Here is a 143,386-nt window from a genome sequence, read left to right as displayed (position 1 = left end):
CCAGGGGCTCCCAGCAGAACTCAGGGTTAAAGCCAAGGAACGGCATGATGGTCAATGAGGCCCCACCTGGCGAGTCACCCCTCCATTCCCTCTGCAATCGCATCTCCTACTCCACTCCCTGCACCCCGCGCTCTCCCACCCGCCACCCTGGCGTCCCTGAACCCACCAGGCCTGGCCGTTCCCTCTGCCCCCTCTGTCTCTCTGGCCGGGCTGGCCTCATTGTGAGTCCTCCTGCGTGCCTTGCGATTCCTCATTACCCATCGGCCTCCCCCTCCTCTTTCACTCACTGTTTTATCACGGAGACCTGGACGAGTGCCGGTGCACAGCCAGTCCTCAGTACGGATCTGCTGCTTGGGCAAGCAGATGTACCCCAAACTAAACTCGGGGCCTCGCCCCTGTTCATCTCCAGAACTTCCCGCTGTCACCACCATCCGTCTCCTCTGAGATCCAGGTGGGGGGAGACATAGTGACCCTTCCTGGGATACTTCACAGGCGCCCACCGGACAGGCGGGGCCGCTGGGAGGCCCCTTCAGAGGCAGCGCCCCCATCCCGGGGGCCCTCGCACCTGCTACCGAGTTGGGTCCCAGCACAGCTCTGGCCTGCCCGCCCAGCCTGGGAGGACTGTATCCAGAACAGCTGCGAGCAGCTTCCTTCCAAACGGGCCCCCCCGTGTAGCCTGACGCACTCAGCAGCCGAGATGCGTTTAAAGCGGCAACACAGAAACCACTGTTTGGGGCTGTCTGTTCTGTCTTCTCCAGGCCACTTTCTTTCTCTCTTTTCTTATTTTTTTAAAAATATGTTTTTATTGATTTCTCACAGAGAGAAAGGGAGAGGGATAGAGAGTCAGAAACATAGATGGGTGAGAAACATTGATCAGCTGCCTCTTGCACCCCTACTACCGGGGATGTGCCCGCAACCAAGGTACATGCCCTTGACCAGAATCGAACTTGGGTCCGCAGGCCGACGCTCCAGACCACTTTCTCAATTCTCAACATGGGGACTCCCTGAGAGGGTGGGTGCACCTTGGGAAAGAGGGATGACGAGCCACCACCCCCGTTTACCAAGCCTGCCAGGGGGGCCTCTCCCAGCCCCGCTCTAACTTGGTGGCTGTGAAGTGATGAGGGCTCAGGGCTCCACACCTCAGGCTTCAGAGTCCCTGGCAGCCTGTCCCCGCACTCACTCGGCTTCCCTCCTCTTAGAAAAAGTGGCCCTGCCAACTGCAACAAGCGGCGTTTAAACACATCCCGCCGGGCTCCCCGGCCCTGCCTTCCACGAGCCTCACAATGCCTGTCTCTGTCCCACACGGCATACAGAAGGGTGTAGCATGTTTAATTTTTTTTTTTTTTTTTTTTTTTGAGCTGTTCCCCTGCTATAAATACCCGAGTCTGGGTAGGCGGGTTTCAAACACCGGCGGGATGAAGTCACCTCGGAGCCAATCTCACCGCAGCGCAGGCCTGCAGGGCCTGGGCGCAGCTGTCAGCCAAAAGTAGACAGAACTCATCCTTCTGACCAGGGGCGGGGAGAGGGGCACTCTGAGCACAATAATCACAGTTAATCCCGATAGAAAGAGGATGGCGTTTGGTCCTGCGACCCAGCCAGGTCTTCGGAGAACACAGCCAGCTCCATCTGGGGTGTTTCTTTCCCAAGGATGCTAATTACAGGGCTCGGCTTCAGGGAAATGATTTCACAGTGTCCATGTGGGGTCTCGGAACATTATCAGAGACAGAAGGGCCCTTGGAGAATCTGGTCCAGCCTCTTCACACCCCGGAGAGAGGAGCAGAGAGCCAAGGAGATGCTGTTATTCACTCCGGGTCGTGGAGGGGCCAAGCTCCGTCCAACCCAGAACTTTGGGATCCAAATTCTTCGCTCTCTGAACCGGCTGTCCCGGACGCTTGGGCACACCCACTTGGGGTGTGTGTGTGTGCGGGGTGGGGTGGGGGGGGGAGGCGGTGAGCCTGGGCTCGTGTTTATGAACAACTCTCCTAACAGCAAATACTGATTTTCATATTTTAAAAGATAGAGGGTTACGTTATTATTATTATTATTATTATTATTATTATTATTATTATTATTTTAAGTTTTCCACAAAAGGTTGGCCTCAGTTTTAGGGATTATTTTCATGCACTGAAAGGCCCATTTAGACTCTTCGTGGTCCAATTTAAATTCCCCTACCGCTAACCTTGTATCTGTGGTATTTCCAAGTTCAGCTTTCTTGGTTAATTTTTCCATCGCGGGCCTGACCCCGCCCCTCAAGCTCGGCTCACTTTGAGAAATTATGAACCACAAACGACTACAGATGTATTTTTTTGCAACATGTTCAAGATGTCCCTTTCTCAAGGGACAAGAAGGTGCCTTTGTAACAGCGGGGTCAGGAAAAGGACTCACACCCAGGTTATGAGCTAAGCCAGTGACGACCTCTCACTTTTTATTCCCGTCGGTGGGATTCTGCTGGACTCTAAGAAGTCCAACCCGGGTGGCATGTGCTACAAGGTGGGCCCGCAATCGGGAACAGTCAGCATGACGGAGGTCCTTATTGTCAGTCCTCTGGGAACACCTTCGCCGAGAATTAGAAAGTGACTCATCCTCTCTGAGAACTGAGCTGCTCTTTTCCAAAACTCAAAAGCCGGAGCCTGAATGTATCAAGTGGGGCTTAAACACAGAGAAGGTCCCGAGGCCCTCGTACTGCATCCTGCTTTCTGTCCCTTCCCACCTCCACGTTCCAGACTCCCGGCTTTGGCAAAAGTCCATCCAGTGGCCTCACTTAATGAGTTTGTCAGCCCCGAGCTCCGTCCCGTGTGGGGGCTGCCCTGGCCTGAATTGCCGAGTCAGAAGCCAAAGTGGGCAGACGCAGCATCGCTGATCGAAGCCACCCTCGCTCTCCGTGCCCTCCCCACCCCAGTCTGCTCGGGGAGAGCCTTCTGTCATTGACTGGCGTTGCCAGGACAGCGGGCTGGGGCATTTTTGAGGTCAAGCTTTCAATCAACAGGAGGGGGTGATGGGAGGCCTGGGACTGCGGTTAAGATGAGCTGGGGAGCAGACGCACTAAATTTCTGAATTATAAAAATAAGTTTTGGAAAACTCTCTTCCTGCACTCTGGCAGGCCTCGCAACATCTGGATGGAAGATGTGGGAAAGTTTTCCTTTCGGACGGTCTTATCTGCCCTGCTCCTCTGCCTCGTGAGGCCTGGACCTTCCAGCCCAACGGGATAACTTGCTGGTTTCCAAAACACACACGCAGGCTCCAGGTCTTTGCTCACACGGCGTCCCTCTTTCTGGAAGCCTCCCTGCCCTCTGCACCACCTCCCTTCCCTGTCACAGCTCCGCCGGCCCCAATCCCACCGCTCACGTGCCACCTCTTCCCAGAAGCAGCCCTGACTCGCCTACCCACCCACTTGGGGTTCCTGCCTCCCCTCCCAGCTCTCCAGGCTCCGAAAGCTTCAAGGTCCCCATGGGCGGGACGGACATTCTATCTACCACACAGAGGGGCCTGGGAAGAGGAAACGAAATAGCCTGTGAAAAGCAGCCGAGATGGGCAGGGGCACATCGGCATGCAGGTTGTGGGCACTGCCCCGGGCACCTGAATGCAGGAACCACCCACTTCCTCATGAAGGACCCATGCATGCGCTTTGCTCCTGGACGGGCAGGATCCGAGCGGGTCCTCCTCCCAATGGTCTCCTCGGCCCCGCAGGCCGCCGGTGCTCGGTCAGCGGTTGATGAATGTGGCCAGCGTGGCTCACGTGGGCCGTATTTCTTAAGCTTCTCCTCCCAGTTCAGCTCGCCACTCCAAATATACCGCCAGAGTTGCAAAACCACGCAGGCCCTTTTTTTAAAAACAAGCAAGGCGACCACAGAGCGTGTTTACATGACAGGCCGGCAAAACACAAGACACCTGCCGTCCTGGGGCTCCGGCCTCCGGCCTCGGCAGCTGCCACACGCAGGGTCCGATATCCACCCCTGTTCCCTGGGGCCTGGGGCCTGGGGCTTCGGGTTCGCACTGCCACTATCATCCTGGCGGGGAGGGCACGGGCTGGGGGAGGCGGGGAGGCGCCTGATCTCAGGGCCCACTGCAAGCTGCTGCTTCCTTGTGGGGGCAACCGAGCCATAAAGGAGCAGGGTGCTTTTTTCCAGAGTCCGTAACTTCCTCCTATTCGTCACCAGGGGAAGCTTTGTGACGAGTCCTCGTCACCCTGGGATCGGGGTCACGATCCTTCCCTGCACCGGAGACTCCCTCTTTGACAAAAGCAAACAGGACCAGTGCATCCAACACAAGCTTGCAAAAATAAAGCAATTATCCCAATTCGTATTTTGTGCACCAGGCACGGTGCAAGGCCCCTTATGGAGACTCGTTACATCCATCCTATGAGTTGGGTATTCTTTCTAGTCCTACTCTAGGGCAGTGCTTTTCAACCAGGGGTGATGTCGCCCCCCCATGACACGTGTGACGTGTTTGATGGTCAAGACAGGCAGAAGTGGGGGACCCTACAAGGCCCATGGCAGAAAGGATCCAGTCCCACATGTCTGCAGTGACCAGGCTGAGAAATCCCGTTACAGAGGGAGCAACTCGCGCACAGACATTAGACCACCTGCCAGGGTCACACGGCTCAGGAATGAGGGAGCCAGAATGACACTCTTACTGTGAGCTCTGAGCTCTCAACCAGCAGCGGTGCTAACCTCCCTGGAGCACTAAGTATGCACCAAGCACAGCCGTCCTGACCACTCATTTCTGGTGGAAAAATGGAGCGACGTGCACTTTGGGAGCTAACACAGACTTCAACGCCTAAGCATTTCAGCGGGCCCTTCTCTCCCCGTACTGTTAGTACCGAGGTCTCATCAGTGGCCTGAACCTGGGGCAGACTCTAGTCCCCTTCATAAAGACTTTTTGGCCAACTCCAGAGCCAGGGGAGTGTCCCCCTTCCCGGAGCTGACTGGCCCCTTGGGGAGATGACCACAGTGGAGTCTGCCGCCTCTCCATTCACTGAGCTTACTGACCACCAAGTGGCTGACACTCGCAAGGCCCTCCCTGGGCAGCAGAGCTCCCTGCCCCGTCCAGAGCCACCATAATGGCTCCTCAGAATCAGTGTCACCTCCAGGGCACACTCTGGGCTGGCTGGCAAGCAGCACTGAGACAGCAGCACAGCATCCTTCGGAGGAAGGCCCGTGTCTGGTCTTCACTGTGGTTGTGAAGATTCACTGGGCTACTGGACTTAAAGGGCCCGGACACAGCCAGCCATGGACAAGATCTATAATAAATCCTGCTGTTGCTATGAGTTTGACCTTCAGCACCACTGGAAGAGGGTCAAATGCTGTCCTGCTCTTCACCACCTTTGTTTTCATGATTCTTCACACACACACACACACACACCAACACAGGCCTGGGGCTTGAGCAATGTGGGGCTTGGTTCTGGCCCGGCCATGACCGAGCTGTGAAGTCGGGGCTCCCAGAGACCCTTCTGGGAGAGGGCATTCCATTCACTGGATTTTTGTGGGGACCCGGCGGGAGCAGAGATGACAAACAGGCCGAGGTGTTGCACAAAGACCTGTTATTATGGCTGTAGACGTGTGGCAACAGAAGCCAAGGCATCCACTCACTGTCCAAATAATGAGGCAGATGCTGATGGGGAGGTGGGATAAGCACCAACCCGGGGATTAGCAGCAAAGTGCCTCTGGCTTGCTTCAGACCCGGGGGTGCTGTGGCTGTACCCCGGCATGTCTCAGCGGCGGAGTGCCTCGGTTCTATTCTCGGACTGGAGGCAGGTGGGGAGGAACACAGACACGCCTCCGATGAGCAATAGTCAGCAGCAGAATTGCCCTCTGGGGCAGCTCTGCAGGAAGGAGGGATTGGGATTGCTATTCTTAGGGGAACTGACTGCTTCTGATTTTCAACTCAACCCTCCTGTGGATCTGCCATTGGCCTATTCGACTTCTATGAAACCCCCACTTTAGGCCTCTCACACCGAAGGCACACCCCTCACCATTTACACGTGCTCATCACAGCTGGCCGGGGGTGCCCTGCTAGAAACTAGAATATCAAACGGCTGAATGATGTCTCTGTGGTTTGGGTACCCGCCCACCCCCCAACTCTCTCTCTATTTATTAAGAATGTGACATTCCCTGCCAAGGTGGAAAGCAGGGAAGGTTCTTCCAAGGGGTAGAGGGCTTTCAAATTCAATTTCTGGAATTAAACGTTCTGTATGGGATGCGCCATCGACTGCCTAACATTTATGGAGGACCCACTCTGCCCAACAGTGTGAGGCACAGGGAGGCACCATGCTCGTGAGCTCCAGACTGAGAGAGACAGACAGGCACAGCAGGAAGTGGTTCCAGAACGCGCTCTGGGCGCCGTGGAGATGCCAGGAGGGGTGGCTCTTCCAGGCAGGGGTGGAGTCAGGGAACGCTCCCTGGAGGAAGCAGAACTCCACCTGTTCCTCTAACTGCGTAAGGCTGAGTTGCATTTCTCAGACATTCAAGGAACGGGGGGAGGGGAGATAAGTTTTCATTTCCTAAGCTCTCACTTTTACCTTCCTTCCCCCCATCCTAGGCTTCAATAAAATATCCGAGATGGGAAGCCGCCCTCCTCCCTCAGACTACCCAGGTGTGGAAACGGATTCAATAGCAACTAGCAGCTCCCTTCACCTCCTGTGCATGATCTCAGTGGCGATCCATCTCCTAATCTCCTCGCTAGCTGGGTCCTACAAGGAGGGAGAGTTTTCATCCCTGCTAGGGATGCAGCCTTTTAGGTCCCGGCTGCAGCCATTTGTAGGATTTGCCTCAGCTGATAACTGAATAGTTGAGGAACGTTCTCGGTCACGATCTTTTGCCTGGAGGGACTGAGCCAGCAGTAGTTTTGATAGATCGCCTATTGCTAATAAAGCTGCAGAGAGGCCTTCCCTGGCTGGCATTAAATTAGCCCCAGTCACATCCTGTTTCCTTGGCCTTTTCTCTCTCTTTTTTTTAAAGTAACACTTACTGATAAAAGAGCGAATCCCTATTTGTTTATTTTTTTTGTCTCCTCCACTAGTTTGTAAATCTCACAAGAGGAGGACCCTTTCTCTCTCTTCACCAACTTAATGCACAGCACTTTTCACAGTGGAGGGCACAGGGCCAGGGCTTGGTACATGTTTGTTGAGTGAACTGTTGTTATTCATCCAGCATTTACGACGTGCTATGATCTTTAAATCTCTGATCTCACCTAATCCTCATGATCTCACCTAATCCTCATGCAAACCTCCAGTTAGGGGCTGTCATTATCTCCCATTTTACAGGCAACAAAATTGAGGCTTAGAATGGTTAAGACATTTGCCCCAGGCCACTCATCTACATGGAGATGAGCTTGGAACCCTCACTGTGATTCTAAGTTCTGCACTCTTTGTCACAATGACAGAGCACATCCTGGTTACTGTGTTGGAATAAGATTGTTCTCAGCAAAATCCAATCATTGAACCTGGAGCCTCACGATTGAAGAGAACTTTCTCAAGTGCCCCGCAAACTCATAAAAGCTTAGTTAAAAAAAAAAAAAAAAAAAAAATGTCCAAGAAGGAACCCAGAAGTGAGGCCCAGTCGAAACCGGTTTGGCTCAGTGGTAGAGCGTCGGTCTGCGGACTGAAGGGTCCCAGGTTCGATTCCAGTCAGAGGCATGTACATTGGTTGCGGGCACATCCCCGGTAGGGGGTGTGCAGGAGGCGGCTGGTCAATGTTTCTCTCTCATTGATGTTTCTAGCTCTCTATCCCTCTCTCCTCCTCTCTGTAAAAAAAAATCAATAAAATATATTTAAAAAAAAAAAAAAAAAGAGGCCCAGCATCCAACTCGCACAGAGGGATGAGAGAGTGAGAGGGAATGAGAGGGGTTTCCATATCTGGCCTACACCGCCTTTAGAAACACAACTCTATTCAAGTGGAGGCTCCACCTCCCGGAGGGAAGCCGTTAAGATATCATCACTTAATGACACCGTCCTGGGAACACGGACATCGATACCAAGCGAGCAGGTGACATATAATTCCCTGCTGCGCCGTGAGATCATGTTTTATAAACACCACAGAACTTTTACGGCCCATCTCGGGCTGAGCAAAACCCTATTTGCCCGGCGCTCTGAGTAATGGACAGGCATGGATGGACCAGGGCCCTTAAAGTCCCGGTTGGAACACAATAAAAGTTTAAGAGCCCCGTGGAGCTGAGCCAAAGGCATGTGCCCGTGCCATAGAATTAGCAGGCACAGCGGCAATAAAGACATTATAATTTCAAGGGAAGACCAGTAGGACTAGAAAAGGAACCAGCCCTCTCCCTCCTGTGTGCAGCCATTTCCCACTTAGTCTTCAGCTGTGGCGAAGGGAAGCTTGCCGGCCTTGGGCTTATGTTTGCATAAAAAACAAACAAACAAACAAACAAAAAAAACAAGGTCTGGATCTCTCCGTGTCTTTCCTCGGCAGTTTATGCTTCCCCTCTGAAGTCAGCTTTCGGGCCCGCGTAATTCATTGCTCCGCTACCAAACGTTCATTTCACTTGGTCTGCGGAGACTCAATAAATCAGCCTAGTTATCGTGGACGGCGGCCACCTCCAGGTTTTCATGTATAAAGAATGAGCATCCATGTTCCTAAGTGGAAGCGAATGGTCACCCGCCTGCAAGGGAGCTCCCTGGGGACCAGGGAGGGCACAGAGGGACATGCTTGCTGGGGCCGTCCAGGGAGCTGTGCTGTCCGGACCAGCATCACTTAAGAAGGATTGCTTGGGGTGTGGGGAGAGGGGTAGGGAGGAGGACAAATCGAGAAAATCCCAAGGAGTGGTGAGGTGACACTAGGTAAGAAACGGCCCTTTCGTGGAAGACACCGGTGTTTCAGCCGTTTCCGGTCACTCTGCATTTTCAGGGGACCCTAGCGAGGCAACTGCCCTTACGAGCCTCGATTTGTCATTTGTCGTTAGAAACGCTGAGAAGTTCCTGAGGCTGCAGGGCGCCGGCTGGCTGGTGAAGGGCATGTGTATGTTTTTTTTTGTTTGTTTGTTGGGCACCGATCAGTCCACCTTCCTTCTAGTTTGGTTTATGGGGTTAGGGCCTCAGTCTTCTCCCGAGGAGTCTTTACCTCCTTTGACTTTAAGCCCTGGCCTCCCCTCAGCCAGAATTCCAGAACTCTTCCCCTGGGCTATGACAACCGATGGAAATCCCCCTGCCCGCCACACTTCCTCCCCGGAGGTGTTCCCTGTGTCGATGCCACAAACCTGGAGGGCAAAGCCCAATTATCCGCTGTGATATCATCAACTGAGATTCCGGACTGACCTCAACTCTGACCTCAGAGGAGGAAAATGAAAAGGCGAGCGCTCTCCCACTGCAGGCATCTCTGGCCGTGCCGGAATTAAAAGCCAAACCAGCGAAAGTCAAAGTCAAAGTCAGCCACGCTAACACCTACAGACGGGCCTACAAGGAGGCCTAAGAAGCCGACGGCTCCTCTTGGAATTGGGGCTAATAAAAACAAAACGGTTTCCTTTTTTTCCACTGGCTGAAAGCTTCATCTCTGGACCCTGCCTGGGTTCACGTTCTAGCTCTGTCACTTAACATCTGTGTAATCTTGGGCAAATGACGTCACTGCAGGGTACCTTAGTTTCCCCATCTGTAGAATGGGGATACTACTACACCTAATAGGGTTGCTAGGATGACTCGAGGTAACATATAAAGTGCTAAGAATAGAGACGGAACGATAAGTGCTAATTTTAAATTTTAGCTAGTATGCTCAGGTTAAACCAGGTTTAAAGGTAACCTCCCTGTATGCCTTTCCCAGTACCCACCGGGCCTCTTCCACCGAATGCTCATTTGCCACCGAAAGCTGCCCCCACAAATGGCCTTCCAATCAGGTTGCTAGGATGACGAGCCATAGTACCATTCTAAATAATTTATGGTTTGCTGACTCCTGAAATAGGAGTCTGGTAGGCAGTTTGCTGTGGAGCGTGTCACACCCTAACCTTGCTAGGGAGAAGGTCAAGTGCTTCCCTTCCATCCTTTGCAGGAAGCCATGTCATCATCCTTCAGAGACATTCAACTACCCAACGGTTTCTTTCCCCATCTTGACACCAAGCAGTGGCCCATCCCCCATCGCGTGGTGTACCGGGTCATCCGGGTTAATGTTTTCTTCAGAAAAACCCTTACGAGGGTGCGTTTAGTACAGCACAGGGCTCCCATCCATTGCGCACGTGGGTGGTGACAGCTTGGAAAGTCAGGCCCTGCGAGCCAGTGGATGGCTCCCTTCCCGGGAAGAGAAGCCGGGAATCCCCGGATTCTATCACCCTGGGCGCACACAGGGTTAAGAACCCAGCGCTGTGCCGGGCATCCTTCAACCCAGCAAAGCCCAGGAAGGCAGCACCGGTCCGGGACTTTCTGCTCCCTTCCTCCCACCCCACTTATCCAAGACTCAGGCCTTAGAAGAGTTGGGACCCTCTGGCTGCTACGGAATAGGCTGGAGAGACCCAGCGGGCAGAACCAGCTGTCGGGAAAGACTCCGCCTATAGGTCCCCTCCAGCGAGGCCAAGAGCGCAGGGCAGTAAGCGTCCCCTCCAGAGGGGGGTTCAGAAATGGCTTGGTCCGGACGCTCAACTCGCGCACGGCTCCCAGAAAGTGACAGGGACACGCGCAGCACCGGGTGGCGATCAACCCTCCCAAAGTCTATCGCCAGAAGCACCACCTCTCGGACAAGAGCCCTTGAATGAACTCGTCCATCCCCAGATCAAAAAACGCTTCCTCTGGGGGGAAGGGGGCTCGGCACGCCCCCCAGCTTCCTCCTAAAACATTCCCCCCCCCCCCCCCCCGGGTCTCTCCCACACCCCCTGCCCCCGGCGGCCGGCGGGGGGCCCGGCGCACTCACCGTTGGCATTCTTGCCGCAGATGAGGTGCTCGTAGGGCTGCAGGACGCCCCAGAGCTCCGCGTCGTTGTTGATGACCATCTCCAGGGCCTCGGCGGACACCTCCCCGCCGCCGCCGCCGCCGGCCCCTCCCCCGTCGGGGCTCTGGCTGGCCTGCACGCGGGCCCGGATCTCCTCCACCAGGTTCTCCATGCACGCCGTCAGCGAGATGGCCGCGTACTCGTGGATGCGCACGGAGATGCGCGTGTCCACCATCCAGCGGAAGAAGCGGCCCACGGAGAAGGTGAGGCCGCAGCGCGCCGACTTGCCGCGGCGCAGCCCGTCGCCCGCGCTCATGCTGTACAGGGACAGCGCCTGCACGGCGGCCAGCGCGCAGCTCTCCGCCAGCGCCCAGCTGTGCACCAGGCGCACGGCGCTCTGCACCTCGAAGCGGGTGCACTTGGCGTGCAGCACGCTCAGCCGCTGCGCCTCGCGGGCCACGCGGATGAGCGCCCGGCGCAGGAGCAACGCCAGGCGCCGCACCGCCTCGGCCGACAAGAGGGCCGGCCGCCGGCCTTTGCGCAGCACCCGGGCCACGTCCGCCTCGGTCCAGGGGAACTCCTCCAGCTCGGGGAGGCGCGGGCAGCGCGAGAAGAGGTCGGCCACCTCGGGGTCCTCGGGCAGCACCGTGTTCACCGTGTCCCAGCTGTTGTGGCGGCTGTTCATGGAGCCCGAGTAGCACCACCAGGCCGCCGCCCCGCGGGGCTGCGGCGGCGCCGAGGAAGAGTTGAGCGCCTGCGAGTTGGACTTGGAGGACGAGAGGCTGAGGGAGCGGCACGAGTCCCCGGCCCCATAGCCGGAGTCCAAGGTCAAGTCCTCCAGCGTCTTCAGAGTGGAGCTGTACGTCCCGGCCATGGGGAGCTTGCCCGGGGGGCGGCGGCGGCGGCCTCGCCGGCCGGGGGAGCGAAGTGCGGGGGAAGGGGAGCGCTCACAACTCCATGCTCCCGTCTCCAAGTGGCAGAAACAAGCTTTCTTCTAGACGCTCCGGGGCGCCCTCCTGGTCGACGCCGCCGCGGGACTCGGCGGCCGCATCGCCCGCCCGCCGCCCGCCCGGCGGCCGCGGGGAGGTGGGCGAGGTTCGCCCGGGCCGAGGCCGGGGCCCCGCGCGCGCGCCCGGCGTCGGGACTCAACGCTGTCACAGGAACGGCGCCCTCCGCGGCTCCTCAGCACTCGCCCTCGTTCGCCTCAACTTCCCGCAAGCGGAGCGTCTGTCCCCTCAGACAACGACCCCGGAGAGAACAGGGCGGCGGCGGCGGCGGCGGCAGAAGCAGGAGGCGGCGGCTCTCCGCGCGGCGCGAGCCCGGGACCGGGCAGCGAGGAAGCGCCGGGCAAACTTCTGCGGGGCGAGCGCCGCCTCACAGCTGGGTACCTCGCAGCCGCCGGGCCGGCATGCAAATGACTCGGGGCGGCCCGCCAATCACCGGCCGCTACGGGCAGGGGCTGAGCCAATGATCTCTGAGAGGGGCGGTCGCTATGTAGATTTCACTCCGGGGCGAGAGAAAACCCTTGGAGGCGGAGGCGGAGCGCGAGGCCGGGAGGCGGGTGCAGCGGCCGGGATGGAGGTGGAGGAGGGGGGGTGGGGGGGAGTGGAGAGAGAGAAAGAGCGAGAGGGCGTGCGGGAGGTGGGGTGAGGGAAGGAGACCCCGCGTCAGTCTCGGGCGCTGACGATCTAAGGAAACATTGAAAAGAAAAGCCACTGTGCGCTGTCCGCCTGCCTGCCGCTCAGGCGTTCGCAGCTCTACCTCCCTCCCCCCCGCCTGCCCAAGTTCTCTGCAGCCGAACCCCGGCGCCAGCATTTGGAGTGTGGGTCTGGGGTGGGGTTGGGAGACCGGGGGAATGGGGGAGGAGGCCCAACCCAGACGCTCCAGACTTCTCGTCCAGACTTTCTTCCAAGCCCCGCCCGTTTTCTGAGACGGAGCCCCAGTGGCGTCTGGAAGGAGGTGGGGCGCCCCTGCTGGCTCCGCCTCCCCAGCCCGTCAGGTTCTTTGTATTGCTAACCTAGGCTCCATCCAGAACAGAATTTCTCCTAAACTCGGAACCCGATGCATGGACGGGCTGCAGGAGGTCTGTGGTCCACACCCATCATCCCTCACTACTTGAAATTACACACGCAGTTTCCCGGGTATTGCTCCGGGGAGAGGTTCCCAGGAGCCCGCGCCTTCCCTGCTACATCCATCTGTGCCATAGTGCTTGCTGTCCGGTGCGAATGTTGAGTGAGTGAGTGTCTGTGTGTGTGTGTGTGTGTGTGTGTGTGTGTGTGTGTGTGCAGGGTTATTACAGGAGGAATGAGAAGGCGAGACATGTCCCTAGCACCGACCTGAGTTCGGACCCCTGGCTGAATGCACCACCTCTAAATGGTGCGCCCATGGGCGAACCTTATGTCCCCTCCGGAATTGGTTTTCCTGGGATGGGGGGGAAGGGGAGGGTGGAGGGGGGCAGGGTGAGTGCTGACTTCCCAGCAGCGCTGTTGTAAACCTGTCTGGGGGCGTGTGCAGAGGCGGTCAGCCAGCGCGCCATTGGATCTATATAGCAGATTCCCGCCCAGTCCACTCCGTCCTGCTGCTGCCCAGTATCTATCCACACACACGTGCACGGACGTGCCTGTGCCCCATCCAGGGGAACCGCAAAAGGAGATGGTGCACGCGTTCTCCCCCAAGCCAGCCTCCCTGCTCCTGAATGGCTCCTTTGTGCTGTGTCTCGCACAGTTCTGACCTTGGGCCGTGAGTTGGATACGAACTAGAGAAGTCTGGTTTGTCTCCTTCCTAAATTAATGGCCCTTTCCCTCTGAAACTACCCGCCCCATTCTCCCCCCCACCCCCTTTTTTTGTGGCAGTTTTGGCTTAATTTTTCTCCTGCGAGTCTTTATTTGTGCAATATTGCCCCCTAGTGGTTGGAACTGGGAACGGAGTCAAGGATGGAAGTACTGTCATAGGAAAGGCAAGTTCGCAGGGGCCAAAATGAACAGAGGACACAAGATGTGACGATATCTTGTAGAATTAAGATAAGAAGTCAAAGGAGGTACTTGGGTTCAAAGTGTGAAAACAAATTTGATGCAACTTAAACTTAGGGAAAATATAATATTAAGGTAAATGTTGACCTCTAGTGGATACTTAGAGGAAATTCCCTCATGTTTGGTCCTGCCCACCCCTCCACTCCTCCCCCCACCTCTCACAACCTCACACAATCCCCACACACCCCAGCTGTTTTTTTCTTTTTCTTTTTAATATATTTTATTGATTTTTTTTTTTTACAGAGAGGAAGGGAGAAGGAGAGAAAGCTAGAAACATCGATGAGAGAGAAACATCAATCAGCTGCCTCCTGCACACCCCCTACTGGGGATGTGCCCGAAACTAAGGTACATGCCTTTGACTGGAACCTAGGACCTTTGAGTCCCCAGGCCGATGCTCTATCCATTGAGCCAAACTGGTTAGGACTATTTTTTTTTTCTTTTTGTTGTGCTGCCCCTTGAAAATAGGGCAGTTATTAAATGAGAAGGTTATCTGGGAAACACAGCCACATTTCAGAATCCTGTGAATATTAAATTGCACCCCAAGGATTTGTTCAGAAAATTTTAGCTGTGGGAAATGCTACTGGACAAACAACTGAGTTTCATTAATAAATTATACGAAAAAAAAAAAAAGAGATGATAGTAAAAGACATATCAACCAATCACAACATGGGGGATTTAATTGGAATTTGATTTTTGTTTTAAAAAAAACACACCATGGTAAACATTTGACCTCATGAAACAATTGGAAATAGAGGTACACTGCCTAATTTTTTACTATTACAAAATCATTGTTCCTTTTTGATGTGGTAATGGTAGGGAGGTTATATTTATTAAGTGTGCTTATCTCTGAGAGGCACATCCTGAAATGTGTTTTGTAATTTCCTCCATTAAAAAAGGAGGAAAAAAATCTTTATGAAAAGGTCTGGTAAAGGGGCTGGAAAGTTGTGGAAGTTGAGTAAGACGGTAATCTCTTGTCTTTCACATGTTTCCCAAAGTGGTCTCTAGTCTACTCGAGAACTGGAGGTACAAAGTAAACCCAGAGTGTGTCTGTGATTGTGTGTTGTGTAATGGAAGAGAATGAAAAGGAAGAGAGAGAGAGAGACAGTATTAGTGGACAAGATACACTGAGTCATCTCAGAAATGAACCAACAGATTGATTTCACTTAATCTTTTGGGAAGTTGGCAAGTACCGTGTTTCTCCAAAAATAAGGCATCCCCCGAAAATAAGACCCCCCTTGGCTAAACATGAGAGATTTGGTCCACTGATTCTGAAAGAAATGGAGTCACAAGAAATTCACCAGGAAATTCAGGAATTGGATTGTTATGATGATGTTTCAGAAGATAATGACATGATTCTCATTGAATAAATAAGTAAATGCTTCATACTGTAGCATTCACAGTTTGTCTGGTTTGTGTTGACAACTACCGTACTACCGTTCCGTATACAGGTAATAAATTTCCTTTATTTTCATTTAACAATAAATGTGTACCATATTCTTCTTCATGGAAAAATAAGACATCCCCTGAAAATAAGACCTAGTGCATCTTTGGGAGCAAAAATTAATATGAGACACTGTCTTATCTTTGGGGAAACAGGGTAGGTAAAGTAATAAAACTTTGGATCAAGAAAAAAAAGAACATGGCTTCTTATATGTGCGTGCGTGTGTGTGTGTGTGTGTGTGTGTGTGTGTGTGATTAAGGCAATCTTTTAGTAATGTGTTTCATCTTAAGAAGGCAAATGATATTCAAAGAAAAGGAAGTGGCGCCCTCATTCAGGCCTGGCCCAAACATAACCTTCAGAGCAAAACAAGTGTCACGTAGCAGAAAAAGTTAGAAGGGACGTGATGAAACCATAGCAAATATTGGGAGAATTCCCAGAGGAGTGAGCAATGAGAAAACAGGTCTGAGATTGTCCATGGAAAAGTTATATAAAGGAACATGCTTGGAATACAATTTAGAAATGTTAGCTTGTATAAGGCCGAATTTCTGTTTCTGGAGATTAGGGGGCAACATACCCGAGAATTTATCTTCAAAGTGAAGGGGTTATAATTATAATCCCATTTATTTAAGTACAGACAGAACGCTGTTATGAGCAAGGTAGATCATGGCCTTGGCTTTGGAGAGGAGAACATGGCCTTGGCTTTTAGTGAGTGGATCATGTGGGGCACATTCTCTCAACAACATTTACCGAACACCGCCTGGGTCTGGAACTGTGCTAGTTTCCAGGGAGGTGCATTGGGCAAGCTCCCTGCCATAAAAATAAAAATAAATAAATAAATAAAAACTGACCAGCGTGTAGAGACAGGCACATGAGATTAACTATTCTGCAAAACACACTCTGTAGAGCTGCCCAAAACCCACAGATTGAGGGCCAGTGCCAGTTCTTTGACTCACCACACAGGTTGACGAATCTAGAGAAGGATGGTACAAACACAACAAATGCACAAATAAGTGGAACAACAAATTGATGTTTCTCTCTCCCTTCCTCTCTCTCTCTTTCTCTAAAACAAATGAGCGAACAGATAAACAAACAAACAAACAAACAAAAAGTGGTTTAAAAAAACAAAAAAGAATGGTACAAACCCCCAGAGGGGACTGTTCTGTACAATGCAGAGGTGCTAATAGGTAAACAAATATGCCATGGTTAGGAGACCACTCAGTTGCTGAAAAAGGAACTGAGGGTGTGGAAACCGTGATGTCATCTTTTCGTTCCATGCAGCCCAGGTTAGCCCTGCTGACACGGGTACTGTTTCCTGGGCCCTCCTACATAGGCACACAGATCATTTGAGATGACTAAGGGGGGGAAATTACACTTCCTCAGAGCATGCTCTGCAGAACACTTAGCCTCACGAGATGGTCCGTAAAGAAAAGATTTGGTGGTTAAGTTGGGTAAATTTTGTGTTCTGTTTCTCCCTGTGGCATCTTCATGATGCACAATCTTTTATTTAATGCTATATCCCAGGTTTAACTGGGCAGAGAACTCTCCCCACCCCCAACTGCTATAAAGTTATTGGGACTTTTTTATTTATTTATTGAACTTGAAGTAGAAAACACAACCGCCATCTTTAATGTGTCTGCTCAGTCAGTGGCGGTAGGGCAGGACCCTTGGAAAAAATCCAGATAAATCCCAGAACAGGGCAAAGATCACCATCTGACCCCTTCGCAAAGGGAGAAGTGAGGGTGGGTGGTGGGGAGATGGTCAGGTCTCTCTAAGGGAGGTGGGGGGAGGGGGGTTGACATAATTGATTTATTAGTTGGTATTATAGACAAAGCCATTGGGAGCCTGGGGTTTTAGGGCAAGAATGTTAAGGGATGGGCTGGAACTTCAAACTCCAGAGCTGAATTAAAAACGACAGGACAGGAAGCCCAGGGACTACTGCCAAATCCCCACATCTGGATGGTCTATAGCCCCGTTGTCAATGAACTGCACTTGGTATAGAGAATTTCTAGAGTCAAGCATGGCGCTCAACTCTGCAATATTTACCAAACGTCCATCTTTTAAAACTCACCTAGCATTCTTTTCTTTTTTCTTTTTCTTTTTTTTTTTTTTTTGCCTTTTCAAATAAATCTTTATTGTTCGGATTATTACAGGTGTTCCCCCCCACCCCCCACATAGCTCCCCTCCACCTGATTCCCCACCCCATGCCGTTACCCCTCCCCCCCACTGTCTTTATACATGGGTATAAGATTTTTGTCCAATCTTTTTCTGCACCCCTCAGACCCCCTTCCCCTGAGAATTGTCAGTCACTCCCTTTCTATGTCCCTGATTCTATTATATTCATCAATCAATTCTGTTCATCAGATTTTTTATTCACTTGATTTTTATTAATTTTATTTATTTAGACGTATTTTTAAATATATATATATTTTATTGATTTTTTACAGAGAGGAAGGGAGAGAGATAGAGAGATAGAAACGTCGATGAGAGAGAAACATCGATCAGCTGCCTCTTGTACACTCCATACAAGGGCTGTGCCCGCAACCAAGGTACATGCCCTAGACCAGAATCGAACCCGGGACCTTTCAGTCCGCAGGCCGACGCTCTATCCACTGAGCCAAACCGGTTTCAGCTGTTGTTCATAATTTTTATCTTTACCTTTTTTTTCTTCTCCTGCTTCTTAAAGAATACCCTTCAGCATTTCGTGTAATCCTGGTTTTCACCTAGCATTCTTGTTACACCTCTTTCCTTGGAGGTCCTGATTCAGTAGCTGGAAGAGTGATGGGGTGAAAGTTTGGTAAACAAGCATTCTCCTGTTTCTTATCAGGCGAGCTTGGGAACTAAGGCATTTGCCTCTTAAACCTGAAAGTGCCAGAAGACTGTTTTTTTGTTTTGTTTGTTTGTTTGTTTGTTTTTAAAAAATACTGATTCTCGACCCCACCCGCAGAGAGCCTAATCCAATGGGACTAGAGACCAGGAGTCTTCATTTCTAACCGGCGGCGGGTGTCAGGCTATTCAAATGCAGGGAGTCCAGGAAGCTTGCTCTACAATTTGCCAGTCCAGGAAGTTCCGGTATTTCCAGCAGGTGGCGCTCTCGTTCATTGTGCTAAAATTTGCACGCACAAAAAAGTCTAATTTCTTTACTCATGAGCTGGATTTTTAGAAAAGCTCTAAATCTCCCAAGTGGATATTCTAGGACCAAATAGCTATGACTATTGATGAATTCCTTTCAAAAATCTAAAGATGTCCCTAAAGCAGGGATGTGCAGTAAGTATTAGGAATGAGTCTAAACAGCCCTGCCCAGGGGACAGCTGGGTTGCAGTTGAGACCAGAGAAAGAAAAGGACCCTCAGAGTTCAGCAGTGGTCTCTTTAAACCTTCTAAACGCTGGATTCATTTGAAGACAACTAAGGCTACACATATGGTGGGAATATGTCTTAATTTAGCACCAAAGGGTTAAAAATGGAACCCTACTTTAATCCTTTTCAACAACACTCCAATTCAAAGCAAGGAATCCGCTTGGACTTGAAGAGGTTAGTGGGCATTAGAGGTGACCCCTATATTACAGACAAACACCAGAGCACAGAAAGCTTTCTTGGCTTCATTTGGTCAGCAAACCTGTAAAAAAAAAAAAAAAAAAATCAATATTTGTTGACCTTGAGTTGAAGGATCTTAGTTATACACTTTAAACAAACTTTTTATTACTGAACATTCCAAACATGCACAAAAAAGAATTTTTATAATGAACCCCTTGTACCTTTCACTCAGCTTTAATAATTAGCCATGTATAGCCAACCTTGTTTACCCTGTCTCCTACTTCCCCGCCTGTCTCTAGGACTTTAAAAAAGCAAAACTCAGACATCAAACATCAAGTGATGTTCATCTCAGGCTGACTCAATCTTTAACTTTAATTCTGCTGGTTTCACATTAAGAAAATATGCCCCAGGGTAAAAAAAAAAAATAGTCCCTGATACCAAGATAACACTTGCAAATATAACCTCTGCTCAGATTATGGGTTTCAGGGCACATTTGACTAGATGTTAGTTTCCCTTCCTATGTGAAAATCACCATATTATCAGTATGAACATTTGCTGTTAACTTGTTTTCTCATTTTCTGAATGGATGCTAATACATTCCAAACTTATATTTTGGGGTAGTCCAAAGGTCATTGTAGGGTGCAGCTCTCTAATAATTACCTTTCCTGTGTATGGTTTGTGGTGTTTAAATCGTCACTGTTCCCAGTGTTAGAAAGGGGATGCTTTTAAAGTTTACATTAGGAATCTAGGACAGCAACTTTATTTTTAGTATTTACATGTTTTTATTTGTTAACAATGTGTATTTGGAAAAATAAGATGACAACAAGTAACAACTGTCGGGGCTGACCAGCAGACCCTGAGCGAGGGATGAATGATTACTCTGACACACGTTTCTGTGAAAGAGAGGGCTAAGGGGCTGCCTGGCTAGAAAAAACAAACAGTCCAGTTTGCCTGCTTCCTCAGGTTTTTATTGCAACAACAGCTTGAACTAAAGTTAACTATTAGATACTATCAGAGTAAACATCCTTGAGAAGCCAATGCATCTGTAGTGTCCTTTAAGCCAGGACGTCTAAAGACTAAACATAAAGATTCCAGTAAATACCTGGGGGCTCAGACTTGTTTAGAAAAGTCAAGGCAGGGTCTGCTACCTTTGGCAAGGTCCCCCTAGAGTAAGGTGACCAGACATCCCGCTTTTGGTGGGACAGTCCGATTTTTAACAATTTGTCCCGTGTCCCGGGGTTTTTTTAAAAAGTCCCGAGTTTGGAAAGAATTTTTTAAATCTTTTGGACTTTTTAAAAATGCTGTGGGATGCGGGACAAATTGTTAAAAATGCCAAGAGCAGGACGTCTGGTCACCTTACCCCAGAGGCCCCTGATCTTTCAGAGATTGCTCCTTACAGACTTTCTGACCAAGACCCATACTTCCCCACAAACAACCATAAACCCACCACTTAAAATATACAAAGCAGGGAGTGAAAATTTTTTGTTTATTCCTTAATAGTTGGGCCTTCCAGGATTTTTTCTTGAGCTTGACACCTCTCTCTCTCTCTCTCTCTCTCTCTCTCTCTCTCTCTCTCTCTTTCTCTCTCTCTCTTTTTTACACATTTTGTCTTTCTACACAAACTGAGACACACACACACATTACACTCCCCCTCCCCCAAATATGGATTTATGAATACATATGTTCTGCAAGATATGTGAAAATATGTAGTGGACATCTTTCCAAGTTAGTAATATATTTTGTGGTATGTGCAGTATATCTTGTTAAGGACTGAATAGTATTCCATTATATGGTGTACCATGATTTCTTTGGTTAGCCTTTTATCAAAGAGCTTGTCTTTCTCCCTTTCTCCTAACTCAGTGGTCGGCAAACTGCCACATGCAGCTCTTGAGCCACGGTTTGCCAATCACTGACCTAGACTCTCAATTCCAATAATTACAGGCTGTTGTTGTTCCTTGTGATTAACTCCCTATCCCAGTGGTCGGCAAACCCATTAGTCAAATTAGAGCAGCAAACTACAGCTGGAGTTTGCTGACCACTGGTCTAACCCATTGTAATGTGTAATCCCCTTACCATTTAGTGCTTTTGTCTGTTTCATACCTGCTTCTTGTTAAAACAATGTACTTTGTTAGACATATCTGTGCTGTGCTCAGCACGGCCAGGAGTGAACCTGAGGGGGTGGCACTGAAGGATTAAAGGAGACGGACAATAGAGAATAAAGCTGGGGCTAGGTGGGACACTGCTCTCAGATGGAGAGACAGTGCCCCAGCCTGCAAGCCGAGTCTTTATTTTATAGCTAGATTCCATGAGGCAAAGTAAGGGCCATGGCCAAGATGTTTACAATGTTCTAGCAGGTTTTGAATCTACTCAATTACATGCGCCTGAACTCTATCAAGCTTTGTTTTGGCAGCACTTGCTGCACCTCCTGCAGACTACCTCACTTAGCCAATTGGGACCACAGGTTCGGACCATAAGGTTAAGCTACAACTATAGCCCTTGGCTATAATTGTGCTGGGAGGGCTTTGCCTTCCAAGCTGGGACTTGCACGTGGCTTTGGACTGTGCCCTCTCCTTAGTCCGAGGCTTGAACCTGTGCAAACGCTGTATCTGCTTTCCACACATATCTAATGAACAAACTTTATATCCTCACCCCAAGGCTTACCTTCTGCTTTCTCTGCCAAAGAACTGGATTGGCCATCCACAGTCCCACCTCTGCAGTAACCATCCCTTGTTATTGTGCAGTATAACTGTTGTTCATCTGTCTGATTCTCCTCCCCCCCCACCCCCCATTTCACTGAAGGCACTTGAAGGCAGAGATTTCATTTCATTTAACTGCCAGACCCCATTTCCTATTAGAGAAGGCCCATGGGAAGCATTTAAGATTTTGTTGAGTGGATGCCTGAATGGCATTGATCATGTATGCCCAACAACGTGAATGAATTATTTCATGAGTGTATGGCTGTCTTCCTTTCAACCACATAGCCTGTTTTCTTTTAAAGACAGGACTCCTGTTTTATTTATTTATTTATTTTAATATATTTTATTGAGTTTTTACAGAGAGGAAGGGAGAGGGATAGAGAGTTAGAAACATCGATGAGAGAGAAACCGATCAGCTGCCTCTTGCAACCCCCTCCCCGCCACTGGGGATGCGCCCACAACCAAGGCACATGCCCTTGACCAGAATCGAACTTGGGACCCTTCAGTCCGCAGACCGACGCTCTATCCACTGAGCCAAGCTGGTTCTGGCAGGACTCCTGTTTTATAGCTCTTCCTCACCTTCTCCCTCTAATCTAGAGCCTGGCCTGGTGTAAATGCAGAAAGGTACTCAATTAATGTTTGTTTCCTGAAATGCAGCTGCGTTACACTGACGTAGGCAGTATTCATGCCTCAGAGCCAGAAGTCTCTCTTGCCTTGTAGGGCTACCCACAGTTTTTCTGGTTCAGATTGGATGGCAAAGGGTTTGTATTATAAATTCACAAAACACTACAATTTGGAATGTCTTCAAAATGAATGATTGAAGATCAAGCAGATGAGCTAGAAAGAAACCAGATTGCAACCAAACGCATCATTTAGGCCAGCCCCGGGGAAGAGTCAACCCAAACACTTAGTCCCCAGTTGAAAAAGAACAAATGAAATAGCCCTTCCCATCACCCTACAACCCCACGCCCCAAATTCTTTTCAGGGAGCAGGAGAAACACAATCCCTACTCTTTATTCTTGCTTATTGTTACTATGACATTACATAAAGTGATGATTCAGATTGTGGCGTCCTAAAGACAAGAGTAAATGCCCATTGTATGGCATAAATGGGTTGATGTTACAACCTGCTTTCTGAAATTTTCCAGGAGCAATTAATATAATAATACTGATTAGGCAACTCTGTCTTTGCTGTCATTTTTTCTTTTAAAGACTATTTTTTTTAGGGCAGTTGTAGGTTCACAGCAAAATTGAGAAAAAGGTACAGGGATTTCCCTTATACGTCCTGTCCCCACCCGAAAAAGCCTCCCACATTCTCGACACTCCCTCCAGAGTGAAACATGTGTTAAAGAGATGAACCTGCAATGACACATCCTTATTATCCAGCGTCCATAATTTGTTAGAGTTTACTCTTGGTGTTGTACATTGTATGGGTTTGGACAAATGTATAAATGTCACGTATCTACCATTACAGTATCGGACAAAAAGAGTTTCATTGCCCTAAAAATTCTGTGTCCCATCTATGCATCCCTCTCTCCCTCTAAACCAGTGTTTCCCAAACTTCTCTCATGATGAGAATCACCTGGTGGAGTTGTTAAAATACAGATTCTTGAATCCCAACTAAGAAGTGCTAAACTAGAATTTTTGGGAACATAGAGGTAAAATTGTATACTTGACTTAGTGCTCTTAGAGCACTAGTTAGGTATACAATTGTATACTTAGTGCTCTGTCTTAGAGCACTAGTTAAGTATACAATTTTACCTATATGTTCCCCAAAATTCTAGTTTAGCACTTCTTAGTTGGGATTCAGGAATCTGTATTTTAACAACTCCACCAGGTGATTCTCATCATGAGAGAAGTTTGGGAAACACTGCTCTAAACCTTGGCAGCCACTGATCTTTTTACTGTTTTCATAGTGTTGCTTTATCCAGAATGTTGTATAGTTGGTTTTCATCTGTCATCTAGTTGGGATTTGCTTTCAAAGTGTTGAAGAGAGGAATAAAACCGGCCCTTTCTCAGACTTAGTCTGGAAACCAGTGACGTAAGGGTGTCTAGTGGAACTCTTGGGGCATAATCTTGGGGACCGTGTCTCTTAGTTATCTGTGATCTGACTCCTGGTTGTTTCCACTATTTGACAACTGGGACACCCTGGGAGCCAGAAGCTCCAGGCAAGCTGTGTTGGGGTAACTGTAACCTTGTACCCGCAGGGGAGCCAGAAGCTCCAGGCAAGCTGTGTTGGGGTAACTGTAACCTTGTACCCACAGAGGACCTGCCACAGAGGCGCTGGCTGATTGTTAGTCATTGAAGGGATTTCCCACATCCTTATCCTGCTTCTCATTTTTTTTTTAAATATATATTTTATTGATTTTTTACAGAGAGGAAGAGGGAGAGAGAGTTAGAAACATCGATGAGAGAGAAACATCGACCAGCTGCCCCCTGCACACCCCCCACTGGGGGTGTGCCCGCAACCAAGGTACATGCCCCTGACCGGAATTGAACCTGGGACCTTTCAGTCCGCAGACCGACGCTCTGTCCACTGAGCCAAACCGGTTTCGGCCTGCTTCTCATTTTCTCGAAAAAGAATATCATCTTCCGAAAGCAAGCCGCTCATTATTTGATCAGCTTGGAATAGCCCAAGATCACGTACACCAGTGGTCGGCAAACCGCGGCTCGCGAGCCCCATGCAGCTCTTTGGCCCACTGAGTGTGGCTCTTCAACAAAATACCACGTGTGGGCGTACACGTACAGTGTGATTGAAACTTTGTGGCCCATGCGTAGAAGTCGGTTTTCGGCCTGGGCGAGTCTATTTTGAAGAAGTGGCGTTAAAACACTCAAGAGGCCAAAGAGCTGCAGGGGGCTCGCGAGCCGCGGTTTACGGACCACTGAGGTAAACCGTGGTTTTGGCTAGCCACAGCTCAACGTGGCCCAAGAAGAACCTTGCCAAGAGAGCGCTAATATAGTTTGAGATACAAACATCAATATATATATAAAAAAAATCTGAAAACCAATAGAAAACAGGTGGGGAGGTATTCTGCAGAGTTATCCCAGGCGGCCTGTCAACCAGGCTTTAAAGACACGTTACATTTCAGAACCAATCATCATCCCGTGTGGTGCAGCGAGGGGATACCTCCAGCTGCCTGCAGGGGTCCAAGCCGCTGATCTTTGGCACATGCCTCCCAGACGTCCCGCTTTTGGCGGGACAGTCCCGATTTCTAACAATTTGTCCCGCGTCCCGAGGCGTTTTAAAAAAGTCCCGATTTTTGGAAAGATTGGAAAGATTCTTTCCAAAAATTGGGACTTTTTTAAAACGCCGCAAGACGCGGGACAAATAGTTAGAAATCGGGACTGTCCCGCCAAAAGCGGGACGTCTGGTCACCTTACTCTTGGATCAAGTTTAACCTACAGCAGCCAGCACCACAGAGAGCAGCTAAGCTGGGAGACATCTGTTTTGGCCGTTGCCTCCCAATCTGATGGCAGGTGGAGAATTTCAAACCTTGCATGACGTCATATTTGCGGATTTGTGGTAAAGAAATAAGAATGAGCACAGTTATTTAGCAACAACAACAACAACAACAAAAAAATCCATTGCAATATTGCTAGTGATTGTAAAAAGACAGAGACATGTAAATGTTGAACAATAGCTGGTTGCTAAAATAAAGACTAGAATATCCATGTCATAAAATAACATGTAACTATTTAAAATGATGTGGTGGAAATATGTCTTTTCTTGAAATATGTTCATGAAATATGTAAATGGAAAAAAAAGATTATAAAACATGTATGTTTTGATTCCATTTTTGTTATAGAAAACTTAAAATATTAAAGTGCTGCCCTGGCTGGTGTGCTCAATGGTTAGAGCATTGTCCTGCGTACTGAAGGATCATGGGTTCGATTCCTAGTCAAGGGCACATACGTGGGTCGCAGGTTTGATCCCAGGCCCTGGTGGGGACAGGTGTGGGAGGCAGCCAATCTATGTGTCTCTCTCACCTCTCTCTCTCTCTCTCTCTCTCTCTCTCTCTCTCTCTCTCTCTCTCTCATCTTCTCTCCCCTTCTCTCTTCTTCCCTCTGGCTGTCCCTCTTTTCCACTCTCTCTAAAAACAAAAACAAAAACAAAACAAAAAAAAAATCAATGGAAAAATATCCTCCAATGAGGATTAACTAAACAAAACAAAATACTAAAGTGCTAATAAGGCTCAAGATAGATAAAGTAGATGGGATTACAGATTAAAAGTATATATTTTTAAAAAACTTGTCTGCATTTTCTGATCTTTCTGAAATGAGTTTGAATTGCTTTGTTATAATAAAAACAATACACTTTGAAAATACAAGTACAAGGCCTGGCTCTATGTAATATCATGGAAATAATGAATGAACCAAAGGTTACGTAATATCTAGATTTCCCCACGTGGCAATCTGTGCTTTTGTGGTGCGTGATGAGATGTTTTAATAGCATATTTCACATCACATTGTAATTTATCTGTTTACCTGTCTGTCTCCCCTTCAGCCCCAGCTCCTCTGGGACCGGGGTTGCTTTCATTCATCTTTATATCCCTAGCACAAGGGCCAGGAATCCAGTAGGTGATGAGTAAATGTTGAATAATTTGAAGAATGTTGAAAAATTTCAATTTTAGGTTCAAGGCATGCTGTGCACAACACACCACCCACTGTTCTCCAGCCAGAATGTAGTCAAATTACTTATTTGTATGAAAACAAACTTTGATTTGAAAAAAGTAGTGGTTCCTCAAACCTAAATAATAATCAGAAATATTGGGGAATTCTACTCCCAAACAACCCAATCAGAATCTCCAGCTGTAAATAACACCATGGCAAAAATCCAATCCACCAAAGGGAGTCCTTTGTAGGAAACCGATCATTGTCCCACTAGCAGAGAGGTGTGGACAAGGAACCGGGAAGGCTGGTTAGCCTTGGAAGCTCTGACAGGCCAGAGCCAATCACTCACTGACTAATCGAGACAATGATAGCTGAAGCAACTTCCACCTGTCAATCTTATGTAAATCCATGCTGATTGGCTATTACTGGCATTGCCTGACTCTGTGGGTGGATCCCAAACCTTAATAAAAAGGATAGCTAGGCCAGAGCGGGGTGTGTGTGTGTGTGTGTGTGTGTGTGTGTGTGTGTGTGTGTGTAGTCCTAGAGGTGGGCTCATGCCTGGCCCCCAATATTCCCAAATTAATATTATACTTTTCTAGTCTCTTTCATTTGTGTGCGGCCTCCTCCAGAACCTGAAAACTAAACCCTGAACCATGTGAGACGTGAAAGGGGTTCCTGCAGTCCTTGAGGCAAAATTAAAGTAAAAGGTCAAGGACCAAGGGCTGAAGGCAGATAATCCCTGTGTCGTGAATGCTACATCAAAGATGTCATCAAACCTGGGAGTCTTTTAAATATATTTTTTAATTGATTTCAGGGAGGATGAGAGGGGGTGGGGGTGGGGAAGAGGAGAGAGAGAGAGAGAGAGAGAGAGAGAGAGAGAGCGAGAGAGAGAGAGAGAGAGGGGGAGAGAGAGAGAGAGATGGAAATATCCATGATGAGATCAAATCATGGATAGGCTGCCTCCTGCAAGTCCCACACTGGGAATTGAGCCCGAAACCTAGGCATGTGCCCTGACTGGCAATCGAACCTCCTGGTTCATAGATCGACACTCAAAGAATAAGTCACACTGGCTGGGCTATTCCTTTATCTCTTGATTTCATATTTGGCAACTTATAGCAAATCTTCAGAAACACATTAATGCTAACATGATAAAGGACATAGGTATGATGATGACACATCACCCTTCCAGGCCACATGTATATTTAGTGGAGGCCTTCTAGAAATTATTCCCGAAGCCAAAAAATCCGCCATTCTCAGGGTAGATATGTTGGACCTTGCAGGGGAAATGATTGAAGCATTAATTGCTCCACTGGCTGAGCTGACAGCTGTTCCCAGTCTCCTTAGCCTCTGTTAACTCCCCTATAAAGTCTGCAAAAGCTAGATACTGTTCCCGCTTTCCTTGCATCGAGGGGCAGCCAAGCAGCACAGTTCTAGCCATTCAAAAGTAGGCAGCTGTTTGCCAAAACCGGTTTGGCTCAGTGGATAGAGCGTTAGCCTGCAGACTGAGGGGTCCCAGGTTTGATTCTGGTCAAGGGCATGTGTCTTGGTTGCAGGCACATCCCCAGTAGGGGGCGTGCTGGAGGCAGATGATCAATGTTTCTCTCTCATTGATGTTTCTAACTCTCCATCCTCTCTCTTCCTCTCTGTAAAAACATCAATAATATATATATATATATTTTAAAAAGTAGGTGGCTGTCTTTTGGGGATTTGGGTCTAAAGGTTTTGCTTTTTTGATAAAAAGCAACATGTTGATGCTGGTACCCTTCAAAGCCACGCTCTGCCCTCCACCAGGGATACCTAGAGCCGTTTAAGGCATTTGTGACCACAAGGAAAAGGCCAGAAGAATCAGAGATGCTGACCCAGAAATCACTGAGTGGCTGACCCAACGCCGCAGCTACCCCCATGTTCATGTTTGCGTTTTTGTTGTTGTTGTTTGTTTGCTTTGCAGCAATGCTATGAAATTATATCCTCTCCATTCCTCGAGCAAAGCTAATCCAACAGCTCTGTCATGACATGCTTTCTCCCTGGGCCGAAGAAGCAGCAAAAAATGTCAATTGAGCAGGTGACAATATGATGATGGTGTGTACGGTGTAGTGTTTCCTGATGTCCTCTCCTGCTGTCTTCTCCATGGAGCTGAGGATCTCTTCCCCACATCCCACACATATCCCACCCCCTCCCCCCAGTGCAGGCGCTCCCGTCTGCTGGGCTGCCACCACTCACTTCCCATACACACTCTCATCGCTGCTGTGGGCCACACACAGAAAGGAGTCTCCCTCCTAGTTGTCCTCACACAGCTGGCCCACGGTGGCGCTCGTGGGAAGGATAGTGTTGTTGACAAAGAAGAATAAGGCAGCCAGGACCAGTTTGGCTCAATGGATAGAGCGTCGGGTTGGGGACTAAAGGGCCCCGGGTTCAATTCTGGTCAAGGGCATGTACCTTGGTTGCAGGCATATTCCCAGTAGGGGGTGTGCAAGAGGCAGCTGATCGATGACTCTCTCTCATTGATGTTTCTAACTCTCTATCTCTCTCCCTTCCTCTCTGTACAAAAATCAATAAAGTATATTAAAAAAAAAAAAAAGAAGAATAAGGCATCCTCAAGTCTCAGGTGGATCCTCTTCCGGATTAATGAAGCATGGTAGCAACTGTACTTGGGTACAAAATTGCTATTTAGTATTTTAATCTTGCTGTTTTGGGTTATGTACTCATTTAAAAATTATTTTAATTTTCTGAACTTATGTATGATTGAATACTCCCTTGATGATGGTTTGAATATTCCATTGATTGTGATCATCGAAGCACATTCCTGGGATCCAAGACAGTTCAATTATCCTAAATTGCCTCAGTGGCTACAGAGAGGGCGTTCCTGTTGACTCAGTGATCCTAGAATCCGGACAGCACGATTATTCTAAATTGTCCTGGTGGCCCCAGATAACCTGTTTCTGTCGATTCAGTGTTCATAGATACTTTAGATCAGTGTTTCCCAACCTTCTCTCATGATGAGAATCACCTGGTGGAGTTGTTAAAACACAGATTCCTGAATCCCAACTAAGAAGTGCTAAACTAAAATTTTTGGGAACATATAGGTAAAATTGCATACCTAACTTAGTGCTCTAGGTATGCAATTTTACCTACATGTTCTCAAAAATTCTAGTTTAGCACTTCTTAGTTGGGATTCAGGAATCTGTGTTTTAACAACTCCACCAGGTGATTCTCATCATGAGAGAAGGTTGGGAAACACTGCTTTAGATAACTAACTTGCTCAGTTTCACTTCTATAAAATTGCGAGACAGGTTCCTCATTCCAGACCCAAAGATGTAATCGATACTTTTGTTGTGATATTCTGCCAATATAAACCAGAGGTGGCAAGCAGTTTGAGGCTGTGAGATTTGGAGCTTTAGCCCCTTTTAATAAATGACTCCATAATTTCGATTTTTTTTGAGGCGTCCTTTGTGAGATTTGGGGTACATCACAACATTAAGAAGTTGAACTGGCCAACAGCGAGGTCAGAGGGCACTAGGGACTTCCTCTCATACAGATCAGGCACCCTGGCCTTAGGAGCCTTCTCCACCATCACAGGGACCCTGTTCAGATATTTCTTCCAGATCTTTTCTCCTTCCTTTTCCTGATACCCAAAGGGATGATCCGCCTTATGCTGGAACTTCATGATGAACCGAAGGGTGTCTAAGATCCCTGAACCGGGGCCTGCCTCCAGGGCTGATGACTGCATCGTTCTCGTCTGGCTTCTTTGTGTTTGTTTTTTAATATCTGAAAACAATGTTTCTTAAACCACTGTTAGCCAGCTGTCAGCCAAAGCCTCCGTAACTGAACAATGCTGTGGATTTATTCATAACATACCCCGAGGCACAAACAAGAGGAAGGATATACAAGCCCTCACACGGGAGGCCTATGTGTCACCGTGAAAGTGAAATAAGCAAAGAACCCTACCAGCCCGTCCTGTTGCGCAGCCTTCACCAGGGGCACGGGGCCGCTTCCGATCTCAGGTTCCTTGTAAATCAGCACCTAATCCCTTAGTTACTCTTAAGGAAATGGACACATTACGGGGTGGTGACATGGCATAAAGAGGATAACCATTCCCTGGGGTCACGTAAAACGTAAACCGTCCTGTCCTCGCTCTTTCCAGGTGGCTGCTGGGAGGTCCAATTTTGCAGCATCTGGTGTCAGGTAGACCCCCTTTGGTCTCCAACCTGGAAAGGCTGTGCACTGGACACCTTGCCTGTCCCAGGACTCCCTGAGTTCAAGTCAATACATCCCCCTTTCTGGTTAATAGTGCAGCTCAAGTTCAGAAGGAATCCGTATCAGTCGCTGAACCTTAGCTGCAATAGTCTCACCAGTAAAAGTGCGATTTGAGGGGGGGAGGGGGCAATGGTAAGTTATGTACACATATAATATCTTAATTAAAAAATGGGGGGAAAAACCGTTAATGCAAAAAAAAAAAAAAAAAAAAAAAGAAAAAGAAAAAGAAAAAAAGAGAATGAGTGCTATCAATGAGTGCTATACGGATGTTGTATTATAAAGTTGTACACCTGAAATTTATATATGCTATGTACCTAGTAAGCAATATTATCCCTATGTATTTAATAAAATAAATTAAAAACATTTTTTTAAATTAAAAAAAGTGAGATTTGATTTGTGTCTCCTCTTTTACCCCGTGATGTCAGTTCTTCTGATGACAGCAAAAGGTATCAGCGGCGGGATTTTCAGAGTGAAAACAGTGACACGTTCCTAGACATCATAGAAGGGGCGTGCTGAAGCCCTTGCCGTCATGTCAACGTCACCATGAGTCACAGAAAGCCGAAACTGGTTTGGCTCAGTAGATAGAGCGTCGGCCTGTGGACTGAATAGTCCCAGGTTCGATTCCGGTCAAGGGCATGAACCTTGATTGTGGGCACATCCCCAGTAGGGGGGCGTGCAGGAGGCAGCTGATCGATGTTTCTCTCTCATCGATGTTTCTAGCTCTCTATCCTTTTCCTCTCTGTAATAAATCAATAAAATATATTTAGGGGAAAAAATCACAAAACAAAACATGAGTCACAGAGAGGTTTAACAGTTTCCTCGGGTCACACAGCTTGTTAGAGTCCAGAATAGAGATTAAAATCCAGGGCAGGGGAGGGGAGGAGGGCTCTGACTCCTGGGTCTACACTTCAGGTGCTCCCTAATTTACATGGCTGGCCTTGGCCTCTAACAGCCACGGAATTTAGCCAATAAGAAAGAGAGTCTGATGGCAGTGATGAGCAAGAATCTTCCAGAATTGATTGCTCAGGACTTCCTGACCCTTTGAAGGAGAGAACAGTGGCACTGTGGTTTTACCCGCACACAGAGGTGTGACTGATTGTGTCATCTTTGTGCAACCCTTCAGGTTGAAAGTTCAAGTACAGAACCACTGAAATACATTTGGTAATTCTCTCTGCTTTTTGCCACTTCTCTGAGCTGGAGAGCCACACTAAGGTGCAATGCCCTCAATGTTTGAGACATTATTGAATTTGCTTGACTATTCAACCGTTCCTCTCATGCTTCAACTTGCTATGAAGCGAACTGTCATTCATGGATGACTTGCCTTTGTTTACGGGTTCTCTAATGTGATTACAAGTTTTCTGGGGAGGAAGCCATCTTTTTATAGAGTACAGCTGATCATATTTTGGTACCTGGCAAACATTTCAATATCACCCAGATGGTAGCACATCCTTGCCAGGCTTTCTGCCCCTTTCTAGTGAGGTTTCCTTCCTCTTCCCACAGAGACTCTTGGGCCAGCTTGAAGCAAGCCTTTTTTGCAGGGACCTGCCCTGAGCATTTGTAAGGACCTGCTCCTAAAAGTGTATAGGGCCCAGAGCAGTGCAGGGATAAGAGGGGGGCTCACATAACAATTGTTTGACTATTTCACTATTAAATAAAATGTGTACTGTCTTCCTATCTTGGTAAACATACCTTCATAACAACCTAGAAGGCCAAGTTGAAATTCCCATTTTCCCCAGCCCCCTACCCCTTCTTTTCTTCCTGTGCCCTCTTCCTGCACCATCTCACAACGCAATCATAGACATCCTGGCATGTCTGGGCTCTGGACATTCACCCTCAAATCACCACCCCTTGGGGCAAACGTAGCCTCAGGGGTGTGAATGCCAGCAACACGGGCTGTAATCTGGAGGATGGACCCAGGTGCAAGGCTCCCTCGGACTGCGGCCCTCTGGGAGGAGCCTGGTCTAGAGAGAGGGAAGGTGTGGTCGTCCTCAGACCACCAGCAGCAGCATCACCATCATCCAAGAGCTTATTGGAATTGCACAATCTGCTGTCTCCCTCTTTACAAGTGCTCTGGTGATCCCAGTCACACTGTGGTGGGAGTGCCACTGCTTTAGGCTAGGGCTTGGAGTCAAGTTGAAGGGAAACATTAACTTTCACTGTATTTTTTTCTCTGCTCCGTAATGATGCAGACATGCAAACAGTTATGCTCTTTTTTTTTTAAAATTTATCCTTATTGTTGAAAGTATTACAGATGTCCCCTTTTTCCCCCCATTGATCCCCTCCACTTTGCCCCCGCCCTCCCCCCAAGCCTTCACCACACTGTAGGCCGTGTCCATAGGTTATGCGTAACCTATATAATAAAAGCCTAACATGCTAAGTGTCCAGTCATCCAGTTGCCCGTTCAACCACTCAAAGCCTAATATGCTAATAAGATGTGAAGGCCGCTCAATCGCTTGCTGTGACATGCACTGACCACCAGGGGTAGATGCTCCAACTGGTAGGTTAGGATGATGCTGGGGTCCAGTTGATCAGGACTGAGCAAGATGAGCTGGTGCCCTCCTGAAGTCCCTATCCAGTTCGCCAACCTCCCACATCCGTCCCTAGCCCCAATCATGCACTGGTGGGGTCCCTCAGCCTGGCCTTTGCCCTCTCGCAATCCAGGATCCCTTAGGGATGTCAGAGAGCTGGTTTTGGCCCGATCTCGCAGGCCAGGGCAAGGGACCCCACTGGTACATGAATTCATGCATCAGGCCTCTAGTATGCATTTAAGTTCATTGCTTAATCTCTTTCCAGTCCCCTTACCTCCCCCCTCCCTACTCCCTTTCCTCTGAGACTTGTCAGTATGTTCCATGCTTCCATGTCTCTGGATTTATTTTGTCAGTCTATTTTGTTCATTAGATTCCACATGTAAGTGAGATCATGTGATACTTGTCTTTCTCTGACTGGCTTATTTCACTTAGCATAATACTCTATAGGTTCCTCCATGCTGTCTTAAAGGGTAAAATCTCTCTCTCTCTCTCTCTCTCTCTCTCTCTCTCTCTCTCTCTCTCTCTCTCTCTCTCTTTATAGTATTTCATTGTGTAATTGTAGTATGGCTTTTCTATCCACTCATCTACTGATAGGCACTTGGGCTGTTTACAGATTTTTTAAAAAAGTATATTTTATATACTTAAAAAAGAGGGAGAGAGAGCCAGAAACATCAAGGAGAGAGAAACATCGATCAGCTGCTTCCTGCACACTCTCTACTGGGTATGTGCCTGCAACCAAGGTACATGCCCTTGACCAGAATCAAACCTGGGACCCTTGAGTTTGCAGGCTGATGCTCTATCCACTGAGCCAAACCAGTTAGAGCTATTTCCAGATATTGTAAATAGCTTTGTTATGATCATAGGGGTGTATATAACCCCAAAAGAAAAAAACAACAACAGTCATTTGTTGAATCAGACATTTTCTGAATATTTGGAGAAAGGAGTAAGGAGGAGTCTGCACATAACAACATTGAAACAGATTCTTTTGTTCTTCAAAATCCCCTCAGTTATTTCTAGGTCTCTCTCCTTCGCCCTCCTACCACCACCACCCCCATACCACTGGACCTCAACAACTTCAAAAATTATCCCTTTTGCTTTACAAGGCAGAGCTTTCTCTACTGCCCCAGACTCAACTCCAGCCCTCCCCGACTCCCCGCCCCTCCCTCCCCGCCCCATTCCTTTATCGAAGAGCTCATTGATGTCTGCTTGACCCATGGACAGGCTTTCTCTATCTATCACTGTCTGCAAGGGGGAGGGGAATGCATGATTCATACTAGAATTCATTGATAGAAATTATGTTTCCGCTTGGGCAAAAATAGCAAATGTCTACTGTGAAACTCTATGAGATAGGTGTCATAAAAGCTATTTTTGATCACTACCTACTGATTTACACAACTTAGTAAAAATTACAGGAGAAAGAAGTGAACAAGTTTTAATGAACTATTAATATAAATAAGTTTTTATTTTTTAAAATATATTTTATTGATTTTTTACAGAGAAGGGAGAGGGATAGAGAATTAGAAACATTGGTGAAAGAGAAACATCCATCAGCTGCCTCCTGTACACTCCTACTGGGGATGTGCCTGCAACCAAGGTACATGCCCTTGACCAGAATCAAACTTGGGACCCTTCAGTCCAAAGGCCGACACTCTATCCACTGAACCAAACCGGTTAGGGCTGAACTGTATAATTTCATACATTTTTTTTTTCAAAGCATGGCTTCCAGTGGTCTCTGCAACGTTCTGTCTGCTCAGATCGCTGTGTATACAGCAACCGTGTTCCTTCGTTTTTAGTGCCGTGACCCATCAGGGCAACTGAACATCCTGACTTCAGTTCCTTTGGCTGCTGTATGCCAGGCGATGACCCAGCACTTTCCTTTGTGTAAACTAGGGTGAAATGTCCTTGGGGCCCTGCGTCTTGACATCAGTTGGCTTTACCTGATGCGCATGTAACAAGTTAAGTCTCCCAGTGAAATCTCCCATCATTGACCTCCCTGTGAAGCTACTTCCTGGTATTATTAAGAGATTTTCACAATGTCAAACCAAAGTCTATTTAGCGGTGTTGCCAAGGGTGAGTTGGAAGGTTTTGGTGTCACCATAACCTCTTCTTGCCCTAGCCACCCCAAATTAACATACAAATTATGTTAAAAAGATACTTGCCTTGCCTGACTGGCGTGGCTCAGTGGTTGAGCGTCAACTTATGAACCAGGAGGTCACGGGTTGATTCCAGGTCAGGGCACATGCCCATGTTGAGGGCCCAATCCCCAGTGGAGGGCATGAGGGAGGCAGCTGAAGTATGGTCTTATAATTGACAACAACAACAACAACAAACTCGAGGTGTAAATGTGGGAAATTGCTATCATTTGACATGAGATCATGCCAACCCAGGGGCAGCCACACACGTTGACAACACATTCAGATAAAACCCATTGGAAGTTACAAAGATGATAATTAGGAACACAAATGCCTGCACTGAGCTGTCATTGCATTACCTGGCCATCCCAAATAAGCTTCTATTAATTTTTAAATGTGACCTTGAAAATAAAAATACAAAATGTGAAGGTTCTTGAAGAGAATGTGTTGGGCTCTGAAAATAGGTTCCTCATGATCTGTTTGAGACACAGTGGAATTACAAGGCATAGATTTATACTCACGTGTTTCTAAATACTCTTCTTTTTACTGTGGGAAAAAGGGCCTACGCCCTCTGAGGCAGTTTCTGAATTTTGAAGTTGGGAACGCTGTCTCATGGGGTTGTTGTGAGACTGACATATGACATTGGATCTGCCATGCCTGATACACCTGATAGAGCAGCAAAGTGTAGGTGGAGCAGAGTACATGGGACTATAATCAGGGGAATATCAGTCAGAACAGGCATTGCGTTTCTACTCATGTCACCCTGGGCAAGTGACTAGTTGAATTTTGATTCCCCCCCCCCCTCATCTATGATATAGAAATGGTATCAATATCCTTCCCAATTGGACTGTCTGTACCCTCCGTACTATGTATGGCAGACCTCTCACTCTTTAGTGTTTTCCATCTCCCACTTCTCTCTCTATTCGCCTCCCCTTCCCGTCTTGCCCCATAAAATACACATTCTAGGTGTTGCCTAATTTCCTTACAAACTGTCAATACTTTATGTTGATAGCATTTTTTTCCTGGCTCTTCTTTTAAAAACAAATCTTTTGAGACCACTAGAACATTGACTCCTTAACAATTTTCTTGTGAATTCAGCTGCTCCATCTAGTACCTTAAGCTAACGGATATTGAATCCACTGGATGCTCGAAAGAAGACATAGACAGTTTAGCCCGTCTTTCTGTTCCAAAACATATTTCACAACTTGCCACAGTCTCTCACATCTTTAAAATTACTATTAATCCCCCATTAGTATTACTACTAATACTCCTAGTACAAAGGTGTTGCTAAGACCTTTTAATAACCTGATAAACCGACTTACAGGAGTTTTACTTGATGAAAAGCTTTCTTTCATAAGGCTTTCCTGATACACATAAGTCGAGATTAACGCCATCATTGCACCGTTAGCATTTAAATCCACCCATCCATCAGAGTTATATGTGAAATACTTCTCATGGGTTCAGCTTTCTGTTGACTTTGGTTTCAAAAGGAGAGAAGGTTTCGTGAAAAACAACTTTATGTCACAACTGTGCTCCCGCAGTTGGCAAATACACCAGACAAATAGCATATTGTGTTTACCAGTCGATGGTCATTGATTTCTGCGTGTGTCAGCAGACATTTACTGGTTTGAGGACTTGAAAATACGAAGCTAGGCTTGTTACTTTTATGGGTAGGAAAGTAGAGGATCACCAGAGAGGGTAAATCTGGGAGTCTGGGTTCTAGTCATGGCTTACTAACTAGCTTCGAACCCCAGATACACAGGTATAACCTCTCAGGACCCTAAGTATTTATCTCAACACCCCCCCCCCCCAAGATTTATTAAGGTATACTTGACAAATAAAATCTGTATATATTTAAGGTGTACAAATGTTGCAATGAACACGGAGTTGTGGATTTCTCTTGGAGATCTGATTTCATTTCCTTTGGGAATATACCTAGAAGTAGGTTGCAAGATCATATATGGTAGTGCTATTTTTAATATTTTGAGGATCCTACTCATTTCCATAATGGCTGTACCAATCTACCTTTCCACCAACAGTGCACAAGGGTTTGTTCCCCTTTCTCCACACCCTCACAAACACTTATTATCTCTGGTCTTTTGTATAATAGCCATCCTAAAAGGTGTACAGTGATATCTCATTGGGTTTTGACTTCCATTTCTCTGATGATTAGACACATGCAGAACCTCTTCATATATCCATTGGGTATTTGTAACTCTAGTTTAGAAAAATGCTTATTCAGGTCCTTTGCCCATGTTTAAAATCAGGTTATTTGTCCTTTTTTTTTTTGTTACTGGATGGTAGGAGTTCCTTATATATTTTGGATATTAACCTCTTATTTTTATTTATTTTTTTCATCTTTATTGTTGAAAGTATTACATAAGTCCCCCCTTTTCCCAACTGACTTCTTCCAGCCTGCTCCTGCATGCCCTCTCCTCCCCAGGCCCTCACCACCCCATTGTCTGTGTCCCTAGGTTATGCATATATGCATACAAGTTCATTGGTTGATCTCCACCCACCACTCTCCCCTGCCTTCCCTCTGAGGTTTGACAGTCTGTTCATGCTTCTCTGTCTCTGCTAACCCCTTATTTTTAAACTGATGACTTGAGGGGGTTGGATGGTTCTTGAAGCCCAGTCCATTGCCCCTTGGGAACAGATTCCTGCCAGGGTGACGCATTCTGGGCAGCCTCAGTGATAAGTTCCTAGGGCAGGGATCTTGACTGCTTATTAACTCTTAAACCCCCAATGGCTGCACCTGCAGACCCCCAATAAAAACCTCTTGAATGCTGAACAACTGAGGACTGGCCAGACAGCAGACGTTCATTTCCAACTTAGAGTTAGCTCTCCGGGCAGCTCTTAAGCTGTGAATCTAAACATTCCTAGCCAGCACACATTTGGAGAAACCACAAAGGGAACGGAAATCTGCAGTGACAGCTTCCATTGATGCCAGGTTGAGAATTTCAAGACTCCAATCCACCATCTATAGGTTGGATTATTATTTTTTTAAATATATTTTATTGATTTTTTACAGAGAGGAAGGGAGAGGGAGAGAGAGTTAGAAACATCGGTGAGAGAGAAACATCAATCAGCTGCCTCCTGCACACCCCCTACTGAGGATGTGCCCGCAACCAAGGTACATGCTCTTGACTGGAATCGAACCTAGGACACTTGAGTCCGCAGGCCGACGCTCTATCTACTGAGCCAAACTGGTTAGGGCTATAGAATCGATTATTTCTGATATACCCAAAGAGCATAACTTACACCCAAATCCCCATATGTTAAACAAAGACCTTTTCTCAATGGAACAGATGCCTATTGTATTGACGTCGCCCATCCTGATAATATCTGACTTCTCCAGTGGGTCCCTGACTCTCTCTTCCCCTTTCCTCCTGGCCTCAACTGCCACCACCAGTCCTAGATGCCGGTGGCAGTTTTCTGTGGGTCCAGATTTACGATCAAACCCAAGGAAAACTTAAGGGAAGGCAGAGATCAGGTTACTGGTGCACACTGTTCTCAAACTGAGAAAGTACAACCTGGGCTCCTCTCCCAGCGATCCAGTTTAACTGGATGTTCCATAACCAGGCTGCCAATGGGCTGGACCCATCCCAGGAAGGGTGGGGAGTGTTACAAAAGCCATCCTGGCCCTTAGCACAACCCAGCCAGTAGGCAGGAGAAGGGCCTGTTTTTCCTAAACTTAACTATGAGAACTTTTCCCCTCAGGATTTGCTAATACTGTTTTGTTCACAATTACTTTTCTCTTTTAGAACGGAAAACATTCCTGTCGAGTATCTTTGAGGTTGGCCACACATTTGACTTTTTTAAGTTCCCAGCTAATGGAATCTTGGGAGCCACTGTAATTTTCTCAGGAAGCTTTAGCATGCCTCATCAGAACCACATTCTATCTTAAGTGATTTTGGACAATGTTGAGATTGAAAGTTTCAAAATACATTTAGTTTCTTAATAAAAGAAGTCTGATTAGATATGTCATAGTTTTTTTCCTTTTCTATTTTTTTTTTTAAAAAAATTGATTGCAGAGAGGAAGAGGGGAAGGAGAGAGAGAGAGAGAGAGAGAGAGAGAGAGAGAGAGAGAGAGAGAGAGAGAGAGAGAGAGAGAGAGAATCAATGGTGAGAATCATTGATCGGCTTCCTCCTGCAAGTCCCCTACTGAGGATTGAGCCCGCAACTCAGGCATGTACCCTTGACTGGAATCAAACCTGGGACCCTTCATCCATAGGCCAATGCTCTATGCATTGAGCCAAGCCAGCAAGAGCTCTTTTTGTTTTTCTTTTTTTTTCTTTTTAAATATATTTTATTGATTTTTTACAGAGAGGAAGAGAGAGGGATAGAGAGTTAGAAACATCGATGAGAGAGAATCATTGATCAGCTGCCTCTTGCACACCCCCCACTGGGGATATGCCCACAACCAAGGTACATGCCCTTAACCGGAATCGAACCTGGGACCCTTCAGTCCACAGGCTGACGCTCTATCCACTGAGCCAAACCGGTTTCAGCCTCTTTTTGTTTTTCTGATACCTGTCTTTAGAAGTGAAGTTCAACACCATGCCACTTGACTTCCATTAATATTCAGGTTGACGTATCATTAGCTAACTTCCAAAGTGACTCAAAGATAACCATTATTTTCTTTAGTAAACATTAAGTTACAAATGAAAGAATTTAAGAATTTTAGTATTAGTAATATTCTTCATTCTCTTGTTTGGACCCTTCATTTAGTACGTGTGGAAACCATGTTTTCAGAAGTTAAATAAGCCCAGCCGGTGTGGCTCAGTGGTTGAGCATCGATCTATGAACCAGGAGGTCGAAATTTGATTCCAGGTCAGAGTACATGCCTGGGTTAGGGGTTTGACTCCCAGTATAGAGTGTGTAGGAGGTGGGCGATCAATGATGTTTCCATCTCTCTCTCCTTCTCTCTTCCTCTCTGAAATTAACTTATCATTGGGAATGCAATTGAAAATTTATGATATTTTATAAAATTTGGGAGAATCAATAACAACTTTCTTTTATACAGGATTTGTAAGATTTCAGGGCAATTCAAGTTTTCTTGCGCCATAGCTGCTTCTAAATACTTTTGAATTGATGCTACGCTGTGATTCTGGGCTTTTAGTTTTATGCTATTTTTAGTATCAGTTTTCACAGTTTACAACACCTCCGTTCCTGGTGGGGAGGCCCTGCTCCAGTTCCTAATTCACAGCATGAGATTGGATCTGAATCTCCACTATGCTTTTGGTTCCTGCTGGCGAGCTCTGCCTCCATCCCCTCCTTTCCCCAAAAGATACCCATCCAAAGTTTTATCAATTTGTTTGATCTAACTTTGACAGAAGGACCCCTAGGTAGTGTTTAGTTTTTTGTTGGATCTGGATAATAGCTCCACATGGTTGGATGAATTGCTGCTAAATGATGTTTGATACCCTAATAATATAGAATGGTGAAAAAGGAAAGAATCTATATATGTAAAAGCCTAATATGCAAAATGTCCCTTTGGGAGTTTGACCGACCTGGAATTTGATCACTCATGATGATGTGCACTGACCACCAGGGTGCAGTGTAAAATGAAAGAAGGCCCTTGCCAGCAGCCAGCAGCCACTAGGGACCCTACCCATGCATAAATTTCATGCACTGGGCCTCTAGTAACTACAATAACACCAACTTAAACTCATTTAGAATAAGGCAACAAAGGAAGCTTTACACAGAGGCCATGGTTCCATAGCACATGGGCAGGAATAACAAGTTTCTCTTTTCTTGCCAGAAGTGTAAGCTCCTGGGTCAATCACTCTGGCTACCAATAGAGTATTTGCCCCTTGTCCATTAGCAGATGTGGCCATATCTAAAAAGGCATTGATGAGGAAGCTCTGGTGGGGGCTGTATTAATTTCAAGCCCTCTTGATATCTTATGGGTCTAGGAGTCTGAGGTTGGCCTTAATGCCCAAGTAATCACAAACTGTTATTGTTGGCCAGGCATGAGTTTCTCTGGAAATACACCCATCTTTAAAAAAAAAAATGTTTTCAATCATATTTCCATTTGCTTAACTCCAAGGTCAAGTAACCAGGGATTAATCAGTCTTTAACTCCACAATTTAGCCTGAGAATGTTTTTCTCCTAAAAATAGAATGGGGCTCTGCCGTCCGTCGGTCCTCAGTTGAACTTGGGTTCTACCTCCTTGTCCTCTCTCATGCCGTGAGGAATGAAGGACCTTCAGAGACTAAGCTTTGTCCTCTTTAGACTCCGCTTTCACAGGGACCCATCTCAACCGTAGCTTTCCTGTTTCTTACTGAAATTTGACTTAAGGTTGGAAGACAAAAAAACACACAACAAAAACACACACAAATAAATGCAAGAAATAAATACAAGAAAACAGGTCAAGTGTCCAGCCCAGAAGAAATAGAGTAGTTTTCTCTCTTTTGATTCCTTCTTTATCCCAGGGAAGAGGGCATTATTAAAAGGAGATTGCCTAACCATGTAGGTGGAGGGAATGGCCTGCGGTGAGGCTATGACAAGCTTCTCAAATTGTGAAAGAAACAGGGGCTTTGATGTCGGGGTAACCTGGCTTAGACCCCTGGGCCTCACCCACTAGCCGGGCAAGTCCCCATCCTAGTCACTGAGTCTCAGGTATATCATCTACCCAGTCCCAGGATTGTTGCATGGATTAACTTACATGTGGTGTAAAAAAGAACCTGTCAACTTTCATGACAAACAGTGGGCACCAGTTCATGTGTTTGACACTTGGCCCAAGTTGCCCCAGGAAGAATCTGTCTGTTAAAAAAGAAAGTGCAGGCCGAAACCGGTTTGGCTCAGTGGATAGAGCTTCAGCCTGCGGACTGAAAGGTCCTGGATTCGATTCCGGTCAAGGGCATGTACTTTGGTTGCGGGCACATCCCCAGTAGGGGGTGTGCAAGAGGCAGCTGATCGATGATTCTCTCTCTTCAATATTTCTAACGCTCTATCCTTTTCTCTTCCTCTCTGCAAAAAATCAATAAAATATATTTTAAAAAAAAGAAAAAAAAGAAAAGAAAAGAGAGTGCACTCAAGGTTGTCAAATATTTAGAAATCCTTCCAACCCAGCCCTGAGCATTCAAAGCAAAGACAAGGGGTCAAACCTGAGAATGTAATGAGGCCTCTGGGACGCTGATGTCTACCTTAGGACCTAAAAGTACCCGTTTCATTTTTCATTATTTATCATAGGCTCTTTCTCACACCACCATTTTGAAACCCTGTTTCATACTTATAATACTTCTGCTTTTTGCTTTGTGGCAGGCAGGCATGGCCATGGCACACTCAGCCCCAGGGCGCCTTATGTGCCAGCCAGCTCAGCCAGGTTCAGTGACCCTGAGCGGGGGCGGTGAAAGATTGAGAAAAGACAGACGAGAGAAGAAAGCCGGGTCTGGGTGGGACGCTGCCCTCTCTGATGGGGAGAGACAGCACCACGGACTACAAGCCGTGTCTTTATTTTATAGCAGATACCACGAGGCAAAGTAAGGGCATGGTCAAGATCAAAAGCCACTTCTCGTGGCTTTTGATCCCACTCAACTACATGCACCTGAACTCTATCAAGCCCACATCACTCAGGCATGTGGGGCCACATGTTCGGATCACAGGTTCAAGCTTACAATTACAGCTGCTGGCTATCATTGTGCGGGGATGGCTCTGCCCTCCAAGCTGGGACTTACACATGGTCATGAGAGGACTGTGCCCTCTCATTAGTCTGAGGCTTGAACCTATTCAAATGCTGTAGCCATGCTCCACATTGCTTCTTCTTGCTCAGTCAGATTCTATGAACATAACCCGAGGGGCCTGTGAAACAGGCTGCCTCAACTGAGACTAGCCAGTGGCAGGCACCATGTGGACGAAAGGAGGAGGTGGATGGGAGTGGGGGAGAGAAAGAGTGGATGCCTGACTTAAGGCTGGTATGAGGAATGGCAGGTGTGGGAGTTTTTTGCATAAGAGAGGGGAACTTTGTGATTCAATTTCTAGGAATTTATCCTACAGGAAGACGTAAAAATTATACAAAGTTGTTCACAGGATATCCGTGACGGCACTGTGCATAAAAACATTGGAGGCCACCTAATTGGTGGGATTTAGGATGATATTTTTTTTTCTTTTTGGTTGAGTTTATATGATTTCCTCTGTTTTCCAAAGCATTTGAAAAGAGTATATGTGGCTTTTACAAAACCCAGCACATGAATGTCCATTTTGACTTTTTAAAAGAGCGCTTTCGGTGAGATTCAGAAACTTCTTGGAAGATTTTACTTCTTTCTTTTCAAGAAAGTGACCTGGAAGAATCACTATCTGGAAGTATCCCTACCATTTAGCATTTAGCATAACATGTTGGCAGGTTTTAAAGTTAAAATAAAAATTCTGCGTGGTACCTTGGTGCACACATATTGGACAATTGCAGCAAGTTATAGGTACGGCCACAGCGCTCAGGTGATACAGTGAGGGGGTCCCCCACAGGAGGGCATTGGTGAGAGGCAAGATCTGCCCTGGAGGCCACCCTGTGGGGAGGCCGGATGGACACAGAAGTGTCATGGACAGTTGACCGAAGAGAGGAAGCTCCACTTTCCAGGACTGCAGAGCTCCATCGGGGAAATGAAGGGCTGTGAGTCTCCCTAGGGGCCCCTGCAGGGCATTCAAAGTGGAAGACAGAGATGCCCCAGGAGTTGTTCTCGGGACAGACACATGTGCCTGAGTCCACTGTTCTCACCTCCAGGTCCAGGACACAAATGGTTGTAGTGGCAGCTGTGGCCACTGTGGCGGTAGGATGACCAGCTGTCTTGGTTTGCCCGGGGCTTGCCCGTTTTAGTGGTACAAGTTCCACCTGAAACCCCAGGAACCCTTCAGTCCCAGGCAAAACCAGATGTATGGTTGCTCTCCTTAGATGGTGGGCACTCAGCAGTGATCAGGGGAGGTACCAGAATGGGCAGCAAGAGACTGTGGAGGCCATGGCCACCAAGCGAGAGAAGATGGCAGTTGCCATAGTGACAGTGATGGGGTCTCTTAGAAGAGATGTTAGGGTACAGTGATGCCACGGGGAGCATAGGTGCCTACAGCTCCAGTGAGAAGGAAGGGGATTTCCGCTGTTGCAACCAGGAGACCAAAGGCGTTGGGATGGAGGTAGAGGGCCAGTACTGGTGGCTAGGATTCCAGAAAGTGCACTCACAGAGGCCACATCTCTCTTACCATTCTTATCTGCCTCTCTCTCCTGTTGTCCTTCCTCACACTTGGAACTGGGGAGCATTATCTGGTTCTTTCCAGGTTTTATCTGTTTTTTTCTGGTCTTTTAGGGGCTAGAGTCACCTTTAGGTCATATACAGATTATCACTTATCTTTCCTGTCCATGGCCCCATGTAACAAAACAAACAAACAAACAAACAAACAAACAATCCCTAGCATTTAAACAAGTCCCTTCTTTCCTTCCTTCCTTCCTTCCTTCCTTCCTTCCTTCCTTCCTTCCTTCCTTCCTCCCTCCTTCCCTCCCTCCCTCCCTCCCTCCCTTCCTCTCTCCCTCCTTCCCTCCTCCCTTCACCCCTCCTCCCTCTTTCCCCCTCCCTTCCTCATCCCTCCCCCTCCCTCCCTCCCTCCCTCCCTCCCTTCCTCCCTCCCTCCCTCCCTCCCTCCCCTTTCTTTCTCTCTCCCCCCCTTCCCTCTCCACCATTTTCCCCTGAGCAGCTCTGCAATCTCCATCAACTCACCACCATCTCTTTGGCTCCTTCTATTCCTTTACAGCCCAGCCCTCACAACCAGCGCTGTCCTCACAGCCAGTGCGTGGCTTGGGGCTGTCTCAGGAGGACACTAGCCTTGCTCCGCAGGGCTTTGTTTCTTTAGATCCACAAGAGTATAACATGCCCTGCCAGCGTGGCTCAGTGGTTGAGCATTGACCTAGGAACCAAGTCAATAATTCGATTCGGGTCAGGGCACATGCCTGGGTTGCTGGCTTGGTCCTGGGGGTGGGCTGGGGGGGTGTGCGTGCAGGAGGCAACCAATCAATGATTTTCTCTCATCATTGATGTTTCTATCTCCCGCTTCCTTTCCCTTCCTCCCTGAAATCAATAAAAATATATATGTATATTTTTTAAAAAAGAGTATGACATACTAGCACATCTGCGTTTTTCTATGACTCAGCATCCCTGGCTCCACCTTCACAAATGCTTTGGAGGGAAGGGTTGTTTGCTGCCACATTGGCCAGAGTGACAGTGTTTCAGTCTCCTCTTCATACCCTAGATTTGGTCATAAATAGAGGCAAGCCGCGCCGAAGTGGTCAGGAGTGGAATGTTTTGGCCATGGGGCATGGTGTCGGGAAGGCTCCCGCATGTCTGTGCTCACACTTTTTTTTCTCCTTTTCTCTCAGTTTCTGTCTTTAAAAGTATGCCGCTCTTTTTATTTTCTTTTTTTAAACCCTGGCACGAACAAATAGAACTTTGACTTCGGTTTCACCATTTATATGGCTGATTTCATAAACTATCACATTTCAGGTTACATAATATTCTGACAGATTACAAGTAATTTTTTTTTCTTTTTCATCTTTAGGGCATAAGGCTTTCATGCTGGTGTGCTTGGAGGGGCAAAGAGTAAAATTCTGGGGGGAATATGATGTAAGGGGATATGTGCTTTCCTGGTACAAACCACACACCTCCCCCGCTGCCCACAGTTTACTCTGAGTGGCCAGATGATTATGATCTATGAATGCATAGTAATCTGGCCACTCAGAGTGTGTGTGTGTGTATAATGTTTTTTAGAGGCCTGGTGCATGAATTTGTGTATGGGTGGGATCTGGCCAGCCTGGCCAGGGAGAGGGAATATGGGCGGTTGGCTGGACTGCCTACTGGTTGAACTCCTGGTCGAGGGGATAGTTTGCATATTAGCCTTTTATTATATAGGATATGCACTGAGTGGCCAGATGATTATGCATTCAGAGATCATAATCATCTGGCCACTCAGTGTATGTTGAATGGCCGGTCTAGGCAGCCTGTGGTGAGCCTTCTCTAACAGGGATGCTCCCCGTGGTTCATTGTGGTGTGAGGATCTTGGAACGGATTTTTGGCACCTTTGGGTGTCATCATAGGCTTCTGCTGCCTCAGCCCCTTGCAACCATCATGATACTTTCCTTTGTTCAAGGTTTACTTTATGATTGATTTTTACTAGAGACACTTGGATATCCGTAGCTCAGACTGCCTAAGGAATGCTTGTTGTTGTAAGTACTATCCTTAATTACCTTCAGAAATAGACTTGTGTTGTAAGGGTTTCTATCAACTGTACAACAAACAGAATAATTTCTAAACAACATGATCCAACAGCAAGGTAGGTCATGGTCTAAACACCATCAAAGGCGGCCATACAATTGGTACCTATTTTGAAGATAATATCCAATATTTACTAAACTGATACAACTAATTTTACAGTCATAAACAAGCCAGAAACAAATATTCCTTACCCCAGAATAATAATATGAAGTAAGCTTACAGTGCTTTTTATCAGATGGCCTCAGGGTTTTATAAATAGCATTACATTAAACTTTGTTATATATATAAGAATTAAGAAAAGTCATTTGTCTGTGTAGCCTGATTATCTAGCTGAGTTTATATCTTCTTGTTTTTAACTTCTGTCCTTGTGTCTTAAAATTGTTCCTACAACAAACAAACAAACAAACAAAACACACACATCACTGGGTTCAAGGCAAAGTTATGACATAGGTGAAGTGTGAATTCAGTGACTTCTACCTCATCAGCTTTCTTCTCCTTGTTCCTGCTACTACTTTACCCTATTCTGTAGCCTAAATGGGGCCCCATTCAGGCTTTGTCTGAAGAACACCCTAGAAAAAGAGTAAACCCCATTACTATTCCAAGGAAAATGGAAAGAAAACACCTAATCGGAAAGCACGGGTTAATATGAACAGGTATAAGCTAAGTGTGCTGCTTAAGAAACAAGAATTTGAGAGAAAAGCTCAGACTCTACAAAAAGAACATAAAAATGTTCTAAATATTGAGCAAAAAGGGCAGACCAAAGTTGCATTTACAAATGAAGAACCTTCTTTAAATATATTTTAAAAAATTAAACCTGACATTTTATGCTTCATCAAGGGTTAAACTAGCTGCTGTCGAGTTCTTTGGCATATGCAATGCATGTCCTCACAACTAAAGTTGTCAACGTAAACTGGGTCACTAAGCTACACTAACTATAAAACATCCCAAAATTGTCTTGTGAAAGACAATTTTCTATATATGCTCTACACAATATGACGTGTCTCTCATTTATGTGCCTCTGAAGGGAGGTTGGCCTGAGAATGGAAAGAACCTTCTACCTAGGTGATAGGTTCAAGTGGGTAACACTTTTGTGAAATTCAGGTGCGAGAAAATGTTTTGAAAATTTAAAAGAAGCAGGACACAAAATTATATATTTTATAGGATTCTGTCTCTCTAACACACACACACACACACACACACACACACACACACATTACATAAGCACAAGAGAACGTATTGGTTCAGAAAGGAATCTGTTACCACCAATAGATGATTGTTTATTATACATATTATTCTGTATTTTCCAAAGCTCCAATAGTAAGCATACATTCCTTTTAAAATAAAAAATAAAAAAAGTTAAGGTACTAACAAATTCCAAATTCTTGCTTTTGTGTTTACTTTTTCTCAAACGCCCAGGTCAAATGGCATCGAACATTCGGCCTGGGGGAAAGAAGACACATGAATTCTATCCTCCCCACTTCCCGTCCTCCACCCCCCAGGTCAGTTCCAACTATGGCCAATACCTGACCCCAAGGGACATCTGGCCTACCTCCTTCTAAATAATTGTTCTTATTAAATTAGTACCAAGATGTTAAGATATAGTTAAGTAATACTAGATTAGGAGTAAGATGTTAAGATATAGTTAAGTAATACTAGATTAGGAGTAAGATGTTAAGATATGGTAAAGTAAGATAAGCTCAGCAGAGGATACATGCCATTACAACATATAAAACTGCTGCACCTTTAAATGCAAATGCCACCTCCTTCTCCTGCCTCCTCAGGCCCTGTCCACAGTGGCTGAGTCACACAGCTGTGGTAGCATCTACTGCCCTTTCCTAAGGGCTTCTGGGTGGCAACACGCCTCTTCTCTCTGACATTGTGTTCTTTCTTTTTCTCCCTCCTCCTGACTTTACCTCACAGGGACATTGGGAAGAGAATAACATTGAAATATGTAGAACATTCTCAGCTTCTCCGAGGGTGAGTGGAATCTGAACAGAAATAAGAAATTATCTAGGTTTCTGTTGCCCCTCATGCTGCTTTATACACCTGTCATCCAACAAGATTTAGTTCATTCTCTCCATTCTTTTTCCTTCCAAATACTGATGAAAGAAAATTTGTCTGTAAAGGTTCCTAGTTGACTATCCAACCTTTTCTCTTAGACATTTATTATATGGCCTATTTTGTAAGCTTAGTTTTAGGTTTGGTGATATCAAGATTAATATTATCTTTGGTAGTAGTACATTTTACTTTGTTAAGTTCTGAACAGAGAACAGAATTTTCTAAATAACAATTCCATTTAACAACAACAAAAATACTCATGCGTTTATATTAATAAAATATAAACATCTGGGACCAAATTTGTTCGCTGGACCAATCATTTGGAATTGCCTTTAGGAGTTAAACAAATATGGCTCAATGTATTTTTAAACTAGGGCTGATTTTTAGAAGTGATTATACTTAACTAAATGGAAATTATAGCCATAGAGCCAACGAATAGGATTCTATCTATGAAGCCATTATAAATTCATTGTCCTTACATGCCTTATTTTAACATACAAAATATGACATGATCTGAGTGTCTTGCTCTCCATTTCTCATTCGCTGAAAACAATTCCTCAGAAACCCAAAGCAGCAGTAATGAAAACTAAGAAAACAAACAAAACACAGGACAATCTGTAATAATAAAAGCATAATATGCTAATTAGATCGGATGTCCTTCCAGAGGTCTTTCCGAGTGACCTTCCTGATGAAGCCGGGGCTGTGAGAGAAGCCCTGGTCCTGGGTGCCTGCCAGAGGCCAGAGGGAAGCCCAGATCCTAGACGGAAGCTGATGCCGGCAGCTGGGGAAAGGAAAGCCTACACTCTCACTAATTTCGTGCATTGGGCCTCTAGTGTTTATATAAAGAACAAAGGTCAACACAAGATTCCAGGTCACTGTTTATTTACTTTGTTGATATTTATCTTAGTTAATAAAGAAAATGATTAGTTTGATCCTTTCAACATTTATTTATTCAATGAACCATGGACTCTGGAAATGAATGGATAGTGCTAGAATCCTGGTTTTATCTCTTAATAATTGTGTAACCTTGGGCCAGTTACTTATTTACCTTTTCTATGCCTCATTTTCCTAATCTATAAAATGAGACATAGAGAAGTTAATTCTAACTTGTAGGATCATTGGAAGGTGTTAAGTGAACAAATGGAAGCTTAGAGCAGTCCCTGGCATAGAGTATTCAATCAATTCTAGGTGTGCCGGAGTACAACAAGGGTCCTGCCCTCATGGAGTCCATTGGCAGTATGGATGGGGTAGGTAGCAAAAGTCATCTCACAAATGACACAGCTTTCTCGCAGCTGCAGTTCTCGGCCTCTTACAATTGTGTTGAGTGTAATGAAGGAAAAAAAATAGGGCACTAAAGATCAATCTGTAGGCTGCTTTTCCAATGAACTTTTGGAAGTTAAGCTTTTATGATTTTGATCAGCTATTTTCAATCGGTGTGCCATTTGATTGTGCCACAAGAATTTTCAAAACGTGCAATACCCAACTATTTAGTCAGAGGCACTAACCTCTTTTAGATTATCAAATAAAAAAATGACAACTTCCAACATAATAACAGCTGTCCAGTGTGAAGGAACCAAAAAGTATACCTATTTTTTTTTTTTTTTTATCAGATTGGCAAAAAAATGTTATTTTTTTTTTGTGTATCACAGAATTTCAGTAATCAGATTCTGTGCCTCATGAGATGAAATAAATTGAAAATTACTGATTTAGAATCTTGATATCACACTTTGGTAATATCAAGAACATCTGAAATTTACACTACTATTTACCCACCCATTATATATAGTGTGATTTAAAAAAATCAAGCTTAAAAGTTGCAAACTTTTAATTGAAAGATGATAGCATATTTATATATCAAGGTGTTTAAAGATAAACCTTAGCACCTGAGGGGAGAAAAAATTCATTCGATCCATTTGACTTAAAAGACAAACTAGTCCATGACATACTAAATATTTTACTTTTCAACTATATTGTTCTTTCTTTCTTTATTTATTTTTTAAAATATATTTTAATGATTTTTCACAGAGAGGAAGAGAGAGATAGTTAGAAACATCGATGAGAGAGAATCATCGATCAGCTGCCTCTTGCACACCCCCTACTGGGGATGTGCCGGCAACCAAGGTACATGCCCTTGCCCGGAATCGAACCCAGGACCTTTCAGTCCGCAGGCCGACGCTCTATCCACTGAGCCAAACCGGTCCTGGCTATATTGTTCTTTAAAGACACATAATTTTCAACAGTCTTAGAAAGGCAGGCTAGGTTTTGAAATCGAAGACCAAGGATCTATAGCTCTGACATTTGGTTAGCTTTTAAAAAGCTTTAGGCAGCCGAAACTGGTTTGGCTCAGTGGATAGAGTACTGGTCTGCAGACTGAAGGGTCCCAGGTTCAATTCTGGTCAAGGGCATGTACCTTGGTTGCGGGCACATCCCCAGTGGGGGGTGTGCAGGAGAAAATAAATAAAAATATATTTAAAAATAAAATAAATAAAAAGCTTTAGGCAAGTTCCTCCACCTCTTAAGCATCAGATTTTTCATATTTAAAATGGGAACAATAAAGTTTACTTCATGAGATAGTGATAGTCTGGCAACCATCTAGCAGCCTCTAGTGCATAGCAGTCACTGAAAAAAGGGGAGCTGGTATTCCAACAGCCTGGCTTGAGAGGGCAGGGCAGGGCAAGGATGAACTCCTGACTCCACTGTGGGGCAGGGCGGAGTTATCCTCCATTTTGTAAACCCAGCCTAATCAGGGTTAGCCGAGGCAGTGACATCACCACCGACCGGAGTAAAACCCCTGGACTGGGCAAAATTCGCTCTCTCTTCTGCCATGTTGCCAGCGTGAGTGGGACAAAGCCCATGCTAGCATGGAAAAGGCTCTTTTGTTTATTGCATCGGACTCGGCTCCCTGGTGGTCCTTGGGGATCACGAAGTCTGGGCGTAACAGGCTCAGGAGGCTCAATTCCTGGTCAGGGCACATGCTCAGGTTCTGTCTTGATCCCCAGTTGGGGTGTGCAGGAGGCAGCCAATGATTCTCTCTCATTACTGATGTTTTCATCTTTCTCTCCCTCTTCCTTCCTCTCTTTAAAAAGGGAACTGCTCATCCAAAACTCGTCATCGAGATCATAGAACACTGTCCTTAAGCCCATGGCAGCCGGAAATCACAAAAGCTTATATAATTGTGTAAGGAAGGTACCACACCCCCTTTCTCCCTTCCAGCTGCAGCTCGCAGCCTCTCCCTCCACGTGCCTCCACTTCTCCCTGAAGCTGTGACCTCTGTCCTGGCTGGCAAACATGCAAAACTCAGAGCCAGGGCAAACTCTGCAGGCCCGGGGGCGGGGGGGGGGGGGGGGGGGGGGGGGAGGGGGGGAGGGCGGGTGTGTGTGTGTGTGTGTGTGTGTGTGTGTGTGTGTGTGTCCTCTCCCCTCCTCCCCGAGGACAGAGACTCTTGCTATGATTTTAGACTAGTAAGACCATCAAGACACCTACCCAGTTTGGCTCAGGGCATAGAGTGTGAGCTCAAGGACTAAAGGGTCCCATCGATGTTTCTCTCTTTGTCTCTCCCCCTCCTTTCCACTCTCTCGATAAAAAGTCAATAGAAAAATATTCTTGGGTGAGAATTAACGAAAATATAAAAATAAAGACCATGAAGAACTTGTCAATATTCCATTTTCCTGTTTTTCAAAATGGTACGGGTTTTTTTTTTTTTTTTTTTTTTTTTTACCAAAACCGGTTTGGCTCAGTTGATACACAGCGGACCAAAAGGTCCCAGGTTTGATTCCGGTCAAGGTCATGTACCTTGGTTGCAAGCACATCCCCAGTGTGGGGTGTGCAAGAGGCAGCTGATCGATGTTTCTCTCTATTCCTCTCCTTGCCTCTCTGTAAAAAAAAAAAAAATCAATAAAATATATTTTAAAAAATGGTATATTTTTCCGTACATAGTCTGTCTTGAAGAAAAAGTAATGTAATATCCAAAGGAAGAATACTTAGAGGAGCCCGATTGCAGAATCAGTGTTGGCATTTATTCCAAATTCCCATCAACCTTCAGTTGCAAAATAATACTAACATTAGGGTATGTATGTCAAAACCTCATTTCAAAAAAAAAAAAAAAATCCAAAAAACAAAACAAAACAAAAACCTCATTTCGCACAGGGGAATTCGCCCCAGGATTTCTGACTGTTTCAATGCTGAGAGCATATTTGCAGAGTTCAAAGCTCCACCCACTGGGGCCTCCTCAAAACTGGCAGGCCACCAGCCACCGTGCCCCAGGGCGGCCTGCGAGATGCTGATAAGCAGAGGTGAGAGCAGGTCCCGGAATGCGGGGGTCCGCCCCGGGTCACTAATCCGGGGGTTTGGCGGCCGGAGGCCAGTCCCCAGTCCTCGGGTCCCGAGTCCTCACTCCGCAGCTTCCGCCCTACTTGGCTGCCTGACCAATCAGAAGGAGGCTCCTCCGAGGGGGCGGGGCTAGGGGCGGAGCTGATTGGCGGAATCTGAAGTCTCGTTCTTGAGCTCGGGGCAGTGGACGATTCTGACGCGTTGGCTGCGGAAGGTGGCTGTGAGCCGAGGCCTCCTGCAAGGATCTGCAACCCAAGCCTGACGCCATGGACGACTCCCGGGACCCGGCCAGCGACCAGATGAAGCATTGGAAGGAGCAGCGGAACGCGCAGGTACATCCTGCGCCCTCCGAAAAGCGGGGCGACCGCGAGTAACGGCCCCGAATTCCGGGCGCGGCGACGTGCCGGGGCTGAGCTCCTGATCGCGGGCTGGGGCTGGGGCTGGGGCTGGGGCCGGGGCCGGGCCGGGGCCGGGGCCGGAGCTGGGGCCGGGGCCGGGGCTGGAGCTGGGGCCGGGGCCGGAGCCGGGCCGGGGCTGGGGCTGGCGCCGGGGCCGGGGCCGGGGCCGGGGCCGGGGCCGGGGCTGGGGCTGGAGCTGGGGCCGGGGCTGCTTTTCCGTCCTTCCTGACGGAGTTGCATTCGCGGGGAGGAGGGGAGAGGATTCCCGCGGGCCTGCAGGGTTTGTCTAGCGAGCGAGGTTGGTTGGCTCTGAGTGTTGCATGTATGCCAGCCAGGACAGAGGTCACAGCTTCAGGGAGAAGTGGAGGCGCGTGGAGGGCGAGGCCGCGAGCTGCAGCTGCGAGAAAGGAAGTGTGTGTGTGTGTGTGTGTGTGTGTGTGTGTGGTGTGTGTGTGTGTGTGTGTGTGTGTGTGTGTGTGTTGTTGAGGGGAGTGGGGTAAGTTTTTGTTTTGTTTTGTTTTTGGATTTTTTTTTTTTTACACAATTATATAAGCTTTCGTGTTTTCGGCTGCCATGGGCTTGGGGACAAGTGTTCCATGATCTCGATGACCCCAGCACCCACGGTGACGGATACTTAGTACACACAGCATTCGAAGGATTCCACCCAAGAATGTTACCTTCATTATTTCATTTGCCCCCGGGAGAGATGGAAGCGACATCAGGGGTGAATGCACGCATGTTGTTCACACGTATTCTTTGAGAACCTGCATGTGCTAGGCAGGCTCTGTGCTGGGAGGAGGCGGGCAAATTCCAGTGAAGCCAGAACTCTGACACGGAGAAGCTCAAAGTCTCATCGGAGAGAGGAGACAAATAAACAGATGGTTATTTATTCCCCGTGGGGAGGGCTCTTCTATAGGTCTGTAGGTATCGGTAGGTGTAAAAGGAGAGACCTGATTTTTTGCCTGACAGGCTTCCCAAACCAGGAGACATCCGAAGAAGACCTTCAAAGAAGAGTAAGATTTCAACCAGCAGTAGTGGGTGAGGCCTTCCTGGCCTGTGCCCAGCGTCGTCAGGAGCATCTTTGCGGAGGAGGTTGGATTAGATGAGAGCACATCTACTCCGAGTCTTCTTTTATCAACTTGGCCCAGAGAGTCTAAGGGACTTGCCTAGTTCCAGTGGTGGCTGGTTACTGGCAGAGAGAGGACTAGAGCTGAGCTTTTCCTTGCTCTTGCCTAGTGCTCTTTTTCAAAACTGGGTTACTATTCATGAAAGGGGGTGTGCATGCTAAGTGCACATGGATTGCTTTATAGTACGTCCCAGTTTTCGAGAAGGCTGCCATTCTCCTCTGAGGGCCTGCAAAACCTCTCTTCTCATCCTGGCCTTTATTGTATGCCAGTAGGCTAGTTCAGTTTTTGTTTTTTTTTTTTAATTTATCTTTATTGTTGGAAGTATTACAGATGTCTCCCTTCCCCCTGATTGACCACCTCCACCCCTCACCTGTCTTCCCCTTACTTCCTCTCCCCTCTCTGCCATCACCACAATATTGTCTGTATCCATGGGTTATGCTCCCAACCCCCACTTTCACCACACTTTTGTCTGTGTCTATGGGTTATGCATATCCCATCTAATAAAGAGAGAATATGCAAATTGACCATCACACCATCACAAAAGGTGGCGGCACCCATAGCTATAAGATGGTGGCGCCCAGTCCCCTCAGCCCCTCCAGAGTCCCTTAGTCCCTTCAGCCCAGTTTGGGGGCAGCAGGCTCATGGTGCGGCCGGACCCTCCCTCAACCGCCCAGGGCTGGTCGAGGCACAGGCATGCCTTGGATGGCAGCTGCCTAGCCACCCAGGGCCGCCTGAGGCTCAGGTAACCAGGGCCAGCTGAGGCTTGCACTCCTGGCAGTGGCAGCAGCAGAGGTGTGATGGGGCATCTCTTTCCCCTGATCGCTGGGTTGCCTCCTGCCCCTGAGGCCTCCCAGACTGAAAGGGGGGCAGGCTGGGCAGAGGGACCCCCCACCTCCAGTGCATGAATTTTCATGCAGCAGGCCTCTAGTTATACATATAAGTTCTTTAGTTAATCTCTCCCCACCCACCCACCCAGCCCTGATTTCCCTCTGAGATTCATCAGTCTGTTCCATGCTTCTATATCTCTGGGTCGATCTTGTTGATCATTAGGCTCTACATGTGAATGCCATCATGTGAGTTTTTTATGCGTTTTTCATCAGAGTGAACCCGAGAGACTTGGCGTCTTAGTCATCAAGCACATGCATCTAGTTGTGGCAGAGCCAAGCTCAGATCTTGGCTCTTGGGAATAGGACTCTTGCCATACCCAGTGGTTGCTACATCTTGGTTCACACAGAAGTTTTCATGAACACTCGGTGAACTGCAAAAAAAATATGGGCAGTGTAATGAGTTTTACATAAACAAAATTCACTCCTTTTTTAAAGAGCGCCCCTTTATTCTGAGACTAGCTTGCCTCTTTCTTCATTGTTTGGGAGAATCACGAACTGTTTGTTAAGTCATTGAGACCCTGCCGATGATTTACCCTCCATGGCTGCCCAGGTGAGAAATGGCCCCCAGAACACACCTGTTCTTGGGGGACTCTCGGTGGGAATACTGCATGATAAGGCACTGTGTAATTGTCCTGACTGGAATGTCTTTGTAGCTCTCACGTTTCGCTGCTCTGAGTGAAAACAGCTTTTTTTTTTTTTTTTTTTTTTTTTTTTTTTTTTTTTTTTAAGTATCCTCTACCCCAGTGTTTCCCAACCTTCTCTCATGATGAGAATCACCTGGTGGAGTTGTTAAAACACAGATTCCTGAATCCCAACTAAGAAGTGCTAAACTAGAATTTTTGGGAACATATAGGTAAAATTGTATACTTAACTAGTGCTCTAAGACAGATGTTATATACAGAGCACTAAGTTAGGTATGCAATTTTACCTATATGTTCTCAAAAATTCTAGTTTAGCACTTCTTAGTTGGGATTCAGGAATCTGTGTTTTAACAACTCCACCAGGAGATTCTCATCATGAGAGAAGGTTGGGAAACACTGCTCTACCCTATACCCCCCAAGAGGAATTTTGCGTATGTCATAAAGCCTGTATAATTTCCCAGTGTTTTATTATTAAAAAAATTTCTAGCATTCAGAAACGTTGAAAGAATTGTGCAGTGTATCTCCATATATCCATCCTCTGGATTGTACACTGAACATTTTGCTATATGTGTTTATTTCATATATTCTCTCTGTCCATCCCTTCCTACATCCATTCACCCATTTCTGGGGGGTGCATTTCAGAGTAAGTTGTAGATATCAGTAGACCTGACCCCATGAACACGAAGCATACAGATGAACAGAGCTCAATGTTAATGTTTTTAAGGTAAAACTTACACACAGAGAAGCACACAAATATTAAGTGGACACTCCATGATATACACACCTATGAACCCTATTCCTTTATCAAGATATGGGAGATGATCACCACCCTGGAAAATTCCCTCATGCTGGTTCCCAGGCATGTCCTTCAATCCCTCCGTAGGCAACTACTGTTGATTTTCTCTTTTTAACTTTCGATTTTTGTACTTTTTATATAATGCTTCATTCAGCAAAAGTGTTTTAAGACTGCCTTAGCCGGTTTGGTTCAGTGGATAGAGCATCGGCCTGCGGTTTGAAGGGTCCCAGGTTCAATTCCGGTCAAGGGCACATGCCCGGTTGCGGGCTGGATCCTCAGTGAAGGGGTGTGAAGGAGACAGCCGATCAATGATTCTCTCTCATCATTGATGTTTCGGTCTCTCCCTCTCTCTCCCTTCCTCTCTGAAATCAATAAAAATATTAACAAAAGAATCTTAAGACTAAAAAAAATGTTTTCAGATTCATTCATATTGTTGCATATATCAAACTTTTATTTTTTATCTCTGAGTAGTATTCTATTGACTAATAAACAATTTGTTTATCCTGGAGCTGGATACCTGGGGTATTTCCAGTGTTTGGCTATTATGAATAAAACTATGAAAAATCTTATACAAGTCTTTTTGTGCACACCTACTTTCATTTCTCTTAGGAAATACCTTGGCGTAGAGTTGCTGAGTCATGTGAATGTTTGTGAGAACAGCCCGGGGAGTGAGAAGGGCGCTGATACAACGCTGCCCATGTAAGCAAAAGCATCTGCCAAGCAAGGAGAGATTTAAAAAGCATACTACCCATTACTGTCATAATTTTCTAGCAGAAAGAATGTTTTCATGTCAGAAAGTAAAAAGGACATAATCTTGGCGTAGAGTTGCTGAGTCATGTGAATGTAGAGTATGTGAATGTTTTAAAATGTCTTTGTTTTAAATGTCTCTCAAAACATTTCAGAGATGGGAAGGGAGAGAAAGAGAGAGATAGAATCATCAATGAGAGAGAATCATTGATTGGCTGCCTCCTACACAACCCCTAGTGGGGATGGAGCCCTGACTGGGAATGGAACCTTGACCTCCTAGTTCATGAATTGATGCTTAACAACAATGAGGCACACCTGCCCGGCCAGTCTTTTAATTTTAGCTCTTCTGGTGGGTGTGAGTGGTATCTCATTGCAGTTTCAATTTGCATTGTTCTGATGGTCAGTGGTGCTGAGAAAAAGTAAACACAGAAACAAGAATTTGGGATTCGTTATTACCTTAACTCCTTTTTCCCCAAAGTGGTTATACCATTTTATGCTTCCATCAGTCAGTGTGAGAGTTCCAGTTGCTCCACATTCTGTCAGCTTTCGGTGTTGTCAGTCTTCTTTTCTCTCTTACGAGATGAGCCAGAGTGGTTTGCAGTTGAAGAGGGGAGTGAAGGCTGAAGGAGGCTGCCCCTTTTGTTGACACATGACCTTTAAGGTTGCCCTGGGCATCACTGTCTAGCCACAGAAGGTCAAGAGCATGGAGGAGTGTGTGTGGGAGGTTTAGGCGCCAGGCTGGAAGTGGTGTAGGCCACTTCTACTCATATTCCATTGACCTGAACTCTGTCACCTGGCCACACCTAGCCACGAGGGAGGCCGGGAAATGTAGTCTACCTGTGTGTCCAGGTAGTCTACCCTACTTATTATCCAAACCATACAAAACATGTTTGGTGAAAACCTATCCAGCCATTTCCCTGTGACGTGGTGCAAGGCAAAAGGACACAATCTCTTTTCAAAGATTGTCCTTTTTACTTTCTGACGTGAAAACATTCTTTCTGCTAGAAAATTATGACAGTAATGGGTAGTATGCTTTTTAAATCTCTCCTTGCTTGGCAAATGCTTTTGCTTACACGGGCAGCGTTGTATCAGTGCCCTTCTCACTCCCCGGGCTGTTTTCACTTTTACTGGACTGTGCAAGCTTTACGTCTCGGAACCCGCATCAGAGGGCACCAGGCTGCCTCCTCCTGGATCAGAGGAATCCAGCTGCGGAATGCCCAGTTAGGCGGATCCTCCTCTGGAACCAGAGTGTCAGCAAATGGAAAACAATTTATTGGGCGTCTTTCCTTGTGCTCAGATTTTGTTGCTGATAAATGAACTGTTTTGTAAGCTTTAACACGTGAGCATTGAGTCAAATATGTTCCTAGGCACATCTTGGACCATCTTAAATATCTTCATTTCTCTTTCTCTCAAAATACACTGAGGGGAGGGAGGTGATTCTGCAGGCGTTCCCAGCCCCTTTGGGTGGAACTTAAACGGGAAGTTGGTTGCTCACTGCTTAGCATGCCATGGCTGGCTATTCCACTGGCATGCTTAGGCTCCATTAGCAGCCTCTGCTCCCTCAAAAATTGGAGACTGCCGAAACTGGTTTGGCTCAGTGGATAGAGTGTCGGACTGTGGACTAAAAGGTCCCAGATTAGATTCGGGTCAATGGAATGTTCCTTAGTTTCGGGCACATCCCCAGTAGGGGGTGTGCAAGAGACAGCTGATCCATGATTCTCTTTCATCGATGTTTCTAGCTCTCTATCTCTCTCCCTCTCTGTGAAAAAGCAATAAAATATATTTTAAAAAATTGGAGACTTTGTATGTCTCAGGCCTTACCTTTCCAACCAGTTAACTGCAGTACGTCCAAAATGGAAACCATCCCACTTGCGTTTACAGATGCTTACTGTGTGCAAAGGGTTAAAAGTTTCCTTTTTCACCTGGGAGAGAGGTTGGGTCTTAGCTTATCCTTTCCTGTCAGTGAGTCATAAAACAGTGCCTGCAGGGTCTATTTTTTTTTTTTTTTTTTAGTAATTGCATTGATACAATGCTGCCAATATTTGGGATGGAGAAAGGGTGACTGGTAATTTAACTCACTGTGCACATGCTCTTTCATTTCTCTTGGGAACTACCTAGGAATGGAATTGCTGGTTTGTAGTGTGGGGGAGGGAGAGGAAGGATTAGAGAGGTAGAGGGAGAGAGAGAGAGGGAAGGAGAGAGAGAGACAGGGGCAGATGACACATTATGAGTAATGGAGTAAACATTTCTAAGCTTCTATTTCTGTTTGTCACAATCTAGAACACTTCATATTTTTTTCTCCAGGTAAAAAAAAGACAGGCTGATTGCCAAATATAAAACACTTTTATTTTTGTTTATTTTCTCTTTATGTTTTGTTCTGTATTTTCTTTCTGAGTATTATGACTACTGTAGTTCCTATTACAAAAAGTAAAGGAATATTTTACATTGTGGATCAATTATCCTTCAGTTTTTGATCCTCTTTTTCTTTCTTCCTCTTATTCCCGACTTTTTTTTTTTTTTAAAGGTCCCTGCCAGTTCTCAGTGCTCCCAGATGTATTTAAGAAAGACAGTTTCAAGACCGAGAAAACCTCATTTGTAATGGCTATTATTCCATACATTTTAACAATTTTATTTTCCGTAGTGTTATTCTAAATGTTTGCTGGTTATTGAAAACCACTAGCGATGTTTTGATCATTTCTTATTGGCAACTCACCAAGAACAGAGGAAAAAAGTTCCCCAAGTACCAAGATTTGAGTTTGGCTCTGCCACAACTAGATGCATGTGCTTGATAATTAAGATTCCAAGTCTCTCGGGTTCACTTTGATGAAAAATGAATCAGAAAAAGAGTGAACTTGTACAATTTAACTGTTAGTCTAAACCTAAACCTTCATTGTTCAGCACTAGCTGTCAGTGGAATCATGAGGTGTCACGACCAAAATGATCAAATGACCAGTTGTCATCAGGTGGCACTGACCATCTGAGCCTGGGTCCAATGGGTGGCGACAGCGGCCAGAGTGAAGTAGCCCAGGTCCTAGGTGCCGGAGGGAAGCCCGTGCCAGCAGCTGGGGGAAGGAAGGCCTATTTTTGCACAATCTTCATGCATCAGGCCTCTAGCAGTGTAATAAAGCATGTGTGAATGCTGAGTACCACGCTAACTGCCATAGCTTCTCAGAGACCACCTTCTCACTATTCGTTTGGACACTCGGTGTTAAGCATATATGATCCCCCCCCCTTTTTTTTTTGATCCTTAGCTTGGGGTGGAACCTGATGATTGTATTTGGAACAGAAGCTGAGCAGGTTAGCAGGTTATTTATCTTCCTGTTCTTCAGATCAGATTTCTTAGCAGATTGGGGTTGAGTTTCATCAAGGCCTTCTGAGACCTGATTATAAATTCCAGGCAATGGCCTACCTTGTATTTTAGTACTTTGGACACAAGAAATGTAAAGAGTTTGGGTAGAAAGTATGAATATTGCAAAATGATGTGCCTATGGCAGTGCAAATGACAGTCTTTTAAAATTATTATTTATTTTGTACTGACTCGCCTGCATTCTTTTCCTTTCATGTTTGCTTAGAAACCTGATGTCCTCACCACTGGGGCCGGTATTCCAATAGGGGACAAACTTAATATTATGACAGTAGGGCCTCGGGGCCCCCTCCTGGTTCAGGATGTGGTGTTCACTGACGAAATGGCTCACTTTGACCGGGAGAGGATTCCTGAGAGAGTCGTGCATGCTAAAGGAGCAGGTGAGAGCTAGTGTCCATTTGTTGTCAAAGGATTGTTTCAGAACTCCGGGGTTAAAAATGATTTCTCATTTCATACAAGTGCCAGATCTCCATCCCTGGGAGAAAGGAAAAAGTGTCCACTAAAAGAATTAGTAGTTACATGATGCTTATTTCCCTGGATGCAACATTATGTATAAAATACTTCATTTCATTGAAAATAAACGTAATCTCCCTTTTCTTCCATTATGCAGTTTAGTGAAGAAATAAAAAAGTGATACACAGACATGGACACACTGTAACTGTAGCTAGGTTAGATGGTGCACTAACTGAATAAAGAATGGCTCGGATGGTGTGGAATTGAGGATAGTTGGGTTCGGGTGGAGGGTTTGTGGTGATTTTTCCTTTTTTTGTTAAAAATATCTGTAAAATGTTTGCCTTGCTTTTAATTTCAGAAACAAAAGAGGGAGGTGGAATTGAAAAGAAAGCTAAAGCTCAATAGGAAAAAGGGAGCTGGACAGAAAGGAAGGAAAAGTCTTTCTCTTAGCTGCTTGCTTGGACTCCCAGTGAGGACTTTCTGATTTCTTTATTTCCTCTTCTTCCATCGTCTCTAGTTTTTCTTTTGTTTTTTTTTGGCATCGCTTTTCCATGGTGATGTTGGTGTGTTGTGCAGTTTGTCGTTTGGCTCTGTGGTGTCCTTCCTGAGTGTTTGTCCTTTCTTTCCCTGTTTTCTTCCCCTCTCCTATTCTTTCCTCTTCCAGGTCCCCCCTGTCCTTCCAGGCCCTCTCAGGCCCTGTGTCCTGGGGGCCGCCTTGATCAGTTCCTGCCAGCCCCACCCCATCTCCCTCCTCCTGGCTCCAGCTGGATAGCTCTCCGTTCCGCACTGTCATAGGGCGTTCCGCACTGTCATAGGGTGTTGACTTTTACTCTTGTCATTTTGAGTTTGGACACCTCCCCTTGCCCTGTCATCAGGGATGCCATAGGGGCAGGTGACTCAGTAGTTTGCACACTACAAATGCTTGTTGGTTTAAATTGATTTCACATTGAGGTTTTCTTTTTTCCTATTGAGTTTTTAGCTTTCTTTCCAATACCACCTCCTTCTTTTGTTTCTGTAATGAAAAGCAAGGTAAATGCCTTACAGATAACTGGGGTGGTCTGACAGTCCGAGTGACGGTCTCAGGAGAACGTCTGTGTCTTTCTCGTTAGGGGCTTTCGGCTACTTTGAGGTCACCCACGACATTACCAAATACTCCAAGGCGAAGGTGTTCGAGCATATTGGAAAGAGGACTCCCCTTGCAATTCGATTCTCCACGGTTGGTAAGTCGGTCTGTTTGCAGGACAGGTATTCCTGCACCTTATTTGGGGCATTGGTAACCTTGGGGAAGACAGAAAACAAGCACTTTGCCAAATTATTGCCACGTGTTACAGTAGAAAAAATACCTTGCAACATGTAGGAAGCGACTTACATATCTCTTTGTTGAGATCTAAAGAGATCACACATAGTCCACCTCTGCAATGCTGTACCATTTGGAAAGAACTTGGCCACGAGTGGTTGCCTCAGACGGAAGCATGGAGTTGATGCTCTTGTTCATTACCCACCATGACCTTTTTTGAGAATTAACTCCATGCCATCCATGCTTTGGGGACATCAGTTGTGACCTAACCTGTAGATTTACTTTGGAGAGGGATTATTTGTGCTGCAGAGGTTAAGTGATTTTTCTCTTGTCACAGAGCTACATAGTAAGAATTAGATCTGCCATGCTGCATCTTAACACACCACAATGTTGTGATTCCGTTCAATTCGTTTGAGCACTTTTAAAATTCCTTAGAATTTTAGAAATTTATTTAGAAAGCAAATCTAAATGAAATTAATAAGAGCCTGTCTACTCATTTTATTTATTTTATTTTTTTTAATGTATTTTATTGATTTTGTACAGAGAGGAAGGGAGAGAGATAGAAAGCTGGAAACATCGATGAGAGAGAGTCATCGATCAGCTGCCTCTTGCACACCCCCTACTGGGGATATGCCCGCAACCAAAGTACATGCCCTTGACCGGAATCGAACCCGGGTCCCTTCAGTCCCCAAGCCGACACTCTATCCATTGAGCCAAACCGGTCTCGGCTCTACTCATTTTCTTAATCTGAAACTACCAATTCTGCTAACTTGTGTTCTCTTTGCTCACTACCTTATCTTCATCCTTATTCTCTTCCCTTATTTTAATTTAAAGTTTAATTTCCTGTGTGAACAAAGCTCTTTCATTTTGTCGAATGAACAACCTTTTCAGCCGTTATTGCATATACAGGCAAACCATTGTGCTCTCGGTTCCAGGCCATCGCAATAAAGCAGTTATCACAGTAAAGCCGATCATCATCTTTTTGCTGGTGGAGGGTCTTGTAAAAATCGAAACATCAGTGATTATAAAGTGCAATAAAGCAAAAACACAATAAAACGGGGTGTGCCTGCATTACTCTCAATTAATTGTTTTGTTTAATTTGTAGACCAACTTAGCTGGTGGGTGGTAGAAATAATAACCTAGGCACTCACATACCTAATTACGTCCAGGAAATGGATTGGAAAGGCTAGATGTCCGCGTTTCTTTATGACTTCCGGCTCCCGGGAGGGCAAAGGGCTCTGCTCGTGCTTCATTTCCCCCATTTGAATCCTCCAGCTGGAGAATCGGGCTCAGCCGACACCGTTCGTGACCCTCGTGGGTTTGCAGTGAAGTTCTACACAGAGGATGGCAATTGGGACCTTGTTGGGAACAACACCCCCATTTTCTTCATCAGGGATGCCATCCTGGTAGGTGATAGCGTATTTTGCACTCTACAAACGCTCGATGGTTTAAATCCGTGATTGGCAAACTGTGGCTCGTGAGCCACATGCGGCTCTTTGGCCCCTTGAGTGTGGTTCTTAGGCTAGCTTAGGAGTCCCCTAATTAAGTTAATAACAATGTACCTACCTATATATAGTTTAAGTTAAAAAAATTTAGCTCTCAAAAGAAATTTTAATCGTTGTACTGTTGATATTTGGCTCTGTTGACTAATGAGTTTGCCGACCACTGGTTTAAATTGATTTCACGTTCTCTGTATAGATTGGCATTTGAGGGCAAGTCCTGGGGAAGATTGAAAGAAGGGAATTTGGGTCGGAGGGATTGCCTTCTAAGGCACATCTTTCTGTACTTGATGTCTTCTTATAAGGTCAAATTATGACAGTTACCATTGGGCTTAGATTTGACATTTTCATCTTTACTGACTTAATGGGAATAGTCCATGGAAGATTAATAAAAACAGGCACTCTGCCCTAGAAACGGGGAGGGTAAATGTCATGATAGGGTTTGGCAGTATAAAACTCTAGGATGATGTTTGGAATTATAATCCATAAACCTAGCAATAGGCATTGTATAATATACAATACTATAATTCCTGTAAACATAATTTGTGCTTTCTCTCTCTCTCTCTCTCTCTCTCTCTCTCTCTCTCTCTCTCTCTCTCTCTCTCTCTCTCTCTCTCTCTCTCTCTCTCTTTCTCTCTCTCTCTTTTAGTTCCCGTCCTTCATCCACAGCCAAAAGAGAAACCCTCAAACGCACCTGAAGGACCCAGACATGGTCTGGGACTTCTGGAGCCTGCGGCCCGAGTCTCTGCATCAGGTGGGAACCCTGCTTTTTCTGTATCAATATGTCACCGGGATGGAACTGGGATCATGCCTCAGAATGCATTTCTCCAGTTTTGAGTGTTTCATTGGAATTGGTTCCTGACTGATTTTCCTGGGAGGCTTACTCAGATTTCTTGATCTTGAGTAATCTTATTAATCTTGCCCTGATCATAGACCTTACGTGATGCTAGAAACATTATCAGTTGATATTTAGCAATATTAAGGATTAAAGTCTCTAGTATGAAGTATTAGGGAAATGAGGGAAAAGTAGTGCTAAACAAGTTTACTATTGAAATAAATTTGAATAGCAAGTTAGGCTAGTTTTCAGATTTATTTTACTTTTTGTTTTTTTAAAGATATTTTTTATTGATTTTTTTTACAGAGAGGAAAGGAGAGGGAGAGTTAGAAACATGGATGAGAGAGAAACATCAATCAGCTGCTTCCTGCACACCCTACTGGGGATGTACCTGCAACCAAGGTACATTCCCTTGACTGGAATCGAACCTGGGACCCTTGAGTCCGCAGGCCAATGCTCTATTCACTGAGCCAGACTGGTTGTTTTTTTTTTTTTTTAAATATATATTTTATTGATTTTCTTACAGAGAGGAAGAGAGGGACAGATAGTTAGAAACATCAATGAGAGAGAAACATTGATCAGCTGCCCCCTGCACACCCCGTATTGGGGATATGCCTGCAACCAAGGTACATGCCCTTGATCGGAATCGAACCTGGGACCCTTCAGTCCGCAAGCCGAGGCTCTATCCACTGAGCCAAACCGGTTTTGGCTAGGGCTAGTTTTTCTTTATAGAGGTTAATAGTTTATCATTCTGCTTAAAAATTATTATTTTTTTTTAAATGATAATAATGGTAACCTTTCTTGTGGGTACTTGGTTAGTATGTTTCATGCTTGGGACTTTCTGGACATGTAGGAGTGTCTTAAAAACCTAGGATGTTTTGATTTAAATGGAAACATATCAGGTATTATTTTTATTTTCCTTAGGTCTCCTTCTTGTTCAGTGATCGGGGGATTCCGGATGGACACAGGCACATGAATGGATATGGGTCGCATACTTTCAAGCTGGTTAATGCGAATGGAGAGGCAGTTTATTGCAAATTCCATTATAAGGTACCGTTTTCCTTAGGGGGATGGGGGAAAAGGCTCCCCCCACCCAACATCTCCTTAATCCTGCGGGTTAGGCAAAGATGCAAAAGATCAAGGCCTCTCCAACCTTCCCCTTACTTCCACCCCCAAGGATGAGAAATACTAATCCATTCGATCAGTACTGTGAATCTTTTGTTACCTACCACCTGTTCACCTGCTCAGTCAGAAGACCTGTGTGTGGTCCCCTTTTGGTGTCTTCTCTTCATGTGGCTAGGGGGTAATACCACACAGCTGCTGTCTATTGTCAAGCTTTCTTCTCCTTTTGGACTCTGAAATCTCTGACACACATATTGGGAAATTGTTTCTTTTGTGCTGGCTTTCTTTCTTTCTTCTTCTTCTTTTTTTAATATATATTTTATTGATTTTGTACAGAGAGGAAGAGAGAGAGATAGAGAGTTAGAAACATCGATGAGAAAGAGTCATCGATCAGCTGCCTCTTGCACACCCCCCACTGGGGATATGCCCGCAACCAAGGTACATGCCCTTGACTGGAATCAAACCCGGGACCCCTCAGTCCCCAAGCCGACGCTCTATCCACTGAGCCAAACCGTCCTGGCTTTGCTGGCTTTCTGGTGCAGGCAGGTGCACACTGAAATTCTTTTCTCCCCGGGGAGGGAAGATCTAAGGTTTTCATTTGGGCTTAAAGGTAATAAGATAATACAGGCCTCCAGACTAGGCCAATGGAGATTTCTATCTGGTTTAGCCTAGTTCTCTAGAGTTCTGTGTTGGAGTCTTAGAGTCAAGCCTTCGCAAGCAGTCAAGTATCACGCTTTGCCTTCCCTAGCCCTTAGTCATGGTTCTGAACATAGATACATATTGGGGTCCAGGAGGGAACTACGACAGAAGTGGGGCATTCTGTTGGCAATACCTATCTCACTGTTACTTTCTAAATCTGATGCTATCTTTCCAAATACATTTCTCCTAATATTTTAATTCATCCACCCATGTATTTAGCATTTATTGAGGGTATAATGGTGGACAAGGAACATAAGTAAAATCTATTACAAATGTCAGAAAACAAAAATTCTAATTTTTAAATGTGCTTTTGTGTGATCAGATCAAACCAGTTATCTTTGGGGAGGTTTTTGAGAACCTTTTAATTAAATGAAATGTTTTCAAAGGGGTCTCTCTTAATCTTGGCATTTGTTAGAATAAGCAGTATCTCGTGAGAATTCCAGAAGGTTATTGGAAAACCTCTGGTTGTCTAAGAACTTGTTTCCAAATACCCAAATACTCCTGCTAAAATAAGAAGAGACAGAAGTGGACTCATGACAAAGGGAATCTCCCTCTTACTGATCTCACAAAGACCCGTTTTCTTCTGTCCTGCCTTAATATTTATTTACCTGAACAACTTACTAGTATGTAGGTATATGAAACAGAAAAACTGTCACTCCTCTTTATACTTACGGCTCTGATCTATAATCTTTTGGCAAGGAATAGGTTGGCTTGTGACTAGCTTGTAATTGGCCCACGGGATTGTCATTGCACCAAAGAAGTGTCAGAGTAGAACTAGATGATTGTATCTGGGACAGCTAGCATGATTGGTAGCTTTGCAGTTAGACCAATCCAAACTCAGGAATTCCTTCTTCTAGATAACTGTGACTTGGGCATATTATTAAAAGTTCTCTGAGCTCCAGTTTTGTGTCTGTAAAATTGGGATAATAATACCTGCTGTCCATGGTCCTGGAGAGATTGGCTTGCCTGGAGAGTGGGTCTGTTCAGCGGAGCGCCAGAGGTAGCCTGAGATCTACATAATAGATTCATTTCTCAATGATTCTGACCTAAGAGAACTCGTTTCTAAACCCAACAGATTTAATTGAAATCAGGAAGGCATTGCAATATTATTGCACAATTTAATGTATTAGCTCTCTGGGTGATCTGCAGATGGCAATATCCATTTTTTAAATCCTGGCTTTATTTCTAATAGTAAGAAGGGTTCAAATCTTACCACTGGCTAGAGAGTTGGGATTTCTGTGGTCATAATGGATTAGTCTTTCAGAGTTGAGTTTTGCTAAGGAAGTCTTTCCATGGAGCTTGGCATGATGGGGATCTTTTAGAATAAGATAGAGGTGGGAAATTTATTGAAGATCAGTATGGTATGGGGCAATAGAAGCACTTGTGAAAGTGACTTAACTCCTTTGGATCTTAATAGCTTGTTTGAGAAATCAGAATACTAATTCTACCCACACATAGTCAGAGAACTGTTTCCGAGCAGCTGTGCTGAATGAAGTCCTTTCAGCTCTATGAACTATGGTTCTATAATTTCTTTTAAGAAAAGGAAGAGTATGGGGGTGGAGGAATTCTAGCTGAGTACAATCTTGTAACTGAATTGAGCTGTTAAAAAAACCCACAAAATTAAAAAAAATTTCTGCAGGCAAAAAAGGGAAAATTCTTTAATTTTATTATTTGTTCATTTAAAAAATACATTTTGATTTTTTTTTTCTGACTTGGAAAGTATCATGAGTATAAAAATTCAAATAGCAACCACTCTGGAAAATCGTTTTGAAGTTCCTCAAGAAATTAAATGTAGAATTACCCAGCAACTCCATTTTGAGATATATACTTAAAAAATCCTGAATTGAACACTTTAAAATGATAAATTTTATGTCTATTTTTGAGGGGCTTGTCTGAAGACAGGAATACAGCACTCTTTATATGGGGGGGGGGAATTAAAAATAAATTGTATGTCAACAATTTAAAAAATTCCAATAGTGTGGAATGAAAAAAGGAGGATATGGCTAGCTTTAATATGAAGTACAGAGATCTATTCCCTAGACATTTAAAAGAATCAGATTAATCAAGTAGAATTCCTTGTTGAAAAATTCATATTTGTGTCAAATTTGAACAGTGGGATTATAGTTAGAAGGGAAAGCCAGTCTCGGAGCAGAATCCTGCAAGGAATTCCTAGCTAGAGTTCACTCACTGTGCTAGGAAGTTTCAGTTTGAACCTCTTCTTTCGTTCTGTAGACTGACCAGGGCATCAAAAACCTTTCGGTTGAAGATGCAGCCAGACTCTCCCAAGAAGATCCCGACTATGGGCTCCGGGATCTCTTTAATGCCATCGCCACCGGCAACTACCCCTCCTGGACTTTTTACATCCAGGTCATGACCTTCAGTCAGGCAGAAAGTTCTCCATTTAATCCATTCGATGTTACCAAGGTGAGTCCGTTAACAACTAAGCTGTTTTCTTCTTTAAGTCTTTTTTGTACCCAATTTTAACACTTTTCCAGTCAAACACTCCTTATGGCGGGGAAGTCGTGTACAAACCGAGGTGGGACTGCTTTGTGGTTTCCCAGCCTGTGAAGGAGTCTCACCAGTTCCCAATTGTAAGCTCATTGAGTCTGCCTGGCTTGATATATTGTGTTTTTTTAAAAAAAATTTAAAAATGTTTATTGATGTTTGGAGAGAGAAGCATCGATGTGCGAGAGAAATATCGATTGGTTGCCTCCCATAGGCACTCCAGCCAGGAATCCAACCCGAAAGTAGGTATGCGCCCTGACCTATAATTAAACCCACAATCTTTTGATTTACGGGCTGATGCTCCAACTAATCAGCCACCTGGTCAGGGCTTGATATATTGCTATCAGCAGGGAGCAAATTTTGAAAAGCTGATGTACTTTGGCCCCGGGAAAGTGTCAATATTTACTGTTCACGGTTGTGAAAGATTTTAACCTAGGCACTTATCTGAAGTTCTTATCATCTTCTTGGATTAAACATTATTATTTTTACTTACTATCTATCATTGGCTTCATTCTATTTGAAAGCTGGCATTTTTTTTTTTTTTTTTTTTGTGGGTACTTTAATTTGCTTCCGTTGGTTGTCTGATAATTGTGAATATCACATTATTTCTAGGTTTGGCCTCACAAGGACTACCCTCTTATCCCAGTTGGTAAGGTAGTCTTAAATCGGAACCCAGCCAATTACTTTGCTGAGGTTGAGCAGTTGGCCTTCGACCCGAGCAACATGCCGCCTGGCATTGAGCCCAGCCCTGACAAGATGCTTCAGGTAAACCCATGGATTGGGAGGCACTGAGGCCGGAGTACCTGCAAGTGTACGCGTGTGCATGGGTACACACACACTCAAACACACACTGTGATTTGGGGAGATCTTTTGTATGAAGAATTACCTAGAACATCACTTAAACTTTAATTAACCTGGGTCCTTAGTTTCTGTGGGACTTGACTGGAACATTTTGAGATGGGCCTTACAGTATAAACTACATCTCCTGGCAAAGTCCCTCAGTATGTTAACACTGACATTTAGTCCCTTCATCTTAAAGAAAATGCCACAGGTATTTGTAGAGTATAGAAAGCACCCTTGGTTCAGTCTGTAACTGGCAGGAGGGAGTATTTTTTAGTTGATTATAACACCTTGGTCAACCTAATTTTATTCTTTTCCTCTTCATGGTGATGCTGAAAGAGACCCGGACATGGTTTTTCAAGCTAAATTGACTGTTGTCAGTGGCGAAGGGCAGTGGGTTAATTTAACCATGAGTCTTGGTAATGTCCCTAGGCGTTCGCTCCTTTTCCTTCCCTCTTCAGTATGCTCTTTTTCCTGCACAAAGAGTGAGACTCTTCTGTGGACCAGACATTAGTAGGAGAATAATTGGCTTACCAGTTACTGAGTAAATCAAGTCTTTTTGGATTTTGGACTATGATCATGAAACAGAAGTTAAAGATTGCACCAGGTCAGACTGCAGTGACTGTGCTGCTGGACGCATGTGGTTCTAGTTCTGGTGTCACTCTTTTTAAAAAATATATATTTTATTGACTTCAGAGAGGAAGGGAGAGAGAGAGAGAGAAACATCCATGATGAGAGAGAATCACTGATCGGTTGCCTCCTGCATGGCCCCTATTGGGGATCAAGCCTGCAACCCAGGCATGTGCCCTGACTGGGAATCAAACCTTGACCTCCTGGTTCATAGGCTGATGCTCAACCACTGAGCCACACGGGCTGACCAGGCATCATTCTTTGGAGGTACGCTTACTAAGAGTTCCCGGTTTTATTTAATAATAACATTTTTTCCGCTTTGACATTGGGAACTCTGAGACTTTTAAATATATATATTTTATTGATTTTTTTACAGAGAGGAATGGAGAAGGAGAGGGAGTTAGAAACATCAATCACTTCCTACTGGGAATGTGCCTGCAGCCAAGGTACATGCCCTTGACTGGAATCGAACCTGAGACCTTTCAGTCTACAGGCTGACGCTCTATCTACTGAGCCAAACCAGTTTCGGTGGAACTCTGAGACTTTTATAGAAAATACGTTTTTCATTAGTTTTAGTCATATTAACTAACATACATTGAATACCTACCTACGTGCATAGTTGATTTTGTAGAAACTTGCTTCTTTTCCTTACTGCTCACAATATCCATTTCATTTATGACTGCAGGGCCGCCTCTTTTCCTATCCTGACACTCATCGCCACCGCCTGGGCCCCAACTACCTCCAGATCCCTGTGAACTGTCCCTTCCGGGCTCGAGTGGCCAACTACCAGCGTGACGGCCCCATGTGCGTGGTGGACAACCAGGGTAAGCCTGAGACTCCCGGCTCCCTGGGAGGGCGGAGGGCGCTGATGAGCACAGGGTGGGACAGTGGTTTCCAGTCCTGCCCCGAGGGACCTCTGGCTCTGGGAAGGGGCTCACAGAGGCACTCCTGCCAACCACATAATTCTGGCCACCCTGCAGTGAAGATTTAAACTCCCCGAGGACTCTCCATACTGTTAGCTGTGTTATGTTTATAGAGAGTGCCACCTCTGGTCTTCCCCACTATCCATCCTATAGTGAGAGGCAGGGAGGAAGGACTTGCCCAGTGACTGTAGTAGAGTCGCGTCTAACACAGGGGTTTTAAAGACTCCTCCGATCTCAGGTAGGGACAAGAGTTCTAACTGCTACAAGACTCCCTAATTCTCCCCACATCCTGGTAAAGGCTGGAAAAAACCGGTTATGTATATTTTCCTATACTTATAAGAATGTTTTCTTTTATACTGTATTATAGGTAAAACCTCGATCTCACAGACTAATTCGGATGAGGGGGTGTCCTTTAAAGCTGAAAGTCCATTATATAATAAAAGAGGTTTCCCACATGTGTATGTTAAAAAATTGGCAAATTAGTTTGCCTGTTTTTACTTATGAAGACAGGCTTGTGTAATTAAATTTAAGTCTGTAGAAAAGTTTAATTTCACAGAAGAGTTTTTTATATGTATTACTGCCGTGAATAAACAAGGAAAATCGGTCGTTTTCTTAAAAAAATAAAAAATAAATAAAAAATAAAAAATAAAGACTCCTCCGAAGCAGACAGTTCCTTACATTACCCTGGCTTTCCTGTCTCTGCACTTCTGCCAGGGCTATCGAGAAGTCTCACTAGAATTTGGAGGGAGTGGGGTAAGCTAGAAAATAGGGGATGGAGAGGAAAATCAAGGGATTCTCCCCCACTGTGCTTTGTTAAGAGAATATAGTTGAATTCATGTAAATCAGCTGGTGAGATGAGACTCCGCTGCATTTTTTTTTTTGGAGCTCGTTTATCACATTTATGTTTTTTTTTTCCCTTTAAGTTACATGTTTAGGTGCCATGTACAAACAGCTTCAGTTTCTATAATAATTATTGTTCTAATCAGAGAATGCTTAGTGGATTTTTTTTTTCCTTTTAATGTTCCACAGTTTAGTATAGATTGTAGTTTCCTTTTTTATTTTCCTGTTTAGGACACGTGTTTTAGTAATAGGCTGCTTACATTGATCTTTTCAGAAATTTTACTATTCAGTTATATCTATCGCCCTAGATGTCTATATTCAAACCAAGGTAATTTTTCTAATAAAGATTCTACATGTGCCCGGAAGGAAATTTGGAAACTGTAAGATAAAAGAAAAGGGAGAAGAAAAACCCACTTGTAGTTCCAACCCCCACAAGCCACAACGGTTACATTTTGTTACTTTTCTTGCCAGTCTTTTATGATTTTTTTATACACTTACGGTTGTTTTGCATATATAATTTTGGGCCTTGCACTTGTTAGTATTATCACTAAGCCTTTTCCATTATTTAACAAGTGTATATGCTCACTAACTGATTACATTGGGTGGTTACCCGCTTTCTGCTTTCTGAGGTTTATAGAGGTATGGAGTGTATTGTTGCGCAGATTAATTGATGCTTCTTGTGTCTGTCTTCTGTCTTCTGCATCTTTTTCTAAAGTGATTTTTTATTTCATCACTTTGTTGAGACTGGCTGTTACTGGGAATTGTTCACTTGTGAGGAGTCAGAGAAATCCATGCTCTCTTTTTTTTGTTGTTGTTAACCCTCACCTGAGGATATTTTTCCATTGATTTTTAGGGAGAGTAGAGGAGAGAGGGAAAGAGAGGGACATCGATGTGAGAGGGACACATTGTCTGGTTGCCTTCTGCACAAGCCCTGACCAGGGCCTGGGCCAGGGAGGAGCCTGCAACCTAGGTACGTGCCTTTCACTGGAATCGAACCTGGGACCCTTTGGTTTGCAGGTTGACGCTTTACCCACTGAGCCAAACCAGCTAGGGCAGTAATTGCTTCTTGTTTACCATTCTAGTGATAAACATGTGCAAAGCTATTTGTGTATGTATTTCGTACAACCTTTGCCTCCCTGTTTTGGGCTGTGCTCTTAGCATTCAGTGAGAGTGCTTACTTGTTCCCAGGAGTCAATGACTTGAAGACAACTCCCACTCTGAGGAAAGGCCGGAGCTTATTTGGAAATAGAACTTAAACATTACTCAATTGGGCACATTTTGAAGAAGGAGCACTTAACTCAGGAAACCACTGTGTGGGCTGGTTATCAGGGCACTTTGCTTTCCATGGAGATGTGGTTGACCTAGAATGCATTTCTGGAGCTAATGATTGGGCTCCCTACTCGTATGCTGTCCTCCCTCTTTCTGCATGCCCGTGGGACCTTGGTCATGTGACAGGAGGCACCCCTTAACTATCCACTCTGGGTAGTCGTGTATTCTAGCAGTGTGCTGGGTAAAACCCCAGTCCCAGGCTGGCTTCTCAAGCCACTTAGCATGTTTCTAAGCCCCTCCTTTAGGCAGTTGTGTGTGCAGATAATTCAGGCTTCTGCTAATATCGGCTAAAGCAGAGTGGAGTTAGGAAAATAAATATGCCAAGAAGGGGGAAAAAGCTTCATATTTTTTTCTAGAAGTTATAACAATTTTTGATTATAGTTTTCACTTTTTTTCCTCTGTAAGTCCAGATAAATGATGCTGATATACTAGAAATATATCAAAGTTTTAAAAATTTCTACTTTATCTTTGGAGAGAAGTCAGAGTGAATTGAATAAAGTCATAATAATACAGGGGACATACCCTAAGGATCTAAAAACCTAAGGAAAAGCAAAGCAGAGCTGTGTCATGGGAATATAGTGCGTGCTGGAATGAAAGAGACAAAAGACCCGGAGTGCTAGGCCCAAATCTACCACCGATTACTGCTTCAGACCTCAGGGCTGTCATTGAAGGAGCGGAGCTGGAACATGGAGCTGCTCCCAAGAATTCTGTGACTGTTTGAATCGCACCTGAGCCCGAATGAAATCCTGAAGTTTGGAATGTGTCTTTGGGTCTCGTTTTCTATGGGAGTGGGGGAGGGTCAAATCAAACCTGAAGAAATGTATTTGTACTGACTGGCAAGCCTCAGATTTCACAGATCCCATCATTGACGTGTTCAAGGGGAATTTGAGATCTCTTCATTAAGACCCAGATCGAGGTAGCCCATGGAAGATGGTGGTATTCTCTAAGAATCTAAGGAGCATTGCCTGTGGGCATAATTGAATGCATTTCATGTTGCACTGTCTGTAGACTCCCTCATTTGCTCCTCCTCGAAGTGACTGTGCGGTTTGCCTTTAAAGGTGGGGCTCCCAACTACTACCCCAACAGCTTCAGCGCCCCCGAGCAGCAGCCGCGGCTCGCCCTGGAGAGCAGCACCCATTTCTCCGGGGACGCGCGGCGCTACAACAGTGCCAACGACGACAATGTCTCCCAGGTAACGGCTCCTTCGTCTGCTGCGGCGTGGCCGATGCCCCCCTCCACCTCTAATCATAAGCCAGTCCCTTTACCGGGCGGAGTGGGAGAGTGATTACTCTGCTCTCCCCGTACGAGGGATGCCTCCTTTCAGTTCTCCCAAATGTCACTGAAGGGATACGGCGCGGGCCACTGGGGAAGAAGTGATTCCATGGAAATTTAAGACATGGGCAAATTAAGCTTGAATGCAGCCAAATCCGGGCAGGACTGACAGATTTTAGGGACTAGAGCTGGATTCAAACAGCTCTGGGGGCCTCAGTAGCAGGAGTGCAGGTGTGGGGCGCCTCGTTCAGATGACTCTTACTCTCCCTCCATCCGTTTCTGCTTTCGAAAACTTTTCTCCTCGTTGCCTCATGGCTTCCGTTGTGACATTGCTGTGGTTTTGCCATGACCGAGGTTGATTTCAGAAATGAGCAGAGGCTATTAGAGCTCATGCCTGGCACTTAGCTTCTGTTTTTAATCTTAATCTATTGCTATTAATTTTAGAGGATAAAACCCAATAACCTAAGGAAAATATCACTTAGCATCTGTCAAGAAATCTTGACTTTTGAATAACTAAGGATGTAAATGAATTAGGTTTCTTTCCCCTGGTTCTGAGTGAATTGAACAAAGGTTGTGCTAACTGGATATTTGGTGATCATTTGCACATTCCAGACTTCTCAGTACTAAGAGTGTGGAGGGATTTTTAACTGTAGGCTATATTGCCTTATGTTTATAAGTGACTTATTAGCAGCGACTACAAAAGACATTATTGAATAGCAGTCACGAGCTGTTAACAACTGAATTCCTCCTATTTTGCTTAAAATAAAACAAAACAAAAAGTGAAGAGCTTACCACAAATGACAGTTTTAACTGTAAATTTAAAATTATTCTTAAATTCTAAAAACTTCCATTCTTCCACAAATGGGAAGTCTCACCTTTTCATCTCAAAAGTGGCATCCCGGGTGAGTTTTGCGTGTGAAAAGTGATGATCGCACCCCCCCACCCCCTCTGTGTATATTCACCGAGCAGGTGCGGACCTTCTATACCAAAGTGCTGAACGAGGAGGAGAGGAAGCGCCTGTGTGAGAACATCGCGGGCCACCTGAAGGACGCCCAGCTGTTCATCCAGAAGAAAGCGGTGAGTGAGGCCTGGGCAGCTGAAGGGCGGCCTCTGCTGGCTGGAGGAGGGAGTGCAGCTGTGAGAGAACCCTGGAGAGGAACAGAGCCCTTTTTATTTTACTTGCGCTAAGTGGGCTTAAGAAAACGGGATCTGTTGCCATTTGAGAGGTCTCCTATGCAATTTAGGGAACTGGAGCTTTGGGGCAGTCACTTTGGCAAAGAGCTAAATAAATGAGGATAGTTATCCTCAAAACAATGCCTCTAGCCCTCATTCCAATAAGGTTTTGTGAGTGAAAAGGGGAAAAAAATCAAGGGAATTAGAGTGAGTGAGTGGCCGGGGGCTTCCCTGGGATGTGTCCAACCTCTGGATGTCACCTGTCATGCGTCACACATATCTAGAGGCAGGCCACCTGGTCCGAGTGGCAGACTGGGCGGGAAGGTAAGAGAGGGTTGGGGGTGGAGGGGGGGTGCTAAGAGATCAATGGAAGGACTTGTATGAATGCATATAAGCACAACCAACAGAAGCAAGACACTGGGGACGGGGGGATGAGGGCAAATGCCAGTGGTAGGAGAGTCTGGGAGAGGTCAGTGATGGGGGGGGGGAAGGGGGAAGGAGACATATGGACTACCTTAAACAATACCCTTAAACAATAAAATAAAAATAAAAATAAATAAATAAACAAATAAATAATAATTACAACAATAATAAAATAAATAAATAAAGTCATACCGGGAAAAAAAAGAAAAAAGAAAATGAAAATGGGAACTGATTACTTTCTGTCCTCTGGATATGGCATCTCTCCAGACAGTTGCTCCATGAGATAGTTGGGGCAGGTTGGGTCTTACCTTCCTGATGAGAATGATTAAGGCTCAGCGTGTAAGGAGCGAACTCCTTGTGTTCTTCTCACATGTGCCGAAGCTGTAAGGCTTCCTGTGGATGCCCCATCTCTCCCTGCTGCCTGCTGGGGCCCAGCCCAGCAGGGAATTCCTGCTTGAAGCGAGTGGAATTGCCCAGATGTGGCAATGACTTTGTATATTTTAATTCAGGCAGCATCAGGGCCCGTTTCTTAATACAAATCACTGTAACTTGCGTCCTCTGAGGTCAGCTCTACATGCAGTCAGTGCAGTTAGCCTCTGTGCATCTTCTCACCGGAGTGTGCGAGGGAGGTGCATTATCTGACTCACCTTGTGGGCGGTGGGCATGCGCAGAAGAACGGCTTATCTCAGGTTGCTCAGTGCCCGTCAGCGTCTTTCTCTGTGTTGCTGACCGCTGTGGGGTTCCACTTCCCGAGGCAGCATCCTTTCCCCCCCCCCGGCGTGAACACCATGAAACAGACACCGTCCTAGGAGGCACTAAGGTAATATCTCCATTTCTTTTCAGGTCAAGAACTTCAGCGATGTCCATCCTGACTACGGGGCCCGCATCCAGGCTCTGTTGGACAAGTACAACGCCGAGAAGCCTAAGGTGAGCCCAGAGCGGGCCGGCTGGGCAGAGCGTGTGTGCCGGGGTTAGACGAGGCATCGTCTAACCGGGGCACACATGTGGTTTCCTTCTAGGATGGTTCTCCTCGGGCACAACTATTAGGTTGCTTAAAGCAGCTGTTCAGAAACTCGTTTGGGGTCTAAAGAACTCACATGCAAAAAACGTTTTAGCTTTGGACAGGATAAGGGAGTTGAAGGCAATGAGTTCTGAATTATTATGTTCATTTGAGCACAAGTTAAAGCTCAGATCAATACCAGCTGCCGCTGCCCAGAGAGTTAATTCATCTGCTGGTCTTGTTCCTTTAAAACAGAACGCGATTCACACCTTCACTCAGCATGGGTCTCACCTGGCTGCAAGGGAGAAAGCTAACCTGTGAGAGTCTGGGCCCTGGTCTGGTGCCGAGTTGCTCTCCGCCTCTGAAGCAAAGTATGGAATTCACTCACCCACTCACCGCCGGATAGAAGATTCTGCCGTGCTAGATGTGCAAATGCAAGTCTTTCAGATGATAACCCGGTTTCCATAGCAAATAATGTAATAATGGCTTTTAATGAACACGAAGGGGACAATGAAGATTAGAGCTTAAGAATCACTTAAAAGATACGTGTTTGCTTTTGACAGTTGGTTGGATTCTTCACTTGAAATGATCAGAATGAAAGTTTCTAGCAGAAATATAACTTCTTATGGTCAGAAAAAAATCTTGGTGAAATTAGTATGTTTACATTATCATCTCATGGCCTGTTATATAAGAATATGGTTGTTAAATATGAAGAAAACATAAAGATAATCCACTCAGAATTTTTAATGTTTCTGAGTTCCTTACAGGAAAAACACCTCGGTGTCTTTTGAAGATAACCTCAACACCATTGTGGCTTAATGCTTATTTCTGCTTGGAACTGATCAGATTTATAAAAACAACTTGGAATTACATTTATGCTAACGTACATTGATTTTACAACAGACTGATTTATAATTACTAAATTTTTACAATAAAATAATCCATACATAAGACTAGAAGAATGGTATTTGATTTCTTTCGGCTCCATATATGATTTGGGATGTCCCACAGAACTCTTAATCTGAATATCATTTGTTAGCAGATGCTTACCTTTAAAACTGAAAACACCAATATCATGAGGATTCTATGTTATTTGCTTTAAGGCCCTGTGGACCAGAACCTTAATTATACAGTCAAAATAACAAACTGTCCAACTTTGAAAATCACTTCGATCTCTTGTTCATTAGCTTACTTCCTTATCTGCTTATGAGTTTTTAAATAAGGGCTCAGAACTTCATATTCTTTTCTTAAAACCCATGTTTGCTCACAAGTCAAGTGGAATACTTAAAGGTAAATTCTGAATACTAAGTGGAAACCTATTTTCCTTAACTACGCATTCCCTTCATCTCCGATCTTCAAAACCGGTTTGTACCACTCTTAGGAGTGCCCTGAGATCTTCAGCTTGAGGAAACCACAAGAACACTAGCAATACAAATTCTCAGTCTTTTAGCCCAAACTTCTTTATTCTCCTGTAAGACTCTCTTGCCTAAATTCCTCTGATGTTTGAGTACACTTGGAAACTGTTGTATTTTTACACATAGAAAGTAAACGTACTTACAATATAGTAGCTTTTCTATAGTTATATCTCTTGGTAGTATGAAATATATTATATAAGATAAACTGATAAAAATTAATATAATTTGACAATGGGAAGGAGGTTATTCACTTAAATATTGGTTATAAACAAAGACAGAAATTTTGAGATAATTTTCTGCTTTGTTCTATTCTGTAGTGTAAAAATAAATCCATGGTTAAAATCACATGTATCTACCATGTTTCTTGTATGTAAAAGTCTGATACATGGAAGTGCCTCCCATTTTATTCTGGAGGCCTTGTTTGTGATTTTCAAAGATAAATATTGACAAGGTGAACTTCCCCAGGTAGGTTTTACTTCCTAGGAAGCACTCTCTAATTATATCCCTTTTTAAAAATATACATATATTTTATTGACTTTTGCAGAGAAGAAGAGAGAGGGACAGAGAGTCAGAAACATCGATTAGCCGCCTTCTGCACACCTCCTATTGGGGATGTGCCCGCAAACAAGGTACATGCCCTTGACCAGAATCGAACCTGGGATCTTTCAGTCCACAGGCCGATGCTCTATTCTATGAGCCAAACCAGTTAGGGCTATATCCCTTTTTAAAAATATATATTTTATTGATTTTTTTACAGAGAGGAAGGGAGAGCGATGGAGAGCTAAAAACATCAATGAGAGAGAAACACTGGTCAGCTGCCTCCTGCACACCCCCTACTGGGGATGTGCCCACAATCAAGGTACATGCCCTTGACCAGAATCGAACCTGGGACCCTTCAGTCCCCAGGCCGACTCTCTGTCCACTGAGCCAAATGAGTTAGGGCTAATTATATCCCTTTTAAGTGACATTAAGATACATGCTACCCATGGTGATGGCTAGCCAGCAACGATGGCAAAGTGCAAGAATGCAAGAAAAGGAAACCTCCAATTTTTCCTTTCTCAGGAAATTGGGATGGCAATTGCACAGGTGTGTTTCAAGCCTTTATTTTTATCATGCTCACCGACATTGGCCAAAGCAAGTCATGTGGCTAAGCCAAAGGGTGAGAAAGTGTACTCTACCCATGGCGCTGATTGCGTGTGTGTGTATGTGTGTGTGTGTGTGTGCGCGTGTGTGAACATATCTGAAGAATTTAGCACAGACTCCCCTCCCATCAGTTTTCCACAATACCAGAAACTTCACTGGTCATCACTCTTTTCATTGCTATTACTTCCCCTTCTTACTCTGCTTAGGTTTTCTATTGAAAGTCATAGTTACTGCTGACCCAGCCTGGTAAAATCCGCCCCCTCCTGGGCTGAGATGACTGTGGCTGGAGCAAAACGCAGCCCTGCTGCCTGGGCTTTTACACACGTGACCGCCAACCCTAAGCAGGCCCTCGGCACTGTGTATAAGTCAGTCTCCCCGTCCTCAGCAAGCCCTCCACTGTCCCCCCACCCCCCAAGGTGGACAGAGTAACTCCCCAAGCTCTTCCTCCACCCGAATCCCAAATGCCACGTGCTCTTCTCTCCTTCGCGTTGACAGGTGAGCTGTGCTCCCACCCCAGGTCAGACCACACAGCACCGTCCTCCTCTGCCTCCTGCCTCCTCGGGAGTTACCCCTGCCCTCTCTCGCATCGCCAGTTCTTCCCTTCTTTCTGTATCAGCCCTCTTGGTGTGCTGTTACAAGTCTCCTCAGATCTGCTCTTCATCTCCCAGGCCTCTCCTGTTATTGCCCTCTTTATTCTGCCCCCTTTACTGAAAAATACCTGAAAAGAGTTGCCTTTACTTTGCTATCTCCACCATCTTCTCACCTAGTAACACGGGAAGTTTGCTATGGAAAGCCCCATGGTCATCCTTTTTACGAAGGGGATATGTATTTTCTCATTTGCTGTTTGCTAAGCAAACTTGGTATTTTCTGTTGTTTTTAGTCATTTATTTGGTATTGCTTACTTAAAGTGTAATTTTAAACAGTCCTTTGTATTTTCTGTTCTTGGATGAATTGGCTTATGAAACTATTTACGTAAAACCCTCATTTTAAAGGGCAGCGTGGGCTGAATCATGGCCCCCAAAGGACATATCCATGTCCCAACGTCCGGAACCTGTGAAGGCGACCTTCTTTGGAAAAAGGGTCTTTGCAGGTCATGAAGCTAAGGGTCCCGAGATGAGGTGGGCCCTAAATCCAATGATAAGCGTCCTTCTCAGAGAGCAAAGAGGAAGCGGAGAGGCGGGCTGTATAGAGAGGGAGGCTGAGATCGGAGCATTAGCCACAAGCTACGGAACATCTGGAGCCCCCAGGAGCTGGAATAGGCCGGAGGGCCCATCCCTAGAGTCCATGGTGGGAGCCTGGCTCTGCCAACACCAGACTTCCAGCTTCCAGAACTGTGAGAAAATAAATTTCTATGTTTTTAAAAGAATTTTTTAAAGATCTTAAAATTGATTTTTGAGAGAGGAAGGGAGAAGGAGGAAAGAGTGAAACATCGGTGTGAAACCGAAACACTGATTGGCTACCTCCTGCGTGTCTCCTACCTGGCATTGAGCCCACAACCTTGGCATGTACCCTGACCAGGAATCGAATCAGCAACCCCTTCAGTGCACCAGACGACGCCCAACTAACTAAGCCACACTGGCCAGGGCAATTTCTGTTGTTTTTAAGCCACCAAATTTGGTGAATTGTCTTGGGCAGCCTTAGGACACTTAACACAAAAAGGATGCAGGTTTAATGGTTCTATAAAGTGACAACTTCTTGAGAAGCAGAGGGATTCATTGTTTTAATTCTCTGAGTTGCCTGATGCCCCCTCTGGGGCTAGGACCCCATCACCTTGATTCTCCGTTGCTCCCCAGTCCTGTTCAATGCTGCCTGCTCTGCGCCCACCCCAGTCCTTGCCGTCCCCTGAGCTGCTTGGTTCTGCCAAGCTCTTTGCCTGAAAGCTCCCATTGCCCCTCTTGTTACCCAAGCTCCATTTCCTGGACACGCTCAACCGGGCTGTGGGCTCTGAGCCAGTACATTAATAAGGTACCTACCTTTTTAGATGGCTGGGGCACGGGTCCCAAATTAAACATGTACAAGCGTTCTGGATGCGTGAAACAAACACTAACAAACCAGCCACAGTAGTGCAAGAGCAAGGCTGGGAGGCGGAGGGAGGCGGTGCCTGGAGGCTCTGCCCAAAGTGACAGCTCCACTTAGCTCCAGACACCGAGAAACCAGTGCTGCCAGATCTGTTTTTTTTTTTAAGAAATGGGAAAACTGGATTTTTCTGTAAATCTCCTGATTGGTAATCAAGGAAACTAATTCATAGGAAGACACAGAACAAAAATCTGAACAAGCAAAGGAGTTTTTGTGTTTGTGTGCGTAGCTCTAGGCCTTACTTGCCCATGCGTTTATTTGTTTGTGTGTGTTTTTGTTTTTGTTTTTAATCCTCACCCAAGGATATTTTTCCTTTGATTTTTAGGGAGAGTGGAAGGGAGAGGGAAAGATAGAAAGAAATATGGATGTGAGAGAAACACATGGATTGGTTGCCTCCTGCAAACGCCCTGACCAGGACCTGGGCCAGGGAGAAGCCTGCATCTGAGGTACATGCCCTTGACTGGAATCGAACCCGGGACCCTTTGGTCCACAGGCAGATGTTCTGTCCACTGAGCCCTACTGCCTAGGGCTGTTTTTTGAGGGGACCTCTGTCTTATGGAAGTAGGATTACTCCAAGTATTTCTTTCCTATCTAAGGGCAACTTTAAAAATCCCCATCTCCTAAGCTAGGCAACGGAAGGGTCATCAGAGGTTTAGGCTGCCAGGGCTTTGCTGGGTATGTCCCGCTGAAGTTAACAAACAGAGACAGTTCAACATGTTAAATATTTTATTCACATTGTGTACAAACTATATCCAACTGGGAAACACAGGAGTCCAAAAATAGATTATTTTACATGAGTTCACATTTTTTTTTAAAACAAACTCCTTTTTATTTTTTAAGTCTCACCTGAGGATATGCTGAGAGAGAGAGAGAAAGGAGAGAAAGAGAGAGAGAGAGAGAGAGAGAGAGAGAGAGAGAGAGAGAGAGAGAGAGAGAGAGAGAGAGAAACATGTATTGGTTGCCTCCCATATGTGCCCTGACCAGGGATCGAACTGGTGGCCTTTAGGTGCACAGGACAACACTCAACTAACTGAGCCACCCTGGCTGGGCTCAAACATGTTCCTTTTGAAGTTAAACTCTAAACATGGGGTCCTCAGCGCAGGACTGGGGTGCAGTGGCTCGCCCTGTGAAGCTTCCTGCTCTGGTGACGTAGACTTCCCGGCCGAGCCTCTAGTTGGAGGCCACTCATGGCTTACCCACCAGTGACCGATGAGCCTGTCAGTGCACACTGTAACCTGTGAACATGTAGGTGCCGTTTTTGCCAAGGTAATATGTTTTGGGTACACAGGTAAGCTTGAGTACACATCAGGTAGGAGGGCAGAACAAAAGAGACTCACAATTTCATTGGCCATTACTGAGCTGTCAGGACATTTCCATTGGGCACGGACAGAATCAACGAATTACGCCTTCATCAGGTTGACAGCTTGAGTTGTAGAAATAGCCGTGATTTGGGAATTGAAGCAAGTGCCTTTGCCTGTCCAATGACACTCTCTCCTAGGCCCCCCTCCACCCAAGCAGGAGAAGAGGGGGAATAAACTCAGCAAGAATGAAGAACAGCCGGAACCGGTTTGGCTCAGTGGATAGAGCATCGGCCTGCGGACTGAAAGGTCCCAGGTTCGATTCCGGTCTAAGGCATGTACCTTGTTTGCGGGCATATCCCCAGTGGGGGGTGTGCAGGAGGCAGCTGATCGATGTTTCTCTCTCATCGATGTTTCTAGCTCTCTATCCCTCTCTCTTCTTCTCTGTAAAAAATCAATAAAATATAGTTCAAAAAAAAAAAAAAAAAAGAATGAAGAACATATGAATGTGTCTCATGGTAAGTGTGTTATTATTGGGTCAGGATGGCCGTGGGAGTGCAGGTGAGCGGCCACAAAGATGTGCTGGTTGAGAAACTCCTGTTAACCTACGCTCAGCCCAGTGGTGTGCCAGCTGGATGGCTTAGCCCTCTGACTAATTAAGAAGCTTTTCTATGGAATTTTAACGAAGCAAAGCCTACAGTATGTTTGTCTTAGCACACGTCACCCCTTCCTGTTACATTAACCACGAACGAATCACTGCTTCCCTTCGTGAGCTGCTGCAGCTAAGTGTGTGCACACGTTGGGGATGGGAGCACACGTTGGGGATGGGAGCACCGGGTGGTGGGTCAAGGCAGAGCTGGGTCCTTTCCGCTGAGCTGCACCCGGGGCCTGGCTGCTGAGGCTCAGCCCTCTCCACTTAGGAAAGCAATGTCTGCTCAAAGTATCAGGAAAGATCACCCCCCCCTTCCCTCGGGTTAAAAAAAAACAGCAGCGGCATTTGTTAAGGGTTGCTGCCATCACCTGTGAGTAGACAACAACAACTCTGAATGCAAATGTAAGCCGAGACGCGGAGAAACTTTATCAGCACGTTTGCATGGTTAAAAAGCAAACAAACCAAAAGCCGAAAACCAAGACTTTCAAACGTCTGTGGCAATCTGAGCGTTTGAAAACAGGAATCCATTCGCAGGAGCCAGCCGAGGGAGCTGATCATAGCTTGTCTTCCTGCCACCCGTGTGCGTTTCTTCCGAATTTGTACACCAGCCTTCGGTCGACCCGTTCCAGGATTCCCGTTTTGTAGTAGTACCTGAGAGAGACAGCAGGCGGGAGACGGGGGGAGGGCTTGCACCCCAGGCCAGCGCCGGAACATAAACACCCTCTCCCCATTCTTCTCCGGTGACGAGGCTGGGCTTTGGTTACCCTGGTATTTTCACACCCCGCTCTCAGCTTACACTCAATCCTTTCCCAGACACCTCGAAGACGGAGCCTCCCACATTCCGCTCCCAACGTGTTCTGTGTGTGTGTGTGTGTGTGTGTGTGTGTATGAGTGTGTGTATGTGTGTGTTTGTATATATATGTGTGTATATGTGCGTATATGTGTGTATGTGTGTGCGCACGCATGCGTATATATGTGTGCATGTGTGTATATGTGTGTATGTATGTGTGTATGTGTGTGTATGAGTGTGTGTGTGGTGTGTGTGTGTGTGTGTGTGTGTGTGTGTGTGTGATGTCCGGATTCATTCACAGTGATTCCCGGGAACACTGCCATGAAGGAAAAGGCCCATTTACGAACCGTAATCCCACCTGGAACTAAGAAGCAGAGTGTTGTCTCATGACCTTTCGATTACCAAGAAGGAAAAAAAAAGCTGTAGAAACCCGGTGCCGTTCGGGGCCGGCCCCTTCATGTCACCGCCCGAGGCTCGGGGCATTTCGTGCCCTTAACTCACCTCAGAGCTCTGCTCAGCTTCTCGTACGTCATCCTGTCGTTTTTCTTCCTCTGTCCCCACATCTTGGCCAGGGCTTCTGACTTCACCACCCGAAAAATGCCCTGCTCCCGGTCCTCCCACTCCAGGATGCCGCAGTTTTCCTCCGGAGACAGGAGCAGGTCACGCACAAACTCCCAGAGGTGAGAACTTTGGAGGCCTTTGGGAGGAGAGGAAGTTACTGGATTTTTAAATTTTTTTAATTTTAAGGGGAGAGTTGTGGCATTTCTCACGAACCCATGAGAACACCAGAATTGCTGCTTTGTGGGGTTAGGATGGAACATCGCCGAGCTGGGAAGTGTCTGTCTCAAAACAGACATCTGGGGACGCATTGACGGGCAGTGGCCTTCCCCTGCTCTGTGGCACACGGGGTCATTCTCAGGGAATTCACAAAATGGCTGTCAAACAATCTTCTCATGCTTTCAGACAGGCAGAGGGCTGTATTAAGCCCCCACAGCCACAGCTGTCTGGGTGGCCCAACCCCACAATGAGATTTTTCACAAAAAGCTGGTATTTCCCTTGCTCCACTGCCTTGTGGCTTCGGCTGGTTCCAGAGTCCAGCTGGGATCAGGGCGTGGACTGCCCCCTTCCTAGCTCTGCCATCGCAATCTCTCTCGTCACCTGGAGACTGGGATCATAAGAGTGCCCACTTCGTAGTGGAGGTTAGAGGGTTAGGATTTAATACAGATCAAGTGGCCGGAACCAAGCTCAGCAGGTGGGCGGCCCCGGGTAGGTCTGTCTCAGTTCTGGGAAAGGCTAACAGGACTGCCAACTCCTGGTGCTTTTTTCTGCTGCTGTTCCTGATCACTTCAGGGCAAAGACCCCTTCTCCCCTCCCCATAGACCAGGACAGATAAACCTTTCCTCTTCATGCTTAGAAATTGTCTCTACTTCCTCATTTCCCAAGAGAAAAAGAAAGAAATGTGAGTTTGACAGCATCCATCAAAATCATTGTCAACATCTTTACCAACTTGTAGGTGGGCAGTGACTGGTCCCGTGTAGACAGGCAGCTTCAAATCTGATGAGACTGGGCGACCTTGTCTCGTGAGTGGTTTTAAGACGTTAGAAATGGGAAGGGGCATCTCTGCACTTACTCGTTCGACTGTGACCATGACTGTGACAGTCTTGACTTTTGATGCCGCTTGTTTTCAGGCAGCTGGGTTCAGCATCTGGAACAGAAGGAGTCACAGCTGTAGGAAGGAATGTAGAGGCCACATGCAGACCTCACGTCACACCCCAGTAGGCAAATGGATTGAACCCCTCTTAGGGAGGAGACACCATGCTGGGCGCTTTGGGGGTGATTAGTAGGTGGGGGAGGGGGGGTGGGGGGAGAGGGTGCAAAGATGCCAAAGACTCAGTATTTGTCTTTCAGGAGAGTTTGCACCCAACACTGGGGACCTGCTCTGTGCCAGGTCTGGGCTCTGTGCTGGGGATACAAGAGCAAATGAGATGGACTTGGTCCCTGATCCTGTGGGATTTAAGGACTAGTGGCTGAGGGAAAACAGATGGAACAAACAAATTGCCCCTGTTTTTCTTTTGAAGGGTTGTGAAGGGCTGAGGTGGAGAAAAGGAGGTAATTTAGATGGTGTGGCCCAGGAGGGTCTCGTGAAAAGGAGACATTTGTTCTGAGAGAGAAAGATAAGAAGGAGCCGGATGGAGGAGGGATTGGGTGCTCGGGCTGCCGGCAGGTCACGTAGGGCCTTCTTTGCAGAACTTACTATTTTATTCATAGAGTAAAGCGAAGACCTGGGAGTTCGACAAGATCCCCAGTTTAAGAAGATCCCTCTGGCTGGTAAATGGAGAACAGACGGGAAGGAACACAGGTGAAAGCAAAGAGACTAGTGCCTAGCTCAGGGCCTGGCACATAGTAGGTGTTCCATAGATGTTTATCGAATGAATGAATGAAAGAAAAGAGAAAGAGATGGATGAGGAAGCAAAGCAATTCAGAGTTTCAGATTTAGACACACACCTGGGTCATCTGTCGCCTTCAACTTTGTCACCTCACCCTACTAAGCATTTGTTTCAACCCCTGTGAAAAGCCTATGGTACTAGCACTTGCCTTACAGGGTTTTAGGAAAGAAGAGACAATGTCTATGAAGATTCTAGCTCAGGGTTTGGCTCACAGTAAGCTTCCAGTAAAAGCTAGCTGTTATTGTCAGTATTATTGTACCAGCTCTAGTTGTGGCTAGTTATATATTCAAGTATACAGTATATTCTAAAGAACTTAGGGGACACAGTATTCTTCCCTAGCCCCTCCTCCTCTTATGCTGTGAGGAAGGCAGGCTGACAAATAGACACCCCTTTATAGTGGAGAATCTGACCCCGAGAATGGGTTGGTCAGGTCAAGCTCACTGCTGCTTAGCTACGACAGCAGAGGCCTGCCCTGGACTTAGACTCAGGAATGGCCCCTGGGCCTCAGTGGGCTCAGTTCTTCTAGGGGCTGCGCCTGGATTGGGCTGGGTGGTGAAAGCTGGGGCCTGCACCCCTCTCCCAATGGCTGCAAATGGTGAGAAGAGACTCCACCAGAGCCAGGGAGCTCTGTGGGGGCTTTATTCACGGGGAATGCAGAGCTGCTCTTTGAGGGCTCCGGGCTCCGTGGGGCACCGGGCGCCTGCCTAAGCTACAGCACATGGAGCATGCACCTGGCTGCCGGCACTCAAACTGAATAAAAACTCCTTCATCAGCCAGGTCCTCTGAATCCTGGGGTGACTGCTTGGGACTTAAAGAAGGAAAAATAAATCATGAGGAACGATCTGTCCATCCGCCCCTCAGCTTGCACCTCCCTGGAGTCACCATGTGTCCTGTCTTTTTGCAGATGAATGAGCTGAAGTCTGGGAGGGAAGGGGCCTGCCCAGAGCCCGGATCCTGGTCCCCAGGCCAGAGCCTTAGCACGGGCTCAGAAGCTAACAGCAATCACCACTGTCACCATCGTTATCTTCATCTTAAAAAAAAAAAAAAAATCAAAGCTACAAAATTCTCTTTCCTGAACCTCCATCTGCAAGAGCGAAACAGCGAGGGCTAAATTTCAGAATGAACCAGGCCATCCGAGGTCCTCCATCACCTTATCATTCTACACTCGGCCTGCTAAGTGAGCTGGGATTCCTGGTAGACGCGCTCAACCACAGCCGCTAGTCATTAGGTTAGTCATTAGGATGGTCATTAGGATGGTTGTTGCTCGCGGACACCAGTTTTAGGCCAGTTACTCTGGATGCACCGTTTCTGGATCTTACGCACCATGTTCAGACAGGGGAACTGAGTCTGGGGTAGGCTAGGAAGTCACAGGCCCCAGCCATAGGCTCTGTCCACCACATTTTCCCCTGCCATCTCCTAGCCTGGCGTTGCTTCAGGCCATTCCCTCTCAGGGTGGTCCCGAAAGAGTGATCAAAGCCCTGCCCAACAGCAGCTGCAGCCTGGGCTACTCACAGTCTTTGATGGCCTTGGACTCTTCAACATCATTAAGGAAGGAGCAACCTGGAAGGAAAGAGCAAAACACAGCTCATATCATGCAGTCCTGCTTTCCCCTGGCCAGGCCCGGAGAGACACAAGGAAGAAGGGGAGGGATTGTGCCCTCTGTGAGGTGGTTTCATTTCAGCAGGGAGCTTGGAGACCACCTGGTTTTTACAGGGCCATGTGAAGCCACCCTGAGAGGTGACAAACCTGTCTGTAAAGGCCACCTGCAGAGAGCCCCGGGGCTAGCTGTCCCCGCAGCCTCTAAGACTTCCCAGTGGGCACTGGGAGTGAGTCCTGGCTTGGGGCCAGGAGGCCTGGGCTCGGAGCTGGGCTGAGCCACTGACCCCTGTGGGGCCTTGCCCAGTCCCAGTCTCCGGGCTCCTGGTCCTCATTGGCAAAGCCACCGTGGAATGCCCGCTGGGCTCTAAGGGTCTGTGGTCTATGACTTGGCTCTGATTCCTCGAGGATTGGAATGCGTGTTGGGTGCTGGTCAAAGGGGGGAAATGGACATAGAAGGCCACGAGAAGAGCACAGCCTGCTATGTGGGTTGAATGAGGATTCGGGAGACTGCTGGGCCTCGGTGTGCTTGGTTGGGGGGAATTAGGAGTTGGGTGGGTTGGGGGGAATTAGGAGCTTCAGATCATGTTTTCATGAAGATGCATGGGCCCAAGGACTCCTGCTTCCTGGCTGGGGGACCGATGTGAGGTCCACCTTCCATTTATGAAGGCGACTGGCACAGGGAGGGCACACTGGTGACTGTGTTGCTAGTGCTGCTCTCTGATTGGTTCTGGTCAGCCACGTGCCTCAGCTCACTCTGCCCAATGGGCTGCCAAGACCAGAGGGGGACTGCTGAGGGGCTGCTCCTCCACCCTCCACCCTGCCGCCTGCTGACCTCTCCTGCCAATGACCCGTGACCCATGTTTCTGAGCCCTGAAGCCCTCCTGAACCGACTGAGCCAGGCAGCACATGTGGCCCCAAGCTCCCTTCAGCTCCTTTTCTGTTGAAGAGCATTTGTTTTGTGTCCTTGTCTGCCAGCCCTAACCTATAGGGTAAGATAAGGCTTAAACCAGGTAATAAGCAGTTCACCCTATAAATTACTATCCAAAATGGAGACATTTTTGAGCGTGAAACAGCATAATAGTAAGTTTTCCAAGATAATAGGTGAAAACTATTGTATGTACCCTGGGAAGACTAGGATGGGGGGGTAGAGGTCAGTCAGGGTGCATCATATATTCCTTTCCTTTAAAAAAATATGTTTTATTGTTTTTTTTTACAGAAAGGAAGAGAGAGGGATAGAGAGCTAGAAACATTGATGAGTGAGAAACATCGATCTGCTGCCTCCTGCGCACTCCCTACGGGGGATGTGCCCACAACCAAAGTACATGCCCTTAATCGGAATCGAACCTGGGACCCCTTAGTCCGCAGGCCGATGCTCCATCCACTGAGCCACACCAGTTAGGGTGCATCATATATTTCAACACACAGTAACGCTCCTGTTTGAGGAGCATTGAAGGAGGGGTGCACCACCCATCATACGGACGAGACCGAGGACATCCAGAGAGTCTGATGGCTCACGGGGGTGGAACTGTGGTGAGATCAGGACTGAGACCTTCTGATCGCAAAGCCCTGGCTTTGTGCTGACTTTCCAGGAATCAGTCCCTTTTGCTGCGTGACCTCAGAGGAGCAACATCACTGCGCGGGACCTCCGCTCCTTTATCTGCCACCCGGGGACACGGAGTTACATGTTCCCCCAACACCCGTCCGCCTGCGGAGCAGGTTGGCCTGGTGAATCATGTGCCGGGAGCCAACTGTGGGCTGTTTGGTCCTGGACCGTGAGGAACGGGTTCAAATAAAACAACCGTCCGGCTTCTCCGGAAGCGGAAGGAGAAGGGTCTAGTTAGTTTTCTTCTCTTTCTGTGTCATGAAAGGTACAGCAGAAACCTTGCTGTGTCCACCCTTTCTAGCTGCCAATCTTTTTTTTTTTTAAATATAAATATATTTTTATTGGTTTCAGAAAGGAAGGGAGAGGGAAGGCAATAGAAACATCAATGACGAAAGAGAATCATTGACTGGCTGCCTCCTCCACGCCCCCTACTGGCGATCAAGCTCGCAACCTGGGCATGTGACCTGTGACAGGAACCATGATCTCCTGGCTCATAGATCACCATTCATAGGTTGAGCCACGCCCGCCAGGCTATAGCTGTTAATCTTTATGAACATAACACGTTATCTTGTTGTATAGCCTCGGTGGTCCCTGAATGCTATTTTCATTTTTTTCTTTTAAAAAATGTACCCAACTTGCTTGCCTGCATCCTCTTCCCTTTTACCTACAACCTCCGATCCTGGCATTCCAGAGCTCCCAGTTTCCGAGAGGCTTTGGTTGACAGGATTTGGCAGAATGGAAGTGCCAGTAAGGGAAGCTTTGCGGTGGGAGTCCCACGGCAGGGAGGGACCCGGCGGGTCCTGTGGTCCCAGCCTCGGCCCCTTCCGCGGCCCCGCCCCCCAGACACCGACCTTGGGAGCGGATGTTCTGGAGGATGAAGTATAGGTACTCGCCGCAGACGCCCCCCGCCTCCACGAACTCCTCCTGGGTCATGCTGCACAGCTGCAGGCCGTTCACGTTGAAGTGGCAGAAGGAGATGCAGTTGATGTCCAGCTTGTACTGGTCGCAGCAGAACTGGATCCAATCCCAGACGTGGCGCTTTGTCCAGTACTCGGGGTGGACGGACGTCCAGTAGGCGTCGCAGGCTGCACCGGGGGAGAGAGAGAAGTGAGGAACGGTGTCCCGGGGAGATCTTGGGAAGGCCCCTGAAGGCGGCCCTGGTTACATTAGCATCCTCATCCCTTGCTCACAAGTTGAAAGGGACTCCAGCCATGGAAGGGGGGGGGGGGTGTCTGCTGGGGCCCAGGCCAGCTCCTATTCCGCAGTAAAAACCAGAGGGGACTGGACCCTACGGGGGGACATTAGGGAAGAAGAGGGAGTGACGGGGGCATGGTGACCTGGGCGTATCCAGGCCTAGTTTGGTGCCTAGAAAGAGGGGAGTTAGACGAGAAGGGGAGAACGAGGCCCTGCCGTGATTCCGTGTCAGACGACATGGAGTCAATATCACGGGCTTTGGAGCCTGACAGGCCCTGTTCAAATCCTGGTTCTGTCGCTTTCCACTGGGGCCAGGCCCATAGACACATAAGCCTTGTGTCCACATCTGTGAGGTGAGGATATGGGCCCAGCACACAGGGCTGTTCGCAGTGGGGTAGCGTGTACACCGTACAGGCTGTGTGGCACATAGAAACCGATCCACCTGTTCAACAGTCACTAAATGCCTCTGCATCCGGGCACCCCTTGAGGTGACTGGATTCTCTCTGCCCTTCTGGGCGGTTGCCAGCACTCCCGCCTGGTTTGTGCTCTGCCTCTGGCCACTTGGAGGTAGGGGCCCAGGGCCGGTGAGACGTTGCCCAGAGACCCACGGTCTGGGTCTCCATAACAGACTTCTCTGGAGGAAAAGGAGTAGGGTAGGGATGGGGGAGGGAGGGACTTGGTTGCAGTGTTGTGTTTGTGGCTTTGGGGTATTTTAAAGAAATCCTATTCCCAAACCAGTGCCCCATCCCTCCTTCAGAGGATCCCTGTACACAGCCAGGCAGACTGGGCACCATCCTCTCTGGGAGGCGGGAAGCGGCTGCGCCTGGCCTGGGTGCAATGCCAGGAGAAGCAGAAAGGGTGGCGGACACAGGATACGGAAGGGGTGAGGTAGCAGGTACCAGGCCAGGCTCTTGGACATAAACAATGCTCGCAATCACCACAGTACTCATCCGTGCGTCCTTCATTCCATAAACCTGCCTGGGCTTCCTCACTGGTAAGATGGGGACCATGGCAGTGCCTGCATCCTAGGCTGTTCTGCGGCTTCGATGAGTGAATCTACAGAAGAGCCCTTGGGACGGAGCCTGGGAGGTTTTCATGCCTCTAGTAAGGTGACTCTTGAACACCTGCTGTAGCAAAGCAAGACCTTGCGGGGGAAGTGGTCACGGTAAAGAAGATTTGGTCCCTGTCCCCTGGGAGGAGGTCACCGATGAGGAAGCTGAGGATTTTCCTGAGACCCCACAGCCAGTGTGTGGCGGAGCTGGGGTGTGAACTCCGGTCTGAACTTGAAAGCCATTCCTCTTCCCATCCCATCACCCTAGTCCTCAGAGGCTCCGCGCAGAGAAGAGATGAAGCAGGGAGAAAGGGAGGAGGCAGTCAGAGAGCCAGAGAGAATAAGAAGGCCCGAGGAGAGAGGAGGGGAGAGAGGACAGCACTGCTGATGGCCCAGGGCGTGGGGACGACAGAAAGGGTCGCTCACGAGTTAGTCTGCAGAGCTAATGGCAGGAGGCTGGCTGATCCCCCCTTTAAGTGCTGGGTTGGCTGCCACTGTCCCCAGGGGAGCCCTGGAGCCTCGAACCCGTGGCAGAGAATGGGTTCTCTGCCGGGTGAGGTGTACCGCTCCCCGACACCCCATGCCAGCTTCTCAAATTCCTCAGATCTGCCCAAATAAGTAGGATTGGGCACTTCAGAGGATGGAAATGGAAGCTCCCCTTAGAGCTCCGAGTCCTTCCAGAAATGGACTTTCCTCCCCTAGAGTGGATGGAGTGGCAGTCAAACTTAATAAATTTATTTTAATTTATTTATCATTTTTCATCTGAACTTGGTGTGCACGTGGCTCAAAGGCTCCATACCCTGTCAAGTGGCTGAGGCCGATGTCACTGCTGCTTGCTGCGGTGGGGAGAGCGAGGGGCCTGGTGGCACCGCCGCTCTGGCCCCCTGGCCAGTGAGGGGCGCCTGGTGGCCAGCAGGGCCTCCTGGGACAATGGTGTGGCCACTCTCTGTGTGCTTTCTGCCTGCTGATTTCTGACTTGAGCAAACCTAAGACGGGCCCTTTGCTTCCCTGGTGTTCTGACGAGAGAGCTTTCCGAGCCTGACACTCTCCTAGCCCTGGTCCCGCTGAGAGCGGACAGAGGTGACTGGCGGTGCCCTGGTCTGGAGCCGAGAGAGGACAGAGGGGTGGCGGGGCCTACAGGTGGAGGGCACAGCTTGCTGCTGCTTTTCGTGGAAAGCGTTCTCCGAGCCTCCCCCTGCTCCCCTCCTCACCTCCGCCCCCTCACTATTTTCTTTGGCGCTTGGAGAGGGCCGTGTTTTTTCTGGAAGCCAAGCAAGAGGGTTCGGAGAAATGCCTGGGTGGGTGGGTGGGTGGGCACCAACACCGAGAGGTGTTGCTGGCAGGGCTCCCTCCCCAGCTCTCCCTGGCACCCCGCCACAGAGCGGGCTTTGTGTGCTGCTGGGCCTGGAGGGCAGCCAGGACAGGCACAGCCCGGAGCGGAGAGGAAAAGGCCTCTTCTCGGGACATGGGGCGCTTCTGGGCCACAGGGTGCCTCGCAGTCCTGTCTTTGCCTCCTGCTCAGCATCTTCCACACGCACTTCCCCTGCTCAGGACGAGGTCCACGTGTGCCTTCTTCTACTCCCTGCTCCTCCTCAGGACCACAGCGCATGCCCCCCGCCCCCTCTCAGCCAGGCTTCCCTCCCTCTCAGCCCCTCAGGTGCCCTTCTCATTTGGATACAGCCCCTCTCTCTCTCTTCAGACCATTGGGAGCCCCAAGAGGCGGGGCCCCCTCTGCTTGGCTCACCCAGCATCTGAAGTGTGGGGGCCCGGCCTCGCCCACCGTGGGCGCTCAGGGAGGGTACCTGATGGGCCGAAGGCCTGGTGATTATGGCCTCCGCTCCCCGGTGAGGACACTGAGATTCTGGGAGGGTGGATGGCTTGAACAAAGCCTCACAGCTGGTCAGGACGGGCGTTAGGCCCCAGCTAACTCTCCTCTCCTGGGATGTGGGAATTCTGCATCCTATCACTCTGGCTGAGGAGGACCAACTTGCATACACATCTTGAAGTCTAACTAAAAAGGATTTGGATGACGGCAGGAATTACATATATAATATAGGTTTGAAAAATCAGAAAAAGGGCGGAGAGACTGGTGATGACACTATTTGCAACCCCAGAGAAGGACCTGAAGCAGACGCTTTGCCCTTTGGTTACTTGGAAGAGATAAACGATAAACTCAGGGCCAAAAAAAAAAAAAAAAAAAAAGGTAATACACTCACAGGACTCACAGGACAAGCTATCTTTACTAAGTTGTATAGTTTGAAAATATAAAGTGTTTTCCTTCCTGTTTCTGCCATTCATAAATATAATCTACACTCTTTGGAGAAGCTGAGGTCTGAGGCCCTTTGTGTATATCCACTGGTTGAAGACAAATAGCATCCATTGCCCGGTAGACTTCATCTAAACGTCCGCGGCCCCTGCTGAGCCGCTGAGCGGCAGGCTGGCCGGCTCCTTTGAAGTCAGAGGTGGTCAGGAAGAAGAGCTCGGGACGTAAAAGGGACAATCCTGGAGGAATTCCAAGCAGGGATGCGGTAGCCTGGGATGCACATGCATTTAGGAGGAGTACTCGAGCTTTCCTAGGCGGGCGGGCACACTCAGATGCCCACAGGGCCAGCAGGTCATGTCCGTGCCTGAGGGGGCCCCACATGGGGATGCAGAGACTTGCCATGAAGATGGGCCCGCTCCTCCACTGGGAATGCTGCCCTGTGCCCTTCCTACATGGACATTTTGGAGCCAATTTTCTTGGAGCCTCACTTGAAACAAAAATTTTGGGGGAGATTTTGACTCTTTTTTAAAAATTACAACAAAATAGATATGCCTCAGAATGCCAAATCTGTGTATTGCAAAATAGTGTGAGCTTAGAGATATGGAGATATCCTTTGCCGGAGAACTTGTCCTTTCTCCTCTGCTGATGGGGGAGCATGGGCAGGAAAGTTTGTGAAGCTACGTGAACCTGTGGGCTCTGGTTCCCACTGTCCACTCTAGGCTTCTGCCAACTGACCTGGAGAGAAAGGGGGACCATTGGGAGGTGTGGGGTGCGGGCGTGGAGTCACCCAGCCTGGGCTGTGGAGAAGGCCCTTCCTGATGTGCATTCCTTGCTCTTCAACTTATCAGCTGTGCAATCCCAACAAAATTTCCTAACCTCTCTGGACCCAGCTTCCTTCAGCTGTAAAGAGGAATAACAATAGCGCCCACCTCTTAGGGAGTTTGCTGGGAAAAGGAAAAGACACGAGGAATATCAAGAACTTGGCTGTGTTCCTCCGGACAATAGGAAGCTTTTGCTATGTCGCCTGTGATTCGTTGTTATTTTGGGACATTTGTTCCCAGGAAAAGGAGACCTTCCCTATGGGGCCTCCATCTCGCTCAGGGACAACAGAACAAAGTGAGCCCAGGGACCGGCGAGGGGGAGCCAGCCAGCCAGCCAGGGTCAGAGGAGGCCGAGGTAGCCGGCTGGACCACAATTAGCACGATTTACGAGCGCAGGGAGCTGGGGAAGTTCCTTGCCTGGAGCAGCCTGTGAGTGAACTGGGCAGCTCGGGCACCATCAATTGCGGCTTTGTCACGGAGAGGAAGGACTTTCTGAGGCGAAACCTGAAATGACAAATTGCTTCCAGGTTTCCTCCCAGAGCTGGTCTAGCCGCATCCAATAGCCCTTCTTGGCTCTGCTTCTGAGCCAGTGGAGCGATTTAGAGGAGGAGATGAAAAACAAAAAAACAAAAAAACCACACCTGAGCAGTGTAAGGAACCGGATGGAGAAGAGAGAAGAAGGCATGGCTGGGTATCAGCAACGGGCTGTGATCAGAGGTATGTGTGGAATTAGGAGGGGACGGAGAACGCCAAGCCCTTGGTGGTCCTGGGCCCAAGGCTGCCCAGAAGGCTCAGACTTGTGTAGGATAGGGGAGCAGTGGCAAACGTGCGGCCTCCTTCTGGGGGTGTCCTGGGGTGTCCAGTCATTTTGTATTTATTTATCTGCTTTTGATTTAGAAACCATTGCTCTTTCTTTCCCAGGCGCTCTCAGACTTCTATACCCAGCACATGGATCTTGCTTAGAAAAGCCCACGTGGAACTCAAATGCCTCCCTCCCTGGTCACCTGGATGCTGATAGCACAGATCCGTGGGTTTTGCACTCTCTTCGCAGTTCTTTCTTCAGATAAACCCTCCCATTGGGGAACCATAGCTAACACGTTTGTGGAGCACTTCGTGTGCCAATTACTGCTACACTCTGAGTTTTCTCACACTGTCCTCAGCACAGGGCTGCGAGGTCCTAGATCCGTGGTCAGCAAACTGCTGACTCATGAGCCACATGCGGGTCTTTGGCCCCTTGAGTGTGGCTCCTCCACAAAATACCACGGCCTGGGCGAGTCTATGTTGAAGACGTGGGGTTAGAAGAAGTTTAAGTGTAAAAAATGTGGCTCTCAAAAGAAATTTCAATCGTTGTACTGTTGATATCTGGCTCTGTTGACGAATGAGTTTGCTGACCACTGCCCTAGATCACACCACCCTTTTACAAAGCAAATGAGGAAAGTAAGGCACGGAAGGGTGAGGTCCTTTCTCCAGGTCACACAGGAGTCAGAGGCAGAGCTAACTAAGGTGATAGAGGTCTCTTACCGCTCCTGTAGCCATGCCCTGATAACCACTGCGCCATACTGTCTTTGGGAATGAAAGCATGGCAGCCTTGCTGGAGGGTGGGGATGGAGAGGAAGGAGCTGGAGGCTGGTCTTCTCAGCTGTCACCCCAGGTTGCCAAGGGGCCTCCCAGGAACCCCCAGAGCTGCCCAACCCAGAAACCTCTGCTGCAGAGTGCAGTCCAGATTCCAAAGCAAAGGGCACAACGCATGCGGGTGTGGCCACCTTGGCAATCAGGGGAGAGAGAGTGCATGTGCATGTGTGCGCACTTGTGCATGTGTGCATGTGTGTATGTGTGTATGTGTGTATGTGTGTGTATGTAGGTTGAGGATGGAGCTCTAGCCTGTAGGGGTGAGACCAGGAGACTTCATGACGCCTTAGATGCCTGGCCTCTGGAACTTGATTGGAGACGTGACCTTTTGAGACGTGACCTTTCCATCTGCTTGGAAAATATTTGCAGCATCCCTCTGATAACATTTTCCAGTATCTGTAACTTTTTGCTTCTAAGCGCTGAAGGGAGGGCCAGGGTGAGTTCAGGGTGAATTTCTAAGTATTTTGCAATCGGACTGTCTCGTTCCAGCATGCAGTGCGGTGACGCCAGAAGTCCTTCTTCAAAGAGCAGGTCACCTTTGGGGTTATCGCCCACCCCGCTGCCCTCTGCTAGGGCCATGCGAGGACGCTGGGAGAACAGCTGGCTTCCCGGCTGGGTTGAACGCCCCTCCCTGCCCTCTCATGGACGCCATTCATCTGCTGGGCACTCCATTCCTCTCTCCCTTCAGCCTCAATGCCTCTAGGCTGTCAGAGATTCCGCATTGGAGAGGTGGAAGCGGGTTGCTTTTGTTCAACATGAAAAATGAAGCGAGGAGAGAGAACGCTGTGCTCCCCTAAGCCGGGAGCCGCCATCGGCTGGTTTGGCTGCGGTGAGCGCCTACCCAGTGCCAGGGGCTGTGCTACCCACTTGCTGGGTGGGATCTGCTGTCCCCATCCTCCCAGCTCTAGGAGGCAGGTGCTGTTCCAGCTGGAGTACGATGTTAGAGAAAACCTGCCGAGGCCACGGGCTGTCGAGTGGCAGAATCTAACAGAAAGCTGCCCCCGGGACAACTCTAAATTCAAGATGAACTTCCCGTGAGCAGGAGATGACTCTGGGCATGAAAAGTCTACAGAGCCATGTCCAGAGGTGGAGCCTCTCGGGGGGGCTTGTGCAGACACTCACACCCATGTGGCATCTCTCTGGGTGAGAACACGACGGAAGCAGCTCCGGGCCCTCCTCCCACAGAAGGGACCCACCCAGCGCCAGGCGCTCATGGGGATCCCCAGCCTCGGCCTGTGGGAGGTCAGAGCCATCCCACCGAGACCGCAGCCAGCCGGCTGCTCCCTCAGGGAACATCAGGAAGTTGGGTGGCTGCTGGGGGCTGTTTCATTTCCACTGGCCCCCGGCCTTGGTGGCCTCCTTTCTGTTCTCTCAACGGGTGACAGAGGACGAAGGCTACATCTGCGATCCTGCCTGATGCGGGAATCAGAGAAGCTTCTGGAAGGGATCTTAGAAATGACCTGGTCCAATGCCTCACTGCATGATGGGAATGAAGACATGGAGACAATTGTTCTGAAGAAACCTCAGACAGGAGAGAGCTGAGGCAATATCTAAAACTGCTGGGTTTTAGCAGCACTGGCAATCCTATTGGTGATCATTTAGGCTAACTCTTTTTTTTTTTAATTGCAGTAAAATACTCATAATGTAAAATCTACCGTTTTTTTGAGTGAACAGCTTAATGGCAAATACATCACCACTCTCCATCTCTAGAACCTTTTCATCCTCCCTAACTGAATCGAACCCTTCATTTTTAAACAACCACGTGTGCTTATCATGTGCCCGACCATGTCCCATACACATCCCTCTCTGTGAGCTAGGCATCCTTACAACTCCATTTTACAGATGAGAAAACTGAGGCTTGAGAGGCAAAGGTGGTGCCTGGCTCTGACGCCTACAGAAGCAGCTGCTGAGACATTGGTGATTGCAGAACAGGCAGGAAGAGGGACCTCCAGGAGGACAGGTCAGTGATACGTGTGGATGAGACAAGCCACCATGCCACGTGTGGGGAGGGAACAGCACCCTGGAAGCCCTCATTGTCCTCCTTCAGATGTAGCCTCTTCACCAAGTATCGAGGGGAGAAAATCCAACACATTGCTCAGCGTCTTTCTGGGAAACCAGATGCCTCTTAGGCCCAAAGGAGAATTGCGATATGTATTTGATTGAATCAGGTTCAAAGGCAATTACCTGAACCCTGCACGCGAGGGTGCAAGATGTCTTGGGTGAGCTTGTGCGCCTGGGGGGCGGGGGTTGGGAGTGGGTGCAGGGCTGACTTAGGTAGGTAAGTGCCTCCAGGCTGTCTGTGCAGCCCTGGCGCCTGGCCCGGTATTATCACCCGCATTTTTACTTGATAGCAAAATGAAGCTCCAAGAGGTGAAGTGGGCAGGTCGGGGTGAGGTTCCAGGGCTTTCCTTCCTTCCACTCAGGCCTCTCCTGGCCCCCTGCCATGGACACTGGTGAGAGGGGGCATTTCCAGGCCCCTCGCATGGTCTTGTCACCAGCCCAGGCCAGCACCACCTCCTGCCCCCCCAGCCCATCCCAACTCAGATGGACCTCCCCAGGTGTGCCTACCTGTCTGGTGCTCAAAGGCAGGATAGTACTCCTCATTGCTGAACAGGTCAGTCCAGGACATCAGGGGGTCGCAGAAGGACGCGTTGGGCAGGAAGGTGCTGTGTGTCACTGAGTCCAACATCACCCTGCAACGGCAGGAGAGGCTGTGAGGAGGCGTGATGGCTGGAAGCCACAGCAGGACCCCAGCAGGCCCCGGTGGCTTAACAATGACAGCAAAGACTCACGTCTGGGGGTCTCCTGGGAGCCAGGGCCTCCTCCACGTGCTTTCCACGACTGATCCTTGCCACATCCCAGGAGGTGTGAACATCTATCCCCGTTTCTAGATGAGGAAATTGAGGCAGAAGGATGGAGACAATTGCCCATACATCTTGGCCCATAAGTGGCAAAACTTGGATTTGAGGATGGAAACTCTTATTAGCCAATACTGCCTCTTTCGATACTTTTCCTATTCACTCACGTCTGACCTCTGAACTCTGGCTTAGAATGTCTAACAATGTGTTTCTGAAAACAGGGCCAGAGGTGCTATCAATGAGCATACCCACACACCCTTATCTACAATTCTGAAATCCCAGAGCTCTGACCAAAAGTGTGTGTGTGTGTGTGTGTGTGTCTTTGGTACAAATGTTTCTGAGCAAAAATCAATCAATCAAACAAACAAACAAACAAACAAACAAAAAACAGTTCTGAATTGATTTTATGTAGTTTTATATACTGCTACATAAATGTTACACCTATATGGATATAAACTATACACTATGCATATACAGACTATGTATAAAAATTATACATTATAGATATATATAAATGATATATATGCTATACACTGAGTGGCCAAATTATTATGATCTCTGAACGCATAATAATCTGGCCACTCAATGTGTGTGTGCATATATATATATTTATGCATGGAGTCTGTGTCACGGATGAGGAGGGGACTCTCTGACATTCCAGCTAACGTGCCCACACCACCCAGCTGGCAGGGGGTGGAGTCTGAGCGACAACTCGGGTTTGTGTATGTGACGTCAAGACATGACAGCTATGTTCACATCCCTGCTCACACTGGCAGAGAGGCCCTGGGGAGAGGGGTCTGGTTGAGGCTGGGGTGGGTCTGGGGCCCCCCACTTTCATGCACTCTTGCCCCTCAGTCTCATCTTTTGAGTTTCTCTTTGCTGCTTCCCGTGTCCCCACAATTCAGACAAAAAAGGATTCATACTTGGTGGGTTAAAAATATATGCTGGCCCCATTTCTCTTTTCTTCTATGGAAGTAATGTTGATGAGATATGGGGGTCCCACCCCCATTTGGCAAAGGGGACCCTGCAGCTCAGGACCACATGGCTGGTAAGTGTCAGAGCAGACACTGAGCTCTGGGTCTCAGGGAATTTTAAGGTGGGCAGGGGCTTGTCAGTCATCTAGTCCATGTTTCCTGACGCTAGTCACGTGCCTCCCATCACCATAATTTACTTAACCCATTCAACAAAATCGCCCCCTTTTTTGTTTGAACATAAACACGTTTATTTAAAAGGAAAACTTGACATCACCATTATCCACAAAAAGTCAGTATTTCCGAACATACGTAAAAATGAAGACATGAGCACTCAAATAAAAACTGTCCATCCATGCACCACTGAGTCAGAGGTTAGAAAGTGCAACAGGCAGGCTCAATCCAGCTCCCCTCCTGCTTTTGAACGGCCTGCACTAAAAATGATTTGACATTTTTAAATGGTTACATATTAAAGGGCCGTGTAGGAACTTACACAATAGCCTGGATTTTGCCTGTTGGCCCACCGATCCTGCCAGAGGTACGTGAGAGCCTTGGACCAGATTCGCCTCCTGTAGGAACCCTGAGTGCTGGAAAGTGCTGAGTCAGAGCATTGCTCCCCTCGCTGCTCTGTCATCCTGAGAAAGCTAAGGCCCGGGGAGCTTGTGGCGCTTGCTTCAGGCCACAGAGCCAGATGGTGGCAATGTGACATTGCATGGAGAGAGTTCTTAAGTTTTCTGATTCTCGGCTATCGGCCCATCAGCTTCCCTTTCTAAAAACAGTCACGTTGACCTCAGGTACATCTCACACATTCTTATGTATCAAGTAGGACCTCCGGACTGAGAGGGGCAGGGGTTGTGTGACTCCAGAACCAAAGACCAGTTCTTTGGGGGCATTGGCAAATCTATGATCATCATCCTTATCCTCATTCCCATCATCAAATGTTCAGGAGAACCATGCTCCTGACATAGATAAGCAACCAAGTTCAAAGTCTCACATGCAGATCCCTTTCCGAGCCATCCACAGAGTCGCCAGGCCCCACGGGGAATCTCCTTCCCGAGGCCCACAGAGGGTTAACGCTGCAGGCGGATTATCGTGTTCATGGATCTCCACCGGGGAGCCGTATCAAACAGAGGTCAAGGCTGCTTGCGTTTGGACCTGATTTTCCCACGGACTGGCTGGTTTTATGCCCTGAACAGGAGGCAGGCTGAGAAGGGATAGGGGTAGGAGGTTATGAGAAAGGAAAGAGCCCCTGGACCCCGAAGCCCCTTCCATTTCCTGGAACTCACATCGGGGAATTCCCCTAAGTGAAGGCTCAAGGAAAAAAGGCCCCCTGCCTTTCAGGGCCAGAGGCTCAGAACACCGAGGAAGAGAATGGCACACCTCTGACCTGACTTCATGGTGGGCGCGGAGAAAGGCTGAGTGGGCTGGGAGAAAGGCTGGGTGGGCTCGGAGAAAGGATGGATGGGCTTGGAGAAGGGATGGGTGGGCTCGGAGAAGGGATGGGTGGGCTCGGAGAAGGGACGGGTGGGCTCGGAGAAAGGATGGGTGGGCTTGGAGAAGGGATGGGTGGGCTCGGAGAAGGGACGGGTGGGCTCGGAGAAAGGCTGGTGGGCTCGGAGAAAGGATGGGTGGCCTCGGAGAAGGGACGAGTGCCCTCCATGTAGAAGAACATAGAAAACCATCCCCAGGTCTGCAAAGTCAGTTAGAAACCCTCCAGCTACAAGACAGGACAGTAGGAGTGAGTGCTCCATCTGCACCTGCTAAACAGCTCTCAAAAGTCGATTGTTAAATCAGTTGATTCATATAAAAATTAGGAATGTGTTTGATCAACAGGATATTTACCTTCTTTAAGGATCCTCCCCCCCCCCCCCCGGCCTTATACTAGTCCACTCACTTGCCTGTAATTTCCCTAGTTTTTTATTTTTTATTTTATTGTTTTTTTTTACAGAGAGGAAGAGAGAGGGATAGAGAGTTAGAAACATCGATGAGAGAGAATCATCGATCAGCTGCCTCCTGCACACCCCCCCCAACGGGGATATGCCCGCAACCAAGGTACATGCCCTGACCGGAATCGAACCTGGGACCCCTCAGTCCGCAGGCTGATGCTCTAGCCACTGAGCCAAACCAGTTTCGGCTTCCCTATTTTTGGACACAGGGCTGATTCGCTTCGGTAATCCCTTCTGTGGCCAATGACATCCTTTAAGATTCCATAAAGGGCTCCCTCACATGAACACGGTGCTGTTTTTCTTCTGTAACCATTGCTTCCTTTTGGGGAAAGCGCCTTTATAAAAGCAGCAGACGCTGTTTGCTTTAGGAGAGGGTTTCATTCACTCTGGGCTCCCCACTAAAGGCCTTGGCCCCTTAGCCCACATGCCCCAGGTGTGAGTTGAGGAATAATGGCTGCTTTGTACCCAGTTGCTCAGCTTCTTAGGCCTCTGGGGTCCTTGCAGTAATTGAGCATTTAGCTCTTAAGATTTCTTTTTTTGTTGTTTGTTTGTTTGTTTTTAAGAATTTTTAAAATCCTCACTTTAGTATATGCTTATTGATTTTACTGAGAGAGAGAGAGAGAGAGAGAGAGAGAGAGAGAGAGAGAGAGAGAAACATCAATGAGAGAGAGAAACATTGATCAGTTGCCTCCCATGCACACCTGACTAGGGATAGAACCCACAACCTAGGCATGTACCCTGATGGGGAATCGAACCCACATTTTGGGGCCCCATTTCTCAGCGAGGACACTGAGGCTCAGCGACAGGGAGGCCCCAGCTTGAAGGTAGCCCATACATCCCCAACAGGGGGTGACGTTGACCTCAGAGGGGAAATATTTGGTCCTTGGGGGAAGGTATCAAAAAATCTTAGATGTTATCATTTTTCATGAGCCTCCAAAGGCCACAGCATACTAAGGACTTACAGCATTTCTATGGTATCAACATTTCATGGAGGGGGAGACGATTAAGAAAAATTATCTCAAAAAGCTCCTTCGTGGGGGCAATAACAGAAACCCCCCCCACAAGTTGAGCAGCATTGGGTTAGACTCAGAGTCAGCAGCATGACAGGAAGGGGTCTGCAGGGTGGGTCCGGGCCGGCTGTTCCGGCCACACGTGTTTGTTCTCTGAGAGGCTGGCTGCCCTGTGATCTCGGACAGAGCACTGGGCGGGGAGTCACCATTATGCCTCCTGCTCCTCTCCCAGCCTCAGGTCCCCACCTGCTACATGAGCACACCGAGAAGGCAGACTCCACGCTGGGCCCTGGCTCCGTGGTTTCTTCAGGCACCCACCTGATCGGGCCAGCACCCAAACACATGGGCCGCACGCACAGGTGCCTAGATGGCGGCTGTATTTCAGCCAAGTGAGCTCATCCGACTACCACCCACAGAGGCTACACGTTTATCCCCCTGTGTTCCTCTTCTCCCTTTCCTCCTGCACCCACTGCCTCCAGTAGTGCATCCAGGGTGTTGTTGGCCCGGGTAGCCGGACCCGTGGGCACTCCTGCCCCTCACCCACTGCCCATCAAAAGACCCACAGCGGTTAGAGTTGTCCCCACGCTAGCTGCCTAGTGAGTCGAGAAGGTTCAAACACAAACCAAACCAGGGGTGGGGTCCCTTCCAGGCGCCAGGAAGGCTGGCGGGTGAGGTACCTTTCACCGTGAGACCTCGAAGGCACGGAGGCTGGAGTCCCCGCGGACTCCAGGGGCTTCCTCGACCTCCTAGGAGTCAGCTCACTCACCGCGTGCGGCCAGGGAGGGTCCGAGCAGCCAGAGGGACCGGCCTGTGGGCTCCTTGCCCTGCACGAGCCAGGGGCAGCAGCAGTGGCCGCGGCAGGTGTGGTGCCCATGGCCTGCGCACCCAGCACCTCTGCCCAGCCTTCCGGAGCGAGAGGGGACGGGGCAAACCACCCAGCCCTGGCCAGTTTGTCCGAGGAGGAAAATTCCTGCCTGACCCTGGCAGAGATCAGCAACTTCACTCTGGGCGTGGGACCAAAAAATTTTACCCAATTAAGCATCAACGCATTGGCTGTATATGCACCGAAGCATCACCGGGCAGAACCAGGCCATCGGGATCTAACCCCTGGAAAAGGGGGCCACCAAGGGCCTTCGTGGATCCCATCTTCTGAGCAGTCTCATTGGGAAGCAACATTGTGTTCCTCCTGTAATGCTCCAGTGAGACCCGAGTGTCCATTTCCCACTCCTCGGACGCCCCTACGAAGGCACCCGTGAAGGGAGACCCAATGGACTGTGTCGAGACTTTCTATAAAGGAGGGAGGGTGGGGTGCTTGAGTGTTTGTTCTTCTGGGAGAAACCAGAGCGCCTGGGAACTGCCTTGCTGACGTCTTGCCAAGCGAGCCCTCATTTGCCTCCGGCTCTGCTCAGGGCGTTCGCCTGTGGGCTTGTTTTTGATTGTTTTTGTGAAGGTGCGGCACAGACCCACAGAAAGACTGCAGTATGGTTTACCGGGGGCTCCCATGGGAAGCTCGTCCGTTTTGGATGAAACCCATGGAGGGGAAGGGAGGTCCATCTTACCTCTGCCCCACAAGCAAAGAACCCTGGCCCAAAGGATTTTCATTTCATACGAGGGGCTGGTGCACAAAAAGCCACGACCCTCTCTGAGCTGGTCTCTAAAACGGGGATTTTAACCTGGGATCCTCAGGCTTTCCTGAGGATTTAATTAAATCAGTTAAATATGCAGAGGACACAACATATATATTCATTCTCTGGGCACAACACATACATTCATTTCCGAGGGGCAGCGGGGGAGGGGTCAGTCTTCATCCATGTTATTCGGGGGGCTTGTGAGAAAAGAAGACACCAAACTGTGCACACTCCTGCGGAGACCACTCTGAGTCACGAAAAACATTATCTCGGAGAACACGAGGACACCGAGCTAAGCCTTCACTCAGCGCCGCCAACCGCCCCTCTCTGTGGGGCCTCTAGACTAAGGTGACCAGACGTCCCGATTTTTAAAAATTTGTCCTGCCGCGTTTTAAAAACGTCCTGATTATTGGAAAGAATCTAACACGTGAAGCTGTCTCCATAAAACACGTTAACTGCCCGGGCCCCAGTTTCCCCATCTGTAGAACGAAGAGGTTGTGCCTAAGGGTCTCTGACATCCTCTCAGGTTTGTAAAATTCTTAGCCCAGTCCCCGGTGGGTCCCCAGCCTTCGGTGAAGAGAAGGGAGCTTGTGCCACCAGCGGCTGCCAGCAGGGGGCGGACGAACAAGAACCCTCCCACACCGCAGAGTCTGAAGAGGTTTGGAAAGACAGTGGAAAAACCCTAACCACTGCTTTTCTGGAAAGACTCTCTCTAGATGAAGGTGGCGTGAGAGGGGGAAAATGGGTTTCTTTAAAGTTCTTACTTACATATGAATTCCTGAAAGAAAAAGAAAAAAGAAAAAAAAAAAAAGGAATTCCCCAAATTGTAATAAGGCAGCTTATTTCCTCTGTATCAAGAGGGAACTATGAGCCGGCCAATGGGGAAAGGAGGAGTTGGGCCAGGGGTGCAGCGGGCTCTTCTTGAAGTGGAATATTTTTTTGGGGGGGTAAAACCCAACCTTCCTTCCTAAAGGTAGCTTTAGGAAGCGCAGGGCAGCGAGTGCCTGTCTGCCTTCTCGTGATTCCCCCTGGTATAGTCAAGTGATTGCGGGGGCTGTGGAGGAGGGAGTGGGTGGGAGTGGGATCAGAAGTGTATCCCCCGCTACGCCCCAACAAGCAGTGAAATCCCAGTCACCCAGCTCTCGGGAGGCACTGTGACGCATGGCACCCACAGGGGGGCTGGCAACCTGAAGCTGGAGACCCACCAACCGCCCCAGGGCCCTCCAGCCCCAGCCTCTCGGCCCTGACACCCCCTTACAATTCATCCAACAAAAGCAAAGAAAGGGTGCTTACGTGAGGACAGCGCTGACTGGGTCCCAAGAGGAGGCTCTCCAGGCAGGAGAAGGCAGGTGCTCCCAGCACCAGCGCCCGGTGGAAATAAAGGCACCTGTGGCCCTGTGATATAAGTAACACCTACAGACAGGTCCGTTTGGTTTTTCAGGTTTACGCACAGCCCCTTTGATGACGGTGACATACGGTGTGACACGGCTCCTTGGGAGGGGGCGGGTGCGGGCGGGAGGGGGGGGGGGAGCGGGATGGTTCTCACGTGCAGAAAGTTTACCTTTATCCTGCTTTTGTGCCCAGCTCGCCACCCTCCTTCTTGGCCCAGGGGACTCGGTAAACAAGCCCAGAATTCGTGCCTCCGTGCTCTGCCCAGTCCTGCACGGAGCTGGCTGGGGATTCTCAGTCGTGCAAGCCGTAGGGGGAGCTCTCAGAGGCAGCCAGCCTCCCTCCTGGTTTGGTAGAGTCTGGCGCCTTGGAGGAGTAGTCCATTCTCCTTCTCCCCCCTGTGTGGCCAGGAGGAAGGGCAGGATGGGGCAGTGGTTATGAACACAGGTTTTGCAGCGAGATGGCTTTGGACTCAAAGTCTAGGTCCATCATTTTCTTTTTCTTTTCTTTTTAAATATATTTCATTGATTTTTTTACAGAGAGGAAGGGAGAGGGATAGAGAGTTAGAAACATTGATGAGAAAGAAACATCGATCAGCTGCCTCCTGCACACCCACTACTGGGGATGTGCCCGCAACCAAGGTACATGCCCTTGACCGGAATCGAACCTGGAACCTTTCAGTCTGCAGGCCGATGCTTTATCCACTGAGCCAAACCAGTGAGGGGTAGGTCCATCTTTTTCTAGCTGGGTTGCCTTGGATAACGTAAGCAGCCTGTCTGAGCCTCATCACGCTGGTGCAAAGAAGAGCACTACCCACTGGGCGGCTTAGAGGGTCACAGGAGGTAACACAGGTGAAGCCCCGAATAAGCCCGTTGGTAGTGATTATGATCACAGCCTTTTCCTGGATGGAGCACAGGAGCCAGAAACCCCTCTCTACCACGCCCTCCAATCTCTGCCTTCAGACCGGGCGAGGGGAATCAGCTTGCAGAACCATTGCTGGGCCTTTCTTCTACTTTTTCACTCATCAACAGGGCATTGGGCTCATGAACTTATTCAACTTCTAACATCTCTGATGTGACGAGCCACGGCATGGCTCTCTCCCTCTCTCCACTCCCCACCACCACCTCCCCCCCCCCCCCCGCCCCCCGTCTTACCGATGGAGAACCGAAGAGATTTAGGGGGTTAGTCAGGGGTCACGAGGTGGGACCTGGCTTGGATGCCAGCTCTCAGATGTCTAGCTGAGGACTACCTGATTTGGGGGATTTCCCTGGGAGGGTAGACACCTCATTCAGGCTGTGAGATAGTGCCCCTGGTCAGCCAAGGGACAGCATTTATGACCCTCTGCCTTTCTGCTCTGGGCTTGCAGCTCTCTGGGGCAGCCAAGACATGTGTATGAGGTGCAGACTCCAAGCTTTAGAGTAAAAGCAGGGACTGGTTTGTTAGGTTTTCTTTGGATCCATGGGCACTGGGACAAACATACAACTACAGAAACACATACAGCCTGGAGAAACAAAAAGGTAGTTCATCCCAGAACTCAAGTGTCATCATGGAAAAATAGTTGAAGGAAGATAGCAGCCCAGGCTGCTGACTTGCTGTGTAATGTCAGCCAAGTCACGTAGCTCCTCTGGGCTCCATTTCCCCGCAGTGGTAAAAGGAGGAGGTTGGAAAAGAATAGTGATTTTCAAACTGTGCTCCAAGGAACCCCCAGGGGTTCCCTCGGAGCCCTCAACAGGGCTTGTGGGGGGAGAGAATGGGGAGTTAGCGCGGATGGGCGAGGAGTGGGTTAGGTTCTAGGCCTCTCCTCCTGCTTCAATAAGAGCATCTCATCGTTGATACAAATCTTCAGGATGAGATTTCCTTTGAACAAAAGAATGTGGACTTAAAAGAATTTGCAATGAACTAGATTAGATGGCCTTGGAATTTGTACTTAAAAGAATCTGGAATGAACTAGATTAGCTGGAAAATTCTGTGACCTGCCTCTTCCTCCTCTGTGTCTGGGGGACCCTGATGGTCCTAACAACCACGTTCAGGGTTCTTGGCCATTTCCCATCTTGTCTCTGACGTCTGAAATGCCTGTCATGTTTGTACTGTGTCTGCACGCAAGCATTCTTCTCAGTAGAGAGATGTGGGTGGAAGACATATTATTCCGTTGTTTTTAGAAAAGAGTCTTTTGGTGAAATTATACTTGTTTTCTACACTGTCCTGGCTGAAAAGTTTCAGAGTGAAAACTCTTCTGGCATTGAATGTGTATGACAACAAACTGCCTCATGGGTCTGAATGTACAATACGGCATCTCTGAGTCTGGGAAATTACAGGCCTGCGGACAGTGAATAAAAGGGGTGATTAAGATAAAACCAAAATAAAAGAGGAATTAGACTCTAATTAAGTCTATCACACCTAAATTTGATTGGAGTGGAGATCTTGGACGATACCAAACACTAAGCTTGTAAAAACTGTATTATGGATGTCAATCAAAGACAAGAGACGGCGGTTGCGGATGGAGAGGAGGTGGGTAAAAGAAATGGAGCATTTTAGAATTTCCAGAGGACCCTCCTCTGGTGGCTCAGCCACACGGTAATGACAGGTAACACTAGGCTTATGAGAGCTATTGGCGACTAAGACCAGTTTCCAGAGGGAGACTTCCTAAGTTCGAATCCCTGCCTTGCCATTTGCTGACTGGAAAGTTTGTTGAACATCCTTGCATTCCAGTTCCCTCTTCTATAAAAGGAAGAAGAGGAATCCATCTCCTCTTGGTTGTTGGGTGAATTAAATGAGTTCACACCTGGCATGTGTTGAGAACTCTTTATTATCCCGTGCTGGCCTGTGACACGTGACAGTGACTAAACAAGGAGGCCATTAGTCCCACTGGTTCTAATGCCTGGGTATCTTATGCAAGCAACCTGAGACCCCAGCCAGAGTCGATTGTAAATGCACCTGTATTCAGAAAAAAGGGAATTTAAAAACAACTAATCACAATGAACTAGACTGGTGGTCGGCAAATTCATTAGTCAACAGAGCCAAATATCAACAGTACAATGATTGAAATTTCTTTGGAGAGCCGAAAACCGACTTCTGTGCATGGACCACGAAGTTTCAATTGCACTGTACATGCGTGCCTGAACATGGTATTTTGTGGAAGAGCCACACTCAAGGGGCTAAAGAGCCGCATGTGGCTCTGGAGCCACAGTTTGCCAACCATTGAACTAGGCTTTCCAAAATTAGGCAATGGCTTAAAGCTATAGCCAATCCAGCCGTTTCCTTGCATTGCTTTCCTGTCTGCTCTATACAAGTCTTTCCCCTACCAGTGGCCGAGCCGGGAGGAACTCAGGCCTGCCCAATGCTAAAACCCCACCACAGACACCGGCGCTGGATCCGGGGGCCCCTCTCCTTCTGCTCTGGCCTCAGAAAGGATTCTTCGCTCTCTGTTGCTTCAAGATCAGTGGCCATCATAGGCACAGTCTGCCTTTCAGTGCAGAGTGGGAATTCTGGCACTTCCTTGACTCCCTGGTGTCTAGTATGGTTCTTGGGACAAAGAAGACACTGCATCCATGCATGTACCGCTCTGCGTGAATGAAAAGACAAGTCACCTAGAAGGCCCACCGTTTCTATCCAATTCTTATTAGATATAATAAATCTCATGCTTTTCCTAAAACCTGCCCTTTTAAAGCTAAGCCAATTTATTTTTTAGTTATTTGTTCTCTTCTCCAATTTGCCATCTTCACCACCACCCCAGCGGGCAGCAGAGGCTGAGGACAAAAGTGAATTAAAAAAAATACATTCAGGAAAAAACTTCATAGATGATGGCATTAACAGGAGAGATTTGCAGGGTGGGGGTGAGACATATGAGCTTGAATTAGGTGTCCTGTTTCCATTATCCTGATACTATTAGAATTACAGTTGTTGCAGAAATTACATTTTTCTATGCTCTATTCATCCAGATGTTTAAGAATAAAAAGCTTTCTGTCAGTGCATATGTATGACAGCAAAGTCCTGGCACCTGCCACCTTGGAGACGGCATCAGCTTTTCAGGGCCTCGTTCCCTCATCTGGGAGAACTTTCTGTGATTTCTGATGCATTGTAAATTCTCGCCAAATGGCAATTATTGTGGTTTATGGAGAGAAATGCAGATATTGACTGAGATGCCACCTTTCAGCATTACCATAAGAAGTAAAATAATATTGTCCTTCTACAATAATCATAACTGCTACTCTCTACCATCATTTAGTAAGTGCCAAGTACTGTTTAGACATGCTGTGTATTTTAAGTCATTTAATCCTTATGTCATTTCTCTGAGGTAGGTGCCATTATTATTATTTTTATATTTTATTGATTTTTTTACAGAGAGGAAGGGAGATAGAGAGTTAGAAACATCGATGAGAGAGAATCATCCATCAGCTGCCTCCTGCACACCCACTACTGGGGATGTGCCCGCAACCAAGATACATGCTCTTGTCCAGAATCAAATCCAGGACCTTTCAGTCCGAAGGCTGATGCTGCATCCACTGAGCCAAACTGGCTTTGGCAGGTGCCATTATTATTATTATCTAACATTTACCAATGAGAAAACAGGCACAGGGAGTTTAAGGAACTCACCCAAAGTCACACAGCATACAGAACTCAGAGCAGGATTTGAGCCTGGGCAGCTGGCATTAGAGTCCACAAACATCACCATTAGGCTGTCATGTGGTACCTCTGAAGGAATCAGAATCTAAGTTGAAGAGATATCAATTTTCTTAGGCATCTCAGGTTGCTGGTAAGGATAAGTTACAAACCTATTGTCCCCTAAACCACCTAGCACGGACAGAAGCACAAATAAGTACTCAAGCAATTCTTGTTGGCTGATGGTGTGTTTGCTTTATTTCCTATTTGGGTATATTTTCCCAGTCTTCTATATCCAGCTCATCATTTAGCTGTTAATGCTGTCTGTTCTCCTGACCGGGAATTCTGATTCAGTATACAGCAACAGTGAGGTGGCTCCCCTGATAATTCCTCCTTGGCTATGAGCCTCATGGAAGTAATGGAACTTTGTGTGATTCCCAACACTAAGATATCGTGGTGGGTCAGCATCGCAGTCAATGGTTGGCAGAAGCATAATGAAAATGAGGATAAGAATACTGATTTTGTTGTTACTAGGTTAAATTATCATAACATTTATGAAACAGCAGACACAATGACAAGACTATTTCTAGACTCCCTTCTTCCTGTGAGGATTCTGGAAGTTAACCTAATCAAAGCTTTTGTGTTTTGGATCAGCTTGAATACATCTAAAGCAATATGGCTGTATAAAGGCACAGATCTGAGAGGCTAGAATGGAGGGGTTTTGAAGACAGAATTTTCTTTCGTTGTTTTCCTGCTAAACTTCAGTCCCTTGGCGGGTATGAGAATTTGCTTCCAGAGAGAGTTGCAGGGGGTGAAGAATAGATGACGTTGACTCATATAGTCAGTGCTAATGGTGCTGCCATTGAGATATTAGGTAACTGAATAACCCAGTCCCTCCAGCCATGTCTAATTAGCTTGGTCAATATGGAAATCACACTAATAAAGGTTAGGCTATCAGTAGATATTTAAAGACAAGCTTCTTATAGGTGAGCTGATATTGGACTTTCTAGGTGAACTTAACCTCAGTTTTCTCCCTTATCAGTAGGATTGATCACACATGTATTTTGTTAATGTGTGTGGCTGCATTGACTTCCATGTCTCCAGACTGAACTCCTGCATCTGCTGGCTAAATACATACATATTGCCAGGTATGTGAAAAAGGACTAAGACCTAGTTGTGGCCTTTAAGTAATAGATATTTTAACAGAAAATTCACGAGGAAACATTTAGAGGTAGTATATGATTCCAAGACAAATTTCAAGCTAGGGGATATAGGATTTCATAAGAAGGAGGTCAGTAAGGGCTGGAACCACCAGAGAAAACTTCCTGTGAAATATGGCACTTGAGATGGGCCATGAAAAATTGGAATGACTTGCTAAAAATGGTTGGTTATTATGTGCCAAGCACAACAACTGCCAGATTATGGGCTGTTATTATCCCCATTTTACAGAAGGGGAAACTGAGGTTCAAAGAATTTCAACAATTTGCCTAAGGGCCCACAGCTAACAAATAGCTGAGTAGAGATTCCATCCTAGGATTGACTCAAAGGCCACCCCCCTGCCCACTGTGCTCTGTGATGTCTGGGATGGCCAGAAGGAGATGCTCTTTCAAACCAGAAAGAGGTGTGTGGGAGGAGAGAAAGAGAATGGGGTAGCCCAAGACTGCTCATGGAAGGTTGACAAGAGTCTTACATGTGTCACCCATGGCAGCTCTGGACTTTTGAATCATGAAGCCTTGGATATCAATCCCGATGAACAAGGAAGGTCTCTGGGCAGTTGATGGGGAGTTTGAAGAGGCCTCAGATCTTGTTTACTCTTCAGGGGCACGTGTGCAGGGCAGCAAGGTGAGACATGGTGAGAAACATTGATTTTGCTCTCTCTCTTTGCCTATATATTTTTCCAGAATCATACTGTTATTTCTTATGGAGGTTGTCACTTCTTCCACCAACTGTAAGATAATATTGTTACCATCCTTTGTCTGCCTTCAGTTTAATCTGCCATTAAAAAACGTATAAAGATCTGACGTGCTCACTGAAACACCCTGAGTTTGGCTCTGTGCAGGAACTAACTTAGAGGAACAGTCTTGGTTGTAAACACAGAATGGTCTAAGAATCTAGCCTTGTGCTTTGTACAAAACTCCAGCCTGTCACTATTAAGAAGTTTTCTGCTTTACCACTTTATTTCAGCGGATGTCATCACATCCTAACAGAAACCTAACAGAAATCCTGGTACTTATAAATCGAAGGGTAGAGCCCTCAAACTTGGGAAGCTGCCCATCCTCACTAAAAGGTCACATCCACACGGACTCGCCTGTGCCTTAAACTTGCAAACGTGGGGCGGTTCCAACGAGGACGTTTCACTCCTCAGGGTGACATTATTGCTGAGCTATTGGAGTTAAAGTGAAGATAACTGTCTTCTTTGGTCCTGGACATCGCTCTCCCCTGTGTCTCTTTTCATAAAATTGTGTATTAATCCCTTTTTAACGTGGGGCAGGAGATGGAGGAAGTCCGTTTCATTCTGTGTTGACAACTATCTCTTTGGTTCCACAGAACAGTGAGATGTGGGACTTAGCTGAATGTCCTCAGGTGAGGCAGTAACCATGATGTGCTAAGGGCAAAAGCCAGGTGAGACAGTAGCTAAAGTAAAGCCTGTGTTCGAAAGAGCACTGGGTCTTGAGTCTGATAGATGTGGGTTCAAATGTCTATCACTTGGTAGCCATCTAATTATCTCCTTGAATCACAGTTTCTTCACCCAAATACCTGGGCAAATAAATTATAACTTCATAGAGTTGTGGTGAGGATTAAGTGAGATAATCCTATATAATAAAAGCCTAATATACTAAGCGTCTAGTTGACCGGTCATTCATTCAACCAATCAAAGCGTAATATGCTAATGACATGCTAAGGCTGCTCAATTGCTTGCTATAATGTGCACTGACCACCAGGGGCCAGATGCTCTGACAGTTCGGTTAGCTTGCTGCTGGGGTCTGGCTGATCGGGACTGAGTGAGATGGGCCAGTCATGCTTTGGAGCCTTCCAGTGGTCCCTCCCTGGCTGGCCAACCTCCCTTGTCCCTCCCTGGCCCCGGCTGTGGACCAGTGGGCTCCCTTGGTCTGGCCTGCGCCCTCTCGCAATCTGGGACCCCTCAGAGGATGTCGGAGAATGGTCTTAACATAGTGCTTATCTATATATATATAAAGGGCTAATATGCAAAGTTTCCCCTTGGGAGTTCAATGGAAGATCAGGAGTTCAATGGCTCACTATGATGTACCCTGACCACCAGGAGGTAGCATGGAATGAAGCAAGGCCACAGTCAGCAGCTGGAAGGCCACAATGGGCCCTGATTGCCAGCCAGGCCTAGGAACCCTCCCTATGCACAAGTTTTGTGCACCAGGCCTCTAGTGTAATATAAAAAGTACTTAGCTCAATGCCTGGCACATATTAAATTCTTGAGAAATAATGGCTATTCTTTTTATTCTTCTGATTATTATTATTATTGAACTTACTCAAGTCTCACTTTTTTAATCAGCAAAATGAGAATAATATTAGGTGCGCACTAGATTAATGGAAATAATGCAGGCATTTGCACATAGTAGACATTCATCTACCCATTTGTTCATTTTCAATCAATTATCCGGTATCTATCAAAAGTTTATCAGCCTTGGGAGTTAGGAGAAGGACACTTTGTTTGACCAACAGATTTAATTATCTTAAATGGAGCAATGCTTTTGTGACATGCTCATTCCGTCATCCACCCCTTTTTTCTGAGCTCCAATATATCCTTCTGGGAGCCAAGAAGATCCAGGGATCTCAACCGCCCACTTTGTAGCATGGCCAACAGACCTGTCACATGACCATAGAGATCTCAGCTGGCCCACTTTGCATCTTTCTGCAAAGCTCTACCAGTGGGGCTTTGGTGAGTTCATCCCTCGGTGGCACCCCTGGGAGTGTGGGAAGGAAACAGCTACTGGGTCTTTCTGGTTTCCAGGTTGTATCTACCCCGGGCTGCAGCTGTCACTTTGGGCAAAGTTCAGGTAGTACCTCCGTGTTGAGGCAGAGGAAAGGTTTTTCACAAGGCTTCCTGAAGGAGGAAATAATCAATTGGGGTCAAGTGTTCCAGTAGAGCAAGCAGTAAGTTGCACAATCGGCCAGCACATACAGGCTGTGCCGAGAGAGGGCTGCTCTGGGTATCAAATGCTGCCAGTAGACAGGAGGTGACCGGACAGAGAGGACCAGGCTGGCTCTGTGCCGGTTCCTCAGTCTCTGGAAAGTTGCTCACCTCTCTCTGTAGGGGAACCAACTGAGCCTTGACCACTAATATTTAATGAAGTTTAAAGTAGAGCTGGCGACATTACGGGGGAGACCCTCAGTGTCTCGGCCCCAAGGAGTTCATTCCTCCTGACTTTAGGTGAGTGGCATTGACGTAAAGTCACGCCAGACAATACTCAGGAGGGGCACTACCCTTGTAGGATCTCTTGCAGCTGACAAACTGCTTTACGGCCATGGACATTTAAGACAAGCCAAGATAGGTCTGGAGTGAGATTTGAAAAACTGGCTGACAATTGGTGGCTAAAGTGGGCACCTGTAATTGGAATCTCCATAAACTCCAGCTAAGTACAAATATGAACAGTCCATTTTTAAAAAATATATATTTAAATATATTTTTATTGATTTCAAAGAGGGAGAGAGAGATATAGAAACATCTATGATGAGAGAGAATCATTAATCAGTTGCCTCCTGCACGCCCCACACTGAGGATCAAGCCCACAACCTGGGCATGTGCCCTGACAGGGAATCAAGCCGTGACCTCCTGGTTCATAGGTCAATGCCCAACCACCGAGCCATGCTGGCTGGGCAAGGAAAAGTCTATATTAAAAAAAGAATTATGACAAAGCCAAGGGATAAAGGAGAAACGAATAATTTCAAGTCCAGTTGCAAGAACCTGAGCAAACACACGTACGCACTGGCCAACAATGTCCCCACAAAGACTTCCATCCGTCATGCACAGAACTCCTAGACATGCTCTCAGCCTCTCTCCTTCCCGTAGACCAGTGGTCGGCAAACCAAGGCTCGAGAGCTACTTGCGGCTCTTTGGCCCCTTGAGTGTGGCTCTTCCACAAAATACCACGTGCGGGCAAGCACATATAGTGCGATTGAAACTTTGTGGCCCATGCGCAGAAGTCGGTTTTCAGCTCTCAAAAGAAATTTCAATCGTTGTACTGTTGATATTTGGCTCTGCTGACTAATGAGTTTGCCGACCACTGCCATAGACTCTCCTCCCTGCAGACCCACTGCACACAGCAGCGCCCTCCGGCCCCCCACTATCCTGTACAGCCATCATCAGATAAACAGTCCCCTTAGGAAGCTGATTAATAAAACTATTTTATCTATAATTACACTTGACTGATAATAATGTCCTCAGAGCCTGCGTGGTTAGATGGACTCAGATTGTAACGTCCAGATTAGGCCTGAACTCCCTTTGAACTCTGGCCACGCTGCTAGTCTCTCTAGCTCAGAGATTACTAATGGCTCCAGCTGGATTCGCCTCATGGAACCAGGCGGGTAAGGAGAATTCCAGCTCCCCGTGGCTCTCTGTTCTGCCCGATGCTGTACTGATGGTATCTGTGGAAACACTGACTAACGCTGGGCGGGAGGGCCCAAGTCAGGTGACCTCCTCCAGGGAGCCCACCGCTGCGTGTCTCGGTGGGTCTATTTTCCCACTAATGTCAAGCTCAGATTCCAAAGAGGAAGTGGCTGTGAGTGAAGGCTGTCTCGCAGACGGACACTTGAAAAGACTCAGGGTTTAGTTCCGGGTCCTGGGCTCTTGGGGACAGGCTCCAGGGAGCCATAATTAACTCTTTAAAGAGTTCCCGGTGTCCTGCAGGTAGTAAAATGCCTGCTTCTTTATGATGTAACGCTGAATGGAGGCCGTGAGGAGGCCTTTTAGGGTAATTACACGCTGGAATGAGGTTAATGACATGCCGGGGATTCTTTGCAGGACTCCTCTGACACTGACAAGTCACTTGGTAATACACTGGGGTAAAGGCAGTCATGGCTTTAAAAGACAGCTGAGGGTGGGGGGGGGTCGGGGCTTGGGGTGGGGGCTGAAAACTGAGCTGGATGAGCCCCTGGCATCATTCCCTAAATCTCATCTCTTCCTTGGGACTAGATCCCTGATTTCTAGGAATTAGGAGGTCTACATATATATATATATTTAAATCCTCACCTTTTTTTAAATGTATCTATTTTTATTTATTTATTTATCTATTTATTTTTTAAATATATATTTTATTGATTTTTTACAGAGAGGAAGGGAGAGGAATAGAGAGCTAGAAACATCAATGAGAGAGAAACATCGACCAGCGGCCTCCTGCACACCCCCTACTGGGGATGTGCCCACCACCAAGGTACATGCCCTTGACGGGAATCAAACCTGGGACCTTTCAGTCTGCAGGTCGACGCTCTATCCACTGAGCCAAACCGGTTTTGGCCTTACTGAGTTTTAGAGAGAAAGGGAATGTGTGTGTGTGTGTGTGTGTGTGTGTGTGTGTGTGTGTGAGAGAGAGAGAGAGAGAGAGAGAGAGAGAGAGAGAGAGAGAGAGAGAAATACCGATTGGTTGCCTCCCACACAGGCCCTGACTGGGCATCGAACCTGCAACCTTTTGGTATACGGGATGACTCTCCAACCAACTGAGCTACTCAGCTGGGGCGAAAGGTATAAATTTTAAATTTTAATGTGAGGTTTCATGGCACGAGCCTGGAGGCGTGGGTCCCAACACGCTCCCATTCACTGTATATCCTTTAGTCAAAGACGATAGAAAAAGCCTGCTCCCTAAGGGGATACTTTTGAAAGGAGCAGAAAGCACGGCGGCACAAACACCCTCACCCAGATGTGGATTAAAACGAACAACAGGTTTACGGGGAAATGGCCAATACGCCGGAGTGAGTCCTGGAAACAGCCATCGGAAGGAGGGGTACCTTGCTGTGACCCCATTCTGCAGGTGCTCACCCTGGCATTTCCCAATCACACAGGCAGGCCCACAACTTCTCCTCTCCCCGCCTGGTCTCCAGGGCCAGGCCTGTGCTTGGCCCCCTGCACAGCTGTCCCGTGGCCTGCGGCCTGGACTCCAGGGCGCCATGGGCTGCTTTACCGACTCCCCAACAGCACAGAAAGGAGCCTCAAGGTCACCTGGGCCCTTGAAAGAAGGTACACTCTTCCTCCGTGGTGGGAGGATCGGGGCAAGCCCAGCGCTGCCCACTGAATGCCAGGGTTTGCTCCCCTGCCAGGTGCCCTTTCCCTTCTGCACACGCGGATGCTCAGCACCTACCTCCGCTCACCGGTGCCTCCCGCCTGGGCTGGGCGCAGGTCCTCTGCTGTGGTCATCGGTCCGCTCAGAGAAGGCCCCGGCTGAGGGGACCCCCTCTCCTCAACGAGAAGGACTCCGCATGGCTGCCTCCAGGCCGGGGACCCCTCCTCTGGGTGTCCCAGCCCCGAGGAGGCTCCCAGATGCAGCCGGGTCCCAGGTTGGCAGCCGGCAGGTGCGGCGCCCACCTCCACAGTGCCCACGCGGTGGCAGAAGGCTAGGTGAGCCTCTGGTTCTGGTGGGCGCTACCAGAGGGAGCGGCAGAGACCTCGGGAGACACCTGCTTGCACCCCGAAGGCTGCCGAGGGCTGAGCCAGCTGCCAGGCACCACCGAGCCGTGGTCTCCCACGAAGGTCGGCGTGGTGTCTGGAGAAGCCACGGAGAAATGTGTCAGACAGAGCCTGTCAGCACCCCAGCACTCTGCCAAGCAGTAATTAGCAGCGCCTGGTGCAACCCGGGAGAGCGAGGGTAATCGCTGCTCCCTCACTTTATAGAAGGGTAAGTGGAGGCCCCGGGAGGTCAGGGACCCGCCTTAGCCAGTCAGAGGCTGCGCTGGGCCCTGCGGAGGCTGACTCAGAGGTTACCCTGGAGCTTGGGTGAAGCCAGGCCTGTGGGGACACCCCAGGCAGCTCTTCCCCAGGGAGATTGTGGGCCCCCACAGTTGGGGAGCCTTCCGTCTTTCTCGGGGCTCCCTTCTTCCTCTCAGCTTGGCCTGTCTGACTGCCTTCTACTCTGGCCCGGCTGGCTTTTGTCTAGGGCAGTGGTCGGCAAACTCATGAGTCCACAGAGCCAAATAGCAACAGCACGATTGAAATTTCTTTTGAGAGCCACATTTTTTAAACTTAAACTTCTTCTAACGCCACTTCCTCAAAATAGACTCACTCGCCCAGGTCGTGGTATTTTGTGGAAGAACCACACTCAAAGGGCCAAAGAGCCGCATGTGGCTCACGAGCCATAGTTTGCCGACCACTGGTCTAGAGCACAGCCCTCCTCTGGGGAGAGGGGGAACATCTGTCTCCTGAGACCCCGTGGGAAGAGAAATGTCTCCCAGCAGTTCAGGCAGGATGGGTTGCCGCCTGCATTTTCGTGTGAGAGTCACAGAGCATGCTAGTCTAGTAGGAGTTCCAAGGAGCCGTCCAGGAAAGAAACCTGTTTGGTTCTGCTTACCCAGCATTGCCTGGACATGGGAGCCACTTTTCCCAGTAACAGCCATTAGCATAGCACACAGCTCATGTTCCACCGGACACGCCCTGGGAAATCCTGTGAGACTGGGCCTCTTTCTCAGGGGGGTTCCCTACGCCACCCGCTCGGGCAGGCTCAGTAAGTTGGGCAGATTTGAGCAGCGCCATCATTTCCCTAGTTCTCCAGGCAGGAAAGCCTGAAGTCACCTTTCCTACTCATTCCTCAGCGTCCTTGCCCCAAGCCAGCCACCAGTCCCGTGGACCCCTCCCCTCCTGCGATGCTTCTCTCAGATCTCTTCCTCTCTTCTTACCTCTCCATAGGAGAGGTCTGTCCTGGCCTGTGTGGCTCAGTCCCCTGGGGCACCCTTTGCATGGACCACAGTACCTACAGTGAGACTACTGCAATTATGCAATATGGCCACTACTCCCCTTACTTCATGTTAGTTTTCTTTTTTTCCTTTTTCTTTTTTAAAAATATATTTTATTGATTTTTTAGAGAGAAGAAGGGAGAGCGATAGAGAGCTAGAAATGTCGATGAGAGAGAAACATCGACCAGCTGCCTCTTGCACACCCCCTACCAGGGATGTGCTCGCAACCAACGTACACACCCTTGACCGGAATCGAACCTGGGACCCTTGAGTCCGCAGGCCAATGCTCTATTCACTGAGCCAAACCGGTTTTGGCCATGTTAGTTTTCTTTATCTAGCACTTTCAACTATTTAACATTGTATTTACTTATACACCAAGTGACCAGATGATTATGATCTCTGAATGCATAATAATCTGGCTACTCAGTGTATATCCTATATAATAAAAGACAAATATGCAAATGGATGCAAATTGTCTCCTTATTAGGAATTTGACCAGCAGGTAGGCTGGCCAACCACCCATGTCCCCTCCCCATGGCCAGGCTGAATTCATGCACTGAGATACACACACACACACACACACACACACACACACTGAGTGGCCAGGTTATTATATTATGCATTTGGAGATCATCACAATCTGGCCACTCAGTGTATATTTCTTTGCTTGTGGACTATCTCCAGGACATCAACTACGGGCCGTGCAGGTTGCTCACTGCACAAGGAACATGGGCCAGATGTTACCTTGTTCCTTTGGGTGTCATTCCTGAATTCACAGCTTGATGGTGAATCCCAGGGTACAGCAAGGGGGACGAGGTGGAAATCCAGACAGAGTCTGCCTTCCAAGCTGCATTTCCTGGAAGGGCCCACACTTCCCATGAAGATGCCATTACCCAGGTAGCATTAGGGGGAGGTCTGCCTGACCAACTATGTCCACCCAGCGGAGACCTTTGGTGTAATTTACACAGAGGCACCCTGTGGCCAGCCCGTCTTCTATAGAGTGTAAGCTCCATGAGGTGGGTCTGAGGAGGCCTCTTGGAGAGGGTGACGTGTGAGCTTAACATCACCGAAATGACCTTGGTATTAGCTATGTTGATTTGATCTCTGTTCCCTGAAGACAGCCCATGCATTCCTAAGTGTCCCAGGTCTTTAGATCATTCTCTCCTTTACTTTGGAACTTTTGTCTCTGTTTTTCTCCACTTACATGCATTCTATTTTCCCTTCAGGGTTTCCCTGATTTCCTGAAGCAGCCTTCTCAGGACCATCAGCTTCTTCACTGACATCTACGCTCCTCCAACACATTAAGCCCATGGTTCGCATATCACAGCTCACAAGCCACATGCTGCTCTTTGGCTCCTTGAGTGTGGCTCTTCCACAAAATACCACAGCCTGAGTGAGTCTATTTTGAAGAAGTGGCATTAGAAGAAGTTTAAGTTTAAAAAATTTGGCTCTCAAAAAATAATTCAATCATACTGTTGATATTTGGCTCTGTTGACTAATGAGTTTGCCGACCACTGCATTAACCCATCATGTGCTCAGCCCTTAGCACTGGCTACCTGGCACTGCCTGTAGCTTCTTACTGTACCTTTCCTGAATCCACACGGAGACTGCAAACCCTTGTGCACATCATGAGCTCAATAGATGTTTGTTGGTGATCAAGATATATCCTCAAACACAGGCGAGAAGAGGACTGGAAAATGGCTTTTGTCTCTCACGCCAAATTAAACTGATGACCGTGGCTTCCAGAAGAGCTGTGTTTGGGATTCTGATGTTATGTATAAAGAGGGCCATGCTCTCTTAGCAGTGCCTTCTATGTGTATATGGGTAGTGGGGGTGAAGAGTGGGGGAGAGAGGGTAGGCAGAGCATAGGCACATCTATTTGCTGTTCCTGAGCTAGACCTTGGGAGGGTCAATGCTATGAACTCAAACGAGGTTAAGTAGCGTATAGGACTGAAGGAATTCTTAGGTGGTAAAGTTCACCTTTCGGAGCCCAACCTCTGCTGTGGTTCCCACCAACACTTCCCGTGCCAGAAGGGAGAAGGGCTAGTGATCAGAAAGAGCCTCTCGGAAAATGTCATCCCTGGTTCTACGTTGCCTTGGGGTGGCTGCAGAATAGAAAGTGCTCAGAAGGAGACCAATCAGAGAGTCAGGTTTTCCCAAACCACGAAAACCTGATTCCCTGATTCTGTTCTACCATATTGGGCTACAGGAAGATTTTATCTCCCTAGCTCCGTGGTTGGCAAACTGCGACTCACGAGCCACATGTGGCACTTTGGCCCTTTGAGTGTGGCTCTTCCACACAATACCATGGCCTGGGCAAATCTATTTTGAAGAAGCAGCGTTAGAAGAAGTTTAAGTTTAAAAAATTTGGCTCTCAAAAGAAAAAGTATCATTGTACCATTGGTATTTGGCTCTGTTGACTAATGAGTTTGCGGGAAGAGGCGAGGAAGGGAGCGTGGCCCAGCTGACAGCCTTGATTTAAGACTCAGGGCCTCCAGACCAAGAGAAAAAAAGTTTCTGATGTAAGCCATCCATCTTATGGTAATTTGTTCTGGCAGCTCTAGGAATCAAATATACAAAGTAACACGTATTTCTTTTGTGTAGAAAATGCAGACAAACCCCCAAAAGAAGACAAGACATACCGTATTTTCCGGAGTATAAGACGACCTTTGAAACGAAAAAAAGTCAACCGAAAATCGGGGGCAAAAGACCAAAATTGCACAAAAATTACCTGCAGATCTTGACGGCAAAGTAAGTCTTTTCTTTGAAGTGGGGGGTAGTCTTAAACAGCGAATATAGGCCTAAACCTGTTTTAACTGTAAAATTAGGGGGTCGTCTTATACGCCGGAAAATAAGGATAGTAAGACCGCAGTGAAGTAATTCTATAGTTACACACACACACACACACACACACTGGGACTGTTCTGAACACCTTTCCACATCTTGTTCTTCAGCATGTTGCCCATGGCTTCTATCTTATGCTGCATTATACATGTGCTGTAATCTATGTAATTTATGTTTGATGTTTGGTGGTTTCCAGTTTCCCACTCTGCATGCACCATTGCAGATCTTTTTGGTGGTGGCAGCTGGGACCAAGGCAGGGCAGGCATCTCCCCGCTTCCTGGGGTAGAGCGAGCCTCCCGGAGCCCAGCGAGGGGACCCGTGGCTGGGAGGAGTCTCAGGCCACACCTCTTCGCACAAGGGAGCAGCTCCCACACCCACAGAAACGATTTTTAATTTTTTGAATGAAGAGGATTTAGGAAAGATTTATGAGCAAACTGAGAAGGGCAGAAGGGTGTTTTCCACTTTGCGTCCAGAGGGAGACAGGGGATGGGGCAGGGGCAGATGTAAAGCTGCGCAGTGGTGTCGCTTGGAGTAAACATTGGCGAGTGGCTTCAGCCCTGCCCATGGGGTGCAAATGTTAACAAGGGCCATTTTTCTGCATGAAATACACCCCTCCCCCAAGGGGCAGTGGGTGAGATGAATTTGTAGTTTTCACCGAAGGTCCCATAGGAAAGAATAGGTCTTAACGTCTGCAATCAGGAAAAAGGCATTTTGCGTTTCCTTTGAGGTAGTCACTGTCATGTGCATTGTGAGTTCCCATGCTTCCATTGCAGGGGAGCATAGCCTCAGTGGGAGGCAGGACCAACATGTGGACTTGATCTTGAGAAGAAACCGTCAGAGAGTAAGATTCTGACACATGCCACAATCGTAAACATGAAGTCGAACCTTGAACACGTTCATCTGAGGGAAATAAGTCAGCCACAGAAGGACCACTAGGGTATGACTCTACTGACAGGAGGTGCCTAGAGCAGGCACATTCACACAGAGAGAAAGAGGCATGGTGGTTGCCAGGACTGGCAGGGGGAGGTAGAACGAGGAGTTCTTCTATTAAATAAGAACTTCATGAATGGACGCACAGGATTAGCTTGCGAAGGTGAAAATGTCTGGAGATGGATGTGGTGAGAGTTACCCAACATTGTGAATATGCTCAATGCCACTGAACTGTACATCTAAAAATGGTTAAAATGATAAATTTTATGTTAAAGAAAAAAAGAGCTCTTCTAGGAATCTTGGTCAAGATGGTGGGAAACAACAACAACAACAAACACAGAGTCACATGGCAGTGTAAACAGGAAGAATAGAGCAGCTGCTCACATTGCATGTAAGGGACTGTGCTAAGCCCTGTAACACCCATGTCCTGAATTGTCACACAGCTCTAGGAGGTAGGTGATGATTTCCCCTGTATTAGAGAGGCGGGAACTGAGATCTAACAAGGTCTGGTAGCTCCCCAAGGCGGCCTTAGAGCAGACTTAGAATTCAAACCCAGGACCGGAGTGTCCAGAATCTGCTCTCATTACATTCACGGAGACTCAGCCACTGTAACAGGATGTACTTTGCATCTTCATCCCCATAACGACCTGGTCCATTTGTTATCATCAACCCATTTTACAGAAAACCAAATAAAGACTTGGGAGTTAAGAGTCTTGCCTAACTGTGCCCAGCAAATGAGTAGCAGAGGCTGGATTTGAACCCAGGTCTGCCTGGACTTGGAGCCCAGGTGAGGTTTGTCCATGGCTTCCTGGCTTTGACCAAGGGGCAGGGCCCAGCTTCTCCTACAGTCTCCTTTCCGTCTGCCTCTCTGCTGTAGCAGGAGGGGGCCAAGTGCTTGTTGCTGTTCTCTTAGGTTCAAGTTTAGGACTTTAAGATGGCCCCTAGCTCGTCAATTCTCTTCTCCAACTTCTTAGAAGTTGTGCGAGTCCTAGCTTGCTGCCTTCATTACGTTTCTAAGAACTCCTAACACCAAGACAGCCTCAGAGACACTGAGATACAAAGATTTATGGGCCCATCTGTCTTGTCTACCAGGTTCGAAGCTTTCAGAGGGTGTGGGCTCTGTCTGATTTATCTGTTTCCTCAGTGTCTGGCACTGCGCTCACTCATCGGAAGGACTCATTAAATATTTGTTGAGTGAATGAAGCCAGAATGGCCAATGAAAAGCTTCCTTTTCTTATTAACTCTTCAACTATCAGCCGTATCTGGTTCAAAGTGAAATAACCCATGGAGAATAGTGGTCCGCATTTGCCCCTACGTTGGTGTTCCAGATCTGAGAGACAGTGATGGAGCCCCTTGCTTAATGAGTTGGAGAAACAGAAATAAATACGATAAGTCCCTGCTTTTCAGGAGCTCCCAGTCTAGAAGGGTGGAGCAAAATCACACACAAATCCCTGACCTAGTGGCCACAAGGTAAGCAGTGAAGAGCAGTTATCCTGGAAAAGCACAAGAATGGAGATGGAGTGAAGATGCATCTAGTCTGCTTGGGATGTGTGACAGATTATGTCAATCCTGTTAGGCTCCGTTTCCTCATGTAATAAAAATGACGGGTGTCATGGGCTGAATTATGTCCCCCCAAAAGATGTTGAAAGTTCTGACCCCCAGGACCTGTGAATGTAGCCTTATTTGATCAAGTTAAGATGAGGCTTATGAAGGCGGGTCTTCATCCAATGTGTCTTTATAAAAGGGAACGTTTGGACAGAGAGACAGACTCCTACAGCAGGAAGACAATGTGAAGACAGAAGAACAATGCTAGCTACAAACCAAGGAGTGCCGGGGGCTCTCAGTGGGTGAAGAAGAGTCACGGGACAGATGCTCTTTCTGAGCCTTCAGACGGACTCATCCCATCAACATGGAGATCTCAGATTTCTAGCCCCAGAGCTGAGATAACACATTTCTGTGGTTTAAGTCACCTTGTTTGTGGTACTTTGTTATGGCAACCCTAGCAACTAAGGCAGGGGGGCAACAAGTGCTTATCTCATGCAGACATGAAGATGAGATGAGATGAGATGAGATGAGATGAGATGATAGAAGCAAAGTGCTTAGCAAAGTTCTTGCGGCATAGTAGTAGCCAGTGGGTACTGTGGGGGATTTCTGGTGTGTCTGTGAGTGTGTGTGTGTGTGTGTTTGCCCACCCAGCATTCCTTTTCTCTTCTTTTTAACTTCTTTTTACAATTTTTAAAATTAGAGTATTATGTGTGTACATATCTTACCATTGCCCCACCCCCATCTCACTCCCATACATGCCCTCACCCCCCAGTATTTTGCGTTCATTGGTTATGCTTATATGCTTTACTGCCTCTGTATCTATCTTTTTTTCATCAGTTTATAATGTTCTTTATTATCCGCAAATGAGTGAGATCATGTGGTATTTTTCTTTCATTGACTGGCTTATTTCACTTAGCATAATGCTCTCCAGTTCCATCCAGGTTGCTGCAAATGGTAAGAATTCCTTCTTTTTTATGGCAGTGTAGTATTCCATTGTGTAGATGTACCATGGTTTTTGGATCCAATCATCTGCTGATGGGCACCTAGGCTGTTTCCAAATACTAGCTATTGTAAATTGTGCTGCTATGAACATACGGGTGCATATATCCTTTCTGATTGGTGTTTCTAGTTTCTTAGGATATAGTCCTTGGAGTGGGATTACTGGGTCAAATGGGAGTTCCATTTTTAGTTTTTTGAGGAAACTCCATACTGTTCTCCACAGTGGCTGTACCAGTCTGCATTCCCACCAGCAGTGCATGAGGATTTTTTCTCTGCATCCTTGCCAGCACTTGTCGTTTGTTAATTTGTTGATGATAGCCATTCTGCCAGGTGAGAGATGGTGTCCGTTTTGTCTTTTAGTTGTATAATAGTTTCGATATTGTTGTGCGAGGCAGCAGTTTAAGTGTTTACCTATGCTGCCATTTTGGTTTCTCCTCCTTTTCTCTTCTTTTGGTAATAGCCACTCCGTTTTCCTTTGATAAAGTCATCCCTTCTGTTCCAGTCACGGCTCTGCCCTATCCCAGCCTGGCCAGTCACAGGTGTCCAGCTACTGGTCCTTGTGATGATGTCAGGAGGGAGCACAGGCCCCAAACAGGGTGATCAGAGACCTCAGGAGGGATGGGATGGTCCTGAGGAAGGGGGAGGGGGGGCTCTGTTCCTCTTGAAGAAAGAACAGGAAGGACAATGAACCTGGAGCTTCTTGGGGCCATTTTTCTTGACCTTGTGGAGAAAAATGTTTTCAGGATCAGGGAAGGAGGCTAATGTGACAGAAATAAGTCTGAGTTGAAAAGTGAGAGAACGAGAGTAAGAGAGAGAGAGAGAGAGAGAGAGAGAGAGAGAGAGAGAGCAGGAGGAAGACAGAGACACACACAGAGAGAGAGAGAGACAGAGAGATATCTGAAGATACTGAGTGTTTGAGTCCCAGGAAATAGCACTCCTGAATCCAGAGCCCATGGACCTTGAAGTTATGGAAACCAGCACAGTTCTGACACTGATTTGCATTGGACTTGATCACATTGTCTAGCAGAGGCCTGTCTGGCTGTTTTCTTCTGTTTGCCTTTCCTCAAGGACATGCTGCTCTGACTGAGAACAGTCCCGCGGCGGTGATGGTTGTGTGTAGATTAAGGTGTGTACCACAGCCCCGAGGATCACAGAAGGCTGGGGACTTCCCCTGCAATGTCCCACCAGGGCCATTGCTCTCTGTGACTCTCCCTCACATTTTCATCATGCTGTGACAGATATCCGGGTCCTTCTATAATATTTTGGGCAAAATCTTTGTGGGGAATAAGGCTAGTCCTGTAAAGCATTTCAGAGGTTTTAAGAAGTCAGAACTCTTACTCCTCAAATTAAATGGAGAATTCCAGGGGTCCGTGTTGGGAGACCCTTTGAGATGGCTGTGGAGAGGCATCCCCTTTCTTTCTTTCTTTCTTTCTTTCTTTCTTTCTTTCTTTCTTTCTTTCTTTCTTTCTTTCTTTCTTTCTTTCTTTCTTTCTCTCTCTCTCTCTCTCTCTCTCTCTCTCTCTCTCTCTCTCTCTCTCTCTCTCCCTCCCTCCCTCCCTCCCTCCCTCCCTCCCTCCCTCCCTCTCTTCCTTCCTTTCTTTTTTTTCCCCCCCTTTTTAAAAAATGTCTTATTGATTTTTTACAGAGAGGAAGGGAGAGGGATAGAGAGTTAGAAACATCGATGAGAGAGAAACATGGATCAGCTGCCTCCTGCACACCCCCTATTGGGGACATGCCCGCAACCAAGGTACATGCCCTTGACCAGAATCAAACCTGGGGCCCTGGAGTCCACGGGCTGACGCTATATCCACTGAGCCAAGCCAGCCAGGGCAATCCCCTTTCTTTTAAAGCACCAAAGAGCTAGCTCTTTTTTTTTTTTTTTTTTTTGGCTTTCTGTTGAAACTTGATTTCAAGTCCTCTGGACATGGCCCTTTCCCTGATGATGGAGCTGCTTTCCCCATCCAGAGGGATCCCGCAAAGCTCTCGGGTTCAGATTTCACTCTGTTGACCTTCACCCAACCATGTGCCAATACTCCTGTGCAGAAGACAGATGACCCCTGCACGTCTCTTGCTAATAATTTACGATATAGTAAGCCTTCTCGTGTAAAGGGGACTGGGGAATGTATATGGCCATTAGAACTGGACAGCTTCAAACACTTATTACTCAGTAACTAGATTGTGTGGGAACACATAGTGCCTACTGCATGGTAGAGTTAGATTTATATTTATCAATTTCCTGCCAGGAGGTCGGAGGAAATGATGAATACGTTGTGGCTGCATTTCAACCATCAAAGATGCTATGTGACCCCCCATAGGGAATCTACCCAGCAACCTTGTAGTAACTGTGTATGGTGTCAGATGGGCACTAGGTCTAATTATTACGTTGCAAACCTGAAAGTCATATAAAATCATACATCAACTCTAATGAAAAAATAAAATTAAAAAAATGTACATAAAAAAGATGCTGTGCTCCCAGGCCTCTGGGGAGAAACAGATGAGGGGAAAGAGGACAATTCTTAGAAAATAGCCCATGTTTCCATACTTGCTGTGCATATGCTATAAATGAGGTATTGGCTTTTTGATGGTGGCCATATTAGAAAAGTTGAAAAGAAAAGCCCCGAACGCACAGAGAGCCCAGTGCTGGCTTTGTTCAGGCTTCTCCAGCTGGAATGTGCAAGCCAGTAACTCGTGGGCTATCTTTTCCAGAGATGGCTCACTGAGATATCCAAGCTCACATGCTCGTCTTACGATGGAACTTAGGCATTTTCCACCTTGAGTCTGGGCGGGACCGAGGCTGAAATGACACCACGGGACTTTTGGGAATGTTTTGATTTTGGAAATCAGCCAACAGGCTGTGGAAAGACGCAACGTCAGGATCTTTGTTGGAGCAATGGAAAAGCATTTCTTTCTCTTGGGTGTGTGTCAGCTTAGAGCATAGGAGGGTCCGTCACATGGCAGGAGATGGTTCGAGAGTGAGACACACACAGAAAGAGCAAATCCTTGGAATTATGGGAGCCGCTGGATCCAGCAATGCCTGAATCTCGTGAGCTTTCAGTTCCATGAACAGTAACCCTTTCTTTTCTTGTTTCAAGCTAGTTTCAGTTGGGTTTCTCTCACCTACATCAGAAGAGTCATGGCCCATATAGTGGACAATACTGTTGGCAGCACAGAATCTATAAACCTTGTCTTTGAAAACTATTCATGGCTATAAAAACATCCAGTATATGGCTCATCTTACTCCCATAAGAATATGCTAGAGGAGCATGATCCCTCAATTACTATTTTTAAAAATATATTTTATTGATTTTTTTTTACAGAGAGGAAGGGAGAGGGAAAGAGAGTTAGAAACATCGATCAGCTGCCTCCTGCACACTCCCTACTGGGAATGTGCCCGAAACCAAGGTACATGCCCTTGACCGGAATTGAACCTGGGACCCTTCAGTCTGCAGGCCGACGCTCTATCCATTGAGCCAAACCAGTTAGGGCCCTCAATTCCTATTAATGAGCACATCCCAAATGCCAGCCCTTTGATGCCCTGGGCACCCTCATCGGGTGTTCAGCCCTCTTTCCCCCATGACCTCTGACATTTCCCAGGCTGCCCTGACTCGGGGATAGACACGGTGCACCTGTTTCCAGTGTGCCTTGCTGTGAACTGGCTTAACTCCTTGGAGCTCAGGAGCGACTTATCTCACACAGAGCCCCACGCTTGCCGGGGACCGTCACAGGAGGGGTGTGAGACACTGCAAAACACACATGAATAAATAAATCGGGACTCAGTGCTAATGTGGAGTTATTAAAGCATCCTGTGAAAGCTGAACCTCTGGAGAGAGGTCTCTTATAGAATTCTCCAAACTGTGAGGGCAGAGGAGCAGCCGCCTCTGATCCGTGCGCCTGTGCACGCTCCCTCCTGGCCTTTGGGTTCTTGGCTGGAGCAAAATCCGTGTTTCCATGGCAGCCAGCCCCAGGCTCTTTCCTATCACCCTCGGGATGTGCCTACCTGAGCATTCCTTTAGAGATCTGGTTCTGTGCTGATTATTCTTAGGACTTTTAGCCATAGCCCCTGGGTCCTCACAGGGGGAGGAGTTGCCAGAAGGATCGCATTCTTCCTTGGGGACAGCTCACTGGAAGCAGTGTGTTCTTCCCTACGTGCTGGTCCTCTCGGGACCTGGTTCTCCCTCGACCGCTGTCAAATGCCACCTTACCTGGGGATGCGTCTCTGACTTGACCCCTGCCCTCAGGCCTTGACATTTTACAGCCGTGGAGCTGTTGGAACTCATTATACACACTTTTTATTTAACGGATTTTTGGCACAGTGCTCCTTAAGGATTGGGTGGGATGCTTCAGGATGTAGAAGGAGCTTCTTGAACTCCCACTTTTAGAAATAGCCTCCATCCCTAACAGGTTTGGCTCAGTGGATAGAGAATTGGCCTGTGGACTGAGGGTCCCAGGTTTGATTCCGGTCAGGGGTATATACCTTGGTTGTTGTGGGCACATCCCCAGTAGGGGGTGTGCAGGAGGCAGCTGATCCATGTTTCTCTCTCATGGATGTTTCTAATTCTTATTCCTCTCCCTTCCTCTCTGAAAAAAAAAAAAAAAAAAAAAAAAATCAATAAAATATATTTTAAAAAAGAAAAGAAATAGCTTCCAAACACTGCCTGGTGAAACGTGTTGGAATCCTAAGGGATCCAGCCAACGCAGGCTCAGTAACTTGCCTTCCCTTGTCTCCAGAGAGCAGGGCAGCTAAGTTCTGGGGAGAAGGGGCTAGCCCTGGAAACCTGCCCCATCCCTCGGCAGCTGTGTGACCTCAGGCATGCAGCCTAACTGGCCACCCTCACTTCTCTTATCTGTGTAATGGAGATAACTATGAGCCCTCCGGCTGAGCATGGCTGTGATAATTAAAGAAAGGGATCCAGGCAGCACATCGAGGGAGGTGCTAGGCATATAAGAACTCGGCAACAGCTGTTGTTAATAGTACCTAAACCGATGAAAACACATTTAACATTTACTAGGGGACAGGGCACAGCCTATGGTTGCAGCCGCTGAGCCACACTTGGAATGGACAGGCAGGGTCTGTGCTGAGGCAGGGTCCAGACCTTGCTGTGACCAACTGCACCTTTTGTTCCTCGTTTTCTTTATTCACTTAACAAGAGCCACTGTCTGGCTGAAACCGGTTTGGCTCAGTATATAGAGCGTTGGTCTGCGGACTGAAAGGTCCCAGGTTCGATTCCAGTCACGGGCATGTACATTGGTTTTGGGCACATCCCCGGTGGGGGGGTGCAGGTGACAGCTTATCAATGTTTCTCTCTCATCAGTGTTTCTAACTCTCTATCCCTCTCACTTCCTCTCTGTAAAAAAAAAAAAAATCAATAAAATATATTAAATAATAAAAAAAGAGCCACTGTCTGTCCACTCAGTGTCCACTGTATGTAAGCGACGGCTCCCAGGGTCATGTCATGGGAATCGGGATCAAGGCCAGGGAAACAGTTTGCAGTTTTGGCTGAACGATGGATTAGCGTTCTAGATACTCACTTCCTCCCTAGCGTTGATTCTGCTGTGTCCCAACTCTGCAGACAGGAGATGTTTGCTTTACCTTAGGGGGAATGCCAAGCCTGAAAACAATACCTTTGTGGCTGCTATTTCTTAGGCCGAGGCAACTTAAAGGAAGCTTACAGGTGCAGCGTATGGGTTGAGACAATGCTCTCTGGCTGGTAAGAACAGAAACCGCAAGGATTAGGAGGTATATTGCTCATTTATTATTATTATTTTTTTGAATAACAGGGACAAGCAAGAGACTTGACTCTTTATGAACTGGGCTGAAATTTGGGATCCAGAATCCACAGTCTGTGGCTCACAGTAGTACATGAATTCATTCATTCTTATGTGAATTCATAGGTCCCAGGTGACTCTCACATGCAGCCAGGATTGCAAACCACTCCCGTAGGGCAGGCTGAAGAGGATGGAGCTTTCCCATTGGTCCCATCTCCATGTGATCAGAAGGTTTTTAAGGTGATCATGAGGTACAGGAAGCTAGAGAAAATCCTAAGTTGCTTCTGTGGAAAAATAAAACCAAAAATGGATGGCGGGAGCATGTTCTGGGTAAGGTTTGTAAGCCAACGCAGACGCTGACATCTGGCCTGCTGGGTTGTGCGGTGTCCCATAGTCCTCTGGCGGGAGTGCAGGCCCTCAGACAGGAGACTGGAGTGAGCAGCTGAAGGCGGTGACCTGGGGTTGGTGAGAGAGATCGGGTCCAGCTGGATGACTGGAGGCGCCAAGCAAGGCACACCAATCCCGGCTCTTCCGGAGCCAGGGGAGCCCGGAGACGTGGGTTTTGATGAAAGCCATCAACAACAGCATGAACACATTCCAGAAGAGGACGAAAACCTCAGTGTCCGTTATTCCATCTTAAGTCGCCAAAAACACATGGGACAGGAAACGGGGGGATGAGCTGCGTGAACGAAGTGGCATCGTCGCTGAACTTGCCAACCTGGTGAGGAACACAGATAACGCGCCGCCCACTGAGACCAGACGTATGACTATGCTGGACAGAGAGTCACAATCTCGTGGGATGATATCACTGCCTGTGGCCAGGCAGTCGTTCCAGTCTGCCCAGTAAAGGCCACCAGCTCTGACAATTGCCCACGATGGACAAAAGCTCAGTATCCTTTTCTTTCTTTTAAAAAATATATTTTATTAATTTTTTACAGAGAGGAAGGGAGAGAGTTAGAAACATCGATGAGAGAGAAACATCGATCAGCTGCCTCCTGCACAACCCCCTACTAGTTATGTGCCTGCAACCAAGGCACATGCCCTTGACCGGAATTGAACCTGGGACCCTTGAGTCCCCAGGCCGATGCTCTATCCACTGAGCCAAACTGGCTAGGGCTCAGTATCCTTTTCATACAAGGAAGCTGCTCTCAATAAATGATCCCAAATGCTCTGAAAAAAAACTTGTATGCATATTCATATACATTTATTATTTATTGGTTCTGCGGGGATTATGTTCACAACATAGAACCCTTAGCTTGACTCTGCATGGAGGAGCATTGTTTATATGCAACCATTTGTCTGACCGTAGAGTACAATTCTGTAAACAGAACTTTGCCCCTTAAATTTTGCTTGCCCCTTGACCTTTAGTGGATTCTTATACATCTGCATGGGGCTCACTAGATAGTATAGCATTTATTTCTGATAACTTGGTCAAATGGAACTGCAGAGTGTTTTGTAAACTAGGGAGATAGTCAAAATATTTTAGAAACAGTTCTCGTACAAGCACGGATGGGATCAGAGCGTACCCTGGGAGTCTGGCGGTCCCTGGCTGGAATGGGAAGCAGGGAAGCAGGGCACAATGAGGGGACGGTGTGCATTTCTGTCAACCAGATTCTAACAGCAAAGACAGCCAGTACTAGAAGATGCTCCTGAAATCATCAGAGTCGCCGTTATGTGTACACAACCTGTTTGCAGGACACACTGCCGGCTCTTCCTTCATTGACCACATATTGTAAACTTTCTTTACAAAACATTTTCCTCTGGCTCCCAGCCTTTCCCCACTTATTTCACCCTCATCCCCAGAAGTCTCCCTTCTCTTTGCTTTGTCAGTGACAGCCTTTTCTTCAAGAAAAGAATGAGTAAGAACATTGGGGATCCTCTTCCATTTCACCATTGCTACCCGGAAGCAAATATCCGTTCCTTAGGGGCTGGGCCAACGTTTACTCCACTCACAGCTCCTTCTAACCCTTCACTCCTGCCCTGGAAGCCCTACTCCTTTCTTCAGGCCAGCGCCCTTGAGTCTAGGTCAGCAAACTCATTAGCCAACAGAGCCAAATATCAACAGTACAATGATTGAAATTTCTTTTGAGAGCCAAATTTTTTAAACTTAAACTTCTTCTAAAGCCACTTCTTCAAAATAGGCTCGCCCAGGCCGTGGTATTTTGTGGAAGAGCCACACTCAAGGGGCCAAAGAGCCGCATGTGGCTTGCGAGCTGCAGGCCCTAGACTTCTAGTCTCCAGTCCAAGGCTGAGCAATGGACTCCGTAGAAACGCAGGGATAGTGACAAACGTTTGCATTCCAGGACATCAGGAGACTAGATTTTAGTCCTGCCTCTTGCCTTACCGGGTGGGTAATTTTAGGCAGAGAGAGAAAAACACACACTAATGTTGAGCACCTGTGAAAGAATCACTCCTCCCCTCAGCTTCACCAGTTGCTCAAGGAAAGGTCTGGACCAGCTGCTCTCCGTAGCTCTCCCAGCTCTGACGTCTCTGGTCCACCTGCTCTGTCTCCAGGTTGTGGAGGTGGTACTCTTGTCCATGATTAGGCCCCAGGCCCACTGCTTGGGCTGCTGGTCAGCTCTTTCCTCACCTGTGTGGCTGGACCCGTGGGCCTCACCCATGTTTGTCCATTTTCCCTCTGGCTTGGGCCAGAGGGTCTCTGGGTGGAGCCTCCAGCTCTAGACCTGAGCTCAGAGGGCCTCCCACAGGCAACCATGGCCGTGACTTCCTCTTTCCTCCTCCAAGTCCACTCCTGCACGTCTCTTTCTTGCTCACTCCCACTCATGCTCTGGCTCATTCTTTCCCCATTCTCTCTCCTTCTTCCGTCTCCTTTCCTTCCCACACTCAGTCCTGGACCTCATCAGCTCACCTGCTTCAATTCCAAAGACATTGAGCTACCGATGCTCCATCACTGCAAGCAGACTGCGCTTTCTTACTCTGGGTCCCTGAAAACATACCGAACCTCTGCTTGCCTCCATCTCCTCATTTATGGACGTGGTGTTGGTTCCCACCTCACGGGGCTGTTGGGACTATGCAATGAGATTATACGTGTGAAGTGCTATAGCAGTGCCTGGCGAAGGGGAATTGCTCAATGTGTGCTAGGGTGTGTTTTTTCCCCCCTGCAGCAAGTTGACTTGCCTCATTGAATACATATGGGTGTGATAAATTGAGTTATTAATGTGCCCTTAAAACTTTGCGTCATCTTCCCTTCAAGCATTTAAAATATATGAGCAATTTACTCCCTAGCCTTCTGATTCCATTCAGCAATCTTCCCTATTTCTTTCTGCAAATGTACACATGCTTCAGCTTGACTGAGCTGTTTGGACTTTCAAAACTCATTGAGCTTTCTCATTTTTTCTTGTCTTTGCATTTGGCCTATGTGCCCTATCCCAGGACTATCTTCTTTGGCTTTGGTGGTGGGACAGGTGGGCCTCTTATTGAGAGATGCTTCGGGAATTAGCTCACACACCACCTCCTCCAGGAAGACTTCCCTGACTGCCGCCCCTCCCCAAGGCAGAGATAAGTGCCTTTTAAATACTTTCTAGATATCATTGTTGCAAGGCTCATACCAAGGCGGTATCATTATTTCTGTTTACTTGTCTTTCTTTCTAAACTGACAAGTCCTGGAAGACAGGCTCTATGCTTTATTCATCTTCTTGTCCTCAGCATCCAGCCTGATTCTTTTTTTTTTTTTTTTTTTTGTATATAATGTGTACTTAGTAAATATCAAATGAATGAAGAGAATGGGAAAACAGCCCCTAAGAACACACTGCTGAAGTCGCAAAGTCAATGACCTAAAGGGCCTTCGTTTTACTATTTCGGTTCCTATTTCTTTTTAGACATATGCTCCTACTGTGGGCACAGTGGTGACAAGTTTGATGTTTACAAAATCCGTAGCTACTGCGAAAAGGATCGGATTGGGAGGGGTGCGGAAGAGGCTGTTTGAGATAAGACCGCAAAGCAGAAGTGACCCCTAAACTCTGATAGTGATAGGATTCGAAAAAGCCCAACACACAGGACTGGATGCTCAAGTATGGGCTGGTCTAGAGTACGGGAAAATAGCTCTAAGTAGCACAGGACATTTCTACACAGCCCAACTGACATCCATCGGGGATGCCCCGAGTTATGCAAAGGTTAAGTTAGACTCCCACATACTCTGTTTAAGAAAACAAAGTGTTGAGCCCTGGCCAGTTTGCTCAGTGGTTAGAGCATCAGCCCAAGGACCCAAGGGTAGAGGGTTTGCTCTCCAGCAACCAATTGATTTGTCACTCTCACATGGATAGCACTCCCTCCCTCTCTTCCCCCCCTCCTCCCTCCCATCCACTTTCTCTAAAAAGTCAGTGGAACAAATATGCTCCCATGAGGATAAAGTGCTGAAACCTATTGGGTTTTAAGCCTCATGGAAACAGCGTGGGAGCCTTCAGTCATTAAGACGCTGCGTGGACATAAACTGTGTGGCTGGTCTGCAATCTCATAATGACGTTTGGATACAGAGGGGTCTTGTCAATAACAGAACTGTAAAGAAACACCATCTTAGGACATCGATTTTCAAACTCTTCTCCTTGGAACACAAGGGGTTCCTCAGCATTCTCTCCAACATTGATTCTGACATGGGGAGCGTGGGACCTACATTCTCTCCACTCACCATCTTCAGCCCCCTATGTTCTGTGCAGCAGGTCAGGCGTCCGTCTAGGGTTTTATTTGAAGAATAGTCCGAAGTTAAAAAATGTGGTGATGGTTTCTTATGGCAGGCAAACGGGTATCCAGATATATGCTCTTAGGAGGAGGCAGCAATAAAGGGCATCGTCTGAGGGAGTTCAAATCCCAGCTCCTGCCCTTCGCCACGCTGTACCTCAGTTTACCTGTTTCTAAAATCGGGATCATCGTAGTCCCTGTCTCATCTGTGAGAATTAAATTAGTTGAACTAGGTGAGGTCATTAGGAAAGTGCGTAGCTGGTAACGAACCCATGCCGGCGTCTGCTATTTACTATGTAAGGAGCCCCTTGATCAAATGCGCCCTGAAGCGGGGAGGCATTTAAAAGCCAATGCCACCCGAGCTCTGAGTGCTTGCCAGGTAGAGGGGAGAGGACATTTCAGTCGGATGAACAGGGAAGGATGGGAAGGACAGGAATGACGATTGCTGGGCCTGTGCTGGGGACCTAGCACAGAGGAGAGACAGAAGAGCCACAAGCCTGTTATTACTAGGTAGGGCCTCAGGCCAGCCCCTGTGCTCAGGATGGAAAGGTGGGAGGAAGGCGACAGGGAGCCACTGGAGCTGAGAATGGGGCATGGCTGGAGGTGTGGGCCCCCAGAACGTTAGCCCTGGCCATCTCCTTCCATCTGGCTTTTACATAGATGCGTGCTGTGCAGGATCCAGACGTTAGAAGGGAAGACAGGGATGAAGCCAGCGGCTGCTTTAGAGGGTAACCTCCTGGGGAAGGGTGTGAGGCAAGCGGGAGGGAGCGGTGGAAGAAGATTCCAGTTTCCTGGTTTGGCAACTGGGTGGATGGGATGCCGTCCATCAACACAGGGACGCCAGGAGGAGGAGCAGGGCTGGGTGGGGAAGGGAGCGAGTTCACTTCTGGGGCAGCTGAATTTGAGGTGCCTCGGGGAGGTGGAGGTGGAGGTGGAGATGCCCATTAGGCACTGGGACGCTGCACCTGGAGTCCGGAAGGCGAGGGCAAGCTAGAGACACTGATTTAGGGTCACCTACCAACCAATCCTAACGCACACAGAAACTTTGGGCGTGGTTTCGTCCACTCAGGAAATGAGCCTAAGTGACAAGTGAACAGATTGGAACCCCGGGGAGCGTCGACAGGCGGGGGCAGGGTGAGGTAGGAGGCAGCGCCAGAGGCCGGGGGCGGGGGGGGGGGGGGGGCGCGGGCTGCAGGGAACCAAGGGGCTTGCTTGGCTGGAGCAGGTGGGGTGCAGAGCAGCCTGCAGAGGGGCCCTTCCCGGGACATGTCCACCCTGATAATTTATGCCCAAAATATGATCGCTCTCAAAGGGCACAAAGGGATTTACGGCCTTGGAGCTGGAAAGAATCACAGAAATTTTATGGTCCAGTGGCGTTTTCAAAGAAGCGTTGAAGGCGGACGATCTTAAAATAAAAAGAAGAGAAAGGAAAGAAACCTCGTGCCAAATCCCAATAGATGAGAGAGTGGTAACGCAAAGCTGCCGTCAGCAGAGCTGCAGCTGCCAGCTTCTCCCGAACGCCCATTCATCCCGCAGACACTGACGGGTCCCCGTGTGTTCTGTGTCCGGCTGGCTCTGTGCTCGGTCTGGATGCAGCTGTGGGCCAGTTTCTGCCCTGGGGGGCTCACTGGTTCTCAGTCTTAGCTGCACCTTCACCTCACCCAGGGAGCTCTGAGAAATTCCCAATGCCCAAGCCGTGCCCCACACCAGTGCAATCCGATCCCCTGACACTGGGACTCAGAAAGCGCTCCAGGTGATTTCCCTGAGCAGCCGCCACATCTCAGAACTGGCTCCGGTGAGACCGTCCAGGGCGTGGAGGTACTTCCACCAACCCCCAGGGGCAGAGCCCTGAGCCAATCCAGCCGCTTGAGTCAGCGCCAGGGCAGGGCTTATGGTGTCCGAGATGGCCAGGGCAGGGCTGGGCCTGGGCCTTGCATCCTGTCCGGACTCCCGGGCCGGAGTTCCCTCTTCTTGTGCTCACACCTGTGTGGCCTCAGCCAGCTCCCTCTGTGCCGGGTGGCCCTTCACCCCGTTGGTCACCCAGCTTTGATGTTAAATAAAAAAAATCAAGTGAAAGATCTGCATTGTTCTCATTTTTCCCCCCACCTGGGCTGTCTTTCTTTCTCCGTGAAAAACCAGTTGAATTCTTTCTCTAAATGGGGTATTCTTCATTGAGAGGACGCACAATGGGCCTCTTTCACCGGCAAGCCAGTCTCTAGTAACAGAGACCGTGGGTCTGCCAGCAATCTCCCTGTGAAACTGGCAGGCACCCGGCTTCTGAAAATGAACCGTGGGCACTGACGCCCGGGGCAATGGGGGCACCATGGCATGTGTGTGGCTCCCCAAGAGCCAGGGGTGGCTTTGCTGCTGGCAGGGAGAGGGCTGCTGATGGGGCTCCGAGCCCACATTGGGGATCCCCTGGACTGGCTCTCCACAAAGGGCAGCCAAGCCCTTTCTCCACGTGGCTCACCACACACCTACGTCCGGCCACCACCGTGTAAGCCGGCAATAGCTCCTGTGTGGCTTTGGTTTAGTGGAATAACCTCTCTGAGCCTTCGTTTCAGGCTGGACATTGGGAACGTGGTGGGTTATTGTGAGGATTAGATGGCACGATGAATGCAGAATGTGGGGCAGCCACACTTATGTGGCAGATGCTAACTCAAGGCCCCTTTCTATATAATTAATACTTGAACCAAATCAGCAAACTAGCTATTGTAGATTGTTATCCCTCGTGTATACATGAGGATACTGAAGCCCAGAGAAATGTGTGTGTGTGTGTGTGTGTGTGTGTGTCTGATGTTACCCAGTCATCAAAGGAGCTGGACTTTGAACTCGGGCCTCCCACACAGGAGGTCAATAGTGGGTTAGCTATTACTGTGTTACCAGAGGTCGGGTAGAATTCAGACGGGAGGAAGGAACGATGGCAGGGCGCATGGGGAGGACTTCTCTTATTACCTCTGAGGTTGTATTGGTAGCCGTGATATTTAAGCCGGAAGCTGAGGAGTTTCCTACTGAGAACAGGGGAAGAGAAACCCATGTTTGCTGGGATCAACCAGGTGCTAGGCACCACGCAAAACTTCCTTCCTGTGCATCTCTGCGTCATTTCATCCACAGGAATAAATTGGCAAAGGTGGCGTTGTGGGATTTTATCCCTGTTTTGAGGACTCAGAAGATCAGAGAAGTTAAGCAACATGCACAAAGTCACAGAGTGTTTAAGCTGGACTTGGAACCACCGTCTGCTTGGCCTAAGAAGGAGCTACCTTTTTGCTTGGCCTTACTGAATGGACTCTGAGAACTGAGATCACCTATGTGTTTTCAGTTTACTCCCTTCTTTTTTAAAAAAAATATTTTTTTGCCAAAACCAGTTTGGCCCAGTGGATAGAGCGTTGGCTTGCACACTGAAAGGTCCCAGGTTCGATTCCGGTCAAGGGCATGTGCCTTGGCAGCGGGCACATCCTCAGTGGGGGGTGTGCAAAAGGCAGCTGATTGATGATTCTCTCTCATCAGTGTTTCTAACTCTCTATCCCTCTCTCTTCTTCTCTGTAAAAAATCAATTAAAATATATATATATATATATATATATATATATATATATATATATTTTTTTTTTTTTTTTAAGAGAGAGAGAGGAAGGGAGAGGGATAGAGATGGAAACATTGATGAGAAGGAAATATTGACTGCATGCTCCCTACTGGGGATTGAGCCTGCAACCTGGACATGTGCCCTGACCGGGAATTGAACCAGTGAACTCTTGGTTCATGGGTTGATGCTCAACCACCAAGACACACCAGCTGGGTCACTCACTTCTTTATGGATCCCCTTCCAATTTCCTAGGCTTTGCAACAGTCAGAAAGGGTGGTTTCCTAGGCTGTTTTCTTGACAGCCACATTGGGAGGAGAGCAGCACAGATACTAATATTAATACCTAGAGACCTGGTGCATGGGTTTATGCACTGGTGGGGTCCCTTGGCCTGGCCTGTGCCCTCTTGCAATCTGGGACCCATCAGGGAATGTTAGACTGCCGGTTTCAGCCTGATCCCCACAGGCCAGGTTAAGGGACCCCACTGGTGCACAAATCTGTGCACCAGGCCTCTAGTATGCATATAAGATCTTTAACCAAAGATCTCTTCCTGCCCTTCTCCCTCCCCCTTTCTCTCGAGATTCATCAGTCTGTTCCATGTTTCCATGCCTGTGTGTTGAGTATCTGACCCTTGGTGGTTCGTGTGGGTCATAGCTACTGGTCGAATGGTTGCCTAGGCTCTTATATATATAGATAATCAAATAATTATGACTAACATTGAACATTGTGTTCTACATGCTCAGTATGTTCTGGACACTGTTGCAAGAACTCAATAGACCTTATCTCATTGGTCCTCACAGCACTCCTGTATGGTTGGGATTTTCACCCTCCCTGTTTTTGCCAATGGGAAACTGGCACAGATCAGCCCTGAAACTTGCCTCAGGTCACACCGCTTGCCACTGTGGAGCTGGGATTTGAACCATGAGGTCAATCCTGGGAGCCACTTGGCAGAATTTGCTGGAAGCAGAAGTTGGGGTCTTTGTGTCTCCTGACCTGGCTTCTGATTGGCAGCTGCCACAGAAGTGTTCCATGGGGGAATCGATCACTGGGACTCATTTTTTCACTTCCTTTTGAGGGAACAGTTGTTCCCGAGGTGTGGCATTGCCCAATGTACTTGAGAGGGCTCTTGCTCCTTTCAGTCTGTAGGTTTCCGTGGACTTGCTTCCTGTTTTACTTGGCCCTGACCTGCTTACTCAGCTGGGATGGCAAGCCTACCAGGCCCTTCTCCCCTTCTCTAACGAGGGGAGCTCCCCTTGTAGGAGGTGAGGCTCCTGTGCTTTCTCACCTTGTTCTCAGGCCACACCCTCCTCTGTGGGCTACCTCCGGGTCCCCAAACCTTGGATCCAGAGCTGGACCCAAATCCTATGGTTGGGTGACTGGGTCAACCAGAACCACCAGCCCAGCTCTGGCCCTGGGGAATGTGGCTACAGTGGGCACAGCATCCCACTCCAGGGCTTGGTGGTAGGCCATGGCCACAACTTCTCACTGGGATTTACATTGCTGGGAAGAGAGATGGCTTTTTCCTTAAAGGGATTTCATTCAGTCCCCTCACTTTCAAGGGGGTGAAAAAAAACAGAAGCAGTCTTCATTGCCCTTTACATTCTCTCCTTTAGAAAAAACGACAACTCTGCCTTAATCACGTTACGAGCAGCAGTGATTTATTGAGAGCGTACTATGTGCCAAACAACTTGACATCTCCTTTTAATCCTCTTAAGATTTTGGAGGGAAAGGCCTTGTTGATCCTGTTTTTTTTACAGTTGAGCAAACTGAATGTGGAGAGATTAATTTGCTTCAAGGCACACAGTGAGAAGTGGGCAGGATTTGAGGAGTTGAGCCCAGGTCAGCCTGACACCAAAGCTCTTAGCCACCAGCCATGCAACTTTCCACCTGTCCCCTCACCCGTCTTCCCCTTCCGCCAGAAGTCCTGAGTTTCTCATGGATGAGCGAGCACTTGGGCAGTTTGGATGACACGGAGAGCTATTATTCTAGCTGCTATTATCTGCCTGCCCACGTGGTGTGCCTGTGATTTCTTAAACCTGGGACCAGGGGGACCGTGTACGGTGCGTTTGGGGCAGAGTATAAACAAGTCGCTTGTCTTTCGCAGGCCGGCAAGAACAGCCCTGTCATGTGTGAGTGTGTGTGTGTGTGTGCACTCGCCTGTTCCACCCCTACTTGCTCCTCCTGACAGATAGCTGGTCCTGTGCCCGAGTTTGATT

General features: G+C 47.4%; 3 protein-coding genes across 6 annotated transcripts in view; 1 reads left to right on the top strand and 2 right to left on the bottom strand.

Annotated features, from left to right (window-relative positions):
* ABTB2 (ankyrin repeat and BTB domain containing 2) overlaps positions 1-12,258 on the bottom strand; it is a 137,658-nt gene extending 125,400 nt beyond the window's left edge. The window contains exon 1 of the mRNA XM_084894547.1: positions 10,842-12,258. Coding sequence (XP_084750673.1) covers positions 10,842-11,733 — 892 coding nt within the window. The 5' untranslated portion in view covers positions 11,734-12,258. The remainder of the gene's footprint in view (positions 1-10,841) is intronic.
* A 40,406-nt stretch (positions 12,259-52,664) lies between these two features.
* On the top strand, positions 52,665-78,473 carry CAT (catalase). The gene is made up of 13 exons (XM_084893939.1): positions 52,665-53,052; positions 60,889-61,060; positions 62,243-62,353; positions 63,706-63,836; positions 64,579-64,683; positions 65,689-65,814; positions 68,818-69,009; positions 69,703-69,855; positions 71,246-71,384; positions 74,711-74,844; positions 75,894-76,001; positions 77,364-77,447; positions 77,776-78,473. The coding sequence occupies exons 1-13, from the start codon at positions 52,987-52,989 to the stop codon at positions 77,839-77,841; spliced, it is 1,587 nt and encodes a 528-aa protein (XP_084750065.1). The 5' UTR covers positions 52,665-52,986; the 3' UTR covers positions 77,842-78,473.
* Positions 78,474-82,864: 4,391 nt separating this feature from the next.
* Positions 82,865-107,278, bottom strand: ELF5 (E74 like ETS transcription factor 5; the record flags this gene model as incomplete). 4 transcript variants are annotated; one of them, XM_084893942.1, is made up of 7 exons in its annotated part: positions 82,865-84,755; positions 85,396-85,591; positions 86,525-86,599; positions 88,854-88,901; positions 91,395-91,628; positions 100,070-100,194; positions 107,208-107,278. In XM_084893942.1, the coding sequence occupies 6 exons, from the start codon at positions 100,188-100,190 to the stop codon at positions 84,659-84,661; spliced, it is 771 nt and encodes a 256-aa protein (XP_084750068.1). In that variant the 3' UTR covers positions 82,865-84,658. The 4 variants fall into 4 exon arrangements, with proteins under 4 accessions (XP_084750068.1, XP_084750067.1, XP_084750069.1 ...); XM_084893941.1 differs by lacking the exon at positions 107,208-107,278 and adding an exon at positions 105,053-105,292; XM_084893943.1 differs by lacking the exon at positions 107,208-107,278 and adding an exon at positions 104,964-105,160.
* Positions 107,279-143,386: the final 36,108 nt, after the last annotated feature.

This window comes from Pipistrellus hanaki (assembly GCF_964339955.1).
Source record: "Pipistrellus hanaki genome assembly, chromosome: 9".
In the NCBI taxonomy this organism is placed as follows: domain Eukaryota; kingdom Metazoa; phylum Chordata; class Mammalia; order Chiroptera; family Vespertilionidae; genus Pipistrellus; species Pipistrellus hanaki.
The sequence above is the reverse complement of the archived record's forward strand: the minus strand, read 5'-3'. Positions and strand labels throughout refer to the sequence as shown.

Excerpts from the sequence above, each read along its gene's own strand:
- CAT (XM_084893939.1), top strand. The coding sequence starts at position 52,987 with ATGGACGACTCCCGGGACCCGGCCAGCGACCAGATGAAGCATTGGAAG. Across the intron at positions 64,684-65,688 it reads GGCCCGAGTCTCTGCATCAG|GTCTCCTTCTTGTTCAGTGA; the intron begins GTGGGAACCCTG and ends TATTTTCCTTAG. Across the intron at positions 77,448-77,775 it reads ACAACGCCGAGAAGCCTAAG|AACGCGATTCACACCTTCAC; the intron begins GTGAGCCCAGAG and ends CCTTTAAAACAG.